This window comes from Gymnoscopelus braueri (genome assembly GCF_963280865.1).
Source record: "Gymnoscopelus braueri genome assembly, chromosome: 20".
NCBI classification, from domain to species: domain Eukaryota; kingdom Metazoa; phylum Chordata; class Actinopteri; order Myctophiformes; family Myctophidae; genus Gymnoscopelus; species Gymnoscopelus braueri.
Window position 1 is genome coordinate 15490941 of NC_137622.1, and position 144179 is coordinate 15635119.

At 42.0% G+C, this 144179-nt stretch overlaps 9 protein-coding genes across 11 annotated transcripts in view; 4 read left to right on the plus strand and 5 right to left on the minus strand.

The window, feature by feature from the left end:
* Positions 1-8029: 8029 nt before the first annotated feature.
* Positions 8030-9399, minus strand: LOC308076009 (putative pancreatic secretory proteinase inhibitor; the record flags this gene model as incomplete). Its single annotated transcript, XM_080416062.1, has 4 exons — positions 9276-9399; positions 9061-9092; positions 8689-8801; positions 8030-8075 (listed from the first exon to the last, which is right to left on the minus strand). Exons 1-4 carry the CDS (start codon positions 9325-9327, stop codon positions 8030-8032), a joined length of 243 nt encoding a protein of 80 aa, XP_080272188.1. The 5' UTR covers positions 9328-9399.
* Positions 9400-13106: 3707 nt separating this feature from the next.
* Positions 13107-25093, plus strand: sqstm1 (sequestosome 1). The gene is made up of 8 exons (XM_080415787.1): positions 13107-13378; positions 20958-21053; positions 21323-21681; positions 22247-22367; positions 22807-22887; positions 23147-23331; positions 23953-24136; positions 24772-25093. The coding sequence occupies exons 1-8, from the start codon at positions 13198-13200 to the stop codon at positions 24927-24929; spliced, it is 1365 nt and encodes a 454-aa protein (XP_080271913.1). The 5' UTR covers positions 13107-13197; the 3' UTR covers positions 24930-25093.
* A 547-nt stretch (positions 25094-25640) lies between these two features.
* On the minus strand, positions 25641-30292 carry mrnip (MRN complex interacting protein). Of its 3 annotated transcripts, none has more exons than XM_080416164.1 (7): positions 30169-30292; positions 29737-29796; positions 29031-29137; positions 28039-28117; positions 27603-27742; positions 27317-27467; positions 25641-26611 (listed from the first exon to the last, which is right to left on the minus strand). In XM_080416164.1, exons 1-7 carry the CDS (start codon positions 30226-30228, stop codon positions 26069-26071), a joined length of 1140 nt encoding a protein of 379 aa, XP_080272290.1. In that variant the 5' UTR covers positions 30229-30292; the 3' UTR covers positions 25641-26068. The 3 variants fall into 3 exon arrangements, with proteins under 3 accessions (XP_080272290.1, XP_080272291.1, XP_080272289.1); XM_080416165.1 differs by having other exon boundaries at positions 25641-26608; positions 28036-28117; XM_080416163.1 differs by having other exon boundaries at positions 28036-28117.
* Positions 30293-30944: 652 nt separating this feature from the next.
* On the minus strand, positions 30945-35980 carry LOC308076620 (uncharacterized protein). The gene is made up of 5 exons (XM_080417043.1): positions 35740-35980; positions 34287-34385; positions 32820-32966; positions 32326-32492; positions 30945-31598 (listed from the first exon to the last, which is right to left on the minus strand). The coding sequence occupies exons 1-5, from the start codon at positions 35851-35853 to the stop codon at positions 31445-31447; spliced, it is 681 nt and encodes a 226-aa protein (XP_080273169.1). The 5' UTR covers positions 35854-35980; the 3' UTR covers positions 30945-31444.
* Positions 35981-36505: 525 nt separating this feature from the next.
* nxt2 (nuclear transport factor 2-like export factor 2) lies at positions 36506-40544 on the plus strand. The gene is made up of 4 exons (XM_080416755.1): positions 36506-36636; positions 38238-38324; positions 38460-38604; positions 40247-40544. Exons 1-4 carry the CDS (start codon positions 36619-36621, stop codon positions 40429-40431), a joined length of 435 nt encoding a protein of 144 aa, XP_080272881.1. The 5' UTR covers positions 36506-36618; the 3' UTR covers positions 40432-40544.
* Positions 40542-54166, minus strand: acsl4a (acyl-CoA synthetase long chain family member 4a). The gene is made up of 15 exons (XM_080416753.1): positions 54079-54166; positions 51397-51966; positions 50676-50853; positions 50466-50575; positions 49050-49188; positions 47507-47657; positions 46751-46874; positions 46248-46319; positions 45987-46126; positions 44558-44727; positions 44391-44465; positions 44084-44272; positions 43100-43214; positions 42490-42647; positions 40542-41885 (listed from the first exon to the last, which is right to left on the minus strand). Exons 2-15 carry the CDS (start codon positions 51751-51753, stop codon positions 41728-41730), a joined length of 2136 nt encoding a protein of 711 aa, XP_080272879.1. The 5' UTR covers positions 51754-51966; positions 54079-54166; the 3' UTR covers positions 40542-41727.
* Positions 54167-61315: 7149 nt separating this feature from the next.
* eif4ebp3l (eukaryotic translation initiation factor 4E binding protein 3, like) lies at positions 61316-67718 on the plus strand. The gene is made up of 3 exons (XM_080416033.1): positions 61316-61816; positions 64965-65141; positions 67133-67718. The coding sequence occupies exons 1-3, from the start codon at positions 61687-61689 to the stop codon at positions 67159-67161; spliced, it is 336 nt and encodes a 111-aa protein (XP_080272159.1). The 5' UTR covers positions 61316-61686; the 3' UTR covers positions 67162-67718.
* Positions 67719-78545: 10827 nt separating this feature from the next.
* On the plus strand, positions 78546-93088 carry LOC308076055 (cysteine-rich and transmembrane domain-containing protein 1). The gene is made up of 3 exons (XM_080416159.1): positions 78546-78706; positions 89170-89504; positions 91767-93088. Exons 2-3 carry the CDS (start codon positions 89177-89179, stop codon positions 91868-91870), a joined length of 432 nt encoding a protein of 143 aa, XP_080272285.1. The 5' UTR covers positions 78546-78706; positions 89170-89176; the 3' UTR covers positions 91871-93088.
* A 17442-nt stretch (positions 93089-110530) lies between these two features.
* tenm2a (teneurin transmembrane protein 2a) overlaps positions 110531-144179 on the minus strand; it is a gene marked incomplete at both ends in the record, with an annotated part of 243147 nt that continues 209498 nt past the window's right edge. Inside the window, 23 exon segments of the mRNA XM_080416486.1 lie at positions 110531-111268; positions 112876-113006; positions 113666-113933; positions 114202-114312; positions 114677-115087; positions 116718-116987; positions 118428-118985; positions 120344-120640; positions 121267-121502; positions 125014-125189; positions 125594-126237; positions 126987-127160; positions 128003-128104; positions 128723-128877; positions 131056-131285; positions 131424-131444; positions 133117-133366; positions 134832-134975; positions 137955-138222; positions 138728-138989; positions 139951-140070; positions 141263-141473; positions 141708-141854. Coding sequence (XP_080272612.1) covers positions 110531-111268; positions 112876-113006; positions 113666-113933; positions 114202-114312; positions 114677-115087; positions 116718-116987; positions 118428-118985; positions 120344-120640; positions 121267-121502; positions 125014-125189; positions 125594-126237; positions 126987-127160; positions 128003-128104; positions 128723-128877; positions 131056-131285; positions 131424-131444; positions 133117-133366; positions 134832-134975; positions 137955-138222; positions 138728-138989; positions 139951-140070; positions 141263-141473; positions 141708-141854 — 5924 coding nt within the window.

The window sequence follows — 144179 nt, forward strand, 5'->3', positions numbered from 1 at the left end:
AAACTGTAACAGATTAAACACAGGGGAAAGCAGCCAGTAACTGCTGCAACACAAATAAGCTTCAGACTTATTAACAAATGAAGTGTGAAAATGCACTTCAAAGCATAACGCAACATCACATTATGCATACTGTGTTCATTGTCTGCACAAGATCTGGAAAACGAAACACAGTCTACAAAGCGTTCCAAATATGGTATGTTTGTACTCAGGAAGCTGCGGTGTGCCTCCTTGTGTGGCAGAGCTATGTCGTCTCAACTATGATGTGACGTACTTCCTTGGCTTGAAACGTCTTATGTGGCCCATTGATACTGATCATCAAATTATTATAACCACATTGTAGATCTCTTGTCTGCTGTATATTGTTCATAAGTCTGAACCCCATTTCACATTCAGCCCTGCTGCAAGGGATGGTCTGCATGCATTGTAAGTAAGTTAATTGTGAGTGGTTTTAGGCTTTCAGGTTAGCCTCGTTCCCAGCCTTTACTCATCTGCGAAGAGAAAAGCCTGGTCACGACCTAAAGCAGAGAGTGTCTATAGGGGCGTAACTTCCGTCGAACACTCGTTTCATTTACGGGAACAGATTTGTAAAGTGTTAATTGTCATTTCGTTGGGCGGTACTACTTCAAATTCCGCTACTTCCGTTTAGACACTCAACCGGCTAGGTCTTGCCTAGCGTGCTTTCAGGTGGACCCTCAAGGAAATCTCATTAACTGTTAGTAGTTGAAGACCTAGGTCTTTATGCAAAGTGGGTGGATGAGATTGCTGTCAATTAATACAGAAGCTCAGGCAGGTGGTGGCCTGGTGACATGCACAGTGGGTCAGATCTGTGTCAGCGAGTGAATAAGCACAGTACACAATTTTTGTCAGTCAGATCAGCCAAGGTTACCAGTCATGGCCGTTCTGAGCTCTGCAACCCAGACTGGTATGGTAGACTTTGGTGCTTGGGTGGCACAGGAGTAAAGTACCCCTGTCTAAATACAGAGTCACTGTCCACTGTGGTGCAACCGGCTTGCTGAGTGTCTACACAAACACAATTGGCCGTGTTTGGGGGAGGAACGCTGGGAAAGGAGGGAAATATTTGTTGCAGCGCTAGCTACTCCTACGACTGGCGTGGCACCTGTCACCTGGTGTTGAATAGGAGGAGTAGGATGGAGGTGCTACACCCTCCTGGTGGGGGCTCCTCACTGCACATGTTGAAGTGGTTATACGGAAGTTGTTATACTATATATACCTGCATAAGACTATACCACTGGCTGCTATACCCACATGTTGCGTGTGGCAGGTAGTTGGTACCCTGTTGGGAACATGTGAACAACACCATCCTTTATAATGAGCTCCCAAGGGTTGGTGAGAAGATAGCAGCATGAAGAATGCAACTGGATCATAGCTTATGATACAGTCTACCATAGATGGTTATGACATTATGGCTAATAATAAAATGCTCAATGATGAATATGAACAGGATTTTTACTTCCATCAGCTTCAGTACTGTACATGGAATCTTCTGAAATGTCTTTATTTTGATCACTTCAACTTCGTTTCTTCAGGGGTCATTGCAGTCTACACCATAACTACAACAAAGTACTTTGCTTCATCCTTCTTGTACAATACCAACCGAGTTTCACCCATATTCCCTACATCTTGCACCATCCTGCGTTGCACCCATCTTCCCCACTTCTTGTGTCACCCTGAGAGTTGCACCCATCTCTCCTTTATACCGCACATCTGCATCTTGCACTGAAAGCAGCCGTACATATGTCCCCACTTCATAACTCTTTTTAAAAATATTATTATCACATTGTATCTGTCACAGTCCGCTCCTCGGGTCGTGGACTTTGACTGTATTTCTCAGCCCTTGGACCTTTAGTGCCCTTTTATGGTCGTGGACACTTTAGGCCTGTTCTTTAGGCCTGTCACAGCCCGCTCCTCGGGACTTATTAGGACTGCTTATGTTGTAACGTTCCTATTTAAACCCTGTGTTTTGGCTGTCTTAGTGCCTTAACATTATTTTATGTTGCGTGTAGTATTGTCTTGGTGTCTGTTCCTGTGTGTATTCCTACTTTATGAGTTATTAAAGAATCGACCTGTTCAGCCATTGTCTCCTGCACTTGGGTCCTACAATCTGCCCTGACTCAGACTGTGACAGTATCATAACATATCACAGTTAAAACATGGCAGGACTGACAGATGGACTTTCCTTTCACCTTCTTGATAGCATGAAAACCTCCAGCTATTCACCATTCTTCCAATTCCCTTGAACATCTTCACCTCCTCCTCAAGAGGAACCCCAACCTATCACCACTTTTAATGGGATGACCCACATTTTGCAGTAAAATGCCTGGAGTATTTATATCCAAAGAGGCTCTTCCACAGAGCCCACCAAGTTGCACCAGCAAGTTTTAAAGCAGAGTGGTTTTTAAATGGATTTTCAATTTCCTTTTTTATTAAATAAGGTGTGTTCTTTCTACTCTTTTGTTAATATTTGTGATATTGTCTAAGTCAAGAGGCTTATTATTGGTCAACAGAGTCACTCGCCCGACACTCCAATATCATTAAGATTTAATTTGACGCAATTATCTGTGTAATAATTCAAGAACGTCTTGAATAGGCTAACCCTGCCACAGAAGACCGGAATGATGGTCAACAGACACAATTTGTTTTTGGACATTTCAACAGAATACGATCAGCAGAGCAGGTGATGTAACATCACGTGTTATGCAACAAATAATAAATGACGGGAGGAGGAAGGGGGGGGGACACACACACAACCTAGAAGGGTTTTGTATGATGATGCGTTGATGATTTGAGGCATTTTGTTCAAAACGAAGCAATCCTGCAAACTTTGGAAGACAATCTTAACCAATCAGTATGGAATATGGAAAATCGGACAGATCCATGTTGATCACATGACTATAAAGATACTGTGTAGCGATTGGGGTGATGTTTGGACAAAATCTGTAGGAGTAATATCAAAAAAATTGTTTAGGATAAACACATATGGGCCCCCTGGTGGCGCTATAACAGGGAAATCTGAAAAGGTTCGGCTTTGGCATCCAGGGAGTGTGTGTGCACAGTTTCCCAGCGACCGGGCCAACAGTGCCGGAGATTAGCTGTTCACAGACAGACACACACACACATGGACACGGACACGGACACGGACACACAGACGGACGGACGGACAGGGTGCAAAACATAGTCTCGCCATGCCTTTCGGTATCACAGTAAATGTATAAATCTGTAAATGGTTGATGCCACATGGGTTTAAACTTTAAACCCATTTACCCTTTAAACTTTAAAGGGTAAAACTTTGCACACTCCCTAGAGGCCAAATTGTGTCCAAACATTACGTAAATTGTATATAGTCAAGTGATCAAGACGGATCCGTCCGATTTTTCATATTCCATCCTGATTAGCGAATTCGGAACAATGCTGGCCCACAATAACCTACCTGACCTGGCGGAGACCTGTTTAAACTCAATGTGGTTGCATCTCCAGTTGTGGCATCCCTTTTTATGTGCTGCAGTTTGTTGAGCATTGTTTGATTTTAGAGGCTGTAACTTTTTTTGTGTGTTTCTACCATAACCATACCCTGGCACTGGATCACTGATCCATACAAATGTTGGCATTAACATACAAAACAATATTATTTAAATATATTTTGTTGCTTTCAGAATATTTGCCTACCTAATTAGCACTGATCAACAAATGTTGGCACTGATGAACATAAATGTTAACTCCCAATTGAAACTTAAACATTGCTGGTCATCATCATTAGTGTAAGTTGTTTGGCTCGGCATCATCACACCTGACCTGAAGGGGTCAGTTTTGGACAGGGACAAGGCCCACCATCACTCACTTTCAAATCCCCATTCTTGTGGCAGGAGTTAATATGGTACCCTTCCAGGTGTCATTACAATATATTTTGCTCCAATGGACTGAGTCATCCTGCATCAGGCATCCTGATTAATCAAATATTGAGAGCTTATCTTTCCAGTGTGGGTCTTAATTGAATTTATTTATTTTATTTACCCTACCTGAACCATTTGAGTTGGGATGTGCACAACAGTTCATGGGTTTTTTGTTTTGCACTACTTATTTACAGTTTAGTTTAATTACTGTGAAATCAACATTGCCACATTTCTTCAGTCCTTTCGTGTGCAATGTTTTGAAGTTTCAACAGACCTTTAGAAATCAAATAAGAAATATTGATGCTTTCTTCACAGCCAGACACACACTTCCCATTCTCCCACTGATGCACACAATATGATGATGTGTCTGTCTGTCTGACACTGTACCTCAAACCTCATGAAGCTCCTCCCTCATCTCCCCAAATACCTCCAAGCAAGAGAGAGCGATGTTGTTCATTTTCTCTGAGGAAGAACAAAGAGAGCAAAGGTGAAAATACCGGATAGCTTAAATCACTGGTTCTCAAAGTGGGGTTTGGGGACCATTTGGGGTCCTTAGGGGGGTACCAGGTGGTCCCCACCTAAATGAGTTTAACCACCCTATTTTATTATTTGACAAGCTTATTTACAAGCTCACAACGTGTCGTGCAATCTTGAAAAATTGTGAAAGATTATTTGGAATCATTTAGAAAGATTTTAACTCAAAATCTTCTCTTATGGGCTCTGGGTTTGCATACCTTTTACATTACACACTCATGCATGCACACACGCACACACATGCACACACATGCACACGCACACGTACACGCACACGCACACGCACACGCACTCAAACACTCAGGTTGCAACAGATCTTGTAGGCCTACTTCCTTAAGTAAATTTCGAAGTGTCCTTGAGCAAGACACTGAACCCTAACTGTTTCTGATGAGCAGGTTGATGCCTTGCATGGTTTCCTGTGTGAGTGGGTGAATGTAGGGCTTTGGATATTAAAAGGTTTACCAATTTAACTCTGTTGTTAAAAAGAAAAGTAGGGAACTGCATATATGTGCTTTTATTGAAATATTGCATTATTTCATGATTATCCTTTTAAAGCTGTTCCATTAGTTAGGGGGGATATACAGTTTGTCTTTTCAGAGTGATGCTCAAAAACGATGTTGCTAATGTCAAATTTTAGAGAGACTATTAGTCACATACAGTGAGTAATGGAGGGAGGGAAAATCAACATGAATCATTTTCAGTCAAATCTGAATAATACTGTATTCATTTGCATTAAATGTCCTTGTTTTTTCATAGAAACAATGTATTTCCAGATGAAACACTGCCATCTTGTGGCTGTTCTCTCTCTCGCTCCAAAGTAGTGGTGATAAGTGAGAGAGGAGACTTTTTTATAATGTACTCTAACTTTCATCTACCTGGCATTCAAGAGGAACAGAGCAGCGCCGAAGGCAGCATGCCAAGTCACATTGCCAGGGCAAAGAATCATCATTCCATTGGGAGCAGTTGATAAAATGGTGTTAAACATGTGTCTCTCCATCTTGGGTAAGGAAGCAGTGAAGAAATTTGAGACTGTCCCACTCTCTGATAACCTCGCCTTCTAACCAAGACACTACTCCTCCTGTCTCTCTAAAACACTACTCCTCCTGTCCCTACTCCACCTGTCCCTAGGACACCTCCTGTCCCTAAGACACTACTCCTCCTGTCCCTAAGACACTACACCTCCTGTCCCTAAGACACTACTCCTCCTGTCCCTAAGACACTACACCTCCTGTCCCTAAGACACTACTCCTCCTGTCCCTAAGACACTACACCTCCTGTCCCTAAGACACTACTCCTCCTGTCCCTAAGACACTACTCCTCCTGTCCCTAAGACACTACACCTCCTGTCCCTAAGACACTACTCCTCCTGTCCCTAAGACACTACTCCTCCTGTCCCTAAGACACTACACCTCCTGTCCCTAAGACACTACACCTCCTGTCCCTAAGACACTACTCCTCCTGTCCCTAAGACACTACACCTCCTGTCCCTAAGACACTACACCTCCTGTCCCTAAGACACTACACCTCCTGTCCCTAAGATACACCTCCTGTCCCTAAGACACTACACCTCCTGTCCCTAAGACACTACACCTCCTGTCCCTAAGACACTACTCCTCCTGTCCCTAAGACACACCTCCTGTCTCTCTAACACTACTCCTCCTGTCCCTAAGACACTACACCTCCTGTCCCTAAGATACACCTCCTGTCCCTAAGACACTACACCTCCTGTCCCTAAGACACTACACCTCCTGTCCCTAAGACACTACTCCTCCTGTCCCTAAGACACACCTCCTGTCTCTCTAATACTACTCCTCCTGTCCCTAAGACACTACACCTCCTGTCCCTAAGACACTACACCTCCTGTCCCTAAGACACTACACCTCCTGTCCCTAAGACACTACACCTCCTGTCCCTAAGACACTACTCCTCCTGTCCCTAAGACACACCTCCTGTCTCTCAAACACTACTCCTCCTGTCCCTAAGACACACCTCCTGTCTCTCAAACACTACTCCTCCTGTCCCTAAGACACTACACCTCCTGTCCCTAAGACACTACTCCTCCTGTCCCTAAGACACACCTCCTGTCTCTCAAACACTACTCCTCCTGTCCCTAAGACACTACACCTCCTGTCCCTAAGACACTACTCCTCCTGTCCCTAAGACACACCTCCTGTCTCTCTAACACTACTCCTCCTGTCCCTAAGACACTACACCTCCTGTCTCTCTAACACTACTCCTCCTGTCCCTAAGACACACCTCCTGTCTCTCTAACACTACTCCTCCTGTCCCTAAGACACTACACCTCCTGTCCCTAAGACACTACTCCTCCTGTCCCTAAGACACACCTCCTGTCTCTCTAACACTACTCCTCCTGTCCCTAAGACACTACACCTCCTGTCCCTCTAAGACAGGGGTCTTCAACAGGGGGTCCAGGACCCCTAGGGGGTCTTCAGAGTTACTACAGGGGGGCCGCCAAATCTTACATTCTTTACATTAACCACTCGAACCCTATAGCATCCCTATTCTGAGGAGAACTTCAGCCAAAAATTGCAGATCTACAAGCTCACAACGCCTTGCAGTAGATCCGGCTATTAAGAGGTTTGGTGTAGAGGGATAAAAAGAGCAGACTAAGTAGGCTGCAGAGTGAAAGGTCAAGTTTACTAAGTATTGACGGTTTCATGTTAATGTATTAACATGAATCCAACATACACTGATGACAGTGCTATCAAACTAGTCTATGAAGCTATCTATGAAATCTATGAAAAGTTTAATCTGCAACATAATTGATACAATATTCATCTCTCTCTCAGCTAGGGGGTCCTTGGCCTGAAAAACATTGAAGACCCCTGCTCTAAGACCACCTCCTGTCCCTCTCTAAGTACACTACACCTCCTCTTCTAATCTAAGACACCACACCTCCTTTTCTAAGACTCTATAAATCCTCTCCCACTAGACACTACACCTCCTCTCCTTCTAAGACACTACCTCCTCTTCCTCTAACAAACTGCACCTCTCCATTTAAGCCACCGCACCTCCTCTCTTGGGTTTGGTCAAACCTTTCATCCTTAATGTCCTTTTCTTTTTTTTATATATTTACTGTATATATTTTTTTAATTTCAGATAATGATTCAAACAGTCATTGATCCATCCAAGCAATCATCCCTAATGTCCTTAACTTTAAGGACATTAGCCTTAACTTTCAATGTCCTTAACTTTAAATATTAGGTTCCGAAATATTGTTTCAACCCCACGTCTTCTTGTGTATGATGACATGCAGAAGGACAACAGCAAAGCTCTAGATCTTTAATGGCCAAATAATCCACAGAGGCAAACAGTGATATTAGATATAATACAAAACATCAGGATTATAAAAGAGTGATTAGCATATGGCTATATTGTCATGTATATTAGGGTATGGAGTTAAGAAGTGTGTGTGTGTGCGCATGTGTGCGTGCGTGTATGTCTGTGTGTGTACTATGTGTCTACATGAGTTATGTATAAACACACACATCTATATCCAAACTGAGAAATCTGAGATACATGACAATAATGATATCATCAGTTGACAAGGGGAGGGGCATCGTTCTTCAGCATCCTCCTTCATTCACTATCAGTATGTCAGCGTTGGTTTCCCTGGAAACAAGAATACATTTTCATCAGCTTGGAAAACAGTTCATCTTGAGGCTATTTAGTGGCAATGAGTTTACCATAATACATATCGGTGGTTCTCAAGTGAGTTCCGAGGACCCCCAGGGGTCCTTGAGGGGGTTCCAGGGGATCCCTTGCTAAAGTATTGATAGTTAGGAACAAAATTAAATGTATCCTTACAGGTCTGTAACTCAGAGAGTGTACAAATATACACTGTGTGAAAAGTTTAAGAGCCACGGCATGGTCTATATTACTAGGATCCATAGTATGAAGGACATAGTAGGACGTGATAGACTAGGACGTAAAGCCTGATTTATACTTAGTTGCACGCCAGTGTTGCATGCAAAGCAAAGTTAAAGGGCTTTTCCCCTCTCCCCTGTCTGTCACGGGTGAAAAAACTCAAATCATGGCTCAGTCAGGTATATAGGTTGGGTCCCCTCCCCTCCCTTGACTCGGGGGCTAATCCCCATCCCCCTGTTGCCCTGTGGGGACAGGGGGACTCTCTACAAGGCAAGCTCACAATGCATCACAAAGGTATACGTTGTTGAGCACACAGTGTGTAACCAAGTATAAATCGGGCATAAGGTTGATTACTTACAGCCTGTGGACACACAGAGCACACTCGTTTGGGTAGGTGACACCGTCACTTCCACACACAGGGGAGTAATTCAGAGGACAGGCCTGGGTTGCGCTCATATCAATGCAGGAAGGCTGGGGACAAATCAAGCATCATTTCTGTTTTAATGGGATTCCATTTGAAAGCGTTTTGTCCACATAACATTAGCCCTCAGCTATTCAGACACAGATGTTTCTAAAATAAATTGAAAAGGGAAGACATTACACATGATTTTTGTGTGGTGACTATAATACATGCTCCTTCAAATATTTGTATGGACAATATTTTTTAAGGATTTCACTTTCAAAGTGGGTATTTATTCATTGGTCTTAGTTTTTAATTGTTGTCTCATACCCTCCTGTAGAGTCTGGACTTGTCCTCTGCGCCTGAAAAGGTGACATTTGTTGAAATACATTTATAAAGGTTGAATTAAGTCAGCACTTATACTATAATATACTGTATATTGTATATGTATAATGTTTAAAGTAATATGCAGTAGTGGGATTTGTATCTAGCCTAAACCACTCTTTATATTATATGAAATTATTAAATGACTCTGACGAGGTTACCTGCAGAGAAGCAAACTGCCAGACAGAGCAGTACAACTGTCTTGTGAATCATCTTGATGGAGGAGATAACCAGAGAAGCAAGATTAGTTCAAAAGCAGACGAGCAGTTAACAGTCCACTTTTCCACGACAACAACTGGATCTGGATGTTTGCCTGTGGTGAGTCTTGTCTGCTCTGGGATGTGGTTTGCTCCGAGCCCTGTCTGTGTCTGTGCTGCTGCTGTGTGGCGTGCTGTTGTCATATAGAGTAGAGTTTGAAATAATGTGACCCTGTGGTGACAAAAGCCATGTTTTGACGGCCGTGTGCCTGACCAAATGTTTGTGACGAGCCCCCTATTGTTTTCGGCCTTTATTAGGGGATAAACATTCCTACTGGCCAAATATTACTGAGCAGGCAGAAATATATGGGATGGAGGGGTGGGGGTGGGTTGTTAGTCATCCCCCTGACTATCTAGAGCAACAACAACTCTGCCACAGCCACGATATCTAGTAATAAAGTATATAACAGATTAGATAAATGATCACACAGGCATTCATTGCTGTCCGAGCCACACAGCATGTGGCTGCCAGCCTCGCCATTAAGCAGCCATTATGTGTACCATGGTGGCTGTTTTTCACTCTGTGGTGTGGTTCCTTTGCAACAGGATAAACTCCAATGTCTCCTCCCCAGAATTCTACCACATTGTCTGAAGCAGCAATTGCTTGGCGGCCACACTTTGTCGATGTTTGACAAGTTCCTTCCGCTCACAGTGCCAGTTCAGCCTGCCTTGCCACTTAAGCAGCACCCCATGTGAAGCAGCAGCTTTAGCTTGTGTTGATTGGTCAGATTCTGTATCAGCCCTCTAGGTTATACTGCAGCTGACCAATTGAAGCACAAGATTATCACTCCCCCAGCTAGTGCAAATAAAGTCTAGATATCCTATATGTAATAATAGAGATAATATGTAATGTTTTATAACAGAGAGAATACACGTATCATTTATATCAGCACACCATAAGTGAAGACGCCTATTACAACCACATTTTCTAAACATTAGGCTACACCCATTTATCCAAAGACACCTTTTCATAGAATAAAGTTATTACCAATAAAGTCCAGTGATTCAAAAACGTCTCCTGTCTTTGCCATTATATATATATATTTTGTTTTTGTTTGTTTAGGAAACTCGTTGTTATTTCACCATTTCAGAGTCACGTGGCCATCTAATCCATCTGAATGTGTTGAACTCTTTTTCACCAATGTTGTCACATGTGGTTGTGGTGTTGTTCATCCTCTTTCAAATTCTCTCTTTCACCATTGTAAAACTTGTTAATGCTTTTTTGTTGGTTTTGAATTAAGAACCACTGTAATCCTAGAGACCATCGAGATAACTAACCACCTAACTTCAAAACAAGCACTGGAGTTTTGTTACTTGTTATTCAAGTGTTAACTCTGAGAGTGTGCAAATGGACCAGTTCAATCAACAGTCAGGATTTTACACTGCGATTAGGCTACTCAGAAGACAGCGATGTGTGTTATGTGCCAAACGTCTCCCCTTATACTTGCAATTATACTCTTTAAATTACATAAATTGTCAGTACTTAAATGAATTATATTAATATTCAGATATAAACAGTTTTAAAGACAACTAAAATCTTACTGATTCAAACCAATAAACCTCTCGACTTCACCACACTAACCAAATGCAATATTTATAAAGTATGCTCCACTCAGAGGGAGCAGACCTAAGGTGTGGAATCTGTAGTGCATTCATTGTATACTAAAGGCTTGTCTTTCATACATTTGACAATACATGGTTGGTGTAGTAGTCAAGTAATGGCCACAAGGTGGCTGTATACCATTAGGCTACGCACATTACAATACAATATGACACAAGACCAGCCTTACAATGCTGTCTCAGAAAATAAACATAATCTTTCTCGAATCTGTTATACTGTCTAAAAATACAGTTCTAGGCATGAATATTATTCTTTAATTGATGTTTTAATGTTCATGAACTGTTCTTTTCTTTTATATCCTTGCTGAAACCAGTTGAATACAACATACATAATAAGGCATCAGCACAATTTGGGATACTTTTCTAGAAGTTTCATACATCTCAGCATGTTGTCAGAGGCCAAACCTCCTTCTAGAAACTTCCAGAAGGTTTATTGGTATCTCAACAGATTAGCGGTTCAGGAAAAGGTAAAGGAAAACAAAACGTAATCTCAATCACGAGGACAGATGACTCATCATTGTGTGTGTGTGTGTGTGTGTGTGTGTGTGTGTGTGTGTGTGTGTGTGTGTGTGTGTGTGTGTGTGTGTGTGTGTGTGTGTGTGTGTGTGTGTGTGTGTGTGTGTGTGTGCACACACTGCATGCACAAGTGTAGGGTGGGGATGCTTATTATTATTGTACGAATGTAGTAGGCTACTTGACCATTACTTACATTAAGAGGAGTAGAGAAAGGGAGAAAAGGCTAGTTTGAAAAAAATATAAATATAAACATAACAAATGTTTACTTATCTTTCATGTTCAATTTGGTGTTTAGAGATATTTGGGTATTTCCATATTAAGGATCTTGGAACTGAATTAGTTGCCCATTCGGTTCATAGTCAAAGAGAAGATCAAAAGATGTGTTGTAATTTCTTAAGTAACTTTGAAGAAGTTGACCTTAATGCATGTAAGACATTTCCACTGAGAGACAACCTCCTGTTCATGACAGTCAAAAGCATTACATTTAAAATCATAACAAAAATAATTTATTTAAAATGATGATGTGCTCCTGCTGCATTTCCGGCCTTTCAGATGATAATACAAAACAAACTAACTCTACAGTTCATCTGATTTATTTGCACATCACACTCCACAAATATACGTTTTCTTGCACTGTGGTTCTCAAAGTGGGGTCCGACCGTCCGGGGACTAGTACCAGGTTCTTCAGGGGTCCCTAGCTGAATTAGTAGCATCAAATCAGTTTAATACATTGCCTACAAAAATAGCCAATCTACAAGCTCACAAAGCATTGCATTGCATACCCACATTGTGAACGTAGATCTGCTATTTTCAAAAAATCTTGAAAAAAATGAAAATTGGGAATATTTTGCATCATTAAACACAAATCTTGTATCGGGGTCTCTGGCACAAAATATGTTCACATGGGGGTTTGCGGCCTGTTACATATTAATTTGAGGGTCCTTGACATTGATAAAGTATGAAAACCACTGGTCTTGCAAACCAAACATGAATGTTGCATGATGTTGATATGGATTCATGATTCATGGTCTGTGCTTGTGCTTGTGCTCTACTGTTGTCACGTGGTTATCAGTGTTGCCAGGTTTTGAAAGAGAAACAAGCAGCCTGAGCCAGGTCTATGAAAACAAGCCCAAAAGAAGGGAGCCCTTCGCCCTTTAAACATTGGCTATTTGAAAATAGCCGATCTACAAGCTCACAACGCGTCATGATGCGACGCGTTTGTGAGATTAATATTTTATAAACCTTGAAGACATTTTTTGTCAAATACGTATTAATTTGGGGTCGTTGACTTGAGAACCACTGGTTTAAACAACATTAGCAAGCCCAAATAAGCAACTTCACAAGCCCCAAAATTGTACAGACAAAGTCGCTTATATTCACCCGACATGGCAACGCTGGTTGTCACATGGTTATGACGTGTCATGTGACTATGACCTCACCAAGGAAAATCCCCCATGGAAAGTGCCTTGTCATTCCTCAGCCTATCGTTGGTCGGACCCCGGGAACGGCTCCGCCTACTTGTTTACATTTCGGGCGGTGCGGCCTTGTGATTGGTCCGCCGGCGGGATAAATATTGTACTTGACGAAGTGAGGTTGTTGAACACGGAAGTGCAGCAGAGCCTCAGAGAAACAATTTCTTACTGCGCAACGAAGTGGAAAAGCGAGCAGAAGACAGACGACAGTGTCCAACATGTCCACTACCACGGCCATCCAAGTGAAAGCTTACCTCCTGGGGAAGGAGGACAACCCCAAGGAGATTCGACGCTTCACCGTGGACCAAGATGTGTCCACCAGCTTCGAGTACCTGAACGGGAAAGTTGCTGAGGTTTTCTCCAACCTGAGAAATGTCACCTTCCAGATGTTCTACAAGGGTAAGTGACTATAGATGAGATTAGGACATACATAGACTGAGACATATGGACCATTAATGATACTGAGACATAATATACTATTCATATTACTGAGACATAAAAGACTGTTGATGAGTTTACTGAGACATGTATACCATTAATGATACTGAGACACAATACTATTCATATTACTGAGACATGTAGAACATTAATGATACTGAGACATAATATACTATTATTCATATTACTGAGACATATGGACTATTAATGATACTGAGACATTGATAATACACTGTTCATATTACTGAGACATAATAGATTGTTAATGATACTGAGACATAATATACTTTTCATATTACTGAGACATAATAGACTTAGCTTTGGATCAAGACTCATAGATTATCCGATTATCCATAGTATTTAATTGAGACTTTTACTTTCGTATCTAGATATGCAAATGTAAAAATGTATAAAATACATCTATGATAGTCTTGATCCAAGGCTATAATAGACTGTTAATGATGCAGAGACATAATTAACGATACTTAGACTGTGACATAAAATAGGCTAAGGATACTATGATGTTACTGAGACATGATACAGTAATAGACTGTTAATGATACTGAGACATATAGATGTATAAATGATACTGAGACATATGGACTGTTAATGATACTGAGACATACAGCAGACTTTATACAGAGTCATAAAGACCAATGATACTGACACACAGACTACTATTAATGATACTGACATATAGACCAATAAATGGAGTTGGTACAATGTATGTTCAGGAGGAAGACTACGCCTTCAAACAATGAGATTGTTACAGTACTAACCTTGCCCCTCACTCTACTCCCATGATCTATTTCCATTCCTAGCTCACTCTCTAGGTTACAAGCTTGATCGATCACCATGGTAACCGAGCCACTCCTCCCTCGACTTATCTGCCACGGTAACTGATCATAGCTCCACCCTTGCCACTCACAGTGGCACCGATGCCATGGTAACTAATCGCTCTCCACCCTGAACTCCACCCCTTCTACCAATAAGTGAGGGTATTTAAACCTGCCAGGTCCGCCTGCCATTCGTGCATTGTTCTTCGCACGTAGAAGAACGACTCCCTCAAGCAATCTGCCACTTCAGTCGCACACAAGCCGCTTCCTAACGTGTTTCTCCGCCAAATCGCCGATCGATCATAAAGTAATTATTCATCACGTACCGTGGACCACAGCATTCTTCCTCCTTCGGTGCAACATCAGAAAGACGCCACCTACGGCGTTCCCGTACTCCAGCGATGCTATCCGTGTGCATTGCGCCACCAAAGAGAGAAGAAAAAAGAAGTATCACCCGTTTCCACGATTCGTCAGCGACCCGGTCCATGCCGTCTCGCGGGCCGCGAGTCACGGCACTTCCCGGTTGTACTTCACAACGCCACGCCATCCACCAACGTTGCGGGATACAGACACCACCGCGACCGGAGAATTCATTTTCTCACCCTGCCGCTTCACCTCTTCAAAACCGGCTCACTCCACAGGACCCTCGCTGCGCTTCGGCGACGTCACACTCAGGTCTAGAGCTGCCCTGCGCCGAGCCCGCGCCAAATGATTTTCCCGCTCCACCAACGCAACAACACACAAAAGTTAAGTCTACTCCAACATCCTGACAATACCAAACGTTTCCCCTCCTGCAGGCTTAGTAGCCTACCCATGCAATTCATATTTAACACTTCATACTGCCCTGCGTGTTGCTTTGTTTTCACTATGCTGTCTGATCATGCCTGATCACTCCTTCTAATCTATTCCATTGTTTCACCCCCCACTTTATCCATCTACCCATTCCTCTTCCATTCCTCTTCCATTCCTCCCCGAGTCCCACCCCACTTCCATCTACCCTTCCAGCCCCTCTTTTTCCCATCACTTAAATCTATTTAGCCTGACATCTCCTACTACTTGCAATAGATTGCTATACGAAATACTTGCATCAAAAGTCAGTTTGACGTTACCATAAACAGCATAACGGCAACAAGCATTGCTTCAATAATTTGTGCTAATCAAGTTCATATAAAGATAATCACGACATGTTACTATTAATCATAACAGTAAAACATGTTTACACTATATTCCACTACTCTCGTAGTACCTCAGTAGGTCCACCCTCATTTAAGAACCTATCCAGATTGAATGAAGAATTTGTTTTCCATCAACAAACATTCTTACACAACCATTTATTCGTATGATGTTGGAAGGATTGAATACAATAACAAGCTGATTTATCGTGGCTGATATGAAGCAATCTGCTATACATTCATTCATTCCTTCCACCAATCCTTCTATCTATCCTCCCATCATACATCCCTCTCCATCTGGTCTCCCCATCATTAACTCATCCTTTCACCCATCCTTCTATCCTCCATTCATTCAGCCCCTCATTCATCCCTACATTTAATCCTACTTCCCCCTAGGGCTGCACAATTAATCGAATTTGAATCGTAATCACGATTAACTCCCACAATTAAATCAACATTTCTGATTATTGACATTTAAATGTATGACACACTGAGCTTAAAAATGTGTACATGAGCAGGAATGTACAAGGAATTTACGTGAAAGTTGTGCTATGTTTCGTGACAGACCAATAAAACTATTGTCACTAAAATGAATGAATAATCATGATCTCAATATTGTCCTCGACAACTGTTGATCATCATTCTGGCTATAATCATGCAGCCCTCCCATCCTCCCTCCCATCCATTCTTATGCTAGCATTTAATGCTATACTACTCTACCACTCTGCTTGTAGTCACAGCCACTATGGCTACTCACATTTAGCCATTGCTAATCCGCTATACCTATTAACCGCCTCGGTCCAGCAGACCAGGCCGTTTTTTCACTACTCCATGCATTCCCCTCACCCCTGTGCCTGCTCCCTCCCCCCTCCCTTCCCTCCTTTTATCCCCTTTACCCCATCCCTCCCCCATCTTACCAAACCTCCTGGCAAAGGTTTTCATCCCCGTTGTCGCAGGCTTCACTGTCATCCCACCCCTTGCACAATCATCCAACCTCCCTCTAACCCTGTCTCTCCCCTGCTTCCGTCCCCAAGGCCGCTAGTCAGCCAGTGTTTTGCACCGGGCCGGCTAGCACCTTCACCCCCCACTCAGATGCCCCCATGGGCATTCGGAGCAACCTCCTCTTTTCTTCCCTCCCACCCCACCCTTGTGTGTCACCCCCCCCCCCTTTTCTCTCTGCAGCCGCTGTACAGATGCCACCGTACGCTCTTGGCCTCGAGCTTTAGCTGCCCTTCTACCCAGCACAGCAGCCACAGCAGTCATCATCCATGGCTTCCACCCCTACCCGGCAACGACGGGACCTTCCACAGCCCCGGGATCGTCACGCAGTAGCGACGTCCATCATGGCTGCCCCAAGAGCATCTGCGCCAATCCAGCACAACTCGGCACTGCCACAGCAGTAACACCACTACGGCTGCCAGAGACCGCCTGCACCAAATCCCCATCAGATGTCTGTCCCTGCAACCGCAGTTCAACTTCAGAGCACACGTTGGCCTACATCAAGTCAACATCCAGCCGGTCCCATGCAGCTTCATCCATCCATCCCTCCCCTCCATCCATCATTCACCCCTCCCACCAATTCATCCCTCCCGCCCTCCCTCGGACCAGCGCCTCTTCCCTCGGATCGGCGCCATATGCCTCCTCCCTCGGATTGCCGTTGCGCGCCGCCTCCTCCCCCAGACCAGCTCAGCACGCCTCCTCCCGCCGCCCTGCGTCTCCCTCGGACTGGCAAAGCACGCCCTCCTCCTTACGCCATGCGTCTCCCTTCACCTCCTCCCTCGGATCGGCGCTGTGCGCCTCCTCCCTCCACCGGCTCCTTGCGCCTCCTCCTCCTTCGGACCGGCGCCGTGCGCCTCCTCCTCCCTCGGATCGGCACAGCGTGCCTCCCTCCATCCCTCCCTTCCACCTCCCCTCCCTCCCTCCCTCGGATCGGCACAGCATGCCTCCCTCCCTTGGATCGGCATTGCGTGCCTCCCTCGGATCTGCACAGCGTGCCTCCCTCCCTTCCTCCGCTCATTCCTCCCTCCATCCCTTCCTCCTCCCGTTCCTTCCTCCCCCGGATCGGCACTGCGTGCCTCCCTCCATTGAATCGGCATTGCGTGCCTGCCTTCCCGCCCCTCGGCACTGCGTGCCTCCCTCCCTCGGATCTGCACAGCTTGTCTCCCTCCCTTCCTCCGCTCGTTCCTCCCTCGGCACTGTGTGCCTCCCCTTCCCTCGGCACAGAGCGCCTCCCTCCATCCCTTCACCCTCTGTTCATTCATCCATCCACAGAGGAGTCAGCTGAAGAGGATGCAAAGATCATTGATTGCTAAAAAAGTAGCCGAAGATGCCATTCGATTTCAAGAATCGACTACCCAGTTAAAGCCATTCGATTACACGTACCGTTCGAATCCACCAGACCATTGTCGCGGCTTATTTTGGGCTCCTATATTGACCAGCCGCTCTGTTCTATACACTCAGACAGCCAACCTAATCTCCAACAAAGATCACCCTTCTCAGTCCTACCACAGTATCCAGCAGAAGGATTGCCCGGATCGTCAACAACAATTCCACCTTCAACCTACCGTTCTTTCCCCATACCTCATCACGCTCTTCCCCTACCTCACTTATCCCTGGTCAACGCCATGACCACAAAACACACCTACATATCAACCCCATAACAAACTCTCCATCGGTGCTCCTCACCCTACCATCCAGCAATACATTCCCGCTATCCTCGCTGGTTGGATCACATCCTTCGCAAGTCTTCCAACCAAGCAACCAAGCAGCAACCTAACTTCTGACTGGAGCACCTCACCCCATGTCTAGTGCTAAAACGTAGCATACAACAAAACATCAAACGACTCCCATCTATCTGTTTAAACAACTCCTATCTCAGCCCTTACGAACCCTTGGTCCATCACTTCCATACCAGGCGCTCCTCCCACGCCCTTCCTACTGAACCGTTCAACACAGACACCCGTTCCATCGCTACCCGTCACCGGTTCCTCAACCTCATCAGGGCTTCGCCCTTCCTCCCTCCCCAGGGCTACGCCCTTCGTCCCTCTCACTCCTACCAAAGCCGGATACCCCGTAGGTAACTTCTCCGGCCATTCATTCCGAATCGGTGCTGCTTCTACTTCATCCAGAAGAGTCACCAACGGGCGTTGGACTTCTCAAGCATACACACGTATTTTAGAACCAATGTACAAGACCTTAGGAACGCCCACATATCCATGGTCCAGTAAATGTTCTAATTAATGACTAATTATGCTTTCTCTTTTGGGGTCTCGAGTGATGGTGCGTCCACAGATTACTGCCAAGACGGACGCCTATCTCCTCAGACCCTAAGCCAAATACTCAGGTCTCCACCCCCCCTGGAGCCACATGGTTATGCCTCCCCCCTCAGGGCTTCGCGCGCCCTTCCACCCCTCATCAGGGCTATGCCCTTCCTCCCCCACCAGGGCTATGCCCTTCCTCCCCCACCAGGGCTATGCCCTTCCTCCCCCACCAGGGCTTCGCCCTTCCCTCCCCCAGGGCCGCGCCCCCACTGGGCCCCGTCCTTCATCCCTCCCCAAGGCTACGACGCCCCCCGTCCCACACTCCCATTTGCGCCCCTTATCCAGGCTTCACATGCCCCTTCATCCCCACCTCCCCTTCCTCTGTTCTCACTCCCTCCAGCTCACCTCACCCTAGCCATCCTCTCACCATCCTCACACCTTACATCCTTCACTTACCCTCCTCACTAGATAAATCGTACCCCTTGTCTTCACTCCCTCATCCTCACCCCCTTCCTCATCACCTCCCTGTCTACACATCATCTCCTCCTCCATCTCCACTCCTACATCCCCACCCCTAAAGCCTCCCTTCCTTCCCACCTTCCTTCCCTTCCCTTCCTTCCCTCCATCTCCTAAGCCATGCATAACCAATTCCTTTCCTGACAGGTCCATCTCCTTCTTTTCTAAATAAAGAATGTTAAACAATGTTTGGTTTGAAGGCGTGGTCTGTACTCGTGAAATGGAGTTGGTACAATGTATGTTCAGGAGGAAGACTACGCCTTCAAACAATGAGATTGTTACAGTACTAACCTTGCCCCTCACTCTACTCCCATGATCTATTTCCATTCCTAGCTCACTCTCTAGGTTACAAGCTTGATCGATCACCATGGTAACCGAGCCACTCCTCCCTCGACTTATCTGCCACGGTAACTGATCATAGCTCCACCCTTGCCACTCACAGTGGCACCGATGCCATGGTAACTAATCGCTCTCCACCCTGAACTCCACCCCTTCTACCAATAAGTGAGGGTATTTAAACCTGCCAGGTCCGCCTGCCATTCGTGCATTGTTCTTCGCACCCCTCCCTCCCTACCCTTTCTTCTGTACTCTCCGATCTGTCCTAGTCTTCAGGTTCCAGACGGGGTCTCGAGTGATGGTGCGTCCACAGATTACTGCCAAGACGGACGCCTATCTCCTCAGACCCTAAGCCAAATACTCAGGTCTCCACCCCCCCTGGAGCCACATGGTTATGCCTCCCCCCTCAGGGCTTCGCGCGCCCTTCCACCCCTCATCAGGGCTATGCCCTTCCTCCCCCACCAGGGCTATGCCCTTCCTCCCCCACCAGGGCTATGCCCTTCCTCCCCCACCAGGGCTTCGCCCTTCCCTCCCCCAGGGCCGCGCCCCCACTGGGCCCCGTCCTTCATCCCTCCCCAAGGCTACGACGCCCCCCGTCCCACACTCCCATTTGCGCCCCTTATCCAGGCTTCACATGCCCCTTCATCCCCACCTCCCCTTCCTCTGTTCTCACTCCCTCCAGCTCACCTCACCCTAGCCATCCTCTCACCATCCTCACACCTTACATCCTTCACTTACCCTCCTCACTAGATAAATCGTACCCCTTGTCTTCACTCCCTCATCCTCACCCCCTTCCTCATCACCTCCCTGTCTACACATCATCTCCTCCTCCATCTCCACTCCTACATCCCCACCCCTAAAGCCTCCCTTCCTTCCCACCTTCCTTCCCTTCCCTTCCTTCCCTCCATCTCCTAAGCCATGCATAACCAATTCCTTTCCTGACAGGTCCATCTCCTTCTTTTCTAAATAAAGAATGTTAAACAATGTTTGGTTTGAAGGCGTGGTCTGTACTCGTGAATCTGTGTATAGACTTAATGATACAGAGACATATTAGACTACATGAACAATTGACTAATGAATATCTTTTGGGTTTGGGCATTTTGGTCATGATTTTGTCTACATGAAGGAGTGAATTCAATACTTAAATGTTACATTTATTACATTAAAGTATCATTAATAAGTGTTATTATTTTTATAAGCAGGTAGAAGAAACCGATAGAGAAGTAATAGTCTATATTAAGATATGACTTGGTGACTGAGCACCACCCGTGTTTATCTCACACACACACACACACACACACACACACACACACACACACACACACACACACACACAGGGGTGAATGTCTGTGTTCCAGAACAATCTGCAGCAATCTGTAAACAGAGTAAGTGTGTTGACGAGATGTTTGTTGTCCTCCAGATGAAGATGGCGACCTGATCTCCTTCTCTACAGACGAGGAGCTGATAATGGGACTGACCTGCATGTCGGACCAAACCTTTAGACTGTACATCAAAGGTACATATACAAATATATGCATACATGTACTAATACACTGGCCTGTGTTTCTGAACACAGACAGAACACTTTAAAGTGCACATATCTTGTACAGTATACACGCTGCAAAATCGTTTCTCAGTCTAAAGCAAAGTTGCATGTTACCCTTTTATACCTTTCTATACTAATGAAGTTGATCATATTCTTCTTCTATGTGAGCTATATTACAATCAATGCTATTGTTTTATACTCAATCTATACTGATAAAGTGTTATTGTTTTGTATTCCAGAGAAGAAAGAGCATCGTCGTGAGTTCCCCCTCCATGCCTTCCCTGGCGGGTTCCCTCCCTTCACCTTCCCGCCCCACCCACATGGTCCACCTCCTCCCCATGGCCCTGCTCCTCCCCATGGCCCCGGTGGACCCCCACCCCCCCATGGCCCCGCTGGGCCCCCACCCCCCCATGGCCCCCCTCCTGCCATGCTGCACCCTGGCGTGACGTGTGACAGCTGTGAGGGCAGCATTATGGGGACCAGGTTTAAGTGCACTGTGTGTCCCGACTATGACCTGTGCTCTGCCTGCCAGGCCACTGGGATCCACCAGGAACACGCTCTGCTGCCCATCTGGCACCCACTGAACAACATGTTCCAGGTCAGAATAATATATCCTTAATTTGAAAACTCCGCTGGTCAAACCTTGAATCACTTTAAACCCGCCGTCCCTATTTTAGGTCGGTGAAAGTTTTCACAAAAATCTAAACTTGACACAATAAAAATTGCTAATCTACAAGCTCGCAACACAAGGCAATGTCAATCGGCTATTTTTGCTATTCATTGTATGACAAAGTACATAGGGTTTAAGTTGGATAGTCAAAGCATTGGCACGCTAAACTCACAAAACTTAGTTTAATGCAGGTTGCAGAATTGAAAAATAAACATCTGCACTCCCAAAATAAGTTTCAAAGCTTCTTTTAATGCATTGTAGCAGTAATCACAGAGACAAACACGTTCATTGCTGTGAATGCAGCTGTAATGCATGAAAATAAGCTTTGACGCTTATTTAGTGAGTGCGGATGTTAACTTTTTTAATTTTTAAATACCCACCCCATGTAATGTAAAAAAGGATAGACATGTTGAAAATACATTTTGTCTGTGTTTGTAATGTGCCTGATGATGATGATGATGATGACATAATTGTACGTGTAAACCTTCCTCAGTGGATACCTCGTGGAAAGTGGCTGAAGAGGATGAGGCAGTGCAGGGCTCAGAACCAGAGCCAACCCAGGACCTGTGGGGCTCAGACCCCTACTGCTGACCCGGCTAACAGCACCCCCTCTGGTGAGTCCTGGACATTACTACACAGGATTAAATCCTGAGTGTTAGTTTAGCTCTCAGGCCTTTTTAGTTTGAGGCCGGTAATATTCATGTGCCTTGCTCAAGGCCACATCTGTGACAGGGATTGCTTATTGGAAGTCCTATTTGTAGAGCCCGACCGATACAGCCGATCTGGCCAACATATCGGCCATTATTTTGATGACATCAGCATATGCAATTATGCAGCTGATGTGTCCTGATTTTTAACAACTTTCAAGTTTGGTGTACGTTCTCAACTATAAACGTAAACCAAAGATTTTCACATAGATTTCAAGATTTTGGCAAAAAAATAAATCTGTCAAAACATCAATAATCGGTGGTCAAGGTCTCTCCAAAATTGGGATCGGACCCAAAAATCCGACAGTATAGTGAAATCTTTCCTTTTCCTTTACCCCCCTCCTAGACTCTGCCACTGCCTCGCAGGCAAACGTCGACTTCCTGAAGAACATTGGAGAGGGCGTGGCTGCCATGCTGAGTCCATTAGGTAAATTTACCCTGTGGTAAACAAATCACACCCATGTACTTACGCCTAATTGTACCTACCTGTATAGCCCTACCCGTTGTCTACATGCAATAATGAATGAAGCTCTATGAAATATCTTAATATTCAGACGTGATGGACAGGACACGTAGTCCTGTCTGTGTGTCACGGTTGTACAGTAGATCAACTATTTTCGCTATTCGTCTTACAATGATGTGTGTATATAGGGCTTAAGTGGTCAAAATTGTTTTTTTCTGACCAGGCATCGACGTTGACATTGACGTTGAACATGAAGGTCAACGCACCAAGGTGACCCCCACTCCCCCGGAATCTGCCGGACCACCCAGTGCTACGGGGTCAGGGGACTCGGCAGGGTCAGAGGTTAAACAAGGGGACATGGAAGTGGATGGAACAAGCAGCATTGGGAGCGCTAGTGGGGGAGATAAGGTACAATCACACACATGCTAAATCACGCACATGCATACCTTGTACAAAAAACGAATCAGTTCTGCAGGTTGCCATTTTGAAACTTTTTGACTGTCTTTAGGGGTGTTGGGTGTTATTTAGAATAGATAGTTACTTTATATCTGACGTAGACTGGGATCAACTACTTTTGCAGTCATCAGGCGGAGCGGAAACCATCGTGGAAACCCAAAACGTGCTCCTTCAAAATGATTCCCCTCTACCAGATTAAATGAGTAATTTGATGAATCCTACCAGTTCCTTGAAGTAAAAGTTGGAATACTTAGTTTGGAATATCCATCTTTTATTTCAACTCGTAGTGAGACTAGATTACTCTATTCGGCAACAAACAAAGCGGAAACCAATTTATAGAAAACATGGCCTAGACGGATCACACTGGTCAGTTCGGAATGAAAGCCTGGTGAGGTTAGTCAGACTATAGTTGATGCTGTTTACTCAGGTCTTGGACTTTGGAGTCAAGGTTAGGTGTAATTCTTGTCTGTGGATTATTCTGCTGTATTTTATCTGTCTATAGGGTGTCGTATTTGGCTTTAGGTCTTTCTGAAGGTTATTTTATGGGGATTTATCTGAATTATTTCTCCACAGGGTCCCAAGGACCAAGGGAGCGATGAGGAATGGACCCACCTGACTCCTAAAGAGGTGGACCCCTCCACCGGAGAGCTCCAGTCCCTCAGGCTGGAAGACCAGGCACCAGGGTGCCTGGAGGCCCCACCCACCGAGGGCCCTTCAGGCCTGCGTGAAGCTGCCATCTACCCCCACCTTCCTCAAGGTAGTAAAATGAAGTACCGTGCCTCCCACTAGGTTATACCTGTAAACCTGATATACTTTGTGTATTTTAATATGAAATGTAATGTGCAGGGTTTAGTTTTAATTCATAATTTCCCCCCCAAATTATCATATAATTAATAAATCTCTATATTTCATTTCTGTACCAACAAAATGTTTGCTGAAATAGGACATGAAAATGCGTCGTTTCTCTACTCAGCCAGTTACTGTTCTTTGGCTCAGCAGCAAGGCAGCTTATCTGCAAAGTAACTTACCCTACAACGTTCTTCTTGCCGCTTATCTTTTGATGGCTGCTATTTATACTATACGGACATGTTGTTTACTTGTTCATGTGTGTTATGTTATTCACTAGATAGACATAGGCCTACTATTTGCTCGACCACGGATGCTAAGAATGTTATTTAGATGGCATGTTGTTTACACAGCTGTTAGGTTTGATGTTTACCTGGTATCCTAGTTACTTAGTAGCAAATACGATCTTGCACTTTAGAAGTCACTATAGAACAATGTCCAAATGTAACCACGTACCCTTGCAAAGCCACTCTGTACATCTGATCTAGCGCTCTATAAATGTGTTATCGATTTATTAATGCAATCGAATTATCAATCGCTCTCTAGACCCAGACCCCAAGCTGATTGAATCCCTGGCCCAGATGCTGTCAATGGGTTTCAGTGACGATGGTGGCTGGTTGACTGGACTCCTCCAGACAAAGAACTACGACATCGGAGCGGCGCTGGACACCATCCACTACTCTAAACCTCCCACATACCCCTGACCGCTCCTAGCATACACAGCCTGTCTTCTGTCTCAGCTCCACTTTATGTTACTCAGTAATTATTAACCGTCCAGAAGGCAGAGCTTTTATGTATCAGTTAAATAACGTTTGACTATGCAGTAATGATTGTATTCTAAATCATAAACCAGCTTTCCTACTGTATTCGTCTTGTTTTCGCTAGGACATTAAGTTGTCATTTATTGAAAATATTTCTTTGGGGTCTCTGATATATATATATATATATATATATATATATATATATATATATATAAATAAAAATAATATACATACATACAGGTGGTTGTCAGATATAACACATGCATCTGCAGGTTCAAAGAATTGTTAAACATGTTGACAAATTGTGAGAAATTAAACAAAAGTTAAACTGGGTGATCTAAAGTAGAGTAGTGCACAAACGAAACGCATCCAACTCAAATATTATATGTATTATTTAAAATGTGGGACAGGCTCAAGTGTCTGACCTGGATTTAACTCACTTCGACCTTTAAGGTCTTGCAGACAGCCGGTTATAGTTGAAACTAAAAGTCTAGTATGGTTAAAGTTTATCTGCATTTAACCCTGTGTTCACAATAAACAGCTCCTACAATATATACTTGCATTTCATTGGTTTTATTTCCATATAACCATTTCCAGTGTACTAGAATTTTTATTTAAAGGGTAAAAAAAATACCTCAACAGCCAGCATGTTAATGGACAGATGTACTGTGTCACTCAGTTCCAACATTGAACTTTTTCCAACTAATTTGTCTTGATTACAAGAGGTACCAGTTTGAAAATGTCCTCCTAGTAATATCACAGGATACTTAATCATGTATTAATACATTTCACTGCATTAATGAACCGTGCAATGAATTTTAAAAAATCACTGTAAAGGCTATGAACATGCAGTGTGTAGGTTTAAAATGACCATGCTAGTACATGACTTGAGCTTGACTTGAGCTTTTATGGAATTGAACAGCATCCAAAGCAAGAATCTACTTAACTCCAGTCGGTACACATTAAAATCCTCTGTTTATTTCTTAGGAGTTAAATTAATTCTGAGGATCTTACGGTGTAGTGGAAATCATTCATTTCTACTGAAGGCTAATACAGTTCAGATGGGTCCTGGAGGAATCATTTTAAAACCCATCATCAAAATCATCTCCAGTGCTAAACAACGAGTCAATAGGGAGGGAAAGGTGTAGCCCTTTAATCGGTGGAGCCACACTGATAGAACATGCAGGTCTTGTTATGTGAGCAGGCTTACTACTGGCCTCTCCCATGCCGCAGGGACTGGCTGTTGTCTTCATCTTATTGAAACGGACACTCCCCAGCCCTCCCACTGTGGCTGCACCTCTACAGGCTGGGTCCCCTGCGGAACGTGTCCCAACAGACTGGTGCTCAGCTACGGCCTCCGGCACCCAGAAGCCTTCATCATCATCTTCTTCCTCCAGCACATGTGGCGTAGACAGGTACTGATTCCATCTAGAGACCGTGTTGGAACCAGGAGGCGGAGAGGAGATTGCTGTAGCAGAGTGTCTGTCTGGATAGGAAGTGGCTGTGTTTAGCCTACTTGGATTTGGGAGAGATGTGCTGTTCGCTGTACTGATGTGTGTGGTACAGGCTGGTCTTTTAGATGAATTCTTTAAGCTGGAGAAGACAGTGCCTCTCTCTTGTGCCTGCTGTTGAGAGAAGAGCTCATCAGTGCTGTAACCTCCTGGTGGTACTCACTGCACTGCAAGAGTACCCATGCATAAATGACCAATTGGCTTTTCATGCTATTCACTAATCTTGTGCAGTGAGAGGAGAACAGGCCAAATTCCCCCGGCAAAATAATACATGTACTCAGGGGGTGATGTGGTTGTGCATATGCAAATTACAAGTAAATGTTGTCCAACCCAGAGTCCTACATTGGGCCATGCAAATGGAAATAGCACTCTATTCAGCAAACCTTTGTGGCTGCCTGCTACACTTTCAAACCTATGTTGCTTAAATAAGAAGCTTTTAAAAGGTGGCATAAACAGCAAAGGCCAGTCAGGCCATTTTACAAGTAGTGGCGGCTATTACTGCCATCAGACACAGAAATATAACACATATAACTAACATCAAGTAAGGCAATCAAGAATACTGTATAGCTTATTTTCACTAAAGTAAAACTGGGGGACTAAAGTGAAAATAAGGCATAACACCCCAAGATCTAGACCCTAAAAAAGACAAGATATATGAAGGTTGAGTTTACATGCTCCACAGTGTGAAACATATGATATGCACATCATTTTCGTAAGCTATACTACGGAATGCGAGGACTGCGCTTTTCATAGGATATATGAACCATTGGGAGAACACGTTGCGCCCTGGTGGTCAAGAAGTAGAGTGTGTTACTGTACCGCCGACCTCCTCCAGCTGTTAGTACTAGTCTCAGGGTGACAGGTCGGTTTAGAGTCGCGGTCCACGTCATGGTTTAGATTGTTGTGCTCCTCTCTACTGTAGTAATTCCCTTCATCTCCACATGCTCCTCTCCTCTTCCGCTTCCTGTTGCTGTTAATACAAAGAAAGCTCATTGGCTGACTAGAAACATCAACAAGACATTTACATGACTCATCATTTAGTTAATGATGAGTCATATTTAGTTGTGGGTAAGAGCCACAGCATATGAGGAGTTATGTGATGTACCTCCCTTTCTTGTTGACGTGGAAACAGTCTCTGTCAAGGTAAATATTCTCCTCCTTCTCGTCCTCTGACTCCGCCTCCAGACTGTGCCCTGCCTCTGGTTGGTGTAGGTATTTACTCCACCGACTCACCTGAGGATCCACCTGAAGAAACAGAAACTAGAATCATCATAGAATCATTTCCAGTCCATATGTCGCATTGATGTCCAGAAACCTCGATATTGTGGGATTCCCCTGTGGCTGAGCAGTAGTTGCCGTTGTTTTTTTTCACTGTAAAATGGATACACTTGTATCAGAATGTACATAATAACTAGTCCCATTTGTAAGCTCTGAGTTAAATGAATACTCAGGATTTTACTGTGCTAGGTTTGAATCCAGGTGGTTTACAAATACATAAACCAAGCCTCTACAATTTTGCCAGATATTTAATAACTCACAACTTGTGTGTCCATCTGCTGGGGTGTCACCACATCGCCTTCTCCTCCCTTCTGTGTCACATGCTCTGTCGTTGTCTCCTCCCTGGTAGACCAGACACACATTAGATATACTACAGATAAACTTCAAACATATTAGGATGTCTCTTGTCCAGTGGTGGGCAAAGTACTCAACCCCAGTACTTGAGTCAAAGTATAGATACTCCCTGTCACAGGGCAACCTGTGCTCTATAGGCACTAAAAAGGGGACATTGCAAGCACACACTGCACAGCTGCTCCAATAATGTCATCAAGTCGAAATGCATTTTGAAAGGAATGGGGAAACATTGTGTACATAACTCATGGGCCATTAGCCTTGTTTTTTTTGTTAATTGATATCAATTAATTACTAATTATTGTCGGTAGGTCTCACCTGGTATATAAGGGAGGCTGGAAGAGTGCAGATATGATTCAGTTATGCTTGGGCCGGCACCAAGGTAACAGCCCTGAGGGAGAGCTGTCAGGGCTGACAGTCATCATAGAGTTGTGTATTGTTGTATAAATAGTAGTCATGTTTAACTAGAGCTGCTTGGTATGCAGCCAAACAGGTTCCAGTGAGAACACTCCTAGACCTGTTTAAATGAATCACTGCTCCGTCCTCTGCAATATAGGATGCTTCTAGTGTTGGTGATCTATGAACTGAGGCTTATTTTAAGTGTGAGCTGGTGTTTAGAATAGAGCAGTAATATATCGTTGCTGTCGGGTGGAAACCTTGTATGTCCAAAACCGTTCCTTTTTTATTATAGTGAAAATAGTCAAACTCACAAGCTTGTAGATGTGCTATTTTCACTACTTTTGTGTGATCCTCTTGTATGAAGTGGGCATTCATTTATGATCAAACATGCGTGATGGAAGAGGTTTCTACAAGGTAGCCTGACAGCCACGATATACAGTATTGAGCAGGTGTGCTATCTAGGTATGTAATGAGGTCATTATTGCTGGTACTGTAGGCTGGTTACCATAGTAACGAAGCAGTCTGCTCCGCCTCCATCATCCTCTCTCCCTGCATGCCATTCAGCTTCTGAACGTGACGTCGGCAGTCCGCCCCTGAGCCACGTCCAAACTCCTGTTTATATAAGAAAATAAAAATCAGTGGTTCTCAAATGTATATGGGGTCCGGGGAGTCCCAGGGGTCATTGAGCAAAATGTGTTAATATTGCTAATCTAAATAAGTTAACCACTTTAACCATATAATATATACATCGTTCATTTGAAAATAGCTGGTCTACAAGCTTACAGCGTGCATTGTGAGCTTGTAGATCAGCTATTTAAAAACCATTTGGAATAATTTTCTAAGCATTTGAACAACACAACAAATCGTGTATGTCAGGACTCAGGACCCCAGTGGAAACAAGCTATAGTGCTTTCTTGGGTTTATCTTTTTAGCATCCCTTTGAAACTATACCTCTGTGCTTTTTTTGCAAACTGTTAATAAAGTATTCAATCAATCAAAGTATGGGGACCATTGCCCCTGGCACAAAATCGTTTCAGATGGGGGTCTACTCTGCACTGCAGCCAAATACATATCAATGTGAAATTGAAAACGTTTGAGAACCACTGCTATAAATATTATATATTATGACATAAGTTCTAGCTTTCAGATTATTTCCCTTCAGAGGTTTTTTTTCCTCCAGTATTTCATCATAATTGTAATAATGACTTTACCTTGATAAGAGACTGTTTCTCACCACACATCTTACAGATCCATTTCTTGCTTTTTTTAACCTGAAATACAGACAATACATTTAAACATTTCAGTGTCATCTTGATAATAATGTGCACTTCCGTTAAGTACGTGGTAACAAGACGTGTAAAACTAGATAGTATTCCAAGCTCCAGTTTGGCTGCAATGCGAAACTGGCCCCTGTAAAAGTCAAAGCCTAGGGTAGTTAATACATTCTAAATACCAGACTTGTACTTGAAACAGAGTATTTCTGCATTGTAGTATTGATACTTTTACTTAAGTATAAAATGTGAGTACTTCTAGTTCTTCCACCACTGTACAGATTTGTAGCACATTACAGTTAACTCATATATCATAAAACTACTGGTCCGGTCGGTTAGTTCGACTCAGACCGACACAATGTTAAAGGTTACCTGATGCACTTGAAAGGTCTGACATGAGAAGCACTTTACTACATGGAATTCCTGCACCATGTTAGCAAGATGAAAGATCAGAAACAGAAACAGCAAGGTTCACCTAGCCTGTTAGCTATTAGCACTGTCGCATTTTTCCCGGGAATGTTTTGAAACTGGATGACGTCAATACTGAGCGCCACTTGCACCGAAGTTATGCTTGTTCGCCATCTAGTGGAAAGACAGTTAACGGCAGCAAATATGTAGTAGGTCGCAAACATCTATTTACTCCCAACATCCACGGAAATTGTGTTCTACTAAGTCAGTGGTTCTCTGTCTGGGTCCCCACACGATTTTTTTGGGGGTCCCCAGATGACAGTGAAGTGACAATTTAAGGACGTTTAAGACCTTTTTAATATCATAAAAAAAGACTATTAATAGTATTTTTTTAAATGATATTAAAAAGGTCTTACTGCATCAAAAGTAATCAACAAACTATACTACAAAAACTGGTCAAATATTGTCCAAATTGTCAAATAATATAAGAAAGAGGCAAAACTTAGGAAAATAGCATCTCCATTTTCCTGCTGAATAACAGAGAAACTGCTCATCAGTGCTTCACTTACAAACCAAAGGAGGAGCTGCTGGTCTACAATTAGAAATACTAGCCCATACCCGGTCGACCCAAGACGGACAGACAGACAGAGGTTACTCCAATTATATAGTAGGATATCTATTGCTGGCATAGTGATTGGTGTAGAATATAGTTATACAAAAAGAAAAGGAAAAGACAGGTATATCTGCCAGGATTCATTACTTTAATGTAAATTAAGTAGAGAGTAAGAAGGATGCAAATTATTGGGACAAGCAAAACAACCGCATGGAATGAACATTAAACCCACAAACATTAACAAAACAAATGTATAGCATCCCTTCAGACAACATAATTTAATCAATTAGTTAAACATATCCCAGTCTTAAGAACAGGTTGAACAATGTTTTATTTTTCAAACAACAGTTCTGTTCAAACTTCATACAAAATATGTTGCAGTGGCACGTACAGAGATGTTGTTAGTATATGAGCTGGTCCACAGGCATCAACAGAATAGTCCAAGACGTTCTTTACTCCCCAGGTAAGAAGCTGTTATGGGTTCATGCCAGTCAAAAGTTCTTCTAATCCGCTCCTTTTCTCTAGCTGTACTAATCTGGATGTCTCAGATCAGCTCGATGGATGAAGGATGATGGGAATGACAACACTTTGGAGATGTGGTTGATCCTGGAGGGAGTAGGACCGGTCTCATCCCTCTACAATCCTACGGAGGACGGTACCCAGGGAGCCCTTGGCTATCTGGAGAGGAGTCTTCTCCTCTTTGTTTTCGATGTAGATGCTGGCTCCATGTTCAACCAGCAACTTGGCTGCCTCCACACGTTCCTCATCGCATGCCAGGTGGCTGGGGAGAACAATACATGCTGGGTTGTAAATATGAAAATGTTTCCCTTCTTAATATTCCATTCTTAAACCATTCATACCCTGAACAAGAAAAACAGACTAGACTTTTTTGACAACTGATATAACAACAGTGCTCTTATACACGTATGAGTTGATGCCAACATTGTTCTATTCCACTTCATTACTTAAGCAATAACTCACAACAGGCTGTGGTAATGTGATTATATCAAAGCCAGGGGTGTTGTCAGCCGGATACCAAACTGTCAGGCTGTGATATAATCACAAAATATCACAATCTGGAGTGAGTTATTGCTTTTATAAAACAGTTACCAAATATGGCAAAATGATAAACATCCCAGTTAAAACAGTTTATAATAACATACCATGATTAATCTTTTGTTGTTGATCTTTTTTTCTTACAAAAAAAGGTCAAAGTTCATTGTCATCTTTTACCATAATGTGTGAAGTGACATCATTATATGAAGTGTAGGTATGTACGGTTATTATACAACGGATATCAATTAATGAGATTGTGTGATTTGAGCTACCCATGTTATACGTAAATAGACAGCACACACACACACACACACACACACACACACACACACACACACACACACACACACACACACACACACACACACACACACACACACACACACACACACACACACACACACACACACACACACACACACACACACACACACACACACACACACACTTACAGTGGTGTATTGCCTTGTGAGTCCTGGATGTTGGTGGAAGCACTTTGTTTGAGAAGCAGCTGGATGAGCCGGCAATTGCCCTTGGTTGAGGCTCTGTGTAATGGAGTAGACTGCAGCTTGTCCATGACATTGGGGTCTGCTCCATTCTCCAACAACATCAGAGCTATCTACAAAGAGTTAGAGTAAGGACAGTGAAATGCTTAATTTATACTTCATTGTACGACAGTGTTGCTCATCTACAAGCTAGCAACACATCAGAACCAGGTTCAAGATGTGTCAAATTCCCATCCACTGTTGTTTACTTATACAGGACACCATACCAATTCCCCTTTTGTTTCAAATGGTGGAGTGTTTATATTTTAAACAACTTCAATGTGCATTTTGTGAAACATGATCAAACCTTGGTCTACAATCTAAGCCAACACATGTATAATTGTATATTGCAGTAAGTACAGAAAAAACGATATTACCAGTGTTCTATAAATGACTCATACCTCATATCTGTCTTTAGAAGCTGCATAATGCAGAGCAGTGCAGCCATTCTGATTGACAGAGTTCAACTGAGCTCCTTTGGATATTAGAGATCTCACTATTTCCTCTCTGCCTGCAGATGCTGCGATGTGGAGAGGAGTCCAATTGGCCTGAGAAGGAACACATGTCAATTCACAAACTACTGTGTACTTGTTTGTAGACAGGAGGACTGACCAAGTCATAGGATCAATTAAATATTACAATGTTAAACAGACACTGGTCATCAAAGCTGCTCGTTTAGTTCTAGTCACTTAACTCAATTTGGTTTGATCTATTGTGCAGAACCATAATGTTTCACTTTCAAAAGCAGTACAACTGTACATTTCATAAACTCTAATTTGGCTTATGTGAGTATTTTATATAATTTGAGGGCCACACATTATAAAGACCTTAATGTACAAATACAAAAAATGAGATGCAAATGCAGATGTGTAATAACATTTACTATAAATTAGTAACCTTAACTATGAAATGTAAAATAATTTCTGGAAGTTTAGGTGTCCCCTTCTCTTTGGTTTTCGGTGCATTGAGATTTGCATTCTTGTATAATTCTGATGATGTTTTATTAGAATAAAATGTTAATAAAAATATAGTATGAACATCTGTGTCAGTCAATTCTCACAAGTGAAGAGTGGAATACTTTAACACAGTGGTTCTCAACCCCCAGGGGGATCCCCAAGTGATTTTTGGGGGTCCCCAGATGATTTGCTTAATTTACAACATTGTTTTCTCACTCAAAAGTAAACAAACCAACATACAGTATGAGTGTATGCAGGGTATCTGCAGATTTCTACAGTGACAATTTAAAGACTTTTAAGACCTTTTTAATACCAAATTGTCAAATATTACATAAGAAAGAGGCAAACATTGTGAAAATAGACGATCTACAACAGGGGTCCTCAACAGGCGGACCGCGGTCCATGACCGGACCGCGGGACACCTCTCTGTGGACCCTGGGAAAATTATAATAAAAATAAAAAATAAAACTTTTTTTTTTTTTTTTTTTTTTTTTTACCCGAAAACCGAAATAAAGTAACAAAAACGGGGGAAAAAGTACCCGAATCCGCCAAAATTCGCGAAAAAAATCGCTGCGCGCGTGTGCATGTGCGGACCCTAGCCTTATTCAAAAACGTATTTGTGGACCTTCAAGATTTGTTGTTGAGGACCCCTGATCTACAACCTCAAGCTTGTAGATCTGAAATGTTAACGATATTTATCTGTGGAACCGAGTCACACAAAATGTAATGCCTCAACTCCTACATTCCAAGAGCTTATCAGGGTGGGGGGCCCCCAGTTCAAATATGATTATTTTGGGGGTCCCCAGTTTAAATATGATTATTTTGGGGGGTCACGGCCTGAAAAGGTTGAGAAGCACTGCTTCAACAGAATGGAGAACTGTGTGGAATATCATCCATCATCATCAACATTACATCGTCTTGCAGATTCACGTCAACTCCTAGATCCAGGAGGAAGTGCACTATGTCGCCGTGTCCAGCTGAACAGGCCCAGTGGAGAGCAGTCCTGTGGTCCTTGAACAAGAACAGACAATTAAAGACTCATTTATACTCCGTAGTATGATGATGCTGTGGCTTGCCGACAAAACAGACAAGCAGTGGTGGAAAGTAACTAAGAACATTTACTCCAGTACTGTACTTAAGTAAAATTTTGAGGTATTTTTTTACTTTACTGGAGTATTTCCAATTTTCACTTACTTTAACTTCTACTCCGCTACATCTCAGAGGCAAATATTGTACTTTTACTCCCCTATAATAATTTGAAAACTTTAGTTACTTTGTAGATTTTGATTATTACAAAACATACATTAACCACTTCAACCCTATATACATTTGGGCATTTTGAAAATAGCTCACAAGCTCACAATGCGCATTGTGAGCTTGTAGATCTGCTACTTTCAAAAGATTTTTATACATTTGAAAACTTATAATGAGACATTCTGCATAATGAGTACTTTTACTTTTGGTACTTTAAGTACATTTTGATACCAATACTTTTACTTAAGTGAATTTTGAATTCCGGACTTTTACTTGTAACAGAGTGTTTCTACATTGCAGTATTAATACTAAAAGTAAAAAAAATGTAATACTTTTTCCACCACTGCCTACAAGCTAACAACGCATTAGCATAGCTTGTATCTGTTGTGTCCACACATTAAACACATTAAGCTTTACAAAACATTCTCCAAACACACTCTACATAACAAATATAATTAATGATGTTAGGCAAGCCTTAGCTGGAAAACAACAAACGAATAAATAAATCATGTGTGGTTCTAGCATAGCGTTAAAAGGGTTCTAGCCTTGATACATGATATTATGTTTATGTCACAGTCATGGATGAACTTCAAACTGGTGTTTTCACATTCTCCCTTTTTGGCCCGGACATCTACGTAAACGTTCAGATTTCAAATATAAAGTGCTTAAATCATGGCTAAGGATGTTGCAATTATGTACGGGCCCTCAGAAGTACCCGTATCTTCCGTATTGTTCAATAAAAAGCATTTTAATCCGATCGGTGGCCATTTTTCGTATTTTCTCCATACGCTTTCAATTACGCGACCCTATTGGTTGGTAGGTGTATTGCACTCTGATACATTATAACTTTGAAAAAATGGCCACCAATCGGATTTAAATGCTTTTTATTGAACAATACGGAATATACGGGTACTTCTGAGGACCAGTACATAATTGTAACATCCGTGGCCATGGGGTGAGCACTTTATATTTGAAATCTGAACGTTTATGTAGATGTACGGGCCGTAAATGGAGAAAGTGCAAACACCAGGTTGAAGTTCATCCATGATGGTCGTGACAGACGACCGTCGTGTGATCCATGGCTAGTGTGGTTCTTGGATTATAACGTTACCTGGTCTGTTTTGAAGGCAAGCGTTTTATCTTTTAAAATGCATTCCTTTACTTGGTCAAAATGTCCCTTGTAGGCAAGATCGCAGATCTCCACATTTGAAACAGTACCCTCCATTATTATAGGTGTTTATCCTTAAGCGTTGTAATAGTTTTTATAAACTATATAAAAGGTTGTATCAGCATCTTTGCTGCAACTCTTCTTCTCGTGCAACAATGACTCGGTAAATTCAGTTGGATGCTTTACTTCCGCCTTAGAAGTTTCAGTGTTGCCATGTCTGCTTATTATAAGCGACTTTGGACTTGTTTTTCTGTAAAGTTGCTTGTAAATAATTGGTAGTTGCGGCTTGTTTCTAAAGTGTAGTTTGCTTATTTGGGCTTGTTTCTAAAGTGTAGTTGCTTATTTGGGCTTGTTTCCTAAATGGTGTTTAAAACAGTGGTTCTCAAACATTTTCATATCAAGACCCCCACATTAATATATATTTGTGGAGACCCAACCTTCTGAAAATATGTTGTGCCAGTGACTTTTTTCACGAATTTTCTTTGAAAATAACAGATCTCACAGCGTGTCGCATTGCGACACGTTGTGAACTTGTAGATCAGCAATTTTCTAATAGCCAACGAACGGGTACGGGTTAGATTAGAGCGCTCCTGTGGCCGCGTCTTTTGGGCTTGTTTTCATGGACCTAGTTGCTTATTTCTCTCGCAGAATCTGGCAACGTTGAATGTGACCCGCGGAAGTAAATACAACGTCTACTTCCTGTTGACACGGAGGGAGAAAAGGCAAGCAAGACAACTCGTAAGAACTCATACAAAGGAAAGAAAAAGCGCCACATCTCCTACTTTTGTTCGTGAATTAACAGTCTATCTGAAGTCTGGACTCATGGCGTCTGTTACACTGGTAGGTTATGTTGTTGTTTATCCCTTAGTTAGTTCTCTAATCGAGCATAGCAAGTTCAGTAGCCAGCTAGCTAGCTTGAATGGCTAAAGCTAAATAACAGTAATAGGTCTACAAGCAGGGTTGCCATGTCCTCTTATTATAAGCGACATTGGGCTTATGTTCCCTTGACGTTGCTTGTAAATATTGGTTAGTTGCGGATTGCGGTTTTTTGGTCTTGTTTCTAAATTTCAGTTGCTTATTTGGGTGTGCTTCTCAATTTTTAAATTATTTTAATCAGTGGTTCTCAAATATTTTCATGTCATGGACCCCCAAATTATTATAGTATTTGTCCCTAACCCCCATCTGAAAATGTTTTGTGCCATGGAAGCCCCCTGTACCAGATTTGTGTTCTTTCACATATTCCACATTTTAATTTTTTTAAATAGCAGATCAACAAGCTCACAACGTGTCAAAATGTAGACCTGCTATTTTCAGGTTTAAAGTGTATGGCCTAGTGCCCTAGTTTCTTTTGGGCTTGTTTTCCTAGACCTGGTTGCTTATTTCTCGCACAGAATCTGGCAACACTGTCTACAAGTTAATAGCACACACGAGGTTGGTGCAGTCATATTATAGGCATCCTTAAAACAGAACAGTATATATAACAGTGCTTGTATTTGACTTTAGCCTAGATTTATGTTTCGTTTCCATTGAGTCCGAGCTGCTACCAAACTAGGAGGAACCCAGAGTTTTTGCTTTTAATCAAGCGCATCACCTAGCAGTGGCTGACATTGTGTGGTGCCACCGATCGAAAGCCCATTCTTTTTTCCTTAGAGCTTTCCAAAAATATTTATATTAATTATTTTAAGCCTGAAACCAAGCCATCCAGGATGTTGGTGAATCTTAACCATAAAACATTTGATTCAGTGTCAAAAAATATTTTAATATTTATTATATTATATACAACTATATTAAATAAAAAACTTTTTTTTGCAGGTTTTTTTTTTTTTCTTTCACTAGGAGCCTGGATGACTTAGTTCCAGGCTTAAAATATTTTTTATAAATATTTTCGAAAATCTCTATGGGAAAAACGAATGTGCTTTCGATTTGTGGCACCACAACATAGCTGCCACTGCTATGCCCTATAGAACATTCTGACTGGGATACGTACATGACTTATCGTACTGATCGCAGTCATCCAGAATGTTCCCCTAGCTCCCTTTGTGACCTCCCCCTCTCCCCCTCCGGGATGGATGAGGTTACGGCCCCTTTCAGAACCCTGTATACGGTACCTTTTTTTGTTTTAAATTGGAACGCGTCGGGTTCCGAAAGGGGCTACGGGCTGGGCTGAGGACGGGACTGGCTAAAATACCAAATCCTTCCCCTTTTCTGAACCTTGCATCCAAAATATAAATGTAGTCCGGAAGGCCTAGTGGTCTACTGTAATTCTGTTGTTTTTCCGGAATATACTGTGTGTGTGTGTGTGTGTGTGCGTGTGTGTGTGAGTGAGCCGAGAGATTAGCAATATTTAAACATTCTGACGGGTATAAGTACGTTAGCACAAGCACCATGATTTCCCTGACTTGAGCCTGACTGACATACATTTTTATTCTTTCGCACACAAGGATTTTAGGACACATGCTGACCAGTCATGTAGGTACTCAGAAGAATTCATCAACATTTATTACGACTGCATGGACAAGAAAAGGAGGGTGAGTGTTGATTTTGTTTTGTGAGCTGGCAAATATGAACTTGTTGTCTGTCAATATGGATTAGATGCTATATGGTATTTATGTCTTTATCCTACTCTATCTCTCTCTCTGTGCCCTCTCTCTTTTTTATCATAGAATTTAACCCGACTCTACCTGGACAAAGCAACCTTGGTGTGGAATGGAAATGCAGTGGCAGGTGTGGATGCTCTGAGTGACTTTTTTGATTCCCTTCCATCCAGCGAGTTCAATGTTCAGACACTGGACTGTCAGCCTGTTCATGGTAAGAATCACTCAGCTCCCAAACCATCAACACTCAATATGGCCATGACTGTCTCTACCGTGTACATTCTTAGGAATGAGTTGTCAGTCCCTTGTGAAATTCTGGGTGAGTTGTCACTTGTCTGGCAGAATTCCCAGAGTTTACAGTAAAAGCAAAATGTATTTTACCTTTTGTAACTACGTATCTCTGTGGGAGTGGTATTTCCAAACTGGCTTTCCTGAAGAATATGTACAGGGCCAGGTTGGAGCCAGAAAATGACATGAGACTCTGTCCACCACTATAGCCAAGAAGAGAAGGACCTCCTGTAATCATACCATGGGCCACTAGTTGAGAAACAGTGCACTAAATCATTGGTTCTCTTAAGTGGTGTCTTGGTCCTTTTGCACACCTACTGAAATGGACTGATGCGCCGGACTAATGAACTTGAGAAGAGCACAAAAAATGGGGGGTATCTGCAATAAAATGTTTTTGTTGCAAGTGAAGATTGTTTGCGGACGCACCCTTTTTGCTATTTTTCGGTATTCAAAAAGAGCAAATATACAAGCTCAAAGCTTGTAGACATATTCTTTTTAAATCGTGAAAATATATTCAAATCTTTGAATATATGTTTTAATGGTGCCATGGACCATTGTTTGAGAACCAGTGTTATACAGCATTATGAGTATTTTTAAGTTCTCAATACTATAATGGAGTGTTATAAGCTGATTATAATGCATTATAAGTGTTTATAACTCATTATATAGACATGGGGTACCAAAAAACTAATCTTAGCCCACATATCCCCACCCAACACAATAGTGGTCCCCAGGTTGATTCTTAGTCAGGGTGGTGGTGATTAGAGTCCTGCAGGCCCGCCAGAGCCCGCCCACGGCCCGGCCCGGCCCGCCAAAACGGGCCGGGCTTGGGCTGATTCTGTATTTGACACACGGGCCCAGGGCCGGGCTCGGGCTGAATACCACGGGCCAGGCCCGGGCTCGGACTGATTCTGTATTTGAAAAACGGGCCCAGGGCCGGGCTCGGGCTCACAGAACATTTTGCGCAGATAATTGATCATTGAAGCCCGGCCCGGCCCGCCAAAACGGGCCGGGCTTGGGCTGATTCTGTATTTGACACACGGGCCCAGGGCCGGGCTCGGGCTGAATACCACGGGCCAGGGCCGGGCTCGGACTGTAAAATTGCGCCACCTATCGGGCCAGGGGCCGGGCCGGGCTGAATACCATGGGCCAGGGCCGGGCTTGGGCCCACATTCTCGGCCCGTGCAGGGCTCTAGTGGTGATGGTGGTGTTCACAATCAGTTGAATACCCCTGTGTTATTGCTTTATATAGCTTGGAGGGTTTTTATTAAAACAATAGATAAATCTAATCATTTGCTTTGTTTACTTGTTGGCTTATTTCTTATTTATATCAATGTTCTACCTCCACAACATTGAAACAACCACATTCACCTCTGGGGTATCTTCCTGCTCGTCACATTGATGAAGTTACTGAATGAACAGTACTTGTTATTATTGATGCATTCTTGGACCAATGGAAAAAGTATAAACTGCACTAATTTCTGGATTTCAAATTTATCTGGACAAGTAAACCTCACTCATTTATCTGGACTTCTAATTTTTTTTTTTGATTTCCTCTCCATTTGCAGAACAAGCTACTCAAGGCCAGACGACATTGCTGGTTGTGACCGGTGGACTAGTTAAATTTGAGGGGAACAAGCAGCGTTTCTTCAACCAGAACTTTCTCCTAACAGCTCAGCCTTCGACCAACAGCGACCAGCCTGTATGGAAGATTGCCAGCGACTGTTTCCGCTTTCAAGACTGGAACAGCTGATCAACATTCAAACGAGTGTCAAGTATTCTATTGTATTATGGTGTAAATTAAGGTGTTTGGCTTTGACTTTTGGTTATGTTGTTTTGTAATAAAATGTAAAACATGTTGGATAACCTTGAGTACAAAATGACATTTATTTACCACACATTTCACGATGCATGTGACCTAATGATGGAATAATTACAGAATTGTAACAGTATCACAGAACATAATTGCTAAAGTTCATGTTCCCAAAGTGTTGAGTTATTTCCACAAGACAAGACATCAAAATGACAAAAACAAAGAAAATCCTATTGAACAGATGTCACTTCAGAAAGCATTGAGACCAATTAGCCTACATTAACCAATCATTAACTGAGGTATAATATGAAAACTTTTACAGTATGCCAGTTATTACTAAAGTTTATGCTATAAAGCATTGCAATAGCTTAACATGCTTAATCTTTAATAAATAATTTAAGGTGCTCACAGAAGGACAGCAGTTTTGACAGAAGTAAGTTCTATACAACTTCGTACTAGACAGTTGAATATATTAAATATCTTCCTGAGTCATATGTTTTACACATTTGGTCTGACCGCCTCAATGCATTATGACAAAAACAAAAGTACAAAATAAAGCAATATTGTGGTTGGCCAGGATAGCACAACAGGACAGGCAACGAGAGACACAGAAATCCTTGTTTTCGAGCTTCAATCTATAGCCCATGGCTGGGTCAAATCTTTCTGTGTAAATGTGTTTAAAACACCTGGTAAACATCACATTGCAGTAACAGATCACTGTACTACTAGCCTTTTGATCTAAATGCCACCTACTTCTGCACACCTGTACTATAGGCTCAAGGCACAGTAACATCTTCATCAAAGGCCTATAGAAACCTATTTAAGTCATTAACTACTAATGTTAATATTTGATGGAATGAGTAGTAACAATGCATTAACAACAAAAAATACACTGATATATGAAATGTATCTATTACAAAACAGTACAGAGAGATTGAAGTGAATGGCAGTCGAGTGCTGTTATGGTCTCGCACCCTTTTTCCACAGAATAAGAGGTGCCATTTTGGTGCAACTCTGTGAGAATCAAAACTTTTATTCCTCTCCCAAGCAAAAGTATGGAAAGCAGCACAGTTTAGCCAAACAAGTACATCTATCTACAGTTTCAGCATTTGTGTTCAAGTCAATTGTTTGTACATTTTCGGTACACAAACGGCTTAAAAATTCAAATGGGTACCTGAAATGTTATTTACATATTTAAACAGTGGCAATAGGGAGCTCTAGGATCAACTGGCACATTTATTTACCTCCATACATTCTCTCTATATATTGGATGTAGTGGTTCTTAAGTTCTGTCCTCTTCAGCTTGAAAGCATCAGTGACGAGGCCCGTTTCAGGAGTCCAAGGCTCTGGGCTTAAATGGACCTTTATTGGGATTTCAAACCGTTGGAGTTTATCTACATGGATGAAATAAAAGATACAACAGAGAGGTTGAGATCAGTAATCATATTTTTTATTTCTAGAGAGTGTAGCTTAGATTGATAAATTATAAGCATTCAATAGCTTCTGCCTGACTGCCTTTTCTGTTAATACATAGGCTGTTGACTTAGTTTATAGTTATTGTATATCATATTGTTAATACTTTTTGAATTGTGTGTGATTACTAAATAATACAACTCCAATCATCCACATTTATCACAACACAATAGTATAATACATTTACTGCTCCTAGTATGGATGATTTCTTGTATAGTATTGTATGTCTTTATATGTCTTGATGAATTGAATACATAGGACCACAATGGAAACAAGCCCTCAGGAACTTTTGTGTTATCCTTTTAGCATTATTGTACAACTGTACCTCTATACCTTTTGCAAGCCGTTAATAAAGTATTCAATCAATCAATAGAGCTCTGCCGATTAATTGGTCGGGCTCTATTGTATCATATCGGTGCAAAACCCACATATATAAAAGGTGTACTTTAATTACAGCTCACAAACGGTAAACAGTGACTAGAAAAGATATCCATCTCAAAAATATCAGCTGGCTCTAAATCTTACTTGTAGCAGCGACTTCCTTAATCCCCTTCAGAACCTCTCTCTCCATGTCCGGGTGGGTGCAGAGCTCCTCCCATGAGCCTTCTATGCCTCTCTGCTTCGCCAGTTCCGTCAGCCACTTCTGGTTGGGCACCACAAAGCTGATCACATAGTTCTGTTCACTGCAGGGACAGGGACCAGAGAGAGAGTGACCATTAAGCTTCATTTATAGCGGTTTGTAGCCATTTCTACCGCAGTGTTTTTCCTCTAAATAGGTGTGTACAAAATGTCTGAATCATCCATGTCGCCTTCGTGTAAACACCTAGTCCACCCCCATTTCAGACCACAGCGCGCTTCTCATGCCTGTTGTCTTGCTGTATTGTGGCGGGGAAAAGTTTGTTGTTTTCTCAACTTCACATTTTTTGCAGCAGGGATAGTGGCGGTCGCTCCTCATCACAGACAATGCATTGAACCTCGCCGCTTTCACAGAACGCAAAAGCTAAATACCGCTGCTGGTGTGAATTCTGTGTTAAGCTTTGCAATCAAAGGCTTTAGCTTAAAGTATGATAATCAGGCGATGGTATAAAAAGATGGTATAAAATTATGTCCAGATGATGGCCATAGATTCACTCACCTGTTTGCATACGCACAGATGTTGTCAATTAGTGAGCAGGTCTTCAGAGCTGCCTCTACTTTCCCCAGGGACACATAGTCCCCTGCCTGCAGTTTGACCAAGTCTTTCTTACGGTCTAAACAAAACATAAAATGGATTAATCACATAAAATTATTAAATATAGTTTAAATTACTTGACTCATGAGTATGAAGAAAGTAGTAGTAGAGTAGGTCAACCGATATGAAATAATGTATGAATAATGCTTTTCAGGAGAGTCCCATCAGATTTGACAGTTTCTAACTTTGTTAGAATTAAGGCTAAATTAAATCACAATTGATATTTTCATTATTTTATTCTGTTTATTGTTTACACTACAATATAACTACCACAAAATTAGATATTGTCATCATACATATACATTTAAAAAGGACCACACAAGTGTTGTATGTTTACCCATTGACTACAAATCATGAATACTTTACATTACTAAGTAAAGCAAAGTATTATTTAATATTCATGTCACCATGATGAAGTCATAGACATTTGATTTCAATTTGTAAAACAATCATTTTCCAGGGAATATTTCGGCATTCACCATGTTCACTATGTAGGATTACTTATCTCAAGCAAGTTTCAAGTATCTGCAAGTTCATTTGTATACCATACTGAAATGAAGAAAAAACTATCTCTCGGAAGGTCAAGAAAACTGAAAATTGTCAGCAAGTATGCAGAATATGACTTCTAGACAGATGAGCTAAATGTGCAAAAACATGTGGTCCTTTTAGTATACATTTATGTGTGAGATGAATATTGTACCAAAATGCCTTGTTTAGATGTCCTTTTTGGACACCACCCCCCCTCCTTCTCTTTTATGCAATTAATTGAAACCCGATTTAGAAATTGGAGTAGTTCATATTGTGTTTTTGATTAATTGTTCAGCCCTAGATAGAATAATAGGACCAAATGAAAGTATGTTTAAAAAAAACAAAAATCATTTGACATACCCACTATTTGAAGGCAGCCATCAGGGTGGATCTCTCCTATATCACCAGTGCAGAACCACCGCTGACCATTGTCATCCTCAAAAAAGTCCTGATCATTGCTCTCACATCTGAAGTAACCCATGGTTACGTTGGGACCACCGATCAGGATCTCACCTCTGGGGAGCGGCTTGTCCTTAGTGTTATAACCACCTGAAAGAAAACAAAAAGGGCAGGGGAGGAGGGAACGTAAGTCCTGCAATATGGAAAATGTATTCTGCACTGGGACCAGATTTCGGCATTATATTATGTCCAGAAGTCTCAGCCATACCTTCAGCCCAGTCTCGGAGTCTGACCTCACAGCAAATAAGAGGGGCTCCCACACGACCCGTGCTGACGTCAGCAACTGTAACGTGTAAGAGATCAAAAATTACTGACCATTTCCATTTTAGTTTTTTTTTACTTATCATCTCCATGCTCACTTTTAGTTACTCTTACCCTCTGTGATGGTGCCGGCGCCACAGGTCTCAGTAAGTCCATAGCCTTGGCCCACAGGACAACAGAAACAGACATTCATGAATCTCTGTGTTGCCGAGGACAGAGGCGCTCCTCCCGAGAGCATCATCCTCACCCGTCCTCCAAGCAGAGATCGCACCTTACGAAACAGCCTATAGAGACAGATTAGACAGAGGTCATTTAAGTGGCCTTAACCCATTCAATCCGGGAACGCATCTGTGTCATTCTAAGATTTCTTTGGCTATTAAAAAATGTAGTTGTCTGACAACGTAGGTTCGGGAGTAGAGACCACCCTCTGCTTATCACGGCCACTCCCCGTTCTCAATCGCTTCCCCATCTACCACACTTGCCTTCACTCATTAGCCACTCCCCATTCACGATCAACTGCCTCCACTCACCACAGCCAATCCTTGTCGCAATCACCACAGTATAAATACACCTGCCATCTCTCGACCAGCTTGTTCTGCTTCACAGCAGACCAAACATGGGTCATGAGTATTGCGCTTGTAGATCGGCTATTTCTGCATTTCATTGCTTTCAATTTGTCATCCACCTCCACCCCAACCTCCTCCGTCCTTCTCGATTCTCGCTCTCCTTCCTTCAGTTTCTTTTTCTATTCTCTAGGAATCCAGGTGAGGCAGTGATGGAGCAGAGACGCCCGACCGCTCCCCGAGTAGAGCAACGATGGCCGTCGGCTCCTGAGACTACGCCCCCACCCTGAGTCTCGCCCTAACCTCGGGTTCCTCATCCCATTCCACATTCATCTCATTTCGTTTCAATAAACTGTTAAACTTAAGTAGAGGTGTGGTCTCTTACTAGTGAAATAGCAGATATAAAAGCTCATAGCTTCGCATCGAGTGCCGCACTACAAGCTTGTAGATCTGCTATTTTAGAAAAATCGTGAAAATGTGTGCAAATCTTGAAAATGTGTGCAAATCTTTGATATATATTTTGTGATATATATTTGCAACTCAAATCTTAGCTTCTGAGGATTCTACAAATGTCTTCTAAATCTTCTAAATCTTACTTTTTTTTAACGTATGTTGCAATAATATCAGTGGTTCTCAGACGCCAAAATTATATGCATTTGGCCGCAGACCCCCATCTCTAAATATTTTGTTCCAGGGACCCCCAGAAGCAAAGATTTGAGTTAAAAATGTATATATATTCAAAGATGTGCACACATTTTCACGATTTCCTTCCAAAAAAAAGCCAAAGTAATCGTAAAATGACACAGATGCGTTCCCGGTCTTAATGGATTAAATGTTTGAATGCCCGAGGAATGGGTTCTTCATTAGATTATGATAGTTAAATAGAGTAACTAAATTCTATTGTAGTGGTTCTAAGTAGAACACTACACACATTCTCTGTACCCTGTGGCCAACATAACCAGGACGGAATGGGCTCTTACGCATTGCAGAGTGGTGCATCGTAGCCGTTCTTGATCTGCTCCAGTTTATAGTTGTAGGCCAGATTAAACAGCGTCCTCTGAAAGTAACTCATCTCTTGCACTTTACTCATCACAGTCTTGTTGATGCGATCCATGATTTCCTGGTTGGGAGAAGATAAACAGTGACTGGAGTGATTGATATGAGCTGAGAACAGGGAGGACACAGAACATGGAACAGAGTAATCAAAGGCAAGAAGCAGAGGAATGAGCAAGGGTACGAACCGGTACGGCTGCCATAAGGGTGGGTTTGAGCACAGAGCTGTCTCCTTTACTTCCCCTCTTTATCTTGGTGGACTGGAAACGACAAGAGAAACATATTACTAATAAATACAAGTGAATGTATATAGAATATCCTTCTATGGGAATCGATGTATATACTTCTTGCCTCTATGCGAGTTGTACACTTCATTTTGCACTCAATTCAACAAGTGCAAATGTATTATTTATTGATACAAGTCTAATTGCATTGTGGAATGTATGCTAATACCCTCTGTATACACCTTTTAATTATTTTCTTTTAATCTCAAACACTGCTATACCAGCCTCTACAATCTATAGGGTAAATTATACAGTATATTGCCATTTAATTTGTAATGGTGTACATTCTATATTTCACATTGTACTCAAGCAATGATTTAAAGGAAAGTAGAAATAGCTACACTTATTATGTTTATTCAATAGTTGGAAATAATTGAACATCGTGCTGTTGTCAGTGTAATTTGTACCTGGTCTGACAGCGTCTGAGGGGAGGAGTAGCCAATTCGACAGCCATATGTCACACAGGAGATCTCCGCTGTCATTTCCAGAACATGAGCCAGGGGCAGGTAGGCGATGTATGTATCCTTGGGCCTGGCAGAACACACAGTCAAGCTTCATTTATACTCCATCGCACAATGTGTATAAGTTAGGCTTTTACTTTATGCATCTCCCGACAGAGACGGGTAATTGCAACAATGTCTGAACTACAATAAAGGAAGACGGTGGCAGCATCTAGTGTACAATCTGGTGCGCCATCTGCTTTAAATAACTATCAACCGGTAGGTGTCCTACGCAACTGCAATCATGGTCTACATTTCTCTACATTATAAAATCATCGAGTCTCTGGTGCAATTCCTGGTCGGCCGGCCGGACCATTTGCTGCATGTCATTCCCCTACTTTCTCCACATTTTCTGTCTCTTCTCTGCTATGACTGTCATAGACTGCCCCCCAAAAATAGTTTTATTCATTGATTTACTCTCGACTGATTTATACTTAGTTGCACGCTGGTGTTGCATGCCGTAAATAGCAGATCTACCAGCTCACAATGCTTCGCGGTAGTAATACGCTGTGAGCTGGTAGATCTGCTATTTACGGAGCACGACACCAGCACACAACTAAGTATCAATCAGGCTTTAGTTGCTTTGTTGCTGTAGACGCTACATTAAGAGTCAATTGTACATTATAGTAAATTATTATTATTATAGTCATAACTGATGCTCACCCTAGTCCTGGGATGCGCTCACATTGGCCGGTCATTCCAGCGATCAGGTTGCTGTGGACAATCATGACCCCCTTGGGTCTGCCTGTGGAACCGCTGGTGTACATTACCACAGCCAGGTCTGAGGGCTGTGGCCTGACCACTGCCGTGCTCACTGTGGGACAAACAGTCATTAACATTTTCACCACTTAAGCCCTATACACTTTGTCATACAATTAACCCATTGAGACCTGAAGCTGATTCTACATGTCTCCTAAATTCCAACAGTTTTCTGAAAAACCTATGTTTCTATGTCAGTGGTGCTCAATCTTTTTCATGTCAAAGACCCCCAAAATGATATGTATTTGGCCGCGGACCCCCATCAAAATATTTTGTTCCAGGGACCCCCAGAAGCAAAGAATAGAGTTAAAAATGTTCGCTTTAAAAATATTTATATTCAAATATTTCACACATTTTCACGATTTTTCAAAAATAGCAGATCTACAAGTTCTATGAGCTTGTATATCTGCTATTTTTGAATAGCCAAAGTGTACAATTATGCTTTTTAGCTCAAATCTAAAAATTACACAGTTCCAGGTCTTAAAGGGTTAATACCCAAAATAGACGAGCTTGTAGATCTGCTTTTTTTTATGTTGAAGTGTTTATTTTAAAAAAAATTGCCTATAATGACTTGCCCCAAATAGGGACGAAGTGGTTTTAATGCTATGTTTGCACTCTCAACTTATGTTATGCAATTATAATGTGAAATGCAAAGTATGATGGTTATGCCATTTTTTATTGCATACCAGCTCAACTAGCTTTTTTTGTTCTTTTAGGCAACGGTATCTGGTACGTTTTTGGCATCACTTTGGTCGAGGTTCCAAGCGAGCTGAGGCAATACCAAAAGGTGACATGAAAAAACTGCAGACTACTAAGAGAATCGTCACTAGCAGACTCCTTTATACTGCATGGAGGCTCCCGAATACCGTTGTAATAATATTGGAGGTTTGACCAGCACCCCAGTATTACATTTAACCTGTATCCGTTTGCCCGTTATCTGTACTGATTCACTCTCATCTTCGTAAGCATACAGATATGCTTGTGACACCATGCTCTAGTACTTTATCAAAGACACTGCAGGCCCAAAACATATGAGATGTCACTGTGACTGCTCAACTCATCTACTTTAGAACATTAGAACACCACGTAGATTAGATCACCTAGATAATAATATGTATCTTTCCCTTTATCACATGGCTGATTGCCCAGCACTTCTGATCCTGTGCTGTCCATGTCTATCTCTGTCACTCATGACGATAGATAGACAAGGACAGGGACAGTTTGACCCGTCCCGCACGCCAGTGTATCTTAGGCTTGACCAGTATCTGTACTGATTCACTCTCATCAGACCTGTATTTGTTTGACCGGTAACTGTACTAAATATTAAATAATCTTCAATAATATATTACAACAGTAATATTTGCGAGCCATTCTTTTGCTTCATGATTCTGCCGTTTTGCAGTTTGTTGTTTGTTTCACAACCAAGCTCACACACTATACTACTCACTGTTTTCAGGCTTGGCCCCCAGCTCATTGACAGCCTGCATGCTGTGGAGGGTGAGCCCTGCTGGGTACACTTCAGTGCTTACTCTCTTCTGGTCCACATAGATCACATGTTTCAATTTTGGGATCTGTGCGAGCACACTCTGTACAGAGAGAAGAAACGAGGACAGAACAGATATCACTACAAGACCCAACATCACACGATAAACTTTCCCTTGTAGACATCAGCATCAGATTTGAGCCTAGCTAGAGGATATCGGATCTGTTGCTGATGGTTTCAGTGGTCAACCATCTTTTACGGAATATTTCGTGATTTCTTACTATCGTGTTGAGATTTTATCATATTCAGAGAAGTGACGTGTGTTGTAATCATGTAAGGCTGCGTCCGTGCATTGCACAGGAGGCCATACAAAAATATAGTTCTTGGTTTCTACCCAATCTGGGAACCCATCGGCAAAAAAAAAAGCTGGCTGCTGAATCTTGAGAGATTAGTTTCTACCTAATTGCTCATGTTCCCTATGAGCAAGCTACAAATTCATACTGCATCCATTAGACCAGAGGTTCAAGATGTTATTGTCAAAATACATAAACTTCAATAACATGGACCAAATTTTCAAAATGCTATGATTCAGGGCTGTTTGTCATCTCCCCGTTACCGTCAACCACACCCAGGCTCTAACACACTAAGGCCTTTGTAATGACTAATATTTAAAGAGGCTACTGTAGCCAAACAATTAAATGTTGGTTCAAATGTATAAATGTGATCATTGTTGCAAGTGTCAGATTAGGATCTTCGAAGCTGAAACCAGACACCAGCTTGAAACCCCAAAGTACACTGACAAAGACGACAGAACAATAACGAAACTGTGCTATCCTATTCAAATGAGCCTCTGTGGATGCTACATTCGGCTGCTCCGAAGCAATTTGCATTTTAACTACCGACTCGGCCATGGACCAGCACAGTACAGTAGTCACATTGACATGAGTCAATCAGTATCTTTCTAAATAATAACTATGAATAAATGCGTCCCCTTTTGTTGTTGTTTGGGTAGTGGCCAAGTACATTTGCACATACCCGGAATTTGTCCTCTGCATTTAACCCATCCTAACTATTAAGGAGCAGCAGGCAACCGTGGAACAGCACCTAGGGAGCAGTTGGGGTCGAGTGTCTTGCTCTAGGACACTTCAACACCAAGTTGGACCCGGGAGGTTTAAAAAGGTACACTGTGCAAATGTTGTCCACCCAAGTTGTGATCCCCAAGTAAACATTGTAGCGAACAGATTTATTTCACTTTACAAATGCTGTATGAGGTAATCTTTCAACATCCTTATTGCTTGGGGTCCAACAACATACACAGATCACACTTGAGTGAAACTGTTGGTGTGTTAGTTCGCTGATGTGGATGGTTGTCTCTCTCACCTTCAGTTTAGTCTCAAGCAGCTCAACGCTGGTGACGAGATGTGTGACTCCGGTTTCGTTCAGTCCAAATGCCACTGCATCTTCTCCAAGGGTGGCATAAAATGTCACCACTGTAGAGTGAAAACAGATTAATGAGTAAAAGCAGCAGCCATAAAACAGTGCGCAGTTCAATTACTGCTACGTTAGTAATAATAAAGTTTACATCCTTACAGGGAAAGTTGCGTCTAAAGCAGGCCTGCGCGGTGATCATCCACTCTGCTCTGGTCTCACAGAAGATGGCCACTTTGCTTTTAGGTTGCTGTCCCAACGCTGCCAGTCCACTACCAAACTGGTTGACCAGAGTGTCGACGTCCTGGTAGGACAGCCAGCCATACTCTCCCAAGATCAGCTGGGAGGGGGGGGAAAAGGTACTTTATTAGACATTTGTCCTCAAATTAATCATGGTTACTGTGAAAGTGTTGTTATGCACCACTTACACTCAATACCAATAATAACCAATACTTTTATGTAGTATATGTTATTAATTTACAGTTTTGTTGTTTATTTTCTAATATACCTTATTTCTTGCATCGTATACAGAAGATACATTTTTGAATGATGCTGAAATTAATGTTGATTGCACAACTGATGGCCTCCCCCCCTTCTAAGTGTTGATTGACCCTGCTATTGTGTTAAATTATTTGCTTGGCTCCATGATTGGACCATGTTCTCTGTGTTGCCCCATATTGCATGGGGAATTTCCCTTGTTTGTGCAGATGCCCGATAAAAGGTCCAATGACCAAAACAAATCAATCAAAGTGTCTGTAGGCTAAGATAGTGTACAGGACTACACTTGTCTAACATTAAATGATCTCAATAACCCATGAATTGTCTCTGAAGGAAATGTTCTAAATACAACTCTCTGAAAGACGGGATTGAATCGATTGCGTACCTTTTTAAATACTTTACCATTGGGCTGTGGCTCGTTCTCTTCACTGAGGACGTCCCTGGTGCCGAGGCAGTGTGATGGTCCAAAACGTTGCACAGCATGTTCGAACAGTTTATCCAGGGTGTCCTTGCCTGGGAAGTCCTCACTGGCCAGGGATTCAAAGTGGTCCACAGAGCGATAGGGCCCCTCTGCGCAGCCCGAAGTGGAGTAGGCCTTGGCCCGTTTTGACTGGGACCGCCTCTGCCCAGCATGGGTGATGTAGTACCAGGGGAGGAAGGACAGGAAGGAGTACAACCACACCAGGAGGTGAAGTGGGAGCAGGAGGACGGAGTGGAGAACAGAGTCTGACTGGGGACCCATGGTGTTCACTGGAGGCACTTCAGTACCAACAGAACCGTACGGCCGGGTTTTGGGCGATGGACTGGATTTGAGGAGCAGGGAGGTTCCTCAGAGAGAACTTGACGAATAACCTGACAGGTCCACACAGGACTGGAGGACAGGACGTGGTTTTAAAGCTCTCAAATTAATAGATCCAGCTGTCCTTCATGCACCAAATAACACTCAGATCTAAAACTGGAATAAAACACAAAAGAAAAAACAATAATGACATTTTTACTACATAAACATTTAACAGATTCTCTAATCCAATTAAGAGCTACAAAGTAACTAGGATAAACATCAAAGAAAAGGAGATGCAGCATTTCTTATCCAATTATCTTCATTTGTGGTGTTTATCGTCACATGTTGTCAGCTCTGAGAAGAGGAAGTGGTGAGTAAGGTTTCTGAAGAGTAAGATCCATTCAATACGCAGCCAACTCAAACTGAGGACTAAGCTCATTTACAAAGCTTGTATTATATTTATATTCACCCTTTCATTTGTTCCACACCATTTTCCTGACAGCAGCATGTTGTGACTTGAAAGACTATAGTGACTATGCCGACAAAGACCTGTATTCAGTGCTAGTCGCCCTCATACATACACACCACATATTTGTACTAAGGGTGTGTGTGTCTATCAATAATGCAGACTTATTTCCTCCCCTTGTATTTCTCAATAATCTCTGAAGCAATGTTCCAAAGGAAGGCAGTTACCTACGTACTTAAACTTAATGTGTATGACTGTCGAGATGACAGGGTGCTAGAAGAATGGTAAAGATACAGCCCTACTGTCCAGAGTCAGACCAACTGCTGGCCAATAGCATGACGAGGATGACAGACAAACAATGACATCAACATGCTGGCCAATGTCCAACATGATAAGGATCACAGATGACCAATGACATCACCATTCAGGTCACCCCACTCGCTCGGTGGTCAGTGAGACGTGTCATTCTGGGTCGACCTCGATCTGCACATAACCTCTAAACCTAGATAATGGTGCAAGGCGACTATAGAGGGCAGTGAGAGTCGGATGATACATTTTAGTTCTCTGTGGTTTAAACGTGAAGTCAAATTACAGAGCCAGGATGAACACTGGAAGGGTACAGGAATGCACAATGTTGGGAAGAATTATGGACCACCCGTCTTCCTGTGTGCGATGCACTTCAAACTTGACTGACATTATACAAATAAAAAGCATAATGTATATCCTGAAATATAACAGGATGAAATGAACATTGAGAAAATTACATTCCTATTCAGTGTCTTGAATAGAGATGATGTAATCGTAAGATAGCAAGCACATAGTATAATAAAACATGAATAAACTCTTAAATTAAATGTAATGGCATCCTTAGAATGTCTGATCTCAAGAAAAGTATATTGGTTTGGTGACTGAGCCACTCTGATAACCATGATCCGATGAAGTTGGTGACCCACCTGAAAATGTATGTTCTGATCATTAAAGAGCTGGAGAGAGAGATGGTGAGACTCTTGGTACTGAACAAACACTCTTTAGAGGTTTAACTAAAGTTGTGATTACTTCTTTTTTTTTAAACCAACCGATATCACTTCAATCTACATTTAAGTTGAATATTATAACTTTCTACATATATTCTGGCTATATTTTTTTAAGGTATAAGAGCAGTGTTTCTTACTTAAACATAATCATTACTAGCAGTGGTGGAAAAATACTCAAATGTTTTACTTAAGTAAAAGTATCAATACTGCAAAGTAGAAATACTCTACTGTTAAGTAAAAGCCCGGAATTCAAAATTTACTTGAGTAAAACTACAAAAGTATTGGTATCAAAATGTACTTTAAGTACCTAAAGAAAAAAGTACTCATTATGCAGAATGTCCCAGTTTTCAAATGTATAAAAATCTTTTGAAAATAGCAGATCTTCAAGCTCAGCTATGTAGTTACATAGTTACACATCACTGATACTAGGAAATGCTCTGTCTAGTTCTACAGTCCACATGGTTAATTAGGATCTCATGTCTAGACGTTATATTGCAGCATCACAGGATCGATCATGTAAGATCGCATTCATAAATCACATTTCCAGCGGTCGTTGATCCCATTTAAATTCACAAATCAAATTGTCTTAAAAATATATATAAGCTACAATGAAGACAGAGGCCACACGTTGCTTTCATCATGTAGCGACGATGCTACCCAAGATCATGACTGGAAACGTAAATCCGTTTAAATGCGATCCAGATCAATTAACTCGATCTACTATAATGGGATCACGTTTGTAATCAGATTACAGTGAGTGACCTGACAGGCAGGTCAAATTCTTACCTTGAAGCGGCCGTTGGAACCCGGGTCTAACGGTTACTGGGTCTCCTGCCAGTGACTGGAGAAATGACCGAAAGTAACCCTTTCTAAGGCACTAGGAACCGGAAGTGTCACGTCATCTGATTCCATATTTCTAGACCAATGAGAAGCCTCCCTGAACTGTTTTCTTTTTTTTCTTTTTTCTATTTTCTTTTTACACAGCTTGAGTTTCATGTTGTGTCAAAGGAAATGACGTCATTTAATGTTCTGGTTCTTTCGTTGTTATTATTTCTTTCCATTCCCTTTTCATTCCTTTAAGGCTACGTACCCCAGGCCTGCCAACATCCGAGAATCTGAGAATGTATTATTTAGTTTATTATTTTTAAATGGGGGTGGGGGGGGGGGAGTTCCTGTGTTCTGGTGAATTGTGGTAGTTTGATACTTTTATCAGGCTTGCTTTCACTGTAAAATGATGGGTACAATTTTACATTTCATCCACTAAAAAACTTTATGTCTGAAGCAATTATTGATTGATTGATTGATTGATTGATTGAATACTTTATTTAGAAGATTGCAGAGAAAAAGCACATGGAAGTACAGTTTACAATACAAGGTCAGCTAAAATGGATCGCTCATAAAAGCCGCAATGGCTTGTTTCAAATGAGATCCCCACGTACTCAATTGGAGACATTAATGAATAGACAGATACACACTACTAATATACACTAATATACACTAATATACACACGACTAATTAAAGACCCATCTTTAATAATAACCATTCATTACTTAAACTTGAATATCTCGCTATGATTGCATGGACTGACCACACAACCCCCAGACCTCCCCTAGAAACTTTTTAACAGACTAGATGTAATTTCCTGTGTTCTGGTGAATTTTGGGAGTTTGATATCAAATCAGACTCCTGCAGAATCCAGGAGAGTTGGCAACCCTGACATACCCACACACCACAAAGACACCCATGTACCTGTCAAACTACTTCACGCCCACAAACACAACACCAGGGAGAGCTCCCCAAATAACGTTCAACACAGATTTGGTTCAAACAAGGGGTTACATTGGTACTACTGCTATGCCACCAAAATATGGAATGCCCTGCCAACAGTCATAAAAAAGTGTGAATCCTTACTCTCCTTCAAAACCGCTAAAAGAGCAATTCGGAACGGGCCCTGTAAAAAGTCCAAGCTTATAACCAGAAATGCCCCCATAAATGACTTTAACTTCATTAAATAGTTGGGGGGCAAAGTTCTTAAAAGGTATGTGAGAATAACATGGACTAATCTGACTTGACAAAACAAAATGTATAAAAATTAATCTGAAAAGCATGTACACTAGAATATTACAAATATTAAATACAAAACAATAATACAGCCAACACAGGGAACACAGACCTGATGGAGAGCCCTTGGTTGAGGTCCCTCAGCCAGCCCTATGTTCCCTCAACCCTGTCCCCTCAGCCCTGTATTCCCATAGCACCTATGCAAATCCAAATTGGGCCCCATGTTCACCTCTAAATCAACATCGAAAAACCCAAGGAGCTGCTGGTGGATTACTGGCGGAGCAAGAGGGCCCCCAACTTAAAGGGACTACACCATGAATTTAAAAAATAATAATAATATTTAATATCATATTGTTTATGTCCCTCAAACGTTTTTCAAAAGGTTTGAGCCTAAATCAAGCCTCAGATATACTCATTCCAACTAACTTCTCTCTGGCTTATAAAGCACTTTCACCTGCAATACCACATTGTCCTGTTTGGCACGGGGTGCTATTGAGCCAGTTTGTATGCATCTTATCTCCTGGTTCTGTGTGGAAAAAGTAAAACAAAAAATAAGAAAAAAATAAGATTTTTCTTTTTTTTCTTTTTTTTACTGAAAAACTGGAGGAATTATTCCCTGACGTGACGTGACGTCAGGGACCAAATCAGTTTGGCCTGTTTTGAGACCAATTTACAGAAAACCCCAGATTTGCTGTGAAAGCCTGAGTGTTCAAACTGGGGTATTTTTGAGGATAGAAGAGAGGTAGGGGAGACCAAAAACACACAAAAAAGAAGAAAACGTTAAAATTCATGGTGTAGTCCCTTTAAATCACTATGGGGCAAGGAGGTGGAAATGGTTGACTGTGTTGGGCACCTACAGTACAAGTTCCTGGAAGTAGCCTAAAGCATGAACAATAAACTGGACTGGGACCGACAACTATGGACAGAGCAAGCTCAGGTCGTTCAATGCATGCAACAGGCTCCTGGCTGCAGATGTTCTACTGGTAGAACCGGAGATGTTCTTCCAGTTCAAGATACAGCTAGTGAGGAAGGCTAGCTCCATAGTTAAACTGGAACTAGAGTTAAACTGAACAATCTAGAGGTGGTTGCGGAGGCTGGAGGGCGGTTGAGGAGGAAGCTGGATGCTATTCTAGAGAGCCCCTCCCATCCCCTCTATGGCGAGCTGGCGGATGAGGAGCATGTTCAGCCACAGACTCACTCATCCCTCTTCAGCACACCACAAAGCGATTGTAGCTACTGTCATCTGTAGCAGCCTGTTGCACAATGTTGAAGGACCTTCAACATCCCTTGGACCCTCCCAAAAATTGCAGATCTACAACTCACATCGTGTCGCAACAAAACACGTTGTGAGCTTGTAGATTTTATGTAGATCGCAGGGGGGAAAAGAGTGTAAGATACAGTGTGTGATGCTGTCATGGGATTGCCTCGTCTATTAATAGTGATCTTCCTAGGTGAGCAGGGTGGGGCAGTCTTACATTCCTGGTTAATGGCTCATTGGAGAGCACCTGGGCCCGGTGCCTCCAGGAGCCTATAAGTAGCCCATGTTATTACTACACTTGTGAGAGATCCAGAGAAGACAGACCTGTTGTCTTCCACAGCCTCCTTTCAGCTCTCCATGCGCCTTTGTTACTTTAGGTTTTGACTTTACTTTCCATCCACACACCTTGCATTACACCATGTTCCACTCATGCATACATTTACACACACACACACACACTACTGATTTACTGACTTCACACCACATTGGATCCTTAGCCTTATGTTCTGTTCTGTTATTCACATCCAGTATGTTTTTTGTTAGGGTTTATTTAATAAACATTCTAACTGTTGGCATTTGTATAAACATAGTAACTGTTGGTGTTTGTGTTCCATTAATACAGTGGAATTAAATACATTCTCATTATCAAAAGTACTTCAACAAGTTACAGACTCTGTCAAGAGGCACAAGTATGAAACATAATCCCTTGTTCTGGATGAGTTGCCAGGCACAATTCCCAGAGCTTACAGTAAAAGCAAAATAGGTCAGTTACAGGGAAGTCAGAATTCCTAAAGAGAGTTAGAATCCCCACCCAGCACATTTGTCCCCAGGTTGATTCTTGGTCCCTGGTTCACAATCAGTTGTGCTATAGTGTTTTCTGCAGAAAATGTCTACCTTATTGCACATTTATATGCCTTATCCCTTATACACATACCTTTTCTCTTACCATTATTATGTTATGCTGATGTGGATACTTCTTAATCTTATCTTAGTTTTTACTACTGTTATTATATAAACCTCACATACTTGCATTTAGTTTCTAGTACGTGTATAAGTAGTGACAAATAAACCATCTTCATTCTTGATTTTTGAAGAACCGCTGAGGTGCTATAGCACCACAACCATCCCAAAGAACTGCTGAGGTGCTATACTCAACCATCCCAAAGAACTGCTACGTATAGCACCACAACTATCCCAAGACCACTGAAGAAATACTGAGGCGCTATGCAGTGGTTCCCAAACTTTTAAGCTCAAGACCCAAAAGAGAAATTAGACGTTTGCCCGGGACCCGAACTAGTGAAAATAGCAGATCTACAAGCTCACACGAGTTGCTTGTTTATATTAAAATATAAATAAGATAGAATAAAGTATTAATAACATGGATATGAATAATAAAAGCTATACAGTAGCAAAAATAAATAAAATAATAACAAAATAGTTAAATATTAAGTTCACAAGAATGATTTCGTCCCTTTTTCATCAGTGTTTTTTTCCATTTGCTTCAAATTATTTCTGAAGGCAGATCATGTCAAAGGTTAGACCACGGGCTCTGGCCTTGTTGCTAGGGCCTTCATCCTTTGTCTATAGTGTGTAGACTTTTGAAAGTCAAAATAATAACTTATATAAACTACTACAACTACTAATAGGCTAAAATATTGTATGCCTGTACACAGGTCTGAGGACCCCAGGTGGTTTGTGAAAGTATTGCATGTGGTCCCTGACCATGCATTTAATATCGTAGGAAAGTGATCATTTTTAAATTTATTTTCTTCCACAGAACAGTGCACTAAATGACCGTTGATCAGTTACTGGGAAGTCGGAGGTCAAGAAATTCCACAGAAAATCGCAAGAAGGGGAAGTGTACCGGATTGCCTGATTGAGTCATCATCATTGTTAGGAAATGTGCCCATATAATCAATCAAAGGTGTCTGCTCACTCATACATAAGATACAAATCAGTATATCAGTTGACATTTAAGTTATTGGAAGGTTGGATAAAGTAAGAGAATGGAATAAGGGTAACCTTGGGATAGGAATAGATCAGTGGTTCTCAACTTTTTTTTAATTTTTAGGTCTGGACCACTTGCATATTTCAGTTAAATAATGCCTGGGCTTGATATGATTCATTAAATCAAGCCCTTAAAATAGTCATTATTTAATTGCAAGCTTTTTCTCCCACACCACGCTTATTTCAAATATTTTCTTACATTTGATGGACTTGGAATATTATTTTAATACATTTAACAAAGGTATTTTATTTATGTATTCACATTTTAAAACACTTTCCCATGGACCACCTGCAAGCCTAATTATGCCATGGACCACTATTAGTCTGTGGACTATTGGTTGAGAAACAGTGGGATGCATATTAGCAAGTGTTACCAAATCACTAATCTTAGTCCATATCCCCACCCAACACAACAGTGGTCGGTGGTCCCCAGGTTGATTCTTGGTCAGGGTGGTGGTCCCTGGTTCACAATCAGTTGAAAACCCCTGGTGTAAGTAACTGCATTTAGTACAATTTTGAGGTATTTTTTTTACTTTACTTGAGTATTTCCAATGTTATGTACGTTTACTTCTACTCCACTACACATCAGAGGCAAATATTCTACTTTTACTCCACTACAATTATTTGAAAACTTTAGTTACTAGTTACTTTGTAGATTTTAATTAAAGGGGTTTTTCACTTTCAAAAAAACTTTGGGTCATTTTATCGTCTACTCAGGCTTTTGTGAGCCCCCCAGAACATTTTTAAGTTGCTTGACTCACCCTGCCCTCCTAATACGTGAGGGGGCCGTGTTTTTTCGATTACTTTTTTCATTTATTTTATTTGAATTTTTTATTGTATTTAATTTCTTTCATTTTCCGAAAAAAATATTTAAAATAAATGAAAAAAGTTATCGAAAAAACACGGCCCCCTCGCGTATTAGGAGGGCAGGGTGAGTCACCATAATCAAGGACGGGTGTTTTTGATTAATCTAACATGTTACAAATGGAGTTTGAAGTTATAATGGGTTTGTATAGGAAGGGGGCGTGTCTAATAAAATGATTATCAAATATCTAAATACTGAATCAAGCAACTTAAAAACGGTCTGGGGGGCTCACAAAAGCCTGAGTAGACGATAAAATGACCAAAAGTTTTTTTGAAAGTGAAATACCCCTTTAACCACTTCAGCCCTATTTAAACTTTGGCTATTTGAAAATAGCCGATCTACAAGCTCACAACACGTCACAATGCGACGTGTTGAGCTTGTAGATCTGCTATTTTCAAAAGATTTTTTATACATTTTATATATATGATACCTTGTGGAACGGGACATTCTGAATGAGTATTTTCTGCTTTTGGTACTTTATGTACATTTTGATACCAATACTTTTGTATTTAGTTTTACTCAAGTACATTTTGAATTCTGGACTTTTACATGTAACAAAGTATTTATACGTTGCAGTATTGATACTTTTACTTAAGTAAATAATGTACCTTTTCCACCACTGATATATTAACTTTATGTCCCCTCCTCAAAAAGTGATCAGTGTTGTGGGGGAACATTATCAATGGACTGCCGTTAGGGGGCAGCATGGCCACGTAAAATATCCAATCTTCAGGCCATTAGGTACGCATGATTTGAAAACCAGAGTAGCACAAACACACACAAACATAAAACACAAATACACCACACACACAGACAGACACACACACGCACTCGCACGCACGCACATATGCATGCAACTCCTACAACTCCTAATGATTCTAGCCTTGGACCAAGACAATCACATCGTATTTAATCGAGTCTGACTTTTGCTTTCATAAGCAAAAGTCAGACTCGATTAAATACATCTACGATTGTCTTGATCCAAGGCTAGAATGATTCAAGGGTCTCTTGTCAAGCACTGATGCGAGTTTATTTATTTATACATTCATTAATGTATGTATTCCCTTGTTCACTCATTCATTCAGTCATTCGTTAATTTATTCATTAAAAAAAGATGACTCGCATTTTATCTGCAATTAAGTTTTTCATCATGATCTATAGGCCTAAACGTCCTCTTTCGGTTATCACTTGGATCACACGACGTCTGTCACGACCGTCATGGATGAACTTCAACCTGGTGTTTGCACTTTCTTCATTTACAATCCGTACATCTACATAAACGTTCAGATTTAAAATATAAAGTGCTTACCTTATGGCCACGGATGTTACAATTCTGTACGGTCCCCCAGAAGTACCCGTATCCGTATCTTCCGTATTGTTCAATAAAAAGCATTTTAATCCGATTGGTGGCCGTTTCCTCATTGTTAAAATGAAAAAAACAGAGTACAATACATCTCCTAACCGATAGGGTCGCGTAGTTAAAAGCATAAGGAAATACGAAGAAAATGGCCACCAATCGGATTAAAATGCTTTTTATTGAACTATACAGAATACACAGGTACTTTTGGAGGCCCGTACGTAATTATAGCATCCGTGGCCATAGGGTAAGTACTTTATATTTGAAATCTGAACGTGTATGTAGATGTACGTAACGTAAATGGAGAAGGTGCAAAACATCAGGTTGAAGTTCATCCATGACTGTCATGTTATTGACAGTCTTGTGTTTCAGGGCTACTCATCACCCTAGCTCCTCCCTCGCCGCTAATCCAGGACAAAAACGAGCTCACCAAATGACTCCCACCACAACCACGTGCTCCGCGTCTCTGGCACAAAAACACAGCAGTATATCAGCTGCGTCCTGGGGTTGAAATAGTCGCACATGGTCGCTGATCTTCACTAGTTTCTGTTGCAACGGAACGGACGCCAACAATAGAACTCTAAACGCAACGCTGAATCGCGTTCTTTCGTACGTTTTTTTTCCCTCCCTTATTTGAATAACCTTTTGAAATCGGCAATACATACAAGACACAACAGTTTGCATTTGTTGCATTTTAACCGATAACCCTGCGTCTCTTTTGGTACAAACTGGTACTTCGTTTGACGGCAGACACATCGGTATCACTACTTGCTCCGTGCAGCAACAACTTGTGCTTCGTTCGGACGCTAAACTTCGGACGCTAAACTTTTATTTAACCCGTCATCATGTCGAGCACCAAGCAGGTGAAGAGCTGCCCCATCCCCACCAGGATCCTCACCCTGAAGGACTGGTCCCAGCTGCCCGACTGCTACAGCCAGACCCCCGGGGGGACTCTGTTCTCCACCACGCCTGGAGGTGAGGATATTGTTGTGTAGCTTAAACTGTGTTGGGGGGAGTTTTCTTGCACTCGTTTCCTAAAATGGTTGCCTGTTTATAGTAAGTTCGACTTGCATACATGCGTGCGTGTGTGTATGCATGCACTAACTGGTGTAGGCAGTAGTCAATTCTATGAATTGAGTACAAAGGACCCCAATGGAAACAAGGCCATTGTAAACAAGCCATAGGCTTTCTTGGGTTTAACATCCTCTTAGCAGACCTTGTATTGAGCTGTACTTTCCTGTGCTTTTTTTGGGCAAACTGCTCATAAAGTACGACACAAATATTGCCCAGTTACAAAGTGCTTAACAACTTAAAATCAAACAGCCAATCATAAATCATAAACAATTACAGCAACGAAAACTATACAATAACAGTATCAGTTAGAATAGATGCATTACATGCTGTTAGGGGCTTTAAAGGGCCTTTTAAAAAATATAGAAATGGGTTTTTAATTTAGATTTAAAAATGGTTGTGGAACTAGCAAACCCGGTTATGAATTAGACTCGACCCTTTTAATTTTAAGGACTCATATTTTCATATGCATTAGTCCATGTACCCCCATTTCATAAGATTTCTATGAAATTCTATCTCTTAAGAACAGTATTATAGTTGGACATGATTTAGTCCAATATCATGTCTTTTGGTCCAGAATTGGTAGTATGTATACTGTAGATGGGTATATTGAGATAACTGTGATACTCTGATCTAAATAGTAATTATATTGTAGGTTATCTAGTTGTATTTACATTAATGGGGAAGATGAACTATTTATCAAGAATCTAGCTGCAGACTCCCCTAGAACCCCTTCAAGGACCCCCTGGTGGTTCCATATAGACCCCAGACTGAGAACCACAGAATTAGAGTACCCCAACCACAACATTGACCTGTTTTACTGTGCTTTGCTTTATGAGTTATAGTTAGATCTGACGGGGCCACCATACAATGGCACCTTGTCAAACATTGCAGACAAATACAGACTGATCTGATGATTGTCCCCTTTGTCCACTGTGGTACCATTGGGTGACATGTTGCAAATGAGTGTTGGCTGCAAGTCTTGGAACAAAATGGTCTTGTACATGTAGCGTACTGTCGATGCACAGATATTTAGATGGTTGTTGTTAAACTCCTAAAGCTGATGCAATACCCCAACTCAGTGGCATGTACAGTATGGGCCCACGCAGCAACAGCGTACACACTGCAAGAAAAACAACAAGGTTGACGTCCAGTGCCAACAAGATCTAAACAAACCCGTGACCTCTGAACGGGAGGGGCATGAGGTTGCACCAGACATTCGCAGGCCAGTGATTGGCTTTTCTAGAGGCGGAGAAGGTGGAGGCTGTCCTACCCCTTCAGCCCTGCCTGGTGCAATTTTTCAGGGAACTCCAGAGAACATTCTGTACTTGTTGTCAGGAGAGAAGTATTGAAAGAAAACATACACTGCAAATGATTGTGCAAGACAGCGCAATGAAATGTATCGGCCTTCCCCTCTTGACCTCGGCCAGGCCCTTGGTGTAAATAGGACTACAGCAACAGCGACTTGGAATAGGTTTAATTAGCTTGAACTTTATGTACTGTAGGCCTGAGGTTCTCAATGTGTGCGGTCTGGTAGACCACCAGGCGTTCACCATAAAATGTATCAATTGTTAAAAATCTACATTACTTGAGTTGATTTACAAAAAGTTTACGCAATTTAGATAATGTACTAGAATTATTTTTGATCATTGGCTGTTATCTTGACTCTACCATATCAATACGCCATGGAAAAATCATATTCAACAACAAAAAATATTCAAGATTTCACTCTGAGAGACTAAATCATTAAATGAAGGTCTGGCTGTAATGTCAACTAAATTAGGGTCCTTGATATGAAAAAGGCTGAGAACCACTGCTGTAGGCTGCATACAAAAAGCTTGAGTGAACTCACAGACTGGTAGTCTACTATCGCTAGACCATGTGCTACCAGCGTGCAGACTCTGCAGAGAGACTGAATATACAAGGGTCCCTCTTGCATAACTGTCTAGCACTAGCATTGGTGGTGGTGCTAGCTTACATTCCAGCCCATTTGTCTCCCCCTCTTTGTCCAGCAGGGCCAGTTCAGCAGTCAGCAGTGTTCTTACATAACATGTTTTTTCAGGTGTTTGGTGGATAGGCTGATACTGTGTACTGGGAGAAGTTCAAACTCCACTTCAGAATAAGAATAGCGGGGCATAAACAGTAAACACGGGACTGACTTACTTCACCCTGTCACAAAACGCAATTCATGACATTGGTCTTGTGCCAGAGAGGAGACCCGGGGCCGGTGGTCTTCATGAAGGGTTTAATCTCGGCAAATTGTGGGACACTAAGGAGGAACCTTGAGAAAAGCTACTCATGGCTATATATGTAGGGAGGGAGGTTGACCAAAGCTTTTACCCATCCCGACAAAGCTACACATGGCATTGAACTTGTGGTCTCATGGGCAAGGGGGAGAATGTGTTTATGTGCTTTGATTTCCCAGAACTGACTGTGCAGAGACAGCCTTCACTCCTCCTGTTCTCCTCTCCCCTCTGTTCCCTGCTCTGAGAACAGGGTGTGTTTGTGTTTGGTATGTGTCCAGCCAGCAGCCCTGTCGACCACGAGCGTGAGCCAATGTGCCACATGCACACGCGTACAGAACTCCACCACGGCCCCTTATCCTCTTTGCCATGTCGGAAGTAAACATCACGGCCGCCCACATGGTTTATAACGAGCTCAGAAGCCAGACGGTCTCTTTAAATCTAATCCTATTAAAGTGCAACGTTGTCCTGAGTCTTGTGTTCACAAATTCAGGACAAAGTGTTTTGTCCTCCTCCGTTTTGCTGGTAAAAACATTTCTCTTTAAAGAAAGTATGCTCTCACTGTTTATTGCAAGTTCAACGTTTCAGTCACGTCTGGAACTTCATCACGCATAAGATATTCCTGTCTGATGAAGATCCAGATGTGATCCTAACGTTGAACTTGCAGTAGAACAATGGAAGAATATTAGCAGTGTGCAGACTTTATTTGCTTTATGTTGACCCCTTGTTTGTCCAGCACCTGGATATTACAGTGTATGTTTCTTATATAAAAACATTTCTCTTCCCATCCCCCTTCTTCTTGCACACAGGAACCCGCATCATCTACGACAGGAAATTTCTTTTGGATTGTCGGAATTCACCCATCGCTCGTACTCCTCCGTGCTGTCTGCCTCAGATCCCAGGAGTAACGATTCCCGCCACACACCCAATGGGGAAACTGCAAGACCTCAAAGAGGAGATTGAGGAAGAGGAGAAGGATCTTCCAGGTAAGATGTTTGCACTAACTCACTTTCTCGCATACTAGGAACCAAGGTTATTATAGTTAACCAAAACTAAGCTTAAAACTAGGTCAAAAAGGAAAAAAAAATACGATACAGATAGAACATGAACAACCACACTTACTGAAACTAAAGGAAATTGAACAAAGTACTAAAATGAAATAATGTATGAGAAAATACAAAACTGTAATAATTCAGCTTGGAACTTTGTGCTGACTGAGCAGTTGTCGTGTGATGTAATAGGTAAACACGTTCGCGTGTTCATGTGTGCAAATACAGAGTAAGCCTGCATGTTGGAGAGAAGTTAAAGCAGGTATAACAGGAATTTACTGATTGTACAACACATCCTTGTTTTCATGAAATCTATTGTCACAGAGGTTTTGCTTCTGTCTCTGTTTTATTATGACAATAATGGTCAATATGAAGCGTTTTTTCTTCCTCATGCGTTTGAAGACATTGTCTTTGTGCTTATGTGAACATGAATCGACTGCATTGACAGTCTTCGTTCTCAATATTACATCCATACTGCTGTGCTTGCATTTTATTACATATGTGATAAAAAATATAGCCAGCATGCGTTTTCTGCAGGCCCTGGCATGTGTTTCTGCAGGCCCTAGCATGTGTTTCTGCAGGCCCTAGCAAGCATTTTCACAACATGACAGTCTTGCCTGGTGGGGAGTGGGCTCAGGAACGAAAACTACTGGAGTTTTCAGTTATTAACCCCATAGCCCTCTGCCTTATTTTATATTTCATGGTATGACAGTGTCACATAGAAAAACTACAAAAAAGCTGCACTCGCAACTTGTCGCATCACAATGCATTGCATTTGTAGATGTGCTATTTCTTCTATTTTGTGACTCCCAAATAGAGACGCCGTTAAAAGTGGTTCAGATTAGGATAGGTGAACCTTTATTGAGCCCCATCGGGACATTCAGGCTTCATTGGCACAAAACTGGGCCACGGCAAACATGGAGTGACATGTTTGTCTATGACACTTGAATATGTAAATATCTATACATGATGTAACAGTGTTTATTGAGTGTATCTGTTACGTCTTAAGGGTTAGGAAAGATAATGGGGTTGATGATGAATTGTTACTTGCCACGAAATAAAACATACAAAAATTAATCTGCAAATTTAATGCTCATAGATGCATACGGTAGTTGACGTTATCCCTGGAGCTAAATTAAAATATAGCAGCCAGATACATTAAATTACAACATGGGCATAAACACAAACATTAAATGAATGTATATAAAATAAGATAAATAACAGTCGAGCTATATACAGTATATTCATGTGTTCTGGTAGTCCTGTGAGATTTATAAATGAATAATAAAGCAATTATAGTCCACAAGCAGATCAATGTCAGCAGGCCTGGCCAAGGCAGATGAATTGTAGAGTATGATAGCACCCAGTAGGAATGACCTGTATGCAGAAGGGATTAGGAATGACCCCCTTCCGCTCTAGCCTCTGCCCCCCCCTTATTTTGTCTGGTAAACAACACAATGCAAGTCATTGGCTTTGGATTAGGAAGCTGAGTTCTTTAGGTCTAGTGGTGTTTGTTTTCATCCCTTCTGGCCGTGTCCACCAAGGCCTTTTTCCCCAGCTGGAAACACAAGGTCCTCTTAAAATGCTCATTCATACGCCCAAAGTTGAATATTCTTCAAATAAACGCTGATGTGCAAGTTCAGTGCAGAATAGACGCTCAGCACCTCGTCATGCTGCTGCCGTTTCTAATATAGCGTAAATGCATGGTGCTCCCATTGAATACAATTCAAAACATACAGGAGCTCAGGAAAAAAAAACGCTTTGGTGGACACAGCCCCTTACTGTCTGGAGCTAAAACAATCTACTGATAAAAGCTGCAGCACACTCATCCGTTAACAGGGTGTGGTAGAACATGGTGTACTGCCAAAAATTACACTAATTGTTAATTATCTCCCCCTTTATCTCCCTGTCTTTTTCTCTCTTAACAGAGGACGACCAGTTTGAGATGGACATGTGAGCTACAGTTTTGCCTCCTGTGGAGAGTGTTTTTCCAATGCCTCTGTGGTCTGTAGCGATCGTCAAGTGTTGCATTACTAAGCTTTTTTCAGCTTCCTTTTTTGTAAAAACCCTTTTTTGAGGAACCAAAAAGAAGAAAAAAACAAACAAAAACTCTAGGGTGTCATTGACCCTAAAACAAAAAAAGGCACCAGAATGTGTTGTTTGAAATCGAGGATCGGCTACAGGCTCTTTTCTGAGCGGTTGCAGGAAGGAATCGATCTTTTCTTTTCACAATGGTTTCTTTTTCTTTTGTAAATAATGATATGGTACTATGTATACATTTTGTTTTTTAAGCTAAGGAATGTAAGAGGATTACATTAAGACGTGGGGGGGTAATACTGTCGGCACCATTTTTTTTTGGTCAGAAATACAGTGGATTAATTCTCCTTGATGGGTGTTGGAGGCTCTCAAGCTTTAAGCGTTAAAGAGACAGGGCTTAACTGAAAATCGACACCTTGTTTTTTTTATATAGGGAAAATCAAGTGGGAATAAGTTCCAATAAAGTCTAAAAACGAACCATTGTGTTACTTCTGTTTTCATTTGTTACTTAAGATCTGACAGTCAGTGTGTCCATCTCTGCCCTGTACAACAGTATTGCCCTTTATCTTATCATAAACACGGTTATGACACGATAAGCAAGTCTCATCAAACTTTACCAGAATGTAGGCTACAGAATGTTGTGTAACAACTGCATACGCTGCAACTGCAACGTGTAAGTGTTTATGTTTGTACTTGGATTTACGGTTTTATATGACTGAATTGCACTATAATTGATTGTTTTGACAAGTGTCTGTAAAGGAAAAGGTACACAGGTAGAACTCCACACAGAAAAGCCCCAGTTGTGTTTTGAACCCAGGACCTTGTTGTTGGGAGACAATGGCAACCATTGTCATGCAGCAAAAGGACCTCCCCCCCACCCCACAAGCACACAACTTAACTTAAAAAACTGCATAGAAATAATAATGTTACAGTAAAGAAATATTAGCCTATTCATTTCCAGAAGATAGAACATTTTGAAACCAGAGAAGCTACACAATCTACACTCAGTCAAGCAAATGTGTTCATGGTTTATACACAAGTATGGATGATAATGATTAGTAGATAAGGACCGATTAACCCATTAGCCATGTCATAAAACCAGACTTCACACCCACATACTGTATCTCAGAAACACTGAGGAAAGTATGTGCCCTTCTGTTACTGTGTTAAAAGTGCTACATACATAGTTGTTATTTGCTGCCTTATTATGTCATTTGCTATCTTAGTGCCTTTTGGGTTGGTGGTACCTCTATCATTCTGCTAAAACCAGACTTATCAGGCAGGGAAAACAAAACAACCTAACCTAGCCTTTGTATTGAATGAGAGCAGGGCAGAGAGCAACTGTGTTTCTGCAAGGGAGATACTGTATAAATTAAATGATGTATGCATAAAAAGGGTACTTTGTCCTATGAAGCCTATCAGTGAAGTTCTCAGGCAGGCTGTGTACTATGTGTCAGTCAGAGTGAAAACCAATCATGAGATCAAGATAATTAGATATGGCGACGGTTACAAGAAAATGTGTGCCGCATTGGAAGTACCCAAAAGCACGGTAAACTCCATCACTCAAGTGGAAGTGTTTGGAACCACCACCAGTCACTTCCTAGGTACAGTATGGCTGCCCAGCCAGTAATGGGGATTAAGGTGCTTGGTCAGACGGTTAACCAAGAACCCAATGGTCACTATGGATGAGATTCAGACATCCTTTGTGGAGATGGGAGAACCTTATTGGACAACCATCAGTGCAGCACTCCACCAATCAGGCATTTATAGTAGAGAGGCCAGACACAAGCCATTCCTTTAAAAAAAAAAAGGGCACATGACAACCTGCTGGGAGTTTGCCAAACAGCACCTGAATGACTCTCAGACCGTGAGAATCAAAATTCTCTGGTGAGATGAAAGGAGGATTGAACTGTATTCATAATACACAGTCAAGTGATGGGGGGGTGTTGTCTGTGACAGGGGCTCGGAAACGGAGACTAGTCAGGATAAGAGCGAAAGATGGATGCAGAACAATATGAGATCAGGCTGGGGCGAAGGTTCCATTTCAACAAGAAAAACTCCTGTGAAGGTCCAGAGTCTGGACCTGATTAGAACCCAATAGAGCATCTATGGATGAATCTGAAAATGGTTGTGCACAGATGCTCCCCGTCCAACATGGATGAAGTTGAACGATTCTGTCAAGAAGAATGGGAGAAACGTCCTACCAAGCTTGTAGGATCGTTCGAATGAAGACTGGATGCTGTCCAAGTAGGCTACTAAGGGTCTGAATGCTGAACAGTTTTTGCCTTGTCAGTTTGGATTATCGTGTGTATAGAGATGGATGTTTTGTTTTTTTAATCACCTTTTAAGATGAATCTGAAACAAAATTTGGAAAACTTGAAAGGGTCTGCAAACATTCCATAATGACTGTATTATTACTTAATGTGTATGTAATAGTACAAGTTGCAAGTACCATTTCATATTTATTTATGGCCTCTATATTGTGCATAGTTTTCTATCTTTACATTTATGTAAATGTTTTTGGGGAACTTAGGCTACTAATTATATGTAACTATTCAATGTGTATATTCAGACTAGTGCACCAACCACATTAGAAATTTGAAAATGTATTTGAGCCTTTAAAGGAGGAGGAAGAGTTTTAGGCTTAAAAATTTGAAATGGAAGGCTTGTTGTGATGGATTCAGCCAACATGTGTAGATCTAACGCTGTGCACACAGATAAGCTGGTCCTTGTGGATCAAATGCAGGATGTGGGTCAGTGTTTTCAGCTGTTCTACTCCCATGAACCTGCTGATATGACAAGGAGCCAGTTTATAAAGCAGCAATATTCCTAATGTATGCTCTGTCCCACAATGGCCTCATGCGCCGAAAATAGCAGACCTACAAGCTACTTGTGTGACAAAGGAAGAATTGTTGTAGAGTTATATGATATTGGTATTTTGGTTGTTTACATCTAACCTTCACTTATAGTACCTTATGATATGAAATTATATTTTGTAGCTTGTAGGAGCCAAGATGTCTCCGCTAGGCCTGATGGCTATTGTTTTGGTACAGCTTGTCTTGTTTTGGTTCAGCTTGTCCTTAGCTGCTACAGAGCCTAGTACAATGTGATCCTGTGTGTCTAACGTACACTGATACCATTTATATTGTAGATTAGAATATCCATCACCACCTTGAATGGTGCCTCCGACTCCTCTTGCCTCATCAATTACTCATAGATGAAGAATTCCATAACACTATACATCAGGTACAGTATGTTCAATAATCTGTGCACTGCAGTGTATTTTGAGTTCCTGCAAAAGCAAACTTTAATCACCACTAATGTGCTTAAGAGTTAACTTGCACAACAGAAAAATACTGGCCACAGAGGTGAACCCGAAAAGTGTGCTTCTCGGAGCGCAGGTCTTTACCACTTGGAATGGGATCTGAGAAATCTAATTTATACAGTACATCTTGATCACATGACCCCAAATATAATGTGTACCGTGAGTTTTGGACAAAATCTGTAGGAGTAATTGCAAAAAGTGTGTTTTGAAGAATATGCACAATGGCAGAAAATTTAATCTGGCACAAACAGGGCCTATAAATTAAGTCCTGATCCAAGGAATCCAGGGAAAGAAAGATGTTGATTGAATGACCTACGGTTCAAGAGTTATAGGTGAAGCCCACTTCACCAAACGTGAAGTGGGCTTTGGAGCACCACCATGAGGAGATTTGAAACATTTGGGATGGAGGTTCTTAGTAGGAATGTGCGTGCTAAGTATCCCAGCAATTGGCCGCTGCATTCATGATGTGTGGCATTTTGTGCAAAATGGCCACACCAACAAACATTGGAAGCCAATCATAGCCAATCAGAATGGAATATGAAAAATGTGACGATAAATCTTGATCACATAACTATAGAGATAATATTTCGCGATTAGAGTGATGTTTGGACAACATCTGTACGAGTAATATAAAAAAAAATGTTAAGCAAAAAAAATGCATCCTGGTGGCACTATAACAGGCCGATGTGAAACAGTTGGGTCAGAGGTTCTGCTCTGGCCTCCAGGTAGTGCGCACAGTTTCACGCCGATCGGTCCAACGGTGCCGGAGAATAGCTGTTCACAGACGGACAGACACGCACACACACACACACACACACACACACACACACACACACACACACACACACACACACACACACACACACACATGCCCTGTACCCCCCCCCCCCCCCCCCATGCCCTGGCGCCCAACATATGGGCGCCAGGTTGAACGTGGTGAATACATCTTACGATTATATATAGTGGATGTTATAAAATGTTGTAGATAGATTTTATTCATTCAAAAATGTCCCGTGAGTGCAGTGAGTGAGTGTCCATGCTCTTGATGTTTGTTTTAGCATTAGTCTGGCTGTGTCTTTGTTTGTACAAGTTTGTGTGCTCATATGTGTACATGAGAACTAGACCAGATGCCAAGTTTCTATGTAGAACACGTCACGCGCACGTGTTGATCCCTCTTTCAGGTCAAGGGATCACCTGACAGACTGTCTGCTTGGTTTATCTCAGATTACACTCACCTATGCACCTATCTGAAGCTAGGTGTTCATCTGGGCAAAATACTGACCCATCACAGACAGACACTCTATTTAAACCACCCTTCAAGCACAATCACATATTGAAGTGTAAACATGAACTTCCTCTTTGACATTTACATTATAGCTATTTATATATTATGGACCTAGAACAGATATGTGGCAGGTGCACATATGAACTTTCATGCAATAGAATCATCACTTCTAGGATGTACTGTAGGCCTACACAACTGTACATACTGTAACCTTGCCAGATGCCTATTATGGATAACTGAGGAGAGGCGTTCTTATATTACCTAGAAACTCACTGTTGAAGGTCTGTATGCTGTACGTATATTAATTATTATATTCATTGTTGATAATCTGTTTATACGTACATCCATTCTTATATTCGTTGGCAATATACGTATATGCATATTCATTCCTATATTGATTAATGTGTTCACTTGTGTCATGTCACAATCTACATACGTCTAACTATTTTAGCTTTCTTTTCTTCTTTTTTTGGGCTCTCTTCCAAGTTACTGTGTGTTTCACTTCTGTTGCTGCTTTGACACCTGATTTTTCAGCTGGGGATTAAACAGTTTTTAGTTTTTAAAATCTTATCCTAAGATCTTATCCTATCTTATCTTATCTACATTGCTTTTTTCCTGTAATCTGTTTTTAACTGCTGTAGTGTCTTTGGTGCCTGGATTTCCTTAGCAGGATCAATAAAAGGTATTTATCTTATCTTATATTATTTTATCTTATCTTAATCATTTTCCATTTTGTATAGCTCTGCATTAGTTACTGATCAAGGAACATTCAGCCCGGCCTTGACCTAGAGAAACAAACCCACTCTTTGATTTGGACCTATGGAACAATACTGTATACAGTATGAAATGAAATGTTTAGAAAAACATTGGTCTTGGAACACATACAACTTTTTTTTCTTATGTAGTAATATCACTGCCTTCTTGCCACTTTGCCCTTTTCTTCTACATTTTTATCCCACGATTTTGTAACCCTATTTTTTACACCCAGTGCCAATTGTCTATGTAATCCTGGGCACTACCTTCCCTCTGCCAACCTAGGGAGGCCAGGGCCGAGCTCATGCCTCCTTCAATGCATGAGAGCCAACTGACCTTCTCGTCAGCTGACAGGGGAGAGTTTCCCTGGTTGGACGTAGCGCATGGAAGGAACACGTTATTCCAACCAGTTCCCTTCCCCTCCATCAGGCGCCCCGGCTGGCCAGGGAGGGGCAGTATCCCTGCCACTTTGCCCTTTTCAATAGACAAAATATGTAACCTACACGTACAGTATATAAGTTGCAGGGCCTTTCCCCACCCCTCCTTCAGTTTCGTGTAGGGAGGTGGGGTGGTGGACTGGATGAGGTTCTATTTTTGTCATACCCTCCTGTTGAAGTTGAGGGCTCAGACAGCGCTGAATTGCCGTGGTGATGGCGTAAACAGACCCTCAAACAGTTGTGGTGTTGGGACACTAATCCGTCACAGCGAGGAGGACAGAGGGGAGAGCTGAACACTGTATTGTACATGTCTTAGATAAGCAGTCATGCATGCTCACATTCTGCACGCATAACACGCACAAAGTCTAATCACACTCTGATAAACAAACTCACCTATGTAGACATTAATGCAAACAAATAAATGTCATATTACACATAATTGCAGCTTCTTGATGGATGAAAATATAAATTTCTGTTAAAACTCAAAAAAGAATTTGCTATCGTATTCCCAATTTAATATACTGTACTAAAGCAAGACTGTCTCCAAAAAGAGTGAAATACAATAACCAGATGTAAGGTAAAAAAAAAAAAATGACACAAGCTGTGATTGTAGTTTATGATAAAGTTATTATGAACTGCATATGTTGTGTTTGGGTTGGTCTGATGCAAAGGACTGTACTGTACAGTGTATGTCATTGCTACTTGTTGCATAATGTTTGTTATGTTATGCATCTGTAATGTCAAAGGGCAGTTTCAAAACATCTCCTTTTCAGCTGCAGTCTCACTCATGCTTAATGCTGAGGCTCTCAACTCTGGTCCTGGTCTTAGTTCTATTCCATCGGGTATTTAACTGAATTCACCTGGAATTCCAATTCTGAATTATTCTATGCTAGAATGAAAACCAGCAGCAGCACTATGGAATTCCCAGCACCAGATACGAACCACTTATAGCCTACTATACCTGGTAACTAGACTTTGTTGTCCGGGGTATCCCAGGGGTCTGTATGCTTAGTCCCCTCTGTTGTTCCCTCTACTACTTTTTTTTGCAGAAAATAGCTAATCTGCAAGTGCACAACACGTCACAATGTGACGTGTTGTGAGCTTGTAGATCGGCTACTTTCTTAACCTATTTTAGCTCAGTGTTGAAGACCTTGCAATAAAATAATTATGTAATAATAATAATAACCACAATTTGTAGTCTATATAGAGATAGACTGAAGCTGAAAAGGCATCTTAACCACTTAAACCCTATGTAGGCTACGTATCATGGCCAAAATGAATGACTGATGATGAAAGGATGATGAAACACAGTGGAGTCAGATGTTGTTCCGTGATGTTCTATCAGTGAGATGCTTTTAGATTCCCTCTGTAGGACAGCTGTCATTTGCTGTTGGTATGCTGCTATATTCACACTGTCACAACAGGCTATGACCTGCCACATGTCGCATGACTGAGATGGTGTTTCACAAACCTATCCCCCATTCCCACTGTGTGTGTGTGTGTGTGTGTGTGTGTGTGTGTGTGTGTGTGTGTGTGTGTGTGTGTGTGTGTGTGTGTGTGTGTGTGTGTGTGTGTGTGTGTGTGTGTGTGTGTGTGTGTGTGTGTGTGTGTGTGTGTGTGTGTGTGTTTTCACTGATGTCTAGACATTGCTCAATGCAGTCCCACAAACTTCACTCTAAATATGAATAAACTGTAAGCGCTCGCGAACACACACACACACACACACACACACACACACACACACACACACACACACACACACACACACACACACACACACATAATAATAATACTATAGTATAGGAGATGATATACAGTTTAAACTGTATTTGGTGTATTTTAGGGCTGCAATAGGTTTGTTTACGTTGGTAATATTTGTGTATATTTGAGTAAAACAGACCAATATGATGGTCCAGCTTTTCCAAATCCATTTAAAAACAAATCATGTATACGAATGTAAGCAATGTAAGTAAGTACATTTTATTTATAGAGCACCTTTCTCAGACAGGAAGTGCGTTACAGGATTAAAAACATACAAGTAGCATATCAATAAAACAAATGAGTAAAACTATCTTCAAACAACTGAAAACATAACAGATCACAAAAGAACGGATATGACACAGAGCTGCAGTCACAAAATAACTATGGAAATAGCTGTCCAAAAAAGGCGAGTCTTTAGCAGCTTTTTAAAATTGTTCACAGAGGTCACATATCTTAAGTCCAGAGAGAGAACATCCCATGACTTAGATGGAAAGGCTCTGTCACCTTTGGTCTTGAGCCTTGTGCGAGGGATAGCCAGCAAGCCATGGTCTGATCAAGAACCTTGAACTGGATCCTAAAATTGACAGGAGCCAGTGCAAGGAGGCCAGGATGGGAGTGATGTGACATATTATCCTCCTTAACCTATGATCAGTAGCATTCTGGACCAGTTGTAAAGGCTCCAGGGCCTGTCTTTACTGAGACAGGTGAATAGTGGGTTACAATAGTCCAGGAAAGATTAAACAAAAGGGTATATAATCCTTTCCAACTCTGACTGATACAACAGACCTGAGTTTAACAATGTGGTAATCTGCAGGGCCTGATCAAAAACAATCTGGGAACCCATCGCCAAATGAAAAGGAAAAACAGCGCCCTCTGCTGTTTTTTTTACTATAGCAGAATCTGTTCTTGAAAGATTAGATAAAAAAGGACACCAATATTTCTCAGATTTGAGCGCACATTTGATTTAAGGGAGCCAAAACTATTAGCAACATTAGCTGCAATCTTATCAGCAGCATAGACAACACAGCGAACAGAATAGGACCTAAAACACAATTTAAAAGAAAGTAACTAAGTACATTTACTCAAGTACTGTACTTTAAGTACAATTTTGAACCGTTTTTACTTTAATGGAGTATTTCCATTGTTCAGTACTTTTACTTCTACTCCACTACATCTCAGAGGCATATATTGTACTTTTACTCCACTACAATTATTTGAAAACTTTAGTTACTAGATTTTGATTATTATTACAAAACATAAAGTAACCACTTCAGCCATAAATACATTTCGGCCATTTTCAAATAACCGATTTACAAGCGCACAATGCTCACAATTGTGCACTTGTAGATCTGCTATTTTCAAAAGATTTGTATACATTTTAATTTAAAACTTGTGAAATGGGACATTCTACTTTCTACTTTTGGTACATTAAGTACATTTTGATACAATACTTTTGTATTTTACTCAAGTACATTTAGAATTCCGGACTTTCACTTGTAACAGAGTATTTCTACATTACAGTATTGATACTTTTACTTAAGTTAAAAATGTGAGTACTTTTTCCATCACTGACCTTAAACAAACCAACAGCAGAGTCAAACCAGAGTGGAGTGGAGATAGGGTGACATCTGCTGGAAGAAAACGTCAATGTCGGTCTATCAGAGTGAAAACACACATGTAATCTAGTAAAAACTCAGCAGTAGAAGCAGCTCTGACTGCATTTATTTTTCAACATAATAATAAAAAAAAGTAATATGTAGACTATCTGCAGTGAAATAAATAAATTATGGTATTTACAATCTGATCCATGCTCAGCCCTTCACCAATCAAAGTCACTGGATTGGTTTAAAGATGGGGACTCAGGGGAGTTAAGAATTCAGAATCTCAACAAAAGACACTGGTGTCTACATGACAAGAAATAGACACTGGTGTCTACATGCCAAGAAAGAGACATAGGCCTTCATGACAAGAAAGAAAGAGACACTGGTGTCTTCATGACAAGAAAGAGACACTGGTGTCTCCATATTGACAAGAAAGAGACACTGGTGTTTACATATTGACAAGATCAGTAAAGAAACTAACAGAGGTGAACAATCAGCTGGGACATTAGGCCACTGTGGCCTCAGGGCATGCCATTTTTTTTGCCAAACTGAGGGGCAACAGCAACACCGGCCATGGCCTCATGGCCTCCCTGAAATTCCTGCCCTGGGCCCTAACAGAGCATTTCTTCATCGTGGTAATGTGGTATTGATACTTTGAGTACTTCGGTTTTCCCACTGGGAAAAGGAATACATGGCGATAACTTGTTGATGTTCACGTTGAAGGGGTGGATTTTTCACATAACATTTCCTTTCAACTTAAACGTTAAGCTCGGTTTTTAATGGAAAATACCAGAAATACCAATTAGTTAATGATTAACATCAATCACTCATCCATTTACTGCTCATCTACGCAACTATTTCTCTACGGTTTATCTTTACGTATGTAAAAGAAAATACTATTATGACTCTTAATCATATAATGATTCATCGCATTTCCAATCCTAAACAACATGTATTTTTGTGATTGGGTATTCCCGATATTTCGACAGCCAACCGCGTTTCGGTTTCGAGTGTCCGTAAGGACCATAGAACCTCTATGCATAGAACGGCATCTAGATTGGATCCCATGGCCCAAAGGGATGACCTCGCTGTAATTGGCTAGTTTGGCATCGTGAATATTAGCCATGGATACACAACGGTCGTCTGTCACAACCGTCATGGATGAACTTCAACAGGGCATTTGAATTTTCTCTATTTACAGCCCGTACATCTACATAAACGTTCAGATTTATTTAAATATAAAGTGCTTACCCCATGGCCACAGATGTTATAATTATGTACGGGTTCTTAGAAGTACCCTTATCTTCCGTATTGATCAATAAAAAGCATTTTACTCCGATCAGTGGCCATTTCTCATAGAGTTATAATGTATCAGAGTGCAATACACCTTCCAACCGATAGGGTCGGTTGAAAGCATATGGCGAAAATATGGACAAAATGGCCACAAATCAGATTAAAAGGCTTTTTATTGAACAATATGGAAGATACGGGTATTTTTGAGGGCCCGTAAAGAATTTTAACATCAGTGGCCATGGGCTAAGCACTTTATATTTGAAATTTGAACGTAAATGTAGATGTACGGACCAAGGGGCACAAGGTGCAAACACCAGGTTGAAGTTCATCCATTACTGTCATGATATGACAGTCATGTTTCAGGGCTACTTGAATATTAAACAGCCAAGCCAAGCCAAAACAGTACAATCACAATAACATACCATACCAGAGGCTATAAAACAAATGTTTGTTTGATTGATTGATTGATTGATTGATTGATTGATTGATTTTAATTATGTGATATACAACGTAAATACCAGCACCAACACACAAGTAAATTATAATAAAACTATCTCCAGTGTGTGTGGTCCTCATAGTCATATAGGCCTACTACAAAAAAAAAATCTAAGTGAAAAGGCAACAGTAAACCCAGACCAAATATTATAATGATACAGACTAATAAATAATAATAAGACAATGTTTAAAATACAAAAAAAAAACATATCTGAAACCAGCGGTTGCCCAAACAACCAACTAGCCAATAACAGCGCGCCCGGCCGTCCTTCCAGGCAATGGAATCTAAACATGGACCTTTCCCCAGCAAGCGGACCCTGTGATCGTGATGCCGTGAGGATGACGTCACGGACCACACAACAGAACAGATACGCACTGGTTCTTTTAGGAGAGACGAGGGTCCCTCAATGCGGTAAAAACACAAGAAAAGCAACAGTAAACCTTGAAGGTCCGTGTGAGAGAAGAGAAAGGACCGCAGCTGCTGACCAGGGAATCTGACCACACTGCCTTTAAAGGTAGGTTGGTGGAACTGTGTTTCATTCTATATCTGTAAGAATATATAGAACAACTTAGCAACCCGATAGCGGGCTGTGGCCTGCCTGCAGGTGCGTCTTGTATTTGCTTTATGATCACATGATTGTATTACAGTACTAACACTATTTTGCACTGCTACGTTTTAATAATTAGTACATTTTCTGGTTGAAAATGAACATTCTTCTTTATATGCTGGTGAGGAAAAACATCTGCTTAAAATGTCGTGATGATGGTACCCCACCCCCAGTGATCTTTAGTTTTTTGCCATAGTCATTCACTTGAATCTGTGTGTGTGTGTGTGTGTGTGTGTGTGTGTGTGTGTGTGTGTGTGTGTGTGTGTGTGTGTGTGTGTGTGTGTGTGTGTGTGTGTGTGTGTGTGTGTGTGTGTGTGTGTGTGTGTGTGTGTGTGTGTGTGTGTGTTGCTTTGTCATGTGAATGTGAACACACACACACACACACACACACACACACACACACACACACACACACACACACACACACACACACAAGAACAGTTTACAGTAGGCGGAACTGTCCCCTGTTTAGTTCAGGCAGAAATCAATATTAAATTATTAGGCCTACATAGCCAACAGAATTTAAGCACATTTCCATTTCAATAGCAGAAACACAATACATGTATTTGTTGGATCATGGCTGTTTGTTGGCAATGTTATTGTAAATCTGATCATTTCTACTACATAGAATGTGTTACTTCCTGTGCATTGTCTAGGTCATACACAAAGGCATCAGATATGAACATAAAAGAGATCTCATGTTACCAAGTTTGTTCCCCGGGGCTTGGGGATACCCAACTCCAACACTAAGTGCAGTTAAAAGGTCATAATATTTTACTACAAAGAAGTGAATCAAATGTAGCTTTCTCTCTGTGTAGAAGTCATAGACCGAATTGACAGCTGAAATGTACATCCCTGGATGGGTTTGTCTCAGTATTCGACTGATGTTCAATTCGGTCTCCTGTGGGGCCACTGCCAACACACACACACACACACACACACACACACACACACACACACACACACACACACACACACACACACACACACACACACACACACACACACACACACACACAGAGAGAGAGAGCCAAAGCTGCAGAATTTTAGTTATTGAAGTACAATTAGGTAATGTTAGAGTAAACGCATACGGTGTCCTTTCATAGATCATAATTCTTTTTAAACAGCGTGGTTTAAAAAGTCTTCCTCTACTGTAATTCAACCCTCTGGTTACAGCTGACCCAGATGAGCTGGTGCTAAAATCAGACAGTCAGCCTGGCTTTTTAACGGAGAAGAGTGGCTGACATTTGAGAATTTTACTGCTCTTTTCAAGTGTAAGAGTATCAGCAATGTATACTTCCTGAGTGATAGAGCCAATATGTGAGTAAGTGTGCGTGTTGGTGTGTTTGTGTGTGAAATCTTTGAATCCTTGTGTCAATACTTGTATCTAAACACCTTATTAGTGTGGTTGTTAACCCTTGCGTCCCTATTCTGGGGTGGGGGGGGACATTGGGCGAAAATAGCCAATCTACAAGCTCACAATGCGCCATGTTGTGTCACTTTCTGAGCTTCTAGATACGTAATTTTCAGCGAAGAGATTTGGTGTAGGCAAAAAAGGAGCGGATCAAGTATAGAGGCCTAGGGTTTAAGTGGTTATGTGCAAAATAACAAAACAGACACTGGGGAGCTTTCTGTTCTATAAGTTAAATGTAAGTTAAACAAGAACTGATTGTTACCTTGAAAATCAGTTCAGATCGGATCAGAAAATCAGAGTCACCATAGTGGTTGGCATAGAGAAGGTTTTAGAACATTCTTAGGAGGTAAAATGTTTGGGCTTCACTTCAGAAACAACCTTGGTACAAAAAAGATACTGTAGCTAAGCACATGGCTAAAATGACAAAGAGGAAGTCAAATCACACCATGTGTTGTGATACTCCAGAGATAATAGCTTTGCCTCATTTGGCCTATTTGACCTGCACTGCTTTTAAATTAAAAATATACATAGGACTTGATTGGCTGTGAGATAACACACAAGCTTTTCCTCATTTGGCCTATTTGACCTGCACTGCTTTTACATTAAAATATACATAGGACTTGATTGGCTGTGAGATAAGTTAACACACAAACCACCCTTATAACCAAACTAGAGCTATCAAAAATGATGTGATCAGTTGCTATTGGAGACTTGTTTCCTGCCAGTCATTGCATTTGATTGCATTGATATTCTGACCTGGATAAAGTGCAAATATTTAATGTAATGGTTAACTAGTGTCTTGTCTGCCAATAGCATTGGCACAGTATTGAGTTGAACCCACATGACCATGTAATAAGGATGTCAGCACCATATTTCCACTGATTGTGGAGGTTGGGCAGGCTTTAGGGGATCGGCATGAGGAAAGCGGTCTGCTGTTTAGATGTTTACAGTGTACATATAGATAAAGGGGCTAAATAAGGAGTCTTGAAAAGTCGTGCTGAGTTGCAACACAAAACCTTTTCATTTTCTTGTGGTATTTCCACGTGGGCATTGTGATGTGGGTTAACCACTTTCAACCTGGTGGCCATATGTCATGAGAAACTTAAAGTAAATTCAACATAAACTAGAAAATGTGCTCCTCGGAGCACAGGTCTCCGCCAGTACTGTTCCTGATTAATCCTGTCTTACCTATTTATATTACATATTGTCACGTGTCACTTGACCAATGTTAGCTTGGCTGATGGAAGCTCACTTCAAAAAATATACATGATTTTTTGAAGTGACACACCTATTTATAGGTTTCTATGTCATCATGCGTCTCGCTAGCCAATCAGAGCATTGGTGACAACAATATTGTCACGTGAAGCTTGACCAATGTTAGCTTGGCTGAGACGGGGACACACACGGAAGGACAAGAACGAAAACATACTCTCCACCTCTGGCGGAGACAATAACATTGTGAGCTTGTAGATCGGCTATCTTTGCACATTTTGAAAGTAGGCCTAATATTATAATCATATAATTATGACAAGTTTTTGAAAATATTCACTTATAATGACGTGCCCAAAATAGGGATGCCAGGTTTGAAACCGATGATAGCCCAGGGTGTCTGTGTCCTCATATGACAGTATTGCTTGTTTGGGAAATCAGGAACAATTGATAATTCTCAAGTAAATCATAATGTGCATACATGCATCATGACTTAAAATGCCTTTTTGACATCAAAATGCATTGATGTCACCCGTCTATCTACATAGTGATTATGAGCTCAGACAATACGCCACACACAAATATGAAACTGGGCCCCTGATAACGTGACACGTGTTTTGTACTCCCGTCTTTGAATAAGTAAGGAAGTACCCAGTGTACAGTTACACCTTTGGCTCAGTCTGTCTTTTCAGAGGGTTCCTTTTGTCTCAGTTCACTTGGTCAAACGATAGCACAGCCTGATGCCACCTCCTGCTAGCTTTGTAGAGCTTCTACAGCACATACTCTCATTGTGCCTTAATCAAGGCTCAATGCGATAATGATGGCAGTTGATCTGTGGTTTGGCTAGGTGTTTTAAAACATGATTGTACGGACGTACATAGGGACTAGGAGTCGTGACGATGGGCCATATGTTGGGTCGTCATAGGCAGCAGTTGCATCAATGGTGTCATGTGCCACATAAGACAAGATTGTATTAGAGATTACGAGTCGTAGCTATAGGCCATATGTTGTGTTGCCATAGGCAGATGTTGCATCACCTTGGTGCTTTTGTCCCCTCATATCAATACCCAGAGGAATGCAATGCCTAATGGGGCTCTAGGAAATTGGTATTGAGTGGAGACTGAGGTTGTGTGTTCAAGGCCCTGTTAGTCTCTTTAAAGCAAAAAAGAAAATCAATCCATAAGTTTGATTTCTCTCCTGTCAAAGCTGCCACCATTTTTATTACAGTTCAGACATTGTAGCAATTTAAGAAGGAAGAAGTTATAGGAGCACTACTGGTATCCCTCATGGAAGGGAATAATATTTAGGAGAGAGGAAATGTTATTATTTAAAAAACAAGTAAAAGGCCTTCATTACATTTAGCTAGCGTCTTCCCTGAAGAAGGAGCAAGCCAACACGCATTGGTATATTTTAATGTCCCTAGATAAATTGTAATAAAAGCCTTCACTTATCAACCCACCCTGAGGGCCTGGATCTGGATTTTTAAAAATGCCCTTTGGTCATAATTTTTCCTCTCTCCTGATTTAATTTGAACAATGTCTGAACTACAACAAAGATGGTGGCAGACCCATGGCACATCTAGCAGCCAATCCTGTGCTTCAAATATCTTTACTGGCATTGTCAACCAGTCTGTTTCCTACCCTAGGGTCAAGATTTCTTAATGGAAGAGTAGGGAGACCTCACCTCAACCACTGGAGATGTGCTATTATTGTATTAACATACTCTAACACACAGATTGCTTTTATTCATTAAAATTAGCTAATTTAGCTTTAACTTAAAAGGATGTTTTAAATATAACATGCAGAGGACTTTCAAAAGCTGTCATAGAAAAGTTCTTGAACAGCAAGACAAGATTGTCTAGGTCCCACTGTCTCATTGTGTTCAGCACTTGGCTGCTTGTGAATTCAAGCCTTGTTACTCCTTGTTAGCCACACATTTTTGTTGTTGTTTTAAAGCACATAAACTTTACTACGTTTACACCGCACTGTAGTGTCTACACTACTCTAGCATTTGGACAGATGGAAACAGAGACTTTTGAAAACATTGACACAGACACCCACTTTATGCTTCCTGATTGGGTCTTATCAGTCACAACGTGTCCTTCCTTGATTTGTCACATCCCTATCATGTGTCATTTTTCTGGAATAAAACATTTCACATCAGCCTTGACTACCAGTGCTTTAAGGTGGACCTTTCCCACAGACATTGCTATTCAATCCTCCATTGGTCAAGCCTCTCTCTACAGAGATCAAAGTTCACCATGAATCCTTTATTTTCTTAATCTCTATTCTCCACCCACACGTGCGTGTCCAATCAATGTACATGAATGGTCATGTGATATGGCGTGTTAAAGTATATTAGGCGGAGATTATTTCTGAAACACTCTTGTGTACGTGACCTTAATTTGAAAAGCATTTACATTTACACTTTGAAAAGCAATGTCCCAGAACATAGTTCAGTTAGGACGACTCTCATCAAAGTTCACATTTATTAGCAGCAGCTTAAACAATGCAATGCATTTGTGTTGCACAATGATTTATCATGCAGCATGGGGCATGCAATAAATCCCCTTAGGGATATAGACCGAACAGAGCCTGCAGCAACAATTATAATAATACAATATATATATATATATAATATATAATATAATATAATATATATAATATAAATGGTTATCACAGTGTCATCATTATGATCAACAACAGAGTACTGATTCTACTGAATCAGGTGGAGCTGGTAGCTTACTGATAACTGCAGGCATGCAGTGTCAGGATGAAGAGTGCGTAGTATGGGGGGGCTGTCATTAAAAAGACCAACCTTGTCTGTGAGAATGAATTTCATTGGTGTGTGAATCAGCTGAGCCATCAGCTGACTATCTTTTCAGAGAGCTAGGAGCTTGAATGTCTACTGTTACTGTACATGGCCTGCCTGAACTAACACAATGTACAAGTAGGCCTATAGATTTGTAGATGTCATTGTGTAGTACAGGGGTAGGCAACCTTCTTGGCCAGCTACACTGTATATATAGTACGGTATATACAGTTCTACCAAAGATCAACATCACTTAAAAGTTTAAAGTATAAACCGGCAGACGTGAGGGGAGCACTCACTTGTACACTAAAGTACACAAGCACACTCACAGTTGTGTACATGTGCACACGTGCTTGAATGTGCCCCCTCCCCCACATGCGCCACTTTCGGGCGCTTTTGAGTCCTTTGTGTCAGCCCCTGTAGTTATAGTAGTTATATATTTACTTTAATTTACATTAAAGCCAGTAAGCCACTCGGCCTGCTTGGTGAGAACATGGTGAGAACAGTCGCACCAGCGAGGCGGAACACTTGGCCCGCTTGGTGAGAACAGACTGCAGCCCCTAATATTTAGTTAGGATCTAGCAAAAGTTAAATCGACCGAGGCGCGCCGTCTGAAGCGGACATGAGCCACGAGAGGCACCGCCGAGCGAGTCGCTAGGCGAGCGGGTCGCCGTGCCTAACGTTGTGAAGTCCGCTTCAGCCGACTCAGCACCTACCTAGAGTCTCGGTACCAGAGTCTCGGTACTCTAGTCTCGGTACTCTAGTCTCGTCCCCCTAATCTCGGTACCCCCGAGACGTCAAACGTTTGCCGTCTTGGGAGTGAGAATGTGTTGTATTGTAGGTTCTGGTGCCCAGAAATACCTGGTGCAAACCGTTCCAAGGTTGCATAGTTGACTGGGGCAGAGTAGGCTTCGGTGCCGTGTGTTCCGGGGCCACTACGTGGTGCTGACCGCTCCGGATTTGACCGAGGCCGCGTAGGTTTGGGGGCCGACCATTCTTGTATTCGTTACCGTGGTTCGGCCAGTGATCTTGAAAAGTGGCAAAATGTATTACCCTTAAAGGGATATTTCACTTTCAAATAAAATAAACATTAAAGAAATATCTGACAAATAAATGTAAAAAAAAGTAGTGGAAAAATCACGGCCCCCTCACGCATTAGAATGTCCTTCTAATGCGTGTTCCTGGGTTGTCTTCACGCTGTGCTGCTCCCTGATATGACCCATTCAAACCAGCATACATGTGTGATTGGACAGCAGACAATAAGAATGGATGTTTTTGTCTGGGTTTCCAAAATGCTCTGCGACCGACAGTCGATCTTACAGTCATGGTTGCCCACCCTGGTGTAGTAGGATATGTTTTGGAAGCCATAGTAGAATCAGGGATTTTGCTGTATTGAAATGTCTTAGACAGGCAGGCTGCTTAAGTGTTTTTCCAAGACATGTGAGCTGTCTAGGGGACGTTGTGCAGGGTGCAGCTAGAGCAGGAACAATACAACACGAGTAATCCAGCACACCCCAAGAGAAGTGTTCGGATAAATATTTTTGTTTAATTCAGATAGTTGTATAATATATATTGGAATAACAACCCTTTTGTCATCATGGTTTCCGAGATGAAAGTATTCCGCGAATCTGCAATTCTTCGTGATTTCTTTTCAGAAATGGTCATTTATGAGATCTATGAACTTTTGTGTGTGGGTTTTTGTTGTTGTTAAAGTTAAAACAATAATTTTAAAGGCATTGTATGTAACTTTGCCTGTGCAACAAAACAACAAATATTGTATCCATCATTTCCCTCAGCAGTTATCAGCCACTGGAGTAGTGTGGTGGTGTTTACCTGCAGAAACACATTGCCCTCTCAGTGTTTTCACTGTTTATTTTGGTAGGCATGGACGTTTTTGGGAAACCAAAACAAACAGTGAAAACAGTAACACCCAAATACAGGGAGAGGGCAATGTGTTTCTGCAGGTAAACACCACCACACTACTCCAGTGGCTGATGACTGATGACGCTAAGTAACACACTATCTCTTCCACAGGTGGGGCCACAAATGGGCACAATACCATCACAACGAAACTCTATATAGTCATCCAACACCTTATATTGGGTAGGGGAAGGGGTCAGTGGCAGGGGAGATCACTGCATAATAAATATACCAGGCAATAGGGAAGCTTACTATGTCATGAAAAAAAAATCATACTATACTACTGTATGTCATCAAAACAATGTCATTAACGGTGCCAAGCAAAAGACATGACGTGTGTGTGTGTGTGTGTGTGTGTGTGTGTGTGTGTGTGTGTGTGTGTGTGTGTGTGTGTGTGTGTGTGTGTGTGTGTGTGTGTGTGTGTGTGTGTGTGTGTGTGTGTGTGTGTGTGTGAGACACACACGTGTGTGTGTGTGGTTTACATTCTATAAACTTGTTTGGAGCCATGCACTGTTATTTCGAGTATGTATGAGCAACTGAAAAAATATTCTATTATATACTTTTGATGTATTTTTTAAATGTGAACTCTGTGTGTGTGTGTGCACGTGTGTATCTGGAAAGCAACTTTCTTTTATTTGCTATTCACACAACATAAGACAAACTATATCTGTCCATAAACAGATGCTGCTCTGCTGCGGTCCTGCCCCCCCCATCTTTGACAAACAAACATACACCAGCTGCGCAATCATCCACTCGTCAGTCGAGATGGCAAAATCTGCGCACTATTAAATCACATCAGGTGATCATATACAGTCCATCTTTAGAGTTAAAAACAATCCTAGATTTACAATGGAAAACATCTTGAACAAAGAAGTCCAGAAAGTTAGTGAGGCATTATGGAGATGTGGAGTGTATTTAGCTACTTTTAAAGTAGATAAATGACAGATATGGACAGTGGTATAATGGAGGGTAACGGTATATATACTCATACTATGCTGTATAGCCACTTCCTTTTAGTGGCCTATAAGGTATTATGTTTTAGATTTTTAGTTTTTACTGTGTATTTAAGTGAGTTGTATTGTCAGTCTTTTCCGTGTTGTCTATTGCCTAGTAAAGCCCGCAATGGAAATAAGTCATTATTACTTTATTGTTGATGCCTAGGGGCTATTAACCATATTTATATTTTTAAAGTTGGCAAATAAAATCAACCAATCTATCATTGCGTATACTCACTTCTAGTGTGCGCAGTAATCACCTTTATTGTTGTCCCAACTAGACATTTTTCAATACATATTGATTCTGAAACTGTTTAAATCAATACTCATTTGCTGCACCATCAATACCATCCACGTGTTCTCCTATGACTCTTCTAGTCTCTTAACAACCAGCACTTTTCTAGCTCCACAGCAACACACAGGCCGCACGCACAGACGGACAGATACTGTAGACGGACACACACACACACACACACACACACACACACACACACACACACACACACACACACACACACACACACACACACACACACACACACACACACACACACACACACACACACACACACACACGGTTCTCATCACTCACACTTGGAAATAGTGGTCACATATACAGTAGTATGAGGCACTGCACTCTGGACAAAAGACTAATGATTGTTCTTCCTCTTTCCATCTCTCCCTTGGATGATTAGTCTTTAGTTCTGAACAGAAAACAGCTTGAGTGCTGTTTGGAAACGTCATATTTGAGGCTGCTATGGAAAGGCTGCTAACAGAAAAAAGAAATTGCACATTTTACATCCAAAAGTTGTGTCTCTGTTTAGTCAAACTCTCTAGGGAGGTACTATATGATATACTAGATACAGATACTATTCTGCAATCACATGCATCTGCACACACACACACACACACACACACACACACACACACACACACACACACACACACACACACACACACACACACACACACACACACACACACACACACACACACACACACACACACACACACACACACACACACACGCCTGCGCTGTCGAGGAGATTTTAAATGAGTCATGTTATCCATTTAAGAGAACTCATCATTTTAAATGACAAGCAGGATTTCTGAGCTGTGAACATTTAATATGACCTCTCTTAGCAGCTGAGGAGACGTTCTGATCTGTAACACCTGAAGTTTCCTGTTGCCATGTGTTGTTGTCAAATAACAGAAGGGTGTTAAAATGAGTTGAATTGTTGGGTTTATGACCAAGAAGCCATCTTCCCTAGCTGCTGCTGTTTGAGCCGACACCTCACCCTGAAGGCGTGTGTGGGGGTATTTAAGTTGAGTCAGCCTCTATGTCCCATTGAGATGTGTACGTTGGCTCCACTGTATTCGAATACTTTAAAATCTCTCATACTTTGAAATCTGAGTTCTTGTCTGTCTCATTATTGTGTTCTGAGTGCCCCATCCAGATTTCCAGCGCACACGCAGGCACACGAGGGATGCATTAATACCACTTCCTTTTCGCATACTGTACAGTGGCGTTTGGTGGATTCTAACGTTGACCGGGCCAGAACCGGTTTGACGGCTAAACTGGTTTTTAATGGCCACTCATTAACAATTCGGCCGAATGCAAATGAGCCCCATTTGAAAACAAAGGTGACTTTCTGTGGTCGGCTACAACAGAATAGGGTGAGGGGCTGCTAAGGTTGATTTTTAGTTTTTTCCACCTGGCGGATCTTGCCCCTACACAGGGACAAGCTGGGTTTACAGACCGGGCCATGGCCTCGTTGGCCCCAATGACGATACGCGCCTGATACTGTATATGCCATAATCTATGTTTCTGATTTAGATCCATCTTTTATAAATTGTTGACTGACGTTCTTCTCTGTATAAAAAAGTAGACAAAAGAAGTTGTATTGCTTTGATTTCGAACATGATTTTTCTTACATTGATTTATAACATATTGAGTTAAGTTTTAGAACATTGTCTGATGTGGATGACATTTTAACATTTTCCTCTCCACTATCTTCTAGTCTACCGATGAATTTTGAGCAGCCCCCTCCGTATCCGGGCCCAGGGCCCACTGCCCCAGGTTACCCACCGCAGGGGTACCCTGCACAGGGACCTCCGCCTCAAGGCTACCCTGTGAACATGGAACAGCCAAACCCAGCCTACCCCAACTACCAGGCTGGTCCTATGGGCCCTGGAGGACCCTATCCTGGCCCCGGAGGCCCCTATGGCCCTGGCGGTCCTTACCAGGGACAGGGATATCCTGATCAGGGACAGGGATATCCTGGACAACCACAGTTTGGCTGGCAGGGAGGCCCACCCCCTGGCCCTATGTATGGAGAGGCTCCCAAAAACACAGGTGGGTACTGCTATAAGATTCAACTTGAACTTCATGTAGTAAATACAAACGGATATGGATGAATAATGTAATGTCTGTAGATGTACAGAATAGACTTTTATGCAGCACCAGGAAGAATAGTTTGGCAACCAAGAATATACTGCTTGCTCTACAGTCAACTTGTTGGAGGTTAAGGGTTAGCTGTAGCTCGTTGGGAAGTAAACTTGCTGTATTTTACTGTACAGAACTATTCCCTTCAGGTTGATCACTAACAATGTCACTTTTGAACAAAATACCATTCAAAACATCTGCTGTGATTGTTGGTCTAGGACAGTGGTTCTCAAATGTTTTTTTTATGTGAAGGACCCCCAAAATGATACATATTTGGCTGCGGATCCCCATCTCATGTTTTGTGACAGTGACCTCCAGAAGCGAAGATTTGTTTGCTTTAAGTAAATATATATATTCAAAGATTGATGATTTTTCAAAAATTGCAAATCTACAAGCTCATAGCGCGGCACACGGTGCTGCGCTATGAGCTTGTATATCTGCTATTTTTTAATAGCCAAAGTATAACATTTGTGGTTAAAGTGGTTAAAATGATTGTGACGCTAATTTAGTAACTAATTGTAACTAATTTAGCTGGGTACCCCCTTGTACCCCTCCAAGGACCCCTGGGGGTCCCCAGACCCCACTTTGAGAAACAATGGTCTATCTACAGTAGGACACTACGAAAATGGGATCAGCGTCGGACCCTAAAATCTGGCATCGTTTAGGCTCTAGTCAAAAAATGTGGGGTTAACATCCTGCAGAGTGAGCCAAGCTTTGTAGTCAAACTGTAGACCGTAGCAAAACGACAAGCAAATATCAAGTTGGAAAATATTCAAACTAAATATGCAAAAGCAGCAGGCCTGCCTCTGGGGAGTACAGCACACTTCTTTAGGCACACAATTCAGCGGCTGGCGACAGATAAGCCTGTACACAGGCTACTATTGAGGATTTTGCCGGCGGGTAATTTTAATAGAATACACCATTATTTCAGGTTGGCTTATGATTAACCAGTTCAAATCATTGTCATGTCGTTATCCGAGACCAGCTCTGATAAGTGGCTTGCTCCTGTCAGGCATGAGCTGGTCACCTAGGTAACACATTTACCTATGACCTGTTGTTAGAAGCTGCATGGAGGTTTGATCCTGCATGAATGATCCATCACCATCATAAGAGTGAGAGAGGTGTTTTTGTTCAGCGAAACGGCTATCATTTGGTCTGTTGGTTAGTCCGATGCAGATGGGTTAAAGGCCTGACACATTAGGTAACATAGTCCTTTGACATAGTAATTAAAGTAATATATCGTCACTGTTGGGTGGAAACCTTGTATGTTCCTTTTCATTATTGTTAAATAGTGAAAATAGCAGATCTACAAGCTCAACGCCTCGATGCGAGGCATTGTGAGCTTGTAGATCTGCTATTTTCACTATTAGTGCGACACTCTTGTATGATGAAGTAGGGCAAAACGGAAAAAAAAACTACGTGACAAAATATGAACTAAATTGACGGTCATACACATTACATTAATAGTCACTGTCTTTTTAAGTCTTGTCATTGTAAGTAATTTCCTCGCTGAAGTCTTAAACAATAATAATGTTACTAAACTGTAACTTGGGGCCCGAACAATTTGGGATTCCCCCGAACCCCACCAATTCTGATACAGGAAATGCCAGCTATTATTATAATCCTTCACTGAGTGGATTGCGTAAATACATATATATGCGTTTTATTTATTTGTTTCTCAAACCAACATGAATCACTGATCTTTCCTTTACGGATTGTACCAAGGATAATGACAAAAATGCTCAGTTTTTTCAAAGAGTTGCATCACAGCTCGCATTCTGCCATCCATTCTAATTTGGTACGGACTAAAATGGATTGCATGGATCATACAAACAGTATAAGAGTTTGTCCGTCTTATATTGGCTCCTTATTTAACTGATTAATCGTTAGGGCTCAAACTGTAACCCTGTCTTAACAAGGCTTTGGCTTTCTCTAAAGCATCTCCATGGCAACGAGCATCCCCCCATTATGGGTATAATGAGAGCAAAACTAAAGGAGCCATGGCGACCATTGACCTCTCTGCTGAAGACAATAATGATGATGAGTATATAATCTCTGGACTGATGTAATGTGAAAGAAAGGACTCACTAATTTTGTTCTTCCCTATTCTGTCTCTCTCCTCTGCTCCCCCGCCCCCTCTTTTCTCAATCTCTGCACTCTCTGTCTGTCTAGTGTATGTGGTAGAGGACAGAAGGAGAGATGATACAGGAGACACCTGCCTCACAGCGTGTTGGACGGCCCTGTGTTGTTGCTGCCTGTGGGACATGTTGACATAATGTCTCCCCCTCCCTGCACCAACTGTTCACCCCGTTACCTCCTGCCCCCTTCTCTGTGCCTGGACCCCTGGCCCCGAGCCCCCTGGCCCCTCTGTCCCCGTCCCCCCTCTCTCTCTCTCTGCCTTAAACCTTGCACTCTCAACCCGCCCTTCATTTCCTCCGTGAGTCGTTTGCTTGTTCATAAATAAAACCCCTTTCCTTGATTTCCCCTTTCCAAAGTGTATGAGTTAAATAAATAGATAATGATAATGATAAATAGAGCCCTAATTCTACCGGGTTCAGCTGAGGTGTCAGAACTGAACCTGTCCAGGTGGTTCTGCTCTGTAGCCGCTTGTATTGAGCTTCTGAGCTTAACCTGAAGCTCAGGTTCATGTACTGTAAATGCATACACACACGGCGCAGACAATATATGCTAACACAGGTGTCAGTACATTCAGCAAATGCACGTTCATGCTCAATCAATTCTACACACACGCACGCACATGCACACACACACACACACACACACACACACACACACACACACACACACACACACACACACACACACACACACACACACACACACACACACACACACACACACACACACACACACACACACACACACACACACACACACACACACACACACACACACACACACACACACACAGATCTCAGGCTCACCTACTGTGGAGCTCTCCTTGGCACTTTATTATCTTATTACCTCTACATGACATGACTCCTGCCTTCCCCTCCTACAAACTACCACATAGCCCCCTCCCCCGACCTACTCATGAATACCCCCCCTCCCACACACTCAAAACACACACACACACACACACACACACACACACACACGGCCACCAAGACCACTGGATGCCAGTAAGCTTCCTTTGTTCTTAGGAAGCCGATGCTTGAAATGTATCCCTTTTATTTGCACAAGTAGCTGTGGTTGTGATCAATGTGTGATCAATCAATAAATGGAATGCATTTTTAAAAGATGACAATGATTTATGTTTGATTACCGTTCAAAACATTCAATGCCTGCACATGTTTTTTCATGCTGCCTCCTTATATAAAATGATTTTAAAATATTATTTTTTAATACACACATTCCTTGAAAGTGAAACAGAAAATATAAATATCGTGATGACATTTATAGAACGGATGAAGACTTGTTAGATACCTTTGCTTGACATGAGAATCTTGCATTAAAAATAATGTACCCCCGAACGTGTCAGCATTGTTATTGTGTGTGAGTGAGAGAGGATATAGATCAGTATTCCATAATGGTGCCTGCCTGGCCAGTTTGCTTGTTTATTTATAACTCAGTGAGAGATGACCCTGTTTGTACAGATGACTGTTTACAGCATAGCAGCCTGCCTGATCCATACAGATTATTGACAACTCCCAGCTAAACTGCGGCAGCAATTATTCAAAGAAACATGCTTTCAGGTCAATAAAACAACATTGAAAGGCTGTGATGTGCTGCACATGACTTTCCTGATGCAACTAGAGAAGATTGAGTTGCATATGTCTGTAAAACTGCCACCGTGACTAAAATTAGATCAAGAGGACACCCGCCCATGTGCTTTGGGCATGTGAGGTCAGCCACTTGGCTGTCATCTCCATGGTCACTCAAAGGTACATTGCCACTAGCATGTGAATTTTGGCTAGAGACTGGTAACCTAATCTGAGTTATGAAGCCTTCGAACAACTTTTTAAAGCAGGGCAACTTGCCTTGCCTACCAACTTTTCAAAAACCTTGGAGTGAGATTTAATGGCATGAGCACAGCTATTTTTATATTATTCTTGGGTCCGTTAGGGGTCACCACCACATTTATTTATTCATTTTGTACTTGAATTAAAGATACATGACGGTTTACCTACCATAACTTCCCCAGTGTAATGACATCTATTCCTCTAATCCTTACCTGGAAAAAAATAAATAAAACCGTTTTTGGCCAGAAGAGGGACCATTGACCTGGTGGCCGATGACTGCAACCTCAATATTTTCAACAATGTGGACAGTTTTCAGTGAGTGAGTGACATTCACTCTTCTAGGTCGGTCCTCTACACCAGAGGTGTTTTCAAACATTAAAAAAAAAAGTAATTAGGCCATGCCCCCCCCCCCCCCCCGCCCCATACGTATCTAATGTCCTAGGGACATTTAACTGAATATGAAAGGTTGTTGGAGCTTAAATTAAATGAAATTGTCATATTAGAATAATATACCATAAATACCAATATCATAGTCAGTATCATGTCAGTATCATGGTCAGTATCATGTCAGTAGCGTGTTAGTATGATGGTCAGTATCAGGGCCAGTATCATGTCAGTATCATGTCATGTGAATTGACAGGCCGTCACTTTCAACGTGCACACTCATGTTCAATATGTTTGCAGAACGTTATCGTTAACCAGTGTGGATGCCAGGGACATCATTTGGGGTCTCACGGGATGGCAATATCCACCCCCTAGTGTTCACATTTAACCTCAAATTCACTTCTTTTATGCATATTTTCCCCAATTCTGAAGTAGTAGTACCTCTCTGACCTCCGTCACCGCCATACCCCTTCCCGCTCCCTCAGGTCCTGGTGGTCCCCAAGACAAAGCGACAAACCTGGGGTGGGGTACAGGGCCTTCTCACTTGCAGCCCCCTCCCTTTGGAACTCACTCCAAGGTCGCCCTCAAAACCCACCTCTTCAGACATGCTTTCCCCAACCCCCCTTTTACCTTTTTTTAGTTTTTTAATTAGTAGACAATTTTTTCAAAATTTTGATTTATTGATTGAATGAATACTTTATTAGACAGCAATGTAAACAGCACAAGGTACAGTCAGACATTCGAGCTAAAAGGACAACACAAAAAAGTCCTGGGCACTTGTTTCCATATGTGGTGGATAAAGTTGTTTTTGTTTGTTTTGGTTTGTAAAGTGACTTTGAGTATCCAGAAAAGTGCTATATAAATTATTATTGTTAGTATTATTATTACCACAAACATTGATTATTTAAAATGTGTCGTGATATTTTTGGTTAAAACAAGTTCTCCCCCTTTTTGTTAAGTTAAATCTCTATGTTCTGATAATAGGCCTAAACATTGATATGTGTAACCCATGATAAGCCATAGGGACTAGAAATGTGATTTTAGAGGTGTAGTTGCATGCTGTTCCCACCGGAGCGCGCAATGGGACCGCTACCTATTTTGTAATGTCACTTCCTGTGAGGGTTTTGTTTTGGCTCCTGAGATCAAGATGTGACAACTGAAGATGTGACATCTGTTGGTAAGAAATTAACACAACAATAATCATTTTATGTTGATTATTTCCATAATACATGAGAGCTAATAAGCTTATTAGAGCCCTGACTGTGATCCTGAAGCAAAGTCTAGTGTCGTTGTGAATTAAGCTGTTTTCACCACTAGAGTGGTGTATCTGAGTCCAGATACTTTTCATAAAAAACAATCAGGGGTGAGAATGTTGTCTTGATGTTTTAGCTAGCCTTAGTTAGTGATGCAGCAGCATTGTGAAACGCTAAAGGTGCATTCTACTTATTTTGTTTACATGAAAACCATTCGGTTTTGAGTGGTTTTAATAGACTATTGGTTTGCTGTAGCTACAACTACCTGGATGGTTGGAATGTACACAGTACATAATTATATAAATTAGTGGTACAATTCATGGATAAAAAGGGGATTATACAAAAAAAATGTTTTAAAAAGGTTTATATTAGTTGAAGTTAAATCATTAATTTATAAATTATTCATGTGTTATTTTTTAAATTTATGTGGTGATACTGACCATGATACTGACATACTGACCATGATACTGACGTATGCTAATTCATTTAATTAGTGGAGGTGTTTCCTTATTTATGGCTATATATTATTTAATTGTAATTTAATTACATGTTATATTAGATATTATGAAGAAGAAAATAACTAATAATTATAATTAATGAGGGCTCATAAGAACATATAGAAAGAGAACAGAATAATTAAAGTTATTAGTCTAGGTTAGTTTTCCAAAAATCATATCCCCAAAGGCACACAAATCGTAACCAGGTCAAAAATGCCTGCTAATGCCTCAAAATAGATCATATAAAGATGGCGGCCACCACTATGCTGAAATATATTTAAAACATATCTTCTTTCTGACTAAACAAGGTAGAAACTCAGGCCTAATTGAATTTGGCTTTTGTAGGTTTACATATATGGGGAATATAATGCCATATTCTGATTTGAGATCAAATGTGAGGAAATGGCTTGAAGCTCAGATATATAGTATTGTGTAAATTGTCATTTATTGGTGAATACGTTTTACCAACTATGTCCCATGACTTCATTAGGTCTGCTGTCAAAATATTATGTACATACAGTATATGTATTTGAAAAGACCCAGACTTTGAAAAGACCCAGTTGCATATGGTCAATTTTGAGGCATTAGTAGCCATTTTCAAGCTGGGCATACAGCAGATTTGGATTCAGCACCCCTTAGAGGAGAATTTCGGCCGACGTTTTTCTTACCTTTTTTATGATGTTATGATATCCTAGGACGAGTGGTACTGTAGAGAAATTTCATAACGCGTATTTTAATAGCTTTTTCCCCCCCGGGTGAGATCTGATGTTCATAGTGACTGAGCACTATGCAACGTGTTTGTCTTGAATGTGCCCCACCGTAAGTCTCGCTTTTGCGACACTTCCGGCGGGCGCCCCACCGGTAGTGTCGCAAATGTGAGACTTACGGTGGGGCACATTCACCTGAACTCAGGCCTAATTGAATTTGGCTTTTGTAGGTTTACATATATGGGGAATATAATCTTCTCCTTCTTCGAGTCCGTAGCAATCTTAGATGTCGTTCTGCCAGTATCGGGCACAGGCCACAGCTGATGGAGTAGGTTTCTGCCAGGTCTTCTGGGCTGCACCGGGGGGCGTCAGCACATTCCAGCAGGTGGGACATTGTCTGCTCTGATCCACAGCTGCACGTGTCTTCTGCTGTGTAATTCCAGGCTTTCATCAGTGCTTTGCACCTCCCCTGTTCCTGTCTATTAAGTGACTTCCAGGTTGTCCAGCCAAGGTCGTGGCCACTAGCGAGGCTTTCCGTTGGTATGATCCCTCTGTCCAGCCATTCAAGAGCTCGTGTGTCGTTTCTTTGCCATTCATCTTCCCAGATGTTGGTCCTTGCTGCTTGTTTGGTTGTCTGGAGGGGCACGACTGTCTGCACAAAACTGGCTCTGGATCGGAGCCTGCGTGGGGGTGCTATGTGGCCATGCAAGGGGTGTCTGATGTCTGTCTTCTGTGTTCTCCGTTCATCTTGAGCGATACCTAGTCGTCTGATGTGCGGGGGAGAGATGCCGGCTAGCGCTTAAAGGCACGGGATAGGCGCTGTCTTGACGCATCCCGTGATGATGCGGCAGGTGTCGTTCAAGGCTGTGTCGACCAGTTTGGTACGGCGTGATCGGCTCCAGCTTGAGCAGGCATACTCTGCTGTGGAGAAACACAGGGCCATGGCAGTTGCACGGATTGTTGGTGGATCTGCACCCCACTTGGAGTTCACTAGTTTGCGCAGGATGTTGTTGCGGGTGTTGACCGTGGGAATATAATGCCATATTCTGATTTGAGATCAAATGTGAGGCAATGGCTTGAAGCTCAGATATATAGTATTGTGTAAATTGTCATTTATTGGTGGATACGTTTTTCCAACCAACTATGTCCCATGACTTTATTACAGGTCTGCTGTCAAAATACTATGTACATACAGTATATGTAATGTATTTGAAAAGACCCAGACTTTGAAAAGACCCAGTTGCAGGCAGCATATGGTAAGTTTTGAGGCATTACTGTAGAGAAATTTCATAACGCGTATTTTAATAGCTTTTTTTCCCCCCGGGTGAGATCTGATGTTCATAGTGACTGAACACTAAGCAACGTGTTTGTCTTGAATGTGCCCCACCGTAAGTCTCGCTTTTGCGACACTTCCGGCGCCACACCGGTAGTGTCGCCGTCGACTTACGGTGGGGCACATTCACCTGAAAAAACAAAAACAAATGGATATTAAAATACACGATTTAGAGCAAGTCCCATAGGCGCGGGTTTTTAACTGCGGCTGACCCGGGATGGAGTTATGACATTTCTCTACTGTACCACTCGTCCTAGGATATCATAACATTATAAAAAAGGTAAGAAAATCGTCGGGCAAAATTCTCCTTTAACAAAAATATAACACCCTGGTTAACTAACCTGTTGCTCATCCAGTATCATCCACTTTCAAACCTTATCTGTATATATATTTTTAATCAAGGAGGAAGTGGACAACTCAGAGCGGTACCGTGCACAGACTGAAGAACAATAGCAACAATGGAAATCATCTGATTACAATTGCCATGTCCACTTATTATAAGCGACTTTGGGCTTTTTTTCCTGCAAAGTTGGGCATGCTTCATAATCTTGTTTAAGCCAGTGGTTCTCAAATAATTTCATGTCAAGGACCCCAAAATTACTATGTATTTGGCCGCCAACCCCATCTGAAAACATTTGCTTCCAAAACATTCCGCTTTTTTCACATTTTCTTCATATGTGTGTGCGCGCACACACACTTAATGTTAGCTGTTAACTTCACAGTTGTACATTAGAGGTACAATCCGAATCACCCACAAAGGGCCATAGTTGACCCAACATACCACAGGTGGGCACTAAATTATAAAAATCTTCCCCACCACCCCACGGGTGGTGACCACTCTGACAGAGCAGCCAGAGTGTGACCACTCTCTGGCTGCTCTGTCTATGACTGTAGGATCTGATCATCTACTGTTGTAAAAGAGCCCCAGTGAAATGAATGGATTATAAATATCACTGTGTGCATCGGTTTGTGACCTATGACCTTTGTGTTTGACTTCAGTGTGGATCCATTGTTGAGGGAGTCGATCAGGATCCTGATGCAGAGAACTCCACCTTCTATATAGACCATGCACACCCTGGTTGAATGTTACCAGAGGGTAAGAATGTAACCCTAGCACCACAAGAACACCACACCCTGCCAGAATGTTACCAGAGGGTAAGAATTTAACCCTAACACGGTACCACCACACCCTGCCTGAGTGTTATCAAAGGACATGACACCACAAAACAACATTATTTGAGATTAAAAACAGGTTTTATACACCCATATTTTAGTTGTATGGTTAATTGGACATTGTATTAATTAATTAATTAATTAATTATTGATTTTGTTGTTTTCTGTAATAATTATATCTGCTCTCCTCCCAACACACACACACACACACACACACACACACACACACACACACACACACACACACACACACACACACACACACACACACACACACACACACACACACACACACACACACACACATTATGCATATGTGTCAATAAAGATGTCTTGAAATCAAAACCCATCTTTCCATGTTTTTTGACAGTATCCCATGACAACTTACTCTAATATAATACTATGTAGTGTCCTATGACATGAGTTTTTTCTACTATATTGATGGTTATATTGAACATAGCATAGTATGTCATGAGGTTTTTATGTTGTAAGAAAGACATTGAATGGACGTGATTGGCATCAATTCAATGTAAATTTCAAGTCAAACAGGCAGAATGCTGTCTAAAATCAGTTAAAAAACTGAATGTAGTTTGGCTCAGTTAATAATTGTTCATTAATGTGATATGCTGCATGCCATGAGTGATATATATATTTTTCAGTTAAACTTATTTCAGATAATCAGAGAGAAGTTTACGTATGGTATAATACCACACTGTCTGACAACCTTATAGCCACTAATTATTTTATGTAAAGACCTAAATTAATGTAAAAACCCAACAGCTAATGTGTTTGATTAGAAAATAACTTCAATAATTTTGGTCACCTAAAACTAATGATCAAATTACTTAAATATGATAAAACGAAACACCACATTAATAAATCTAATATTAATATGGTAATATTTAAACATTTGAATATTTGTATCTTTTGACCTGCCAGCTCTTCCTTCAACATCAAGTATCACCTAAAATATTATTTTATGCGAAAGGCCTGGTGGCGTGAAGGTAAAGCACAGGATTCATAAGCAGAAGGTTGGGTGTTTGAATCCGGGCTGTAGCTGTTTTCGTTTTTTTTGTTCATAAGAAGAGGAGGATGGATTTAGCCCGCCTTTCTCAGGTTGTAGAGGGAGGGGCTTAAAAAAAAGATTTTAAGAAATGATTTTTCCCACTCAGCTCTGCCTCCTTTCATCTCTGCCACCTTGCACTGTTGTTTCATCTCTGCCACCTTGCACTGTTGTTTCATATCTGCCACCTTGCACCGTTGCTTTGGGAATCTCGTTTATATTGCGGCGCTGCTTTGGGAATCTCGTTCGTAGCGACGCGTTGCTGAGTGTCACCATGGTCGGAACTGTCACTTTCACCATCTTTCGGGATTTTCTTTTTACCATCTTTCGGAGTTTTCTTTTACCATCTTTCGGGGTTGCCCTTTACCATCTTTCGGAGTTCCTCTTTTACCATCTTTCGGAGTTTCTCTTTTACCATCTTTCGGGATTTCTCTTTTACCATCTTTCGCTTTCATCATCTGTGAGGTTCGAACTCACAGTCTTTGCACTCCGAGGCGTTTATCTTAACCACTGCTCCACGGTGGTTCATACTTAAGCTGTTCTCTTGCACGCAGTTGAGTGAAAGGTTAGATAAAGGTGCAAGAGTCAGGTAAAAGTTGGAAAGATGTCTTTGTTGGATTTGAACTAGAAACCTTCTGGTTAGAAGTCCTGTATCTTAACCACTGTACCACCGTGGTTCATACTTGATTGGTTCTCTTGCGCGCTCTTCAGTGAAAGATTAGATAATGGTGCAAGAGTCAGGTAAAAGCAGGAAAGATTTCCTTGCTAGATTTGAACCAGGAACCTCCTGGTTGCAAGCCCTGTATCTTAACCACTGCACCAATGTGGTTTATACCTGATTGGTTCTCTTGCACTCTAAAAGTTGGAAAAATTCCCATGCTGGTTTTGAACCCATAACCTTCTGTGTGTAAGTCCTGTAAACCACTGCTCTACTGTGATTAATCTGTTTTATAATGTGGCTTTCAATGAAACATTAGGTTACAAGAGCCAAGCAAAACATGGAAAGTTTTTAAAAAAAGAAAAAGAAAAGCAACAACAAATGTTTCTGCTTGTGGTAATGCAGGTACAAACTTGGAAAAATCTAACTGCAGGATTTGAACTAAGAACCTTGGGTTTGTTAGTCCTGTACCTTAACCACTGCACTACCATGGTTCATACCTGATTGGTTCTCTTGCACGGTCTTCACTGAAAGATTAGATAAAGGCGCAAGAGTCAGGTAAAAGTTGGAAAAATGTCCTGGCTGGATTTGAACTAGGAACCTTCTGGTTGCAAGCCCTGTATTTTAACCACTGCACCACTGTGGTTTGTACCTACTCTGTTCAATTGCGGGGTATTCATTGAAAGGTAAGATAAACGTAAAAGAGCCAGGTAAAAGTTGGAAAGATTTCCATGCTAGTATTGAACCCATAACCTTCTAGTAGCAAGCACTGTATCTTAACCACTGCACCACTGTGGTTTATACTTCTTCTGTTCAATTGTGAGGTCTTCAATGAAAGGTGAGATAAACGTAAAAGAGCCAGGTAAAAGTTGGAAAAATTCCCATGCTGGTTTTGAACCCATAACCTTCTGTGTGTAAGTCCTGTATCTAAACCACTGCTCTACTGTGATTAATCTGTTTTATAATGTGGCTTTCAATGAAACATTAGGTTACAAGAGCCAGGCAAAACATGGAACGTTTTTAAAAAAAGAAAAAGAAAAGCAACAACAAATGTTTCTGCTTGTGGTAATGCAGGTACAAACTTGGAAAAATCTAACTGCAGGATTTGAACTAAGAACCTTGGGTTTGTTAGTCCTGTACCTTAACCACTGCACTACCGTGGTTCATACCTGATTGGTTCTCTTGCACGGTCTTCAATGAAAGATTAGATAAAGGCGCAAGAGTCAGGTAAAAGTTGGAAAAATGTCCTAGCTGGATTTGAACTAGGAACCTTCTGGTTGCAAGCCCTGTATTTTAACCACTGCACCACTGTGGCTAATACTTATTCTGTTCAATTGCGAGGTCTTCATTTAAAGGTAAGATAAACGTAAAAGAGCCAGGTAAAAGTTGGAAAGATTTCCATGCTGGTTTTGAACCCATAACCTTCTGGCTGCAAGGCCTGTATCTTAACCGCTGCTCTACTGTGATTAATCTGTTCTGTTATGCGGCTTTGATTGAAAGATTAGGTTACAAGAGCCAGGCAAAACGTGGAAAAATGTAAAAAAAAAAGACAAAGAAAAGTAACAACAAATGTTTCTGCTTGTGGTAATGCAGGTACAAACTTGGAAAAATGTAACTGCAGGATTTGAACTAAGAACCTTGGATTTGTTAGTCCTGTATCTTAACCACTGCACTACCGTGGTTCATACCTGCTTGGTTCTCTTGCGCGGTCTTCAGTGAAAGATTAGATAAAGGTGCAAGAGTCAGGTAAAAGTTGGAAAAATGTCCTTGCTGGATTTGAACTAGGAACTTTCTGGTTGCAAGCCCTGTATTTTAACCACTGCACCACTGTGGTTTATACTTACTCTGTTCAATTGCGGGGTCTTGATTAAAAGGTAAGATAAATGTAAAAGAGCCAGGTAAAAGTTGGAAAGATTTCCATGCTGGTTTTGAACCCATAACCTTCTGGCTGCAAGGCCTGTATCTTAACCGCTGCTCTACTGTGATTAATCTGTTCTGTTATGCGGCTTTGATCCAAAGATTAGGTTACAAGAGCCAGGCAAAACGTGGAAAAATTAAAAAAAAAAGAAAAGCAACAACAAATGTTTCTGCTTGTGGTAATGCAGGTACAAACTTGGAAAAATGTAACTTATGGATTTGAACTAAGAACCTTGGGTTTATTAATCCTGTATCTTAACCACTGCACTACCGTGGTTCATACCTGATTGGTTCTCTTGCGCGTTTTTCAGTGAAAGATTAGATAAAGGTGCAAGAGTCAGGTAAAAGTTGGAAAGATTTCCTTGCGGTATTTGAACTAGGAACCTTCTGGTTGCAAGCCCTGTATTTTAACCACTGCACCACTGTGGTTTATACTTACTCTGTTCAATTGCGGGGTCTTCAGTGAAAGGTAAGATGAACGTAAAAGAGCCAGGTAAAAGTTGGAAAGGTTTCCATGCTGGTTTTGAACACATAACCTTCTGGCTGCAAGTCCTGTATCTTAACCACTGCTCTACTGTGATGGATCTGATCCGTTATGCGGCTTTGATTGAAAGATTAGGTTACAAGAGCCAGGCAAAACGTGGAAAAATGTTAAAAAAAAGAAAAAGAAAAGCAACAACAAATGTTTCTGCTTGTGGTAATGCAGGTAATAACTTGGAAAAATTTAACTGCAGGATTTGAACTAAGAACCTTGGGTTTGTTAGTCCTGTATCTTAACCACTGCACTACCATGGTTCATACCTGATTGGTTCTCTTGCGCGGTCTTCAGTGAAAGATTAGATAAAGGTGCAAGAGTCAGGTAAAAGTTGGAAAAATGTCCTTGCTGGATTTGAACTAGGAACCTTCTGGTTGCAAGCCCTGTATTTTAACCGCTGCACCACTGTGGTTTATACTTACTCTGTTCAATTGCGGGGTCTTCACTAAAAGGTAAGATAAACGTAAAAGAGCCAGGTAAAAGTTGGAAAGATTTCCATGCTGGTTTTGAACCCATAAGCTTCTGGCTGCAAGTCCTGTATCTTAACCGCTGCTCTACCGTGATTAATCTGTTCTGTTATGCGGCTTTGATTGAAAGATTAGGTTACAAGAGCCAAGAATAACGTGGAAAAATGTAAAAAAAAAAGACAAAGAAAAGCAACAACAAATGTTTCTGCTTGTGGTAATGCAGGTACAAACTTGGAAAAATGTAACTGCAGGATTTGAACTAAGAACCTTGGATTTGTTAGTCCTGTATCTTAACCACTGCACTACCGTGGTTCATACCTGCTTGGTTCTCTTGCGCGGTCTTCAGTGAAAGATTAGATAAAGGTGCAAGAGTCAGGTAAAAGTTGGAAAAATGTCCTTGCTGGATTTGAACTAGGAACTTTCTGGTTGCAAGCCCTGTATTTTAACCACTGCACCACTGTGGTTTATACTTACTCTGTTCAATTGCGGGGTCTTGATTAAAAGGTAAGATAAATGTAAAAGAGCCAGGTAAAAGTTGGAAAGATTTCCATGCTGGTTTTGAACCCATAACCTTCTGGCTGCAAGGCCTGTATCTTAACCGCTGCTCTACTGTGATTAATCTGTTCTGTTATGCGGCTTTGATCCAAAGATTAGGTTACAAGAGCCAGGCAAAACGTGGAAAAATTAAAAAAAAAAGAAAAGCAACAACAAATGTTTCTGCTTGTGGTAATGCAGGTACAAACTTGGAAAAATGTAACTTATGGATTTGAACTAAGAACCTTGGGTTTATTAATCCTGTATCTTAACCACTGCACTACCGTGGTTCATACCTGATTGGTTCTCTTGCGCGTTTTTCAGTGAAAGATTAGATAAAGGTGCAAGAGTCAGGTAAAAGTTGGAAAGATTTCCTTGCGGTATTTGAACTAGGAACCTTCTGGTTGCAAGCCCTGTATTTTAACCACTGCACCACTGTGGTTTATACTTACTCTGTTCAATTGCGGGGTCTTCAGTGAAAGGTAAGATGAACGTAAAAGAGCCAGGTAAAAGTTGGAAAGGTTTCCATGCTGGTTTTGAACACATAACCTTCTGGCTGCAAGTCCTGTATCTTAACCACTGCTCTACTGTGATGGATCTGATCCGTTATGCGGCTTTGATTGAAAGATTAGGTTACAAGAGCCAGGCAAAACGTGGAAAAATGTTAAAAAAAAGAAAAAGAAAAGCAACAACAAATGTTTCTGCTTGTGGTAATGCAGGTAATAACTTGGAAAAATTTAACTGCAGGATTTGAACTAAGAACCTTGGGTTTGTTAGTCCTGTATCTTAACCACTGCACTACCATGGTTCATACCTGATTGGTTCTCTTGCGCGGTCTTCAGTGAAAGATTAGATAAAGGTGCAAGAGTCAGGTAAAAGTTGGAAAAATGTCCTTGCTGGATTTGAACTAGGAACCTTCTGGTTGCAAGCCCTGTATTTTAACCGCTGCACCACTGTGGTTTATACTTACTCTGTTCAATTGCGGGGTCTTCACTAAAAGGTAAGATAAACGTAAAAGAGCCAGGTAAAAGTTGGAAAGATTTCCATGCTGGTTTTGAACCCATAAGCTTCTGGCTGCAAGTCCTGTATCTTAACCGCTGCTCTACTGTGATTAATCTGTTCTGTTATGCGGCTTTGATTGAAAGATTAGGTTACAAGAGCCAAGAATAACGTGGAAAAATGTAAAAAAAAAAGACAAAGAAAAGCAACAACAAATGTTTCTGCTTGTGGTAATGCAGGTACAAACTTGGAAAAATGTAACTGCAGGATTTGAACTAAGAACCATGGGTTTGTTAGTCCTGTACCTTAACCACTGCACTACCATGGTTCATACCTGATTGGTTCTCTTGCGCGTTCTTCAGTGAAAGATTAGATAAAGGTGCAAGAGTCAGGTAAAAGTTGGAAAATTGTCCTTGCTGGATTTGAACTAGGAACCTTCTGGTTGCAAGCCCTGTATTTTAACCACTGCACCACTGTGGTTTATACTTACTCTGTTCAATTGCGGGGTCTTGAGTAAAAGGTAAGATAAATGTAAAAGAGCCAGGTAAAAGTTGGAAAGATTTCCATGCTGGTTTTGAACCCATAACCTTCTGGCTGCAAGGCCTGTATCTTAACCGCTGCTCTACTGTGATTAATCTGTTCTGTTATGCGGCTTTGATCCAAAGATTAGGTTACAAGAGCCAGGCAAAACGTGGAAAAATTAAAAAAAAAGAAAAAGAAAAGCAACAACAATTGTTTCTGCTTGTGGTGATGCAGGTACAAACTTGGAAAAATGTAACTGCAGGATTTGAACTAAGAACCTTGGGTTTGTTAGTCCTGTACCTTAACCACTGCACTACCATGGTTCATACCTGATTGGTTCTCTTGCGCGGTCTTCAGTGAAAGATTAGATAAAGGTGCAAGAGTCAGGTAAAAGTTGGAAAAATGGCCTGGCTGTATTTGAACTAGGAACCTTCTGGTTGCAAGCCCTGTATTTTAACCACTAAACCACTGTGGCTAATACTTATTCTGTTCAATTGCGAGCTCTTCAATGAAAGGTTAGATAAAAAAAAAGAGCCAGGTAAAAGTTGGAAAGATATCCATGCTGGTTTTGAACCCATAACCTTCTGGCCGCAAGTCCTGTATCTTAACCGCTGCTCTACTGTGGTAAATCTGTTCTGTTATGCGGCTTTGATTGAAAGATTAGGTTACAAGAGCCAGGCAAAACGTGGACATTTAAAAAAAAAAAAGACAAAGAAAAGCAACAACAAATGTTTCTGCTTGTGGTAATGCAGGTACAAACTTGGAAAAATCTAACTGCAGGATTTGAACTAAGAACCTTGGGTTTGTTAGTCCTGTACCTTAACCACTGCACTACCGTGGTTCATACCTGATTGGTTCTCTTGCGCGGTCTTCAGTGAAAGATTAGATAAAGGTGCAAGAGTCAGGTAAAAGTTGGAAAAATGTCCTTGCTGGATTTGAACTAGGAACTTTCTGGTTGCAAGCCCTGTATTTTAACCACTGCACCACTGTGGTTTATACTTACTCTGTTCAATTGTGGGGTCTTCACTAAAAGGTAAGATAAACGTAAAAGAGCCAGGTAAAAGTTGGAAAGATTTCCATGCTGGTTTTGAACCCATAACCTTCTGGCTGCCAGTTTTGTATCTTAACCGCTGCTCTACTGTGATTAATCTGTTCTGTTATGCGGCTTTGATCCAAAGATTAGGTTACAAGAGCCAGGCAAAACGTGGAAAAATGTAAAAAAAAAGACAAAGAAAAGCAACAACAAATGTTTCTGCTTGTGGTGATGCAGGTACAAACTTGGAAAAATGTAACTGCCGGATTTGAACTAAGAACCTTAGGTTTGTTAGTCCTGTACCTTAACCACTGCACTACCATGGTTCATACCTGATTGGTTCTCTTGCGCGGTGTTCACTGAAAGATTAGATAAAGGTGCAAGAGTCAGGTAAAAGTTGGAAAAATGGCCTGGCTGTATTTGAACTAGGAACCTTGTGGTTGCAAGCCCTGTATTTTAACCACTAAACCACCGTGGCTAATACTTATTCTGTTCAATTGCGAGCTCTTCAATGAAAGGTTAGATTAAAAAAAAGAGCCAGGTAAAAGTTGGAAAGATATCCATGCTGGTTTTGAACCCATAACCTTCTGGCTGCAAGTCCTGTATCTTAACCGCTGCTCTACTGTGATAAATCTGTTCTGTTATGCGGCTTTGATTGAATGATTAGGTTACAAGAGCCAGGCAAAACGTGGAAAAATGTAAAAAAGAAAAGAAAAAGAAAAGCAACAACAAATGTTTCTGCTTGTGGTAATGCAGGTACAAACTTGGAAAAATGTAACTGCAGGATTTGAACTAAGATCAGTTCTCTTGCGCGCTCTTCAGTGAAAGATCAGATAAAGGTGCAAGAGTCAGGTAAAAGTTGGAAAGATTTCCCTGCTGGATTTGAACCAAGAACATTCTGTTTGCAAGCCCTGTATCTTAACCACTGCACCACTGTGGTTTATACTCTTTCTGTTTAATTGCAAGGTCTTGAGTGAAAGGTAAGATAAACGTAAAAGAGCCTGGTAAAAGTTGGAAAGATTCCCATGCTGGTTTTGAACCCAGGATCTTCCTTGTGCAAGGCCTGTATCTTAACCACTGCTTAACTGTGATTAATACTTAATCTGTTCTATTATGCGGCTTTCAGTGAAAGATTAGGTTTGTGTATCCGTATAAAGCAACCTATTTTCGGCATGGCCCTTTCAAATGTCCCCTTGCTCTTAGGTTGCTCTGTGGTGGTGGTGGTGGAACGAACTGCTGATTGGGTGAAGGGGTTGTCAGTCAACGGTACTACACCCGCCCAGCTCCCGCCCACAGCCAAAAAGCCAAACAGACTTTCATGCCAGACCAACTCCTGAAATCAAATACAAATGAGATTTCCGGAAGGGGGGGGGGGGGGGGTTACCAGGCTAGTGTTACGGCCCCATTAATAAAAAAAACACGGTCTCCTCACGTATTAGAAGGACAAAGTCAGTCACCAGAACCAAGGACGGGTGTTTCTGATGAATCTAACATGGTTAAAATGGTGTTTGAAGTTACAATGAGTTTGTATAGGAAGGGGGCGTGTCTAATAAAATGAATATCAAATATCTAAATACTGAATCAAGCAACTTAAAAACTGTCCGAGGTGCTCACAAAAGCCTGGGTAGACGATAAAATGACCCAAATTTTGTTTGCAAGTGAAATATCCCTTTAAGGAGCATACCCCCATACATGCTCGAATGCAGCCTGACAACGAGTTGTGGGTTCAAGTCCAGAGCCCAACGACCATTGCTGAGTGTCACTCCCTGTTTCTCTGTACAGTGTACTATCAATAAAGGCAGCAACACCCCAAAAAATTACTGAAAGAAAAAAACGTAAGAAACCAGTGAAAATAGCCGATCCGTAAGCTTGCGTTGTGCGCCTGTAGATCGGCTATTTTCACTAGTTTGGGCCCCGGGGAGACATCCAATTTCCCTTTTAGGTCTCAACCTAAAAGGTTTGGGAACCGCCTGTCTACAGTATGCTGTGGAGATAAGAAGTGGAATTATTTGATATGCTGCAAACATGAATGATTGGAACTTGACATCAGAAGTTATAATGTGCTACTGACACACAAAAGAATGAGAGGCGACAACATGCAAACACAAAGAAAATAGAAAAGCAGGCAGAGGAAAACCAGACGTGAGATGGATGACGTAAACAAGTACTTTTTATTGATAAGGTTCTCAGAAGAGTCTCGTTTCTCAGCGAGTGTATAAGAATCATCCTTCGTTAATACTGATTTGGTACATGACATCCAGCACGAGTCTCTTCACAGTGAGAGGGATCCAGTACTGCTACTGCTCTTGGAATCTAGGACAGTAATATCTTTGCGTCCAAACTGACAAAACATAAATAAATAAAATAAAAACAGTCCAAAAACAACAAACTGGGGATTTGATATTTGTAGATATGGAATAGCAGAGTGTCACAAAACTCTAGAGTAATAAGACCAGCTAAAGAATTTGCACATTACAAGCCACTTCCTCTTAGAAATATAAAACTTGATAATCTGAACAATAGTCTACTGTGCTGCATAAAGGTTTGGTCTATACACTGTACATCAAGATATAGTTCGAAAAAACAGGTTTCACAGTTTTAAAGACTTTATTTAAAGTATAAACCGCTTTTAAAACACGTCATTACATAAATTATTCTTTTTGAGAGTGACTATTACTTGCCCCTGGCAGCGAACTGAAATTAATACAAAAGCAAAATGAACATTTCTTACATATTTTTACAAAAGAAAATTAACTCATCGGCTAATGTTCATTTTGAATACAACTGGTGACTCCTTCATGATTGTCATATAGTACTAAGAATAATAAATAAATAAAATAAAAAAACGATAAAATAAAATAAATAGCTCTTGATACTAACTGAGTATGTTTTCTGGACTCCGTGACGGGTGTTACTCTGATCTCCTCTGTACAGAAGTGCCTTGGTGAAAGTCTCACAATTTCTACCGCGACTGAAAAGTACAAAACTACGGCATCTAACGCAACATCCTGAAGTATTGTGAAGTCTGACACATAATGTAGTAGCATGATTTTTCTGCCCATTTCAAAATTAAACAATGCTGTGTGATAGGATACCACTGTTCACAAATATAGCCATATTTTTTTTTAAACTGTATATATATTTTTTCAAGTCGATCTTTTTCTCTAGAGTTCATTAACAGCTGTTGAATTTGTTGAGGGATTGCCTGTAGTCTGGGGCGTTGCTTGGTTGGATACATACGCTGTCTCAGTAGTCAAAGACAGCTCTGTTTGTGGTGGATGATGGGGGGGGGCCTGAGACAGGGAGATGACTCGTATGTCGGACAGCCGTTCGATGTTGCGTTGCTTGTTGCCGTTTGTCATTTCCTCCTTTGACCCATAGTTGTGATTGGTGACCGCGCCTTCATTTTGGTCCCTTTGCCTACAGTTTCTAGTGAAGACAAGCCGTCACCACGGCCCCCGGCAGACTACGACTCCACTGTGTGTATGTTCCGTAGCTTTCGGGGCCGCTCTCACTCAGTGTGACCCAAAAAATATGGGTGAAATTATCAATATCTTTTTTAAAAAGGGGAATCTTCTTATTCATTAAGCAACAGATTTGTTCTTCAAAGTTCGTCAGTGTTTAAAAAAAAATAAAAGAAAGAAAAAAACACTTGACTAAACTTTAAAATTTTTGCCTGTGGCAGTAAAAGTAACAATAATATATATTTCTTCTGATAAGTTCTTCTTTTCAAAAGTCCCTGCAGCGTTCCGTGAGTAACCCCGTTTGTTGGTTAATTCTCCGCGGGTTAGGAGAGGAGTAGGGGGGGGGGGGAAAGAACCAAGATTATTGGAGAGTGAAAGTGGGGGATTGTGGGGGGACAAAGCCCTGGTGGGCTGTTACCTTTTCCCCATCTCATTCTGTCTGAGGAACTGGATGTTGGTGCTGCTATCAGCCAGTTCTGGGTACTGCTCCACAGGCAGGACATAGTACCCGTCATATCCCTGCACCCTGCCTGTCGTTAGCAGCTGCTGTCTCTCTCCCTCTGTCCACAGACGGCTGCCCTCCTTCCCATCCCTGGCCCTCTGCTGCTCCCTGCCCCAGGCCCCAGCCAAGGCCCTCTGCCGGGCCAGCTCCAACAGTCTCACCTTCTCCTCATCCACCACATCCAGGGCGAGCCCATACCGAACGCTAAGCGCTAACGACGGAGCGGAAAACTCCACGGTTGCTCCTCTCCTGGACCGGCCGCTTACCGTCACATTTATGCCACTCTCCAGCGCTTTGCGTCCATTAGTGAGTCCCAGGGCTAACAGGTCGCTGTCGGCAGAGCCCACTTTGACAAAGAAGTGATAGTCCTTCCCGTCCTGGGTATAATGTGTGCCCTCCAGATAGAGGGCGCCATTCAGCACCAATGCCACTTTGCGGCCGTCGTCGCTGGCTATGGCCGACACGCCGGCCACCACATGGGCCTCCTTCACTGCAAACATCACCCCACGGCCTATGATGGGTGTATTGGTGCCAAACCAGTGGCCAGGCTTATCCCTGCGCCCACGCCGTTCCTTGTTGAGGAGACGCCCCTCAAGGGCCATGAAGGCTTGGTTGTGACGTTCTGCTGCTTGCTGCACACCTGTAATAAGCTACAAGAGAGAACGAAAAGGGAGTTCCAGGGACCCCCAGAAGCAAAGATTTGAGTTACAATTGTTCGCTTTAATAATATCCATGTATTCAAAGATTTGGACAAATTTTCAAGTTTTTTCAAAAGAATTGCAGATCTACAAGCGCATAGCGCGGTACTCGGTGTCGCGCTATGAGCTTGTATATCTGCTATTTTTGAATATCCAAAGTATAAAATAACGGTTATAGCTAAAATGACACAGATGCGTTTTCGGATTGAATGGATTAATGTACTATGATAATAATAACAACAACAACTGTCACGTAGTGCTATACAGAAAATGTACACTAGGTTGCTATATAATATCTAATTGTCTTTCTCCCGCATGAATGTATATTTGGTATAGCTTCGGTCGCTAATTTATTCATCCATTTGTTCTATATTCTGTATATTTTGCTCTTTTGGCTGCAACATACAGTAAACTACGTATATCTCAGTAACCTAGGGAAGTTTATTACTTCTACTACTACTGCATAACATATTACTACTTGTAGTACCTTACTTGTATTATAACCATTTTCTTTACTACTTGTAGTACCTTACTTGTATTATAACCATTTTCTTTATAACATACGTAATATATTTTATACTGCATTTGTTGGACATTACTTAGAGCACAGATTTCAGCATGCTCATCTTGAATGAAAAGTTTTAAACAACAACAATGAGAGGAGTTACAGCAGTTAACCCATTCAGTCCGGGAACGCATCTGTGTCATTTTAGATTTCTTTGGCTATTCAAAAATAGCAGATCTACAAGCTCATAGCGCGGCACCGAGTAACACTATCTACAAAAAAATAGCAAATAACTGCCGTAATCCTGGATTCCACTGTGGACTGGATTCTGTAGATAAAGCGATTTTGTAGCCAGATAAAGGACCACAATGGAAATACGCATTTTGGCTTTATTGTGTTTTTTATTCTTTTAATGATTTCTTATAATTTCAATCAATCAATTCTTTGTTTGTAGCGATTGTAATCGTTCACAGACATGGAGTAAGGGAATATCTGATTTCTGTTACTGGCCCCAAATCCTTGGAATATGCATCAAAAACACTATGAGTTCACCTCATAGTAATATAATATTGAGTCATATTCTGATGTTTAATTGCCAATTGTACTGATTGTAACAGACACTATTTTAGATTTTTATTGTTTTTATGCTTATTGTTTAATTAATGTATTTACTTATTTTTTTGTCATTGTCAAATTATTTTAGAATTTTGTTTTTATTTATTTATAGCCATGCATTCTTCTTTTTTTGCTATTAGATTTTAACTACTTATACCTGACACAGTCAGATATAGCTGATCTACGCATCGCATTGTGACACGTTGGGCTTGTAGATCTTCTATTTTCACCATGCGTATAAATTAAGCCTAGGCCATTTTTTGAGAATGTTTGCTTTGAATGACACAACCAAAGTAGGGCTTTGGGTTAATGTGGTTAATTGTCTCCATAGTGTATGTCTATACCTCAAGACCATAGCATTTTCCAGAGGTTTTAAATAAATAAATAGATGATGATGATGATGATGATGATGATGATGATGATGATGATGGCGACATACCTGCCCATTCTCACAATGCTGGCTGGCCTGCAGCTCGTAGGGAGGCTCAACGAAGTACAGCGAGTGGCGAGGGAACCCTGGGATTATGTTGCTGAGTTGGAAGCCAAACATTACCAACCAGCTCTTCACATCTACAGTGGCACATCAGAGGGAAATCAGATAAAAGTTAAGTTAAACAACAAAGACATGTATTTAATAGCACCAAAATGTAATCATAAAACATTATGTTGTGAGGCATTTATCAGCATCGTAAAAGAGAAGTCATTATGTGCAGAGGAAAAGATATGTGATTTGTTGTTTGTTGACTAAGGTTCATGGCATCTACTATGTTCTTGTACTTAGTAAATCCCTGTGGTTTAGAGCATGCGCTATATGCCTAAATTGTCAATTGTAATAGCGTCCATATTCTGGAGCGAACATTCGGCGAAAATAGCTGATTTACAAGCTCACAACATGTCCCGTTGCGGCTATTTGCGGAAAATAGAATTAGTGTAGAGGGAAAAAATCACCAGACCAAGTATAGAGCCCTGGGGAGCCCGCTCGGTCAATATTTGGGGCCAGCGACCCCCAGGTGTCCTTGAAGGGGTTCCAGGGGGTCCCCAGCAAGATTTGTTAATATAGAATGAAAATCAGTTTAACTGTAATATTGAAATATAAATAAAAAAAATTACAGCACAAATCTTGTATTCGGGTCCCTGGCACAAAATATTTTCAGATGGGGGTCCATGGCCAAATACATATCAATTTGGGGGTCCTCGACATGAGAAGGTTTGAGAACCACTGCTCTAACCTGTGACGTAGTTCTTGATGTCCAGCATGTCACTGAGGGGGTTGTTGTTCTTGAACATGTACAGGTTGAAGGGTGCAGGGTCTTTGCCGATCTTGGGCCAGATGGCGTAGTCCGGTGAGGTCCAGCGCCCGGCCAGCACGTCGTAGTCCCTCTGGGTGAAGTGGACCAGCTTGGTCAGCGGGTCATACAGACCACCGTGGAAGCCCACCACCAACTGGAACTCTGGGTTCGAGTCCAGGTACACCTCCCCGTAGGCTGTGTACTGAACCTGCGTCACACACACATTCATTTTGAATGACTTGCATTATTTATTCCTGTTTACTTAGATTAGATAATAAATCCCATTATCTGTTAGATAAGCAATCCAATAAAACTTCATAAGCTACACCGTATTTAAATATATGTAGATTTTCAATTACACATGCATTATTTACATGCAGGAATTATCTTGCGAATACAAACATAAATCAAATGATGGCAGCTTATCTGTGATTCAAGACTTGTTATGAATTATGAGTTATGACAAGGTTTGTTACCTGTTTGATCATCTGTCCGTTGCTGCTGAACACAGCGAGGGGAGTCCCAGTGTTGTCTGAAGCGATGTAGTACTCCTCTCCACTGCTCACCTCCATAGCAAACAGATGGCCCTGATACAATCATACAGATAATAGTTTTAATTATACCATCGTACTGATACCGTCATAGAGATAATGTCATGGAGTCATTCACTCTTACCGGTCTATTTCATCATTTAAACAACTGCTCACATAGTAATATTAGTATTAATTTAAAAAAAAAATCATTTGAAATATGGAGATACAAGGTGCCTTGCTGCCTGACAGCAACACAATGTATAATCAAAGCCATTCATCTTAGTAAGTGTTGTGAGTACCTGAATAATGATGGAAAGAGAAGTTTACTGTCAGGTTTTTCAAATGAGCTCCACGAACCAAATGATGGCTCTCTTTAACCACTTAAAACCTTATAAACTAGAAATATGTGAATGCATACCTGCAGGTCATAGTAGAGTGAGGAGATCTCTGAGCTGGAGTGGTTGAAGATGTGTGTGACCCTGGCTGGGTGGTTGAGGTCAGCGTAGAAGAACTGAAGGTGCTGTCCCAGGCTGTTCCTGGTGGACACCCTGCGGCCCAGCCCGTCGTAGTGGTACTGGACGCTCCAGCCGCCCGGCCCGCGACTGTAGGCCCGAAGCAGCTGGCCTTTGGAGTTGTAGTCGAAGACGTCCGCGCCTCTCTGGCTGAGGAAGCCGTCCTCGTCCAGGCGGTACTGGACGTCTCCCAGGCGCGTGATGCGGTCTCGCAGGTCGTAGCGGAGAGGCATGAGGCGGGCGCTGTTCCCCGGGTTCAGAAGGTGGAGGTTGCCGTTGAGGTCGTAGCTATAGCGCCACGTGGACCAGTCGTTCACCTGGATGAGAAGGAACAGCATGTAAATATACAAACTTTTCTTAGGTCATTTTCCCAAATGCTCCTCGACATTCCCCCAACAAACCTTAGAACTAAAGGTGACCGGGCATTTTCTGTTATTGCGCCCATACTCTGGAACAAACTCCCACTGCACATTAAGTCCAGCTCCACCATTGAAAGGTTCAAATCCACCCTAAAAACCCACCTCTTCTCCATTGCCTTCAGCTCAGTCTGAGGACAAAAGGGATTAAAGGGATATTTCACTTTCAAAAAACTTTTGGTCATTGTATCATCTACTCAGGCCTTTGTGAGCCCCCCAGACAGTTTTTAAGTTGCTCAATTCAGTATTTAGATATTTGATATTCCTTTTATCAGACACGCCCCCTTCCTATACAAACCCATTATAACTTCAAACTCCATTTTAACCATGTTAGATTCATCTAAAACACCCGTCCTTGGTTCTGGTGACTCATACCGCCACCCTAATACGTGAGGGGGCCGTGTTTTTTCAATTACTTTTTTCATTTCTTTTTTATATTTCTTTTGGAAAATGAAAAAAAAAAAATCAAAAAAAAAAAAAAGAGAAAATTAATAAAAAAAACACGGCCCCCTCACGCATTAGGAGGGCAGGGTGAGTCACCAGAACCAAGGACGGGTGTTTTAGATGAATCTAACATGGTTAAAATGGAGTTTGAAGTTACAATGGGTTTGTATAGGAAGTGGGCGTGTCTGATAAAATGAATATCAAATATCTAAATACTGAATCGAGCAACTTAAAAACTGTCTGGGGGGCTCACAAAGGCCTGAGTAGACGACAAAAATACCAAACGTTTTTTTGAAAGTGAAATATCCCTTTAACCTATGGCCATTGAATATATTGAATGTATTTTTTCTTTTTGTATTACTTTCATGCTCTCCTATCTTTGGTGTTTTTGTTTGAGGTATTGCTTTATGTTTCTTTTACTATGCTGTATTTTATTAGGTTATGCTATTGTGAATGTAAAGCAACAGAAGGTCAACTTCTGTTGTTTTTAAATGTGCTATATAAATAAAGGTGACTTGACTTGACTTGACTAACTATACGAAACAGTATAAACATTGCATTATTGCTTATGTACAGTAGTAACATTCAAAGCAGCTACTGTTTACACGTTATAACTATATTTGAAGATGTACTCTTGTTTCTTACTCTATTTGTCTTAATGTTTTTGTTTTTTTAAGATTTATTTTTGGGCTTTTTATGCTTTTATTATTGATAGGACAGTAGGCTGACAGGAAATGGAGAGAGAGAGATGGGGAGTGACATGCAGCAAAGCCCGTCGGGATCGGGACTCGAACCCGCAACGCCTGTCAGGCTACATTGTAGCCTAGGTGCCCGGACTGCTATGCCAGCGGTCCGGGCCTTGTCTTAATGTTTTACATTGCACATCCTTACTTAGCTAAGGAGTTATGATTTCAATATTATTTTCTTCCTCTTGTATTAAATATTTTTTTCTTCCTTGGGAACTCAAAATGACCAAACTATTTCCCCTTGGGGATTAATAAAACATCATTCTAATAATCACATCAAAGAACAAAGTGCAACAACAAATCAACATCAAAATGCTAAATATTTGCACAAACAGGCGTACCTTGACACCACTGAGCTGCCCATCTCCATCATACTCGTAGCGGTACTGGGTGGTGTTGGCGTAGGGCCCGATCTTCAGCTCTCTCTTCACCACACGGCCCATGCTGTCGTACTGAACCGTCATCCAGTACATCAGAGACCGGAAGATCTCATACTGCACCTCCTTGATGCGTCCGTGGGTATCAAAGTGTTTGCTCAGCGTCATGACGGCTGTAGTGATGATCTGATTGATGTCGTAATATATGACCCCAAACTTCCCAAAGTGCTCCACCTGTCAGCAGAAATAGAGAACGTTACAGAGAGGGTGAGTCATTGTTTTGGTCTAAAGACTGGTACAGTGTGTGTGTGTCTCTATGGTGGAGAGAGCACATAGAAACTGAATACCTTTGTTTAACTGAACTGTATATGAGTGTTGCTGTAGAATAGATAGTAATAATAATAATAATAATAATAACTAGAAAATGTGCTCCTCGGAGCACAAGTCTCCGCCAGCAGACTATAGCAATTATATTATCATAGCAATAACTAATGAGATACAGTAGAGTAAAAGATATATACTGTAGTTAAATAAAAAGGTGTATGTTAAAGAAATATTTATTTAAAAAAAAATGATTTAAAAATCATATTTTGTCTTCTAATGTTTAAAAATATGTTTAAAAAAATGTTTAAAAAAATGTTTAAAAAAAGATAGGATGAAAAAAAGAGATCCAAAAAATTATTTATTTATGTATTTCTTACAAAAATGTATATACTATGACGCATCTGATATATATCAATTATATTATAATAGCAATAACTAATGAGATACAGTAGGGTAAAATATATATCTTTTAGTTAAACAAAAAGTTCTAATAATTGTCTTAAAAAATAAAATAAGATGAAAAAAGAGATTAAAAAAAGATTAATATATTTACGTAATATTTACGTATTCCTTCAAATAGAACAGACAATAATTTTTTGAAGTGACACACCTTTTTATTATAGGATTGTATTTCGTCATGCGTCCCTCTAGCCAATCAGAGACATTGATGTCAACATATTGACACGTATTAAGAGTTCGGCTTTGTTGTGGGATCATTTCAACTCTAGTCCTCTTCTACGTTACAATTGTAGATGAGTATGCTTTCTTAGCTTTGGCCTTCTGCGCCTTTGCTTGACCAATGTTAGGTGTTCTCAGAGGGAAACACACACGCACAGACGGGTGACTTGGACTTACTGAAGGTACTGTTCCAATCAAGTCTGATTGATCCTGTTTTACCTCACTTCAAAAAGTAGGGGCTTTTTGAAGTGACACACCTATTTATAGAATTTTATTTCGTCACACGTCCCTCTAGCCAATCAGAGGCATTGGTGTCAACAAATTGACACGTGTCACGTGGAGCTTGCCCAATGTTAGCTTGGCTAACAATGTTTGCTCACACAAAGCGAAAACATATTCTCCACCTTCGGCGGAGACAATAATAACAATATAAGATTAATATGTAATATTATTGTTATTATTATTAATTTGCAAAAGGAAATGTATACTTTTCCTAACTGCAATTCATATTGCATTTCCATTGTGTACACCTGTCATACTGTAGATTTCAGCACTATGAAAGAGTAGATTGTACCCTAGATCAGTGACATCATCCCAAGATCAGTGACATCATCCCTAGATCAGTGACCTCATCCCTAGATCAGTGACCTCATCCCTAGATCGGTGACGCACCTTGCCAGAGATCTCATCATAGCGGTAGAGGTCGACGGGCAGTGGCGTCTCGCTGATAACCGGCTTCATGCTGGCGATGCGAAAGCTGTTGTCGTGGTAGGTGTAGTCGAACCGGGCGTTGACCATGCCCTCCTCACTGAAGCGGTAGATCTGCTTGTCGATGAGCGGGCCCATCTTGCGGTAGCGGATGGTGCATGAGAATCCCCCGCTCTGCAGGTTCACCATCTTCAGCACGCCGGCCGTCTCGTCGTAGCCGAAGCTGACGGCAGTGCTGTCGTACACGATCTCAGCCAGCTTGGCCAGCTTGCCGTACTTGTAGAGGACGCGGCGGCCGGTGCCCAGGAAGTACGTGGCTTGCGGCCTGCCGTCCTCACTGAAGTCGTGGATGATGGAGGCGTTGCTCTCCGGGGGGTTGTAGGTGTTGCGGATGTAACCCACCGACACGTGGGTGAACATGGTGTGGCGTGCCACGCTGGGCATGGTGACGGCTGTGACGCGGCCCGAGGCATCATACTCAAAGATGTACTGCCTCTGACTTTGTAGGAGCAGCACCATGGACTGGAATGACATACAGAGGTTAATTTAATACCAACATTTCCTTCTGGCCTTTTAGGAGTCTGTAGACATTGATGACTTTCCTCCTGTAGAGGTATTATTATTACTTCTCGCAAGAAGTAATAATATTTTCATTTTGCTGATGTTTACAATTAACCATGGTTAATTGTAACATCAGAAAAATGATCCTATAAATCAGCGGTTCTCTCGGGTAAAGGTACCCCCTTTAAAATGTTCGTAGAAAATTGCATGATTAAACCATAGCTAAAATGCTATGAATGAATGATAACCCACCTTCTCAAGAATAACATTACAAAGAAATGGAGTGTACAGTAAGAGTTGCAATTAATGCCTCTACAGTTTAAAATAAATGCAGATTTATTTTAAACTGTGGCCATAACATTTCAGTAAGTCCAGTTTTGAAGTCATTACATAAAAATAATGTGCAGATAAGTATTTTATTTGGTTTTACAGTTTACAGATCAGCAGGTTAACACGTTTGTCAATGTTCTATCAAAATAATAGTAAAATAGTAAAATGTTCTACTTAAATTTTCTACTTTCCTGCGTATTCCTTCTTTCATTTTCTACTTTCTTGCACGTACGTGTACCCTTAGGGTATACGTACCCACATTTAAGAAGCACTGATATTAATTATAGGTCCAAATTGATATTCTCCCTCTCTATTCTCTCGGTATCCCCCGGTGGCTTTTGATCCTTCCGATGACAAGCTTAACTCTTTCAGTGCCAAGAGTATTTTCATAAAGTACTCCCAAACTGCCAGGAATTTGCGTTTTTTTTTATTTTGTAATTTTGTAATTTTTCATTCAAATAAATGATCTGATTGGGGTTTTAAACCCATAATACAGTTCTACCAGTAGAGAGCAACAAATCGACACATTGATGATCTCGCTGGCTCACTCGCCCCCTCCCAAACAGGCTCACGTCATATCCGGTCAGAACCGGATGTTGACATTTTCGACAATCGTTGATCGCGCTAAATTACGATGCGATACACGACTACGATGACTGATCGTCACCCAGACCAAAGAGAGTAGACGTGGACCTCTCCGTTCGCTTTTTATACCGTGTGAAAAACCGTGACTTTCCCTATTCTGGCCGAAAATCACCGGAGAAAAACAACGTGACCCGGAAATGATTTTTTTTTTTTTACATCCGGCTCCGGGTGAGTCTGATGTAGTCAGGAAGCGAAAGTGATCATGAAAAATAAACAGAATAACGCGACCACAGTCAAAAGTAAAAACTCGGGATTTCTCGTGCTGGCACTGAGGGTACTCGGGAAAAACTCGGGATATGTCGGGGCGTGGCACTGAGAGAGTTAACGACAAAGGCATAACTTACTTTGTCCAGGTAGCTGTAGCTCCAGACCTTGCCGTCCACAAAGGACCGGGACAAGATGCGTCCCTGCGGGTCAAACTCGGTCCTCTCGCTCATGCTGCCTCTCTGCAGGCCCACCAGCTGTCCGGTGGAGGAGTAGGAGACGTTGACCACAGCCAGGCTGCTGCTGGGGAGCCACATGGCCGGGCGGCCCTGGGCGTCGTACATGATGCGCAGCGTGAACTTGCGGTGGTCGTCGTAGATCTTCTCTGTGCGCGTGTTGCGGTCAAAGTCAATGGAGAGGAGGTTACGACCATGAGCCTGAGGGAAGGATTTGAAGATAATAACCGTAAACGCATGCCGATACAGATATCATTATTATTCAGTGGTGGGAAAAGCGCTCAAATGTTTTGCTTAAGTAGAAGTATCAATACTGCAATGTAGAAATACTCTATTAAGTGAAAGTCCGGAATTCAAAATTCACTTGAGTAAAAGTACAAAAGTATAGCTATCAAAATATACTTAAAGTAGCAAAAGTAAAATGTTTGAAAATAGCAGATCTACAAGCTCACAACGCGTCGCGATACGACACGTTGTGAGCTTGTAGATCGACTATTTTCAAATAGCGTTGGTATAAAATAGGCCTAAAGTGGTTGATGTATATTTTATAATGTAATATATTCATATCTGCAAAATAACTAAAGTTTTCAAATAATTGTAGTGGCGTAAAAGTACAATATTTGCCTCTGAGATGTACTGGAGTAGAAGTAAAAGTATAGACAATTGGAAATACTCCGGTAAAGTAAAAGTACCAAAATTGTACTTGAGTACAGTACTTGAGTAAATGTACTTAGTTACTTTACACCACTGTTATTATTATATACAAATAAAAAAAGGCATTCCTAAAAACAATGTCACTGAAGTTGACAAGGATGTGTTGACCTCACCCTCAGCTTCCTGCCGAACACTGTCACCTTGCCCTTCGTCTGCTCCTTCCGGAGACGCCACTCAATGGAGTTGAGGCCGTTGTCCGTTGGTAAGGTGATGTTCCTGCGGCCGATCGTGGGGCTCACAGAGCCTGCCAGGATGTGGGGCTCCGTGTGGTAGCTGATTCCCATCCCATTGGCGTACATCACCCTCAGGGTCCCGTTGTTACAGAGCTGGTAGCTGTTCCTGACCTGATCTGCAGGGGCGATAAACGAGACAGGAAGCAGGATTCTGTCAGCATGGCTCGGTGATCAGTTATAATAATAATATGAATAATATGAATAATATTAATAACAGCAGCAATATGCTTCAAATGGTTGCTTATGGTTGTTGCTTAGTTTTTTTTGGGGGTGTTGCCGGTTCCAGATAAATAAGTTAGATGCTGCATAATATGCATATGGTACAATTAGATCATATAATATAAGGCAGAACATTTAGAAAGCTGGGTGCTAGTAAGCAACCAAAATGACAATGACACAGCAAGGACAGACATGCTTTTCACTAAGGTCAAAAGGGGTATGTCCGACATCTAAAAACTGCTGGAATGATGGCAACGATGTGATTGAAGATAAGATGAGATTGTTTTTGGCCGCAGAAAGGTCTGGCAGAATGCAGAAAGGAGAGGGGACTTTTATTTCAGCTACAAAAGGTGATAGGATCAGATGGGCCCTGCCTCAGAAGCCTCACCATAAACGACAGTGATCCATAAAGCCAATTTGTAATAAAGCTCCAGGCAGCATTTTAACAACACCTCACTCTGACAAGAGAAGCCTTTTCCATTGACTCGGCAGCTTGGCTACATAAATCTTCTCTGCCCTCTCTATCGGAGCAATCTCTGTAATAACACAGAGGGAAAGGACGAGGGAGAGAGAGAGAGAGAGAGAGAGAGAGAGAGAGAGAGAGAGAGAGAAGAGAGAGAGAGAGAGAGAGAGAGAGAGAGAGAGCAACTGAGAAAGAAGAAAGAGTGAAATGACAGCTTGAGGCGTAAGGAGGATTCGTTGTGCAGAAGTTAATGAAGGGAGAGACAGAAAGCAAGCAGTCAGGTGAAAAAAGAGCAAAAGGGAAGAGAGATAGGGAGGGAGAGAGAGAGAGAGAGAGAGAGAGAGAGAGAGAGAGAGAGAGAGGGGAAGGGAGGCAGAGAGAGAGAGAGAGAGAGGGCGAGACAGAGGGTAAGGGAGAGAGAAAGAGAGCGAGAGCTGGCTAAGTGAGTCTGTCAGGGAAGCCCTCCCTGGGTGTTCTGAAACATACGGAACATTGTGAAAACCTCAAATTAGTTATCTCACTAAACTTCCCCTCCCTTGTTCTCCAGCGGACCGTTGAGCGGGGCCTGAATACATCTGTAGCTTATTCTCATTCTCCAAGGCTCCCCCCAGAGCCCAGCGCTCCAAGGACCGGATTCAGACTTATGTCACGGCGTTTTGCGAGGGGTCAGGAGAGGACAGCCAATTATTCTCCTACCTTCATGTTCTCTAAACAGGCAGAATAAGCTTAGGGATCATGGGAACTGGGTGAAGGCTACGTGGGCGACTCTGTGTGTGTGTGTGTGTGTGTGTGTGTGTGTGTGTGTGTGTGTGTGTGTGTGTGTGTGTGTGCGCGCGTGCGTGCGTGTGCGAGCAAGGGCGAGAGAGAGAGAGAGACATTTAGAGAGAGAGAGAGAGAGACAGCTTGGGGATGAGGAGGATTCACTGAACACAAGTTAATGAATTTGGCAGTCATGATATCCAAAAGCATGAGGCTAACTGGGAACAAGAAGTATAGAGTGATTCTACACAACAAGGTGACGATCAGATTGGGGGAAGGGAGTGGATTGAACACACAACTCCATGTGAAGATTATGCTAAATTCAATTAAAGCCCACTATCTATTTCTACACGCTGTGAGTTTGACGGTAATCTAATCCTCCCATACATGCAGGGTTATTAATGTGATGGTTATTTTATCCCGCCAATAAAACTATGCATAAAGTGGGATTTACATAAACCAGGAAGAGGGGATTTACCTCTGTCTCACACCTGGAATGCTGTCCTCAAAAGATCTGGTGTTATCTTCCACAATAACACCAGGGGGCGATACCTCACCACTGGTGGTGAGGTAAAAGGTCATGGTCATTCTCTAAGGTCATGGCTGTACACAAAATTGGGTTTCTTGGAAGCTCAATTCTGTTCATTCTCTACAATATTCTGCATATTCTTTTATATACTGATTTACTGATTTGATTTGAATGACATTTGAATATCGTGGGAAAAGTACATTTTCTTCCGTAATATAATTCACAAATTGAAACTTTCATATATTCTAGATTCATAGTGCATAAAGTGATTTTGTTTTAATCTTGATGATTATGCCATACAGCTCATAAAAATCAAAAATCCTTATCTCAAAATATTATTATATTACATGAGAACACTAAAAAAAAAGATTTATAATACAGAAATGTCGACCATCTAAAATGTATGTTAATTTATGTACTCAATACTTGGTCTGGGCTACTTTTGAACAAATGATTTCATCAACGGGGCATGGCATGGAGGTGATCAGCAGTGGCACTGCTGAGTTGTTATGGAAGCCCAGGTTTGCTTTGATAGTAGCCGTAAGCTCATTTGTATTGTTGAGTTGTTAACTCTCTCAGTGCCACGCCCCGAGATATCCCGAGTTTTTCCCGAGTACCCTCCGTGCCAGCACGAGAAATCCCGAGTTTTTACTTTTGACTGTGGTCGCGCTATACTGTTTATTTTTCATGATCACTTTCGCTTCCTGACTCCTTCAGACTCATTGGGTTCCGGTTTCATGACGCAGATTCCGTTTCCGGTTCTCATTTTTTTCCCGCGGTCATTTTCGGCCAGAATAGGGAAAGTCACGGTTTTTCACACGGTATAAAAAGCGAACAGAGAGGTCCACGTCTACTCTCTTTGGTCTGGGTGACGATCAGTCATCGTAGTCGTGTATCGCATCGTAATTTAGCCCGATCAACGATTGTCGAAAATGTCAACATCCGGTTATGACCGGATATGACGTGGGAGGGGGCGAGTGAGCCAGCGAGGTCATCAATGTGTCGATTTGTTGCTCTCTACTGGTAGAACTGTATTATGGGTTTAAAAACCCAATCAGATCATTTATTTGAATGAAAAATTACAAAATTAAAAAAAACAAAAAACGCAAATTGCTGGCACTGGGGGAGTACTTTATGAAAATACTCTTGGCACTGAAAGAGTTAATGGAAAAGGAAATCTGCATCTCCATAAAGCGTGTCAACATATGGAAGCACAACATGCTCTAAAATATCCTGATAGATAGCTGTGTTGACTCTGGACTTATATATATATCAATACTTCACTTTTTGAATTATATTACGGAAGAAAATTAACTTTTCCACGATATATATTTATATATTTTTATATATATTTTTAGAAGGATCTGTAAAGACTGGTCATAGTTCACTTGTTTTTCTTTGTTTACTCGTGTGTATGGTGGTGGAGGTAAGGGATGGGGAATATGAGGATAGTCAGTGCACTGTGATGCTTACAGTAAATGTTTTTCCCAATGGCAGGGATAGGGCCTGCCCAGTTTTTTTTTCTACAGCCCGGATCTCTCACACACACATGCACTGGTGCTGGTTATTGTACACTTTTCAGAAATAACAAGATGTTGTGAAAAGAATCACCAGTATAATGAGACAGACAAATACAAACAATACATGGAGGCTCTACCTTGCACAACAGTGTACGAAGCTTCCACAGACGACAGGTTGGTGATGACTGTGACGTCATCGTCTCTGCTGGAGCTCTCTATGTCGATGTTGATGGAACGCTCGATCTCGCGGTGCAGACTGGTCACCATGCCCGTGGGGTACGTTACGTTGGTCAGACGGCCTTCGCTGTCGTATCTGGGGATGAGAGACATGAAACCCAAATTGGTGAAGAGGAGACAAACACATGCAAAAATGCATACATGCATGCAAACATGCAGCAAGCAACGGATTACAAACAGAAAATCGGTCACTGATCAGCAAATTCATTAAATGAATTAATTTAGCTGATCAGTCATACCAAATTTGGGTATGACTGACTGTAGTGATGAATCAAAACACTAGGGGGCAGCAGTGGACCTTGTATGGCATAATGGCAAATGGAGTGCAGTGGAACATGATGGAACGTAAAAGAGGGGAAAGCTCATGAATTGTGTATTCAGCTTGTTCAATAGGCCCAGATAGACTGGCAGATGTACACCCACAGAACCGACGCACACAGGCAGTGATACGGGCACCTTAGCAGCTGGCATCACACTCACTGGTAGAAGGTGGTCCATCCGGTCTCCTCAGCTTTGGCGGCCAGGAGGCCTGTGCTGCCGCTGTAGCCCATCAGAGCTACGTCCTGACCCAGGGCCGAGACGCTCCGCAGCCCCCCACTGGGGTCCAGTCCCAGGGTCACCACCTGGTTCTCCGGCAGCAGGACAAGCCGTAGCAGACCGGCGCCTCCTCCCTGGCCCCCGCTCTCCCTCCTCACCTTCACGGTGTTGTTGCAGTTATCCACCAGCGTGGTCAGTTCTCCGTCGGGGCCGTAGGTGAAGTTATACAGCGGCTCCCCGGTGACCAGGCTGACCGTCTGGATGTGTTGCCCCTCCCCGTTGAACACGTACAGCTCCTGCTCGCGCGGCGATGCCACCTCGTACTGCCCCGCCCCCGCCCCAGAGAGAGCCGCCCCGGAGACGGCGGGCCCGGGCCGGTTGGCCCGGACCGCCCTGATGCGTATGTTGTTGAGGTCGGCGATGAACAGCGTTCCGTCGGGCGACGTGGCCAGAGAGGCCGGGGAGTTCAGGCCGGCGTCGGTGGCGTAGCCGTCGTCGCCGTAGAAACAGTTGCAGTTGACGTCGTTCTTGCAGTCGCAGTCGGAGGCGGCGCCCGCCAACAGAGAGATCTCTCCGTTAGTGCTCACCTGGGGAGATCAAACAGACATGAAATAGGACAGATGGAACGAATAGGACAGATAGAGCAGGGTAGCAGAGCATTCTTTCTAAGACTTATCAAAACACAGTCAGTAGTGTGTGCATGGATTAAAGCAAAAGTATCACGACTGAAATGTTTTGTTAAATCCTAATCTGCGATTTGTGAAACATTGTGAAAGGACCCCCAGCACCACACACACACTAGCACTCTGTTTCCTAAACAATTAGCACTATATGTAGAATTATGATGTTTTGGTATTTATCATTCTAAACCCATGTTCTTGCTGCAGATTTCTTGGCTGCTTTTGCTTTTATGAAATATCCGAGACCATTAGGGTTTTATGGAAGAAGCTTCTGAACACGATTACAATAGCTAATATGAACTCTTGAAATACTCTAATAACTGAAAATAGCCTATCTACAAGCTCACAATGTGTTGCGCTTCAACGCGCCGTTAGCGTGTAGATGGGCTATTTTTGGTGCGCAGCATGCTTCCATAGAAGTCTTCCATGGAATCTAAATGACTCAAATCAGTCGTGGCGACTTAGAGCTTCAAGCCTCGTGTGTGAGGAAGCCAGCCAACCTCAGAACGTCTGATTTCACCCAATGAAAACGCCCCACCACCTCCTCAACAGCTGCAATGTCAGTTTCGCTCGCCAACAAATCTAACGTCAGACTGACAAGAGTCATTATAAAGCAACCGGGCAGCCAAATTGTGGTGTAATTGTGTGTGACATACCTGTCTGACGCGATTAATCTTTTTCTCGTCCGTCTCGGCGATGTAAAGGATCCCGGTGTGTGACAGGGCGATGGCGGTGGCGCTCTCCAGGGCAGCGTGGATGGCCCGCTTACTGAGGCTGTAGTCGATGCCCGGCACTTGGCAGTGCATAGGACGACCTGCTATGATGCTGACCTGTGGACATAGGGGGAAGAAGTACTCAGATGTTTTGCTTAGGTTAACCCATTCATTCCGGGAACGTGTCTACAAATGTCGTCTAAATCCTAACAGTTTTCTGAAAAACGGATGTCGCCATATCAGTGGTGCTCAAACGTTTTCATATAAAGGACCACCCAAAATTAGGTATTTGGCTGCCAACCCCCATCTCAAAATATTTAGTTCCAGGGACCCCCCAGAAGCAAAGATTTGAGTTACAAATGTTTGCTTTAAAATATATATTCAATGATTTGCAATTTTTTTCAAAAATAGCAGATCTATAAGCTCATAGCGCAGCACTCTGTGCTCATGATGATAATGTTCATATTAAACAGAAGTACTTTAGGCCTACTGGCAGCGTGCACAAAGAAACTGATCTGTCCAGCAATTTGCGAGCTCCACACACGCACACGCACGCACACACACACACACACTAGGACTAGCCACTCTAGCCAGCCGTAATAAGGCTTTTCTTTTTTTCTTAACTGTGAATCATGCAAATGTACTCCAATCTATTCAGAGTCCAAGAATAAGAAATATAATAGCTGGAAATGAGCATAATAGGTCCCCATAACTCTTTAACATTTAACGGACACTGAAATGTTCCCCGGAGCTAATTAAGCAGCAATGTTACCACCATCACACCAAACCTTTGAGCATGAGGGGCTGCTCAGGAAAATCCCCCGAGAAAAATAATAAAGCCAGAATGACATTGGAATTAAAGACGAGAGAGTCTAATTGGGACTAAACCTTGTCAAAACCTGGAAATGAGTTTCCACCCTAAGGGATTTGTAGCCTTGGATGAGCCTCCTCATACAGACCTGGTGGTTTTCAGTAATGCGTAGGATGACATTGTTCTCCAGCACATACAGGGAGTTATCGATGGGATTCACTGCTAAGTCCGTGGGCCATTCCAGACGCACCTAGCAGGAAGACAAGACAGATATCAGTGACAGTATATCCACATGAGGGTTTTGGTTCACCAAAGATGGTATCATTGTTTCGACAACGACGATGATGATGATGATGATGATGATGAGGATGATGATATAATAATTATTATTATCAGCATCTATACCCAGAGAGGCTTATTATTGAGGTGATGTGTGTAGATACAGAAGCTGTCCCCTTCATTTTCCAAGACTGAGGCTATGTTTCATTCACTACTCCCTATAAAGCGTATTCTATACGCGTAGTGTCTTGTGAGTGATTTTGGACAGGCCTGACGCTTAACAGGCATCATGCATAATACTCCATCACACAACAAAGTATATATCAGGCTTGAGACTTGGATAAAGACTGCTCCTCACTCTGTGATCCATTACTTCAGTCTGTTTGATCCTCCCTGCTCTGCTATCAGGCTGACATCCACCCTGACATCACCATGGCCTCACAGCGATGTCTTGTCATCATCCATCACCACATCTGTCTTTTCCAACCACAGTGCTGTCCCTCCACGACTCTGTTCGCTCTCTTCCTTTCCCTCTCCCACCTTATACCCACATCCCTCCCTCATTCCTCCTCCCTCTCTCCCTCCATACCTGGCTGACATCCATGCTGGAGTCACAGCTCAAGGGCCTCACGGCGGTCAGGTCGTTGGCCCCCAACAGGGTGGAGATGATTCCGTTCTGATCCACCTTACGAATCATGGTGGCATCCACGAAGTACATCAAGCCATTCTTATCCACGGCAATACCTGTGGACGGCAAGGGGAGAGGGACATAAAGGTGAAGTGTCATGCCTGCAAGAGCAGTCTGTCTGCATGCACACAAAGACTTTGACTTCCCTGGCTGGGGGCTTTACCGTAGTAGGTGAAGCCCTCAGTGTTTCACACAGGAACATAGAGAAACAAAGTGTTCATTTTTAGATAAGTGGGAATGCAGGGTTGAGCCGATATAGAAGGAGTGCAGATATGAACCAGATATCCTAGGGAGGTGCTGACTAAGTGGATAAAGTGGTTGTTATCTGCTGCGCTCTGTCTCCATTCCTTCCCCAAATCCCAAATATACATATCTTTTTTCTTTTTTCAGTTTCAGTTTGTCTCACCCCTCTTTTCCTCATTTTCATTTGGTTTCATTTCATTTCAATGTATTTGTATTCTTTTAATTTATTTAACCTTTTAAATTTGTGTCAGTGGTTCAGTGTCAGTCTTGTCGGTGTAGCAGGGAGCAGGCATTTAGAGAGGTGAGTTTGTTTGAGGCAACAGCGCCCCAAAATAACTCTAAATGGACTGAGATGAAAATTGGGGGATGTGGTGAAGGACACAGAGCGAGAGGGAGAGAGAGAGAGAGGGGAAGATACATGGGGGGGGGTTACATTGTGGTCTTCCCAACGCTCATCCTCTTGAAGCATACATGTGCACGCAAGCACACACACACACGCGCGCATGCACGCACGCGCACACACACAAAAGTCAGTGACAGGAAATATGACAGTGTGACATCCTTGACAGTTTGGTGTCACAACATTCGCCTTCTTTTACCCAGGCTTTAATTTACCTAAAAACTATTCCATTAATAGATTACATTTTAATCTGGTTTATAACCTCCTTCTGTCTCTGGCCTGCTTTAGTTCAATCACAATCGGTGCAGAATCGGATATGGAAGTTTTGGTGACGGTCCAAAATAAGATGCATATGTTGCGAAACATGTCGGGTGGGAAAGCACTGTGATAAGACAGAACCCTGTCCTGACTGGATGCTTCGTGTTCAGTGAGGAACAAAAAAAGTGGTTTGTTATCTGCTGCGCTCCATTCCTTCTCCAAATCCCAAATGTCTATATACAGCACATATCATTTATTTATTTTCAGTGTGTCTGTCTCTCCCCCCGCCCTTTCCTCATTTTCATTTGTTTATGTCTCTCAACTCGTTTCGTTGCCAGTGGTTCAGTGTCAGAGCTTCAGTGTCAGATTTGTCGGTGTAGCAGGCAGCAGGCGTTCAGAGAGGTGGGTTTGTTTGAGGTAACAGCGCCCCAAAATAACTACAACAAAAAAAAACCTGCCAGATAACAAACCACATTTTGTTACTCACTGAAAACAAAGCAGTCAGTCCAGGACAGGGTTCTGTCTTATCTCAGTGGGGCACATTCCCACAGGACATGTTTCATAATACATTATATTTTGAACATCGCTATATGGGAGAAATGTATTTTGAGTGACAAGAATATATTATTGTGTCCACACTCCACTCCGCTTAGTAGCGTTTTAAAGGGTTAAAATGTTTTTAATCACCAATACTTCCATGTCTGCACATAATGTGATTTAACCAAAGCAGGGCTGAGACGGAAGGAGGTTATATACCAGATTAACGTTAACCTATTAATGGAGTGATTTTTATGAAAGTCGTGCGCCCTCAGAGACTCCTACATTCATATTTAACAGCATTCCATGACGTTTAACACATTCTGGTTATTTTGTGATGATGTCTTCTAATTTTCTGTGACAAAAGTCTGGTGGACAGATGATTCACAGACTCCTTGTCAAAGCAGAAGACAAATGGCATATTTCATAGAAAACAGAAAGTCCACAATAAGGAGAACATTAAGTGATCACAGCTTGCGTTTTCAACAGAACCACACCACACTTAATCCCTTTCAGGGTTCATGTTTCATTTTTTTGTCACATCACATGGCCTCTGTCTCACTGCAAGACATAGACAAGATCAAGACAGAAAGACAGGGCTTGACTGACTGGCTTTTCAAGCGAGGTTTGGCAACCCACGATGTACAACCGAAAGCCCAGATTACCAAGCCCATGCGTTCTCATGTCATCTTGCTAACAAACAAGCACAAATAAACAGACAGGACCGATTTCAAAACTCTGCCATGCTTTGCTGCGATGTTAACATGTTTTAAGATGGACGTTCCATTCAACTGACCTTTGGGACTCATCAGCGTGGCCTCGGTGGCCTTGCCACCATCGCCGCAGCGCTCATCGAAGGGCAGGCACTGCTCCCCTGTCCCGGCAACCACCTCTGCGTTGTCCGACACCAGCCTGCCACCCGTGAGTGAGCGGACGCGGTAGATTCGCCGGGAGTTGGTATCGGAGATGAATAGCGCCCCGGACACTGGATCCACAGCCAGGAAGTATTTATGGGTGGGGTTGTTACTATGAGAGGGAGAATGGGGGAACGAAACATATTTGAGGGAAACGACAAGAGACATAATCACCATGAAAGTCATTTGTGCTAATTATGTTTCAAGCTCAAAAACACTGTTGTAGGGAAAAGGTGGTTAAGCATCTTACCTGTGTCTGAAATCTTTGTTCCTTCAAATGAGAAAGCATATCAAAAGCACAGGAAAACAAAAGTCAATTCAGTCAAACACTCAAGTTTACACACAGAGGGAGCTACAAGCAGGCTGGGCTGTGGTGCGAGAAACAAAACTTTGAATATGAGTTCAAATGCCCAGAAGAGATGCTGTCTCAGTCTCATACAGTGTATAATTCAACCTATCCCCAGAGCCTCTCTGTCTTTCATTAGGGTTCCTTGGAGGATCTAGTCCTTCATGTTCAATGTACTGCAGACAACTCCTCTGGTATCTTCTCCTGTCTTTTCATTTTATCCTAATCTAATCCCTCAGCCCCCCCTCACTTCTTTCCAGCAGCACGCTGTAACATCAAACAACTCCAATTCCCAATCTGTCTTCTGATTCATCTCTCTCTCCCCCTTCCTCGCCGTTTCTCTCCGTTTTCTACCTTTTCACAAATGCTTACTTTTCCTTCCCTTTTCTTTCTAGAACAGGGTGTGTCTGCATGGTGTCGTGTAGGACACCTAATGGTTGTCATTGTCAATAAAGTTATTTGAAGCAGACGGCGCAACGGATTGGACACTACAGTACATCTTTATTGTAATTTGTACATCGTTTCAATTACCTCTCTGTTGGGAGAGGTAGACAACGGACACAAAACGTACAGACCACAGTTTTAAGAAGAACATGAATGTTCTTCTAGGCATACAGTATTAGAAAAACATCGGTGAACCTCTTAGTTACACCAACATTGTTCTTGTGAAGCACTTTGGTTGTTATTGGTGAAGAATGAATAAAGATCACTATTTCCATTTTGCCAAGGAGACGGGCCGTCACCACACAACTTGTCCACAGTTTGTCAGTGTGATGAAGGGCTGTGCAAAATAATTACGCACAGCTGAGTATCACCATTATTATTTTTCACAATATGGGATACGATGCTGCAGAATCTTTTTCTGTTTGTCTGTCACTCATGCAACTGTTACATTTCCATACCCCGCAGGGACACCTTTTCATTGTCCCAGATGACAGCCAATCATAACACACTTAATAGTTTGGTATTTAGAAAACAACTACAACATACAAAAGTATGAAAAAAAATACTGTCAGCTATTTTGAGGCTTTTTGCATTATTGTTCCGTTTTCATACCCAGGAGGGACGGACTTGCTAGAATTGCCAGTTAGTTGTCTAACAACAGCAGGACAAAAGATGATTTTAGGATAAGTTTATGCTATTTCAAAGGGGGAATCCTGCTCAGCCATAATCACATGTACAAATTGAATCGTGTCTGTATTAATGTTCATATAATACGGTTTGTTCTGAAACTGCACATCCAGGTACTATCAATAGCTGACTGGACAAGGAGGCCACGCCGTTACTAGTCTAGATGTCTTTTTCAGCATTATTTAGGTTTTACACCAAGCTTTCTGCACATTCCCTGGCACAAAACATTTTCAGATGGGGGGTCCGCGGCCAAAAGCATATCATTTTGGGGGTCCTTGACGTGAAAAAGTTTGAGAGCTACTGATTTAGAAGGCATTTGTAGAAACGGCCTCAGGTCTTAATGTGTTAATATGCTGTACTTTATACAGTAACTATGGTTTATACTTAATATAGGCTACAGTATAGATTTCCTCTACATCACCACGTCCCATCATCTCAAGGCGTTCCTCCCTCTCCTCTTCCCTACCTCAGTTCCAGGATGCCCGTGGTGTTCATGGAGGGGTACACCCTGCGCACAAAGTTGAGGTCTCCGACGTAGAGGCTGCCGTCGATGCCCGTCGCCAGAGCCACCGGCGCCAGCAGCTTGTTTCCATCGGCCAGCCCGTTGCAGCTGGGACACGAGATGCTGCGTCTCCGCCCGTTCCCCATCACGCTGCTGATGACCGGGGGCTGCTCTGTCACAAAGATGTTCTCTCCACTGCCCTTGTGGAGAATGCCTGGACATGGGGAGAGTTTGGAAGAGGACAGTGGTTCGTCATTTTGGTCTTTGCGTGCGTGTGCGTGTGCGTGTGCGTGTGTGTGTGTATGTGTGTGTGTGTGTGCGCGTGCGTGTTCGTGTATTTGTGTATTTGTGTGTGTGTATGCATTGGTCTGTTTACATTTTAAGGCAAATGCTTTTGGTGTGTTCTGCTCTGTACAGATATACAGTGTGTCCGTTCCATTAGCGCATTGATTATCTCAGCGGGGGGGCATCTAGGACCATTTATATTTCCGCACTGTGGCATCAGCACTGGCCCCAGATGATGGTACTGTCAATGGTACTCTCAGAAATGGCTCTCTCATGTATGCTGGTATGTATAAGCGTGTTTGTGTGTGTGTGTGTGCGTACGTACGTGCGTGCGAGTGTGTGTGTGTACACACACGTGTATGTGTGGTAGCAGTTTATAAATATGAACCTTCATTCCAGCTTATGCATAAAGCCAATATTTAAGGCCCTGAGGCAAAGTTTGTCTCTAAACTAGTATTGCAAGCCTCAAAAGTGACCTAAAAGTGACCTGGCAGTTAGCTGACAGACAGTCACATGGAAGCATACAGCACATCGTTGCTGTCGGGCAGAAAATGCCCAACCTCATCATACATATCAAGTGAAAATAGCAGATCTACAAGCTCACAACGCATCGCGATGCAAAGCGTTTTATTTTCACAATTTTAATTAAACTTTTTTTAAATAACAATAAAAAGGAACGGTTTTGGACATATGAGGTTTTCACCTGACAACGACGACATGCAGTGAGAGAATATTTGTGTGTTTGTGTGTGTGTGTGTGTATGCATCGGTCTATTTACATTTTAAGGCAAATGCTTTTGGTGTGTTCTGCTCTGTACAGACAGACAGTGTGTCCGTTCCATTAGCGCATTGATTATCACAGCAGGGGGGCATCTAGGACCATTTATATTTCCGCACTGTGGCATTAGCACTGAACTCAGATGATGGTACTGTCGATGGTGCTCTCAGAAATAGCTCTCTCATGTGTGCTGGTATGTATAAGCGTGTGTTTGTGTGTGTGTTGTGTGTGTGTGTGTGTGTGTGTGTGTGTGTGTGTGTGTGTGTGTGTGTGTGTGTGTGTGTGTGTGTGTGTGTGTGTGTGTGTGTGTGTGTGTGTGTGTGTGTGTGTGCGTGTGTGTGTGTGTAAGAGAGAGAGAGAGAGAGAGAGAGAGAGAGAGAGAGAGAGAGAGAGAGAGAGAGAGAGACACACACAGAGAGAGAATGTTTGTGTGTACAGTATGTGTGTGCATGTATTTGGTGAAAGTGCTTGTGTATTCCCTCTCAACTACCCTTTGTAGAACACGTTGTTTTGTGCACATGTTTCTCTCTCTCTGTGTGTGTGTGTGTGTGTGTGTGTGTGTGTGTGTGTGTGTGTGTGTGTGTGTGTGTGTGTGTGTGTGTGTGTGCTGTACATACCACTGCGGGTGTTGAGTATATGATGTTTGTCCAGTGACCATCCTCCCAGGTTAGTGGGTTCCAGCTCAAAGCCTTGCAGGGTGGCTGTTCTCTTCTCCCATAGAATGAGACTGGCACAGGACTCGTACTCATAACCCACGGACACTACAAAACAGACACACAACACAGAGGGGAGGGGGGCCCAGAAACGTCATGAGAAGATGCAAAACATTGAATTATGGAGGCAGGATCTACACACACATCTCTTCACTGTTAATTTGATAATGTCTTTTTTTGGGGGCTATTTATGCCTTTCTGATAGTACAGTAGGTTGACAGGAAATGGGGAGAGAGAGATGGGGAGTGACACGCAGCAAAGGCCGTCGGGATCGGGACTCGAACCCGCGACGCGCTGTCAAGGCGGCGCCCAGAATAGGGCCCCTAGGTGCCTGGACCGCTACGGCATCGGTCTGGGCCTGATAATATATTTTTGCTACTCCCGTGTCATTACACTGATTACCCACTAGTGTCCCTATTCTGGGCATGTCATAATAAGCGAACATTCGGTGAAAATACTGCAGGTAAACATTCAGCAAAAATAGCAGCATTCAGGGGGTTCCAAATGGACCCTGACAGGTCTATAACTCTGAGAGTTATGGTGGTCCTTGAAATTAAAAAGTTTAAGAACCACTGGTATTGTAATTGTATATATAGCAGACGTGAAGTCCACATACCAGCTCCGACAGTGAGATAAACCGGTTCCGTAAACGGTTACAAATGTGATGGAAGAGATTCCGGTTCCACAATGTTGGATCCGGTTGCTCCGGTTCCTCCGGCTCCGGATCCCAACCCTAGGCGTAACATGACAGAGAACGCCTTCAACCACTGGTTTCCCACCTGCGAACACGACCAGTATTGCTCGTTGGAGCGCCCGGGCAAGCCGGAGGCACCGCAGATTAATCACACCCCAGTCTCCATGGTGGTATAGGCAGGAACTTTACAGAGTGCCAGATGTGCCCATAATTGTATTCTTCTTAAAATTGGTTTATTTTACCCCAACATGTTCCATTCTTTTAACCTTGTATAAAATTGGTCTTCTGGTCTGATGTACTCAATTGCACTTTTTGAGGTGTGTGTAACAACGGAATTGAACTCTGCGACAAAGCAGCATAACAAGTACAAATTTAGAACTACCAGGAGTCATGTGTGAAACACAGAACAGCTAGTTAGCATCTAACCCTAGACCTGCACTAACACCTACCTATCACTTCTACCTCACATGCTAAATCAATTAAAAACCCTGATAATTGGGACAGATTGGTCGTTGGGCCTCTAACCCCTCAGGACAGCCTGGTTGTCACAGTCACACACTTTTAACAGGGGGGGTCGTAAGATCCCTTACAGCCCTATTACGTAATCCTGTTGATATATCGCTGATTGGGAAGAATACATGGAAGGGTGTGATGAGGTGTTAAGTGGCCGCCACTGTGAGAGCGTCTGTATGCGAGTGTGTACTTGAGCATGTGTGTGTGGTCGTGCATGGACGCGTGTTCCGACCACCATGGAAGACACTTCATTAGTGTGTTAGCACATGTCAGAGTGGTGTTAGAAAGATGCTACTACGCATCTTGTCAACATCAACATTGCAGACAGCAATGTTAGAAAGAATCGAAATTATTAGAAAAAAAATATCTAAATCTCAATCATACATTTAATTATGTCTTTTATCATCATTATGTAATTATCATGTCTTTTATAATTGACCTAATTATTGACTATAGTCGCTCTGGATAAGAGCGTCTGCTAAATGCCTAAATTGTAAATTGTAAACAAGTTTATTCTATACCCAAACAGCACCCTGCATAACAATACAAATAATAATAATAATAATAATAATGTAAATATTGTGTAGTAAGCTTATAACCCATACAGTGAGAGAGAAAGAAAAATGTTAGGTTCTATAGAAAATTGCTTAAGGCACGATTCCTCCGTGGTGCATAGGGCTTGCCGAGCGTCTACACTCAACACAAACGCAATTGGCCGTGTTCAGGGGAGGGAAACTGGGAGGGTGATCTTTGTCGCTGAGGAGGCACTGCCACCGACTCCCACGGGCCGGGGCAGCGGCTGTCAGCGAGGAATGTTGAATGTGAGCAGCAGGACAGAAGCGCTATGTCCTCCCGGTCGGGTACCCCAGTAGGGTACAGCAGCAGTGGCAAGCAGTGGGAGGAATTAATTGCCATAACGACTAAATTGTGAGGAAAAAGAGGGTGAAAATAATTGGCTACTCTTAATAAAAAATGTAAAAGCTAATTGGGTTCTTTATAAAGAACCATTAAAACTGTTCCATATAGCATTGGTTCTCAAAGTGGGGTCCGGGGACCCCACCTTGAGGGGGTACCAGGGGGTCCCCAGCAAAATGAGCTAAAATAGCGTCATAATCATTTTAACCACTTTAACCATATTTTATACTTTGGCTATTAAAAAATAGCACATCTACAAGCTCATAGCGCGGCACCGAGTGTCGCGCTATGAGCTTGTAGATCTGCTATTTTTGAAAGATCCCTGGCACAAAATATTTTTGAGATGGGGGTCCGCAGCCAAATACATATCATTTTGGGGGTCCTTGACATGAAAAAGTTTGAGAACCTCTGCCATATAGAACCTTTTTAGGTGGCACGCTGAAACATTTAGGGCTCTTTCTCCGTTTTCCAGTCTCCCAGCTGTCCATCCTGTCCCTGTCCTGCCTGACAGCAGCATTTCTCTGACAGCGGCGGTGAGACCGTGTGACAGTGGAATGTTACGTTATAGCACTCAGGGTCCAGCAAGACCCCCGAGGCTGCTGCGCCGTTAGCTAACTGCTAACTCACCCTGGCGGCTAATAGCCTTTCACCACCCGTTACGGCTGTCTGACTGAAGCCCTGATGAAAAACAGACAGGAGAGGGGGGGGGAAAGCATCGAATTGTGGCTGTACAGTGGAGGGAGGGTGGAACAGACTGCGTTATCTTTCCAGATCCCTACAGTATGCATGACGCTGTCTCGTTTCACTGCCACGGTCAGTGCTTCCTCGCTGGTAAAGCCGATTCCCAGTTCAGTGAGACTGAATCTGGGGAAGTGCCGTATTATTTGACGTCCCCTCACACTCACCCACTGCCTCCGACAGGCCGTACACCCTCTGTCCATAAGCGTCGGTCTTGTCCCAAATGTAAGTGTACGCCAGGTTGGGGGAGGCATGGAACCACTTCTGGAAGAGGTGTCCCTCCACGGCCACCATCAGGTGGACTTTAAGGAGGCCCATGGAGAACACAGCCGGGGTCATGGTGACCTTCAGCAGGGACCGGTATCCCTGCGTTCTGGAGCTTAGGTAACACAGCTTGAGGCTCGTCCCCGGAACCTCGATCTGCTCATGCAGTACCTGGAAGACAATGGGCAGAAGATGAGAAGGAGAGAGGGATTAGGGGGGGATTAGAGAGAGAGAGAGAGAGAGAGAGAGAGAGTTTTAATTTTAAAAACCAATTTAATAAAACAAAGTTTCCTGAGATCATTTTAAGCAGGACTAAATGCACAAGAGGAAAAAGGATCATTGAAACAATACCATAAGTTTTTCTAAATCAACCCGTAGGAGAGAAAGAGAAGAGAGGGTTCCAATGACAGTTCAAGGACAGGGGAGAGAGAAAAGAGAGAAAAGGAGGGAGAACAGAAAGAATATGAATTCAAAATTAAAATGAATGTCCCAGAAAAACAAATCCAATCCACTCTAATCCATTTTATTTATATAGCACATTTTACAAACGCACGGTTATGCAAAGTGCTGCACGAAAATACAAACTCAAAAAATATAAAAGAATAAGAATAAGAAAGAAAGAAAGAAAGAAAGAAAGGGAGACAACAGCAGAACAGAACAGGTTCTGGTGCAGTACCTGTGTCTCAGGTACAATGGGTTTCTCTCCGGGATTGGAGCTGAAAAACGAGGAGAGTGGAGAGGCGATGACCAGGGGGTCCGGTCTGATGAAGCCACTCAGGTCACAGCCGGGGATGGTGTTCTCCTCCGTCTTCAGCACCAGGGTGTCCATGGCAAAGAACTGGCTCCACGGCAGCCACACGGTGCGCTCCTGACTCAGGAAGGGAGCGCGCTCAAAGCGCAGGGTCAGCGAGGCTCCTCCGTTAGCGAGCAGGTCAAACCTGGAGAGGGAAAATTATGGTCAGAGGTTTAGATGGGGGGGTGGGGTGTACTTAAAATAATACGCCCCGCCATTTCCACCCACCGCCTGGATAGGCTATGGGACCGAAACCACAGCTGGAATTTGTTAAAAGTGGAAAATTGCCTTTGCCACTTATGTCAATTGTCAACCCATTGTGGTAGAAAAATGCGGATCAGACAGAATGATGGACAAAGGTTCCTTAATTTTATACTAGGATAGGATAATTAGGATAATAATAATAAAGAATTAAACTTTCAAATATCAAGGACTCCCAGTTTGGTAGGCATTAGGCTATGGACGCCCATAACTCAGAGGGAGTGTACAAATGGACAAAAACGGGTCCATTTGGTTCCATTTGTACAGACTCTCGGAGTTACAGACCTGTAGAGCCAATTTGGTTCCTAACTATTTCGCTGGGGACCACCTGGAACCCCCTCAAGGACTCATGGGGGTCCCTGGAACCCACTGTAATAAGTTACTAGCATGTTGTTGTAACATGTCCCTCTGATTTACTCCTGTTGGAGTTTGAGCGGGCACAGTAAAATCCTTTTACTCTGAGAGTGCACACACTTCTTACACTCGGTGAGATAAATGAACACTGAGGATTTGTGTGCGATACACAGCAAGCTAAACGTTTCAGTTCACTGAAGTGGAATATTATATCCTGATATCATTAACATGTAAGCTGCTCTAAAACTGTGAAGCAGTTGGCTCCCACTTATTCATTTATAATATTATTATAATATTCACTTTTTTTCTCTTATTTAATTACCACTTGTCTTCTTGTACGATTATCAACATTGTTTTATTTTATTATTTTGTTCTGTATACACACACACCATTGAGCTACTTCTTATATGCCGAAAGGCATACAGTGAATACTAATTAAGTTGTTGTAATTAATTACTATATATAGCATTATATTTAGCTGGGATACGTACGTTCCATCCTGTCGTGTCAGCGTGTATCCGTAGTGAGGATAATTAACAAAGGACACGTTCACTCCGACCAGAGGAGTTCCATCTATAGTCAACACCTGACCCCTGATGAGAGATGCCAAACTGAAAGTAGGCAAAGAAATGGAGAGACAGAGGATAAAGAAGGAGAGAGAGAGGGTGAGAGACAGACACAGAGAGAGAGGTTCATCAAGCTGGTCATTCTTTCATCCATCCGTCAACTGAATTGATGAATCTCTCCATCTTTCAATCATCCAATCTGTCTATCCATTTATCACTCACATCCTTCACCATTCATCAATTAGCAATAATTAGGTACTCCGGCGTCTAGATGTGCTCACTTTGCTGTACATTTATATTTATTGCTAGATTGTACACATTCGCTCATTCACTCCTTCGGAAATCCAGTGCAGATATCTAGGGCCAGTATCTCATTTGATTTGATTTCTATGTGTATTTTTATTGATATTTATCTTGGTTTGGTTCTTGACTCTTAACTCATTCACTGCCAGAAAAAATCAATCAATCAATCATCCACTGCCAGCGATTTTCTTAACTTTTCAAGTAGTCACAGGATATTTATCTCCAGTATGATCGATCCCCTGATGGTTGCTAATCACGGAGGGTTTCACTGTGCTTCCGCGAAAAAAATGAAATGTCCTCCCGTTCGCTTATTATGCGCCGTTGAAAATAGCATGTTTCGCCGAAAATACATAGTAAAACACAGGAGCCGAGATACAGAATTTTCCCCAAATACTTTAACCAGGAAGTGAATGGAGCAGTAAATCTTTGGATCACGTTATCTCCTAGGATAAGGATAATTCCTTTTAACAGGTCGTTCATGAAAGTCCTTGCGGTCTTGTTTCCAATGAGAACCTGTGAGCAATTAGGGGTTAAGAGTCTTGCTCAGGGACAAATTTCATTTCATCGACACATATGCTGACCTGGCCTGGAATCGAACCTGGGGCAACCAGGGCCTCTGGCTCCCTAGGCGGGCTCACTAACCACTCAGCTATAGCCGCCCCTGGTTCTGTGGGGGGAATTAAAAATAAATAAATAAATGTAAAAAAAAAACGACCAAAGTCGTCAAAGTCGTCCTATGGCAGTGAATGAGTTAACTGTACCTGCCCAGTGTTTTATTCTCACAACTGTTGCTGCTATCACACCTGGATTTACCTCTATCTTAAACAATGTTGACTCTAGCCCATCAAGGTGTGGGTGTGGGTGCGCTTGCGCATGCGCGTGCGTGTGCGTGTGTGTGTGTGTGTGTGTGCATTCATGTGCCTTGCCATCATACCTGGAGTTGAAGGGGTTGTCTCCAGGGATGATGTGCGTGCTGTCCCGTCCCACCAGCATCTTCACGCGGTCGTAGAAGGAGCGGACACGTGTCTGGACCAGGGGGCTCTGCTGGATGACCTGCAGGGGGTCTCTGGAGCCTCGACACAGGGGACTGTTCTGACAGGGACTCTGGATGCAACAGTCTGGGTCCATGCAGTCTGTCAGACCATCTGAGAGGATGAGGGGATGAGGGGAGGAGAACATTAATCCTGGTTCTGTCCTCTGTTCTCCTTCATTTGTTATTTTTGGGGTATTTTGCTTCTATTGTTCTGCTTTAATCTCCTCCTTTCCTGCCTTCATGCCTCTTCTTTCTTTCTTTCTGTCTTTCTCTAACTCATCCTTCCCCCTTTTGTGATGACACCCGCTAAGACTCCCGCTAGTTGAGCTCCATCCCATAATGTCACCTCCTTCGTTGTCCTTGTTGTCGGCACAAGACGTCTCCATGGCAACGCTGCAGCCCGGTCCTCTCCAACCCGTCTGGCACTCACAGTGCCAACTCTGCTGTCCCATCATGCACTGGCCATTCCCATTACACAGGTTGGGACAGCCGTCTGGAGAGGAGAGGAGAGGAGAGGAGAGGAGAGGAGAGGAGAGGAGAGGAGAGGAGAGGATGAGCAGAGAGTAAAACAAATGAAAAAGGGGATGAATGAAGGGAGAAAGATTGATGCTTGTTTGTTGCATCGTCAGATGAAAACAAACACACACACACACACACACACACACACACACACACACACACACACACACACACACACACACACACACACACACACACACACACACACACACACACACACACACACACACACACACACACACACACACACACACACACACACACACACAAACAGTAGACCTATAAGTCTGAGTCGATTTAATAACTGCACAGCACTATAGTGTAAGTATTGATTGTTGAAGAATCAATTTAATTCTGTGGGTCAGTCTTCATGTACACATTGGCTCCTGTATGTCTATATGCCTCCGGGGCGAGATGCTAACGCCTGTCTGTGTGTAGAGAGAGGTGAATGGATTGCTTGGTATTCACTTACTTGATAGAGCCCACCCCATCATCACTCTCTCACTCTCTCTCTCTCTCTCTCTCTCTCTCTCTCTCTCTCTCTCTCTCTCTACTTATGATTCAGTGTAGCTAATGGGATTCTGATGGCCTGAGAGTAATGCTGTCTCATGAGAGAATGAGATTAAGTTCGACTGAGTGTGAAAGTGCGAGAGTATTTGTGTGTGTGTGTGTGTGTGTGTGTGTGTGTGTGTGTGTGTGTGTGTGTGTGTGTGTGTGTGTGTGTGTGTGTGTGTGTGTGTGTGTGTGTGTGTGTGTGTGTGTGTGTGTGTGTGTGTGTGTGTGTGTGTGTGTGTGTGTGTGTGTGCGTGTGTGTGTGTGTGTGTGTGTGTGTGTGTGTGTTTGCGCGTGTGTATGTGTGTGGTAGCAGTTTATGAATATATGAACCTTCATTCCAGGTCATGCAAAAAGCCAATATTTAAGGCCCTGAGGAAAAGTTTGTCTCTCACTAGCATTGCAAGGCTCAAAAGTGACCTGGCAGTTACAGTAGCTGGCAGTGACCTGGAAGCATACAGCACATCAATGCTGTCGGGCAGAAACCTAGTTTCTCCATATTTCAAGTTTTTTTTCGTAAATTAATGCCCTACTTCATCATATACAAGAGTGCCGCACAAAAGTAGTGAAAATAGCTGATTGCGTCGAGGCTATTTTCACTATTTTAATATATATATTTTAATGATAATAAAAAGGAAACGTTTTGGACATGGTTTTCACCCAACAGCGATGACATGCAGATGAACATTGGGTCAATATGAGCTGTGGTTTGACCCCCCCCCACACATGTTACTCTGCTTTGATTGTCTCAAGGGCTCCATTACATTTCATCACTGCTTCTAGTCAGATTGAATTAAATACATGCATGTCCTTTTGGAAATGCATGTAGACTGTCTGATATGCTTGATCAGTTAACCGCATTAAAGCGCGAATACATACTCATTTCGACGTCTGGGTTCGGACAGGCTGGACCGCACTTAACCCTGGCGTCCCTATTTTTCAAAATGCGCCAAATCGAACTCTGTTTTGCAACATTTGTTACCATATCTCACAACTAGTTATGTTATGTTCTCTGCTGATTCCTAAACCTATCAGTGTTTTCAATCTTCAGTCCCATGGACACTTCAATGACCACTGAGCGCTCGTTTCCTTTTACTGAACACTTGTTTTTTTTATGTACCGTAACTTGTGGTTTGTTTTTAAGTCTCTTTTTGATGAAACTTTATGTTCCGTGTTGCTGTGTCTTTTGAGATTCTGTGAGATTCCGAATCTCAGTGGGACCATTTCTTTGTATAATAAAAGTAGCTAAAAGGCAAATGAATATAAATATATGTCCTTTCATCTTTGTTTTGCTTACGATGTCCTCGGGACATTGGAACTTTCATATCCTTGCAGAAGCTTATCAAAAAGGCTTCAAAATGTTTGCGATTGAGGTCATTTGCCACCGCGCTACCAGCAACCTTCATTATTATAGCAACCACTGACTTTTGTCTAATGCAGTGGAGAACCACTGGTCTAATGTGAGACTGTGAGTCAGCCACAATTAATCTGTCAGGGTGATGATGATGATGATGTTGATGTTGATGGGGGTTGCCATGGTGACAAACAATGACAGAGTTTCTCTAGTTGCACAGAAAGGCCACAACAATCTGGTCACAAAGATTTCCTCTGCAGAGAATGAAGGAGCGAGATTATAGACGTTCTTAAGCTCTGCCCACGAGAGACAGGGAGCGAGACGAGGTTGACTGATGTAATGAGACACATGTCTGCAGAATGGATAGAGAAGACACACACACACACACACACA

Coding starts and splice junctions, on each gene's coding strand:
- LOC308076620 (XM_080417043.1), bottom strand. CDS start 35,853: ATGGAGGGTACTGTTTCAAATGTGGAGATCTGCGATCTTGCCTACAAG. Junction 32,967..34,286: donor ACGTGAATCTGCAAGACGAT/GTAATGTTGATG, acceptor GTTCCTTCTCAG/GCCAATTGGACTCCTCTCCA. Junction 31,599..32,325: donor TCACAAGGCAATACACCACT/GTAAGTGTGTGT, acceptor TGTTCTCCCCAG/CCACCTGGCATGCGATGAGG.
- mrnip (XM_080416163.1), bottom strand. CDS start 30,228: ATGGTGCAGGAATTCCATGTAGTAAAGTGCTTCTCATGTCAGACCTTT. Junction 28,118..29,030: donor CAGACTGCTTCGTTACTATG/GTAACCAGCCTA, acceptor CTGGTCTACCAG/GGAGGAGACAACGACAGAGC. Junction 27,743..28,035: donor AGCAGATGGACACACAAGTT/GTGAGTTATTAA, acceptor CTGTTTCTTCAG/GTGGATCCTCAGGTGAGTCG.
- nxt2 (XM_080416755.1), top strand. Junction 38,325..38,459: donor GCATGGACAAGAAAAGGAGG/GTGAGTGTTGAT, acceptor TTTTTATCATAG/AATTTAACCCGACTCTACCT. Junction 38,605..40,246: donor GGACTGTCAGCCTGTTCATG/GTAAGAATCACT, acceptor CTCCATTTGCAG/AACAAGCTACTCAAGGCCAG.
- eif4ebp3l (XM_080416033.1), top strand. CDS start 61,687: ATGTCGAGCACCAAGCAGGTGAAGAGCTGCCCCATCCCCACCAGGATC. Junction 61,817..64,964: donor GTTCTCCACCACGCCTGGAG/GTGAGGATATTG, acceptor TCTTGCACACAG/GAACCCGCATCATCTACGAC. Junction 65,142..67,132: donor AGAGGAGAAGGATCTTCCAG/GTAAGATGTTTG, acceptor CTCTCTTAACAG/AGGACGACCAGTTTGAGATG.
- acsl4a (XM_080416753.1), bottom strand. CDS start 51,753: ATGGGTCCCCAGTCAGACTCTGTTCTCCACTCCGTCCTCCTGCTCCCA. Junction 49,189..50,465: donor TGCTTGAGACTAAACTGAAG/GTGAGAGAGACA, acceptor CTCTCTGTACAG/AGTGTGCTCGCACAGATCCC. Junction 41,886..42,489: donor TAAGGAAGTCGCTGCTACAA/GTAAGATTTAGA, acceptor TCATCCATGTAG/ATAAACTCCAACGGTTTGAA.
- LOC308076055 (XM_080416159.1), top strand. CDS start 89,177: ATGAATTTTGAGCAGCCCCCTCCGTATCCGGGCCCAGGGCCCACTGCC. Junction 89,505..91,766: donor AGAGGCTCCCAAAAACACAG/GTGGGTACTGCT, acceptor CTGTCTGTCTAG/TGTATGTGGTAGAGGACAGA.
- sqstm1 (XM_080415787.1), top strand. CDS start 13,198: ATGTCCACTACCACGGCCATCCAAGTGAAAGCTTACCTCCTGGGGAAG. Junction 13,379..20,957: donor CTTCCAGATGTTCTACAAGG/GTAAGTGACTAT, acceptor GTTGTCCTCCAG/ATGAAGATGGCGACCTGATC. Junction 21,054..21,322: donor CTTTAGACTGTACATCAAAG/GTACATATACAA, acceptor TTTGTATTCCAG/AGAAGAAAGAGCATCGTCGT.